The sequence below is a fragment of the Salvelinus alpinus genome, chromosome 8 (genome assembly GCF_045679555.1).
Source record: "Salvelinus alpinus chromosome 8, SLU_Salpinus.1, whole genome shotgun sequence".
Taxonomy (NCBI): domain Eukaryota; kingdom Metazoa; phylum Chordata; class Actinopteri; order Salmoniformes; family Salmonidae; genus Salvelinus; species Salvelinus alpinus.
The window spans coordinates 74,017,330-74,161,508 of record NC_092093.1 but is presented as its reverse complement, the minus strand read 5'-3'; the positions used below and the strand labels follow the sequence as shown (position 1 = coordinate 74,161,508).

At 42.3% G+C, this 144,179-nt stretch overlaps 7 protein-coding genes across 23 annotated transcripts; 2 read left to right on the top strand and 5 right to left on the bottom strand.

Moving 5' to 3' along the window:
* Positions 1-9,072: 9,072 nt before the first annotated feature.
* On the top strand, positions 9,073-12,503 carry neurod6a (neuronal differentiation 6a). Its single transcript, XM_071415059.1, has 2 exons — positions 9,073-9,241; positions 9,723-12,503. Exon 2 carries the CDS (start codon positions 9,727-9,729, stop codon positions 10,795-10,797), a length of 1,071 nt encoding a protein of 356 aa, XP_071271160.1. The 5' UTR covers positions 9,073-9,241; positions 9,723-9,726; the 3' UTR covers positions 10,798-12,503.
* An 18,706-nt stretch (positions 12,504-31,209) lies between these two features.
* Positions 31,210-33,915, bottom strand: eif1b (eukaryotic translation initiation factor 1B). Of its 2 annotated transcripts, none has more exons than XM_071415057.1 (4): positions 33,659-33,915; positions 32,940-33,103; positions 32,184-32,285; positions 31,210-31,393 (listed from the first exon to the last, which is right to left on the bottom strand). In XM_071415057.1, the coding sequence occupies exons 1-4, from the start codon at positions 33,687-33,689 to the stop codon at positions 31,349-31,351; spliced, it is 342 nt and encodes a 113-aa protein (XP_071271158.1). In that variant the 5' UTR covers positions 33,690-33,915; the 3' UTR covers positions 31,210-31,348. The 2 variants fall into 2 exon arrangements, with proteins under 2 accessions (XP_071271158.1, XP_071271159.1); XM_071415058.1 differs by having other exon boundaries at positions 31,210-31,389; positions 33,659-33,858.
* An 80-nt stretch (positions 33,916-33,995) lies between these two features.
* Positions 33,996-42,329, bottom strand: LOC139583696 (putative ferric-chelate reductase 1). 6 transcript variants are annotated; one of them, XM_071415054.1, is made up of 16 exons: positions 42,279-42,329; positions 41,587-41,770; positions 41,273-41,406; positions 39,869-39,966; positions 39,502-39,661; positions 39,138-39,332; positions 38,783-38,884; positions 38,418-38,562; positions 36,954-37,061; positions 36,722-36,834; positions 35,292-35,378; positions 35,007-35,098; positions 34,852-34,910; positions 34,589-34,726; positions 34,480-34,505; positions 33,996-34,356 (listed from the first exon to the last, which is right to left on the bottom strand). In XM_071415054.1, exons 2-16 carry the CDS (start codon positions 41,768-41,770, stop codon positions 34,270-34,272), a joined length of 1,728 nt encoding a protein of 575 aa, XP_071271155.1. In that variant the 5' UTR covers positions 42,279-42,329; the 3' UTR covers positions 33,996-34,269. The 6 variants fall into 6 exon arrangements, with proteins under 6 accessions (XP_071271155.1, XP_071271157.1, XP_071271153.1 ...); XM_071415056.1 differs by having other exon boundaries at positions 39,869-39,963; XM_071415052.1 differs by having other exon boundaries at positions 42,241-42,315.
* A 3,565-nt stretch (positions 42,330-45,894) lies between these two features.
* On the bottom strand, positions 45,895-70,045 carry LOC139583692 (glycogen debranching enzyme-like). Of its 2 annotated transcripts, none has more exons than XM_071415037.1 (32): positions 69,941-70,045; positions 69,328-69,481; positions 68,058-68,268; positions 67,208-67,377; positions 65,959-66,162; positions 63,238-63,419; positions 62,973-63,084; positions 62,611-62,737; positions 61,533-61,876; positions 60,813-61,000; positions 58,744-58,867; positions 57,471-57,634; positions 56,453-56,554; positions 56,096-56,251; positions 55,587-55,737; positions 55,260-55,384; positions 54,826-54,938; positions 54,503-54,637; positions 54,158-54,288; positions 53,787-53,923; positions 53,358-53,491; positions 52,998-53,173; positions 52,705-52,807; positions 52,265-52,490; positions 51,840-51,951; positions 51,597-51,732; positions 51,315-51,427; positions 50,886-51,097; positions 50,423-50,520; positions 49,506-49,593; positions 46,661-46,794; positions 45,895-46,495 (listed from the first exon to the last, which is right to left on the bottom strand). In XM_071415037.1, exons 2-32 carry the CDS (start codon positions 69,407-69,409, stop codon positions 46,378-46,380), a joined length of 4,608 nt encoding a protein of 1,535 aa, XP_071271138.1. In that variant the 5' UTR covers positions 69,410-69,481; positions 69,941-70,045; the 3' UTR covers positions 45,895-46,377. The 2 variants fall into 2 exon arrangements, with proteins under 2 accessions (XP_071271138.1, XP_071271137.1); XM_071415036.1 differs by lacking the exon at positions 58,744-58,867 and adding an exon at positions 58,097-58,220.
* A 110-nt stretch (positions 70,046-70,155) lies between these two features.
* Positions 70,156-101,007, top strand: frrs1b (ferric-chelate reductase 1b). Of its 5 annotated transcripts, none has more exons than XM_071415041.1 (16): positions 70,156-70,403; positions 94,849-95,050; positions 95,407-95,561; positions 95,800-95,894; positions 96,104-96,257; positions 96,454-96,636; positions 96,828-96,926; positions 97,112-97,262; positions 97,686-97,799; positions 97,994-98,109; positions 98,314-98,400; positions 99,272-99,369; positions 99,489-99,547; positions 99,754-99,897; positions 100,461-100,528; positions 100,629-101,007. In XM_071415041.1, the coding sequence occupies exons 1-16, from the start codon at positions 70,386-70,388 to the stop codon at positions 100,719-100,721; spliced, it is 1,836 nt and encodes a 611-aa protein (XP_071271142.1). In that variant the 5' UTR covers positions 70,156-70,385; the 3' UTR covers positions 100,722-101,007. The 5 variants fall into 5 exon arrangements, 4 of the variants coding, with proteins under 4 accessions (XP_071271142.1, XP_071271143.1, XP_071271144.1 ...); XM_071415042.1 differs by lacking the exon at positions 70,156-70,403 and adding an exon at positions 79,461-79,834; XM_071415043.1 differs by lacking the exon at positions 70,156-70,403 and adding an exon at positions 79,843-80,031.
* On the bottom strand, positions 73,925-79,305 carry LOC139583695 (myb/SANT-like DNA-binding domain-containing protein 4). 5 transcript variants are annotated; one of them, XM_071415048.1, is made up of 11 exons: positions 77,252-79,305; positions 76,888-76,958; positions 76,624-76,800; positions 76,472-76,533; positions 76,303-76,389; positions 76,174-76,215; positions 75,932-76,105; positions 75,817-75,852; positions 75,164-75,718; positions 74,771-74,882; positions 73,925-74,676 (listed from the first exon to the last, which is right to left on the bottom strand). In XM_071415048.1, exons 1-8 carry the CDS (start codon positions 77,407-77,409, stop codon positions 75,817-75,819), a joined length of 807 nt encoding a protein of 268 aa, XP_071271149.1. In that variant the 5' UTR covers positions 77,410-79,305; the 3' UTR covers positions 73,925-74,676; positions 74,771-74,882; positions 75,164-75,718. The 5 variants fall into 5 exon arrangements, with proteins under 5 accessions (XP_071271149.1, XP_071271147.1, XP_071271146.1 ...); XM_071415046.1 differs by having other exon boundaries at positions 75,817-76,105; XM_071415045.1 differs by having other exon boundaries at positions 75,164-76,105.
* palmdb (palmdelphin b) lies at positions 101,006-141,701 on the bottom strand. Of its 2 annotated transcripts, XM_071415038.1 has the most exons (8): positions 141,500-141,701; positions 128,608-128,659; positions 125,858-125,938; positions 124,066-124,196; positions 115,470-115,584; positions 102,524-104,636; positions 102,299-102,390; positions 101,006-102,167 (listed from the first exon to the last, which is right to left on the bottom strand). In XM_071415038.1, exons 2-8 carry the CDS (start codon positions 128,650-128,652, stop codon positions 102,087-102,089), a joined length of 2,658 nt encoding a protein of 885 aa, XP_071271139.1. In that variant the 5' UTR covers positions 128,653-128,659; positions 141,500-141,701; the 3' UTR covers positions 101,006-102,086. The 2 variants fall into 2 exon arrangements, with proteins under 2 accessions (XP_071271139.1, XP_071271140.1); XM_071415039.1 differs by lacking the exons at positions 115,470-115,584; positions 124,066-124,196; positions 125,858-125,938; positions 128,608-128,659; positions 141,500-141,701 and adding an exon at positions 110,366-111,418.
* Between the last annotated feature and the right edge of the window lie 2,478 nt (positions 141,702-144,179).

The following is a 144,179-nucleotide window of genomic DNA, read 5'->3' as shown; positions in this document are numbered from 1 at the left end:
AGAGAGAGAAAGACAATAGTTGACAATAGTTGAACAGTTCTTAAACAAATACATTTCTTCAAAAAGGAAGAAGCAAGAGAGAGAGGGAGAGCTATCTATATTTTGTAGTATTTTTTAATTTACTTACTTTACTAGCTAGTTTAGCCTACTCAAACACCCGGCTCGAACAGAGAGGGATGCTATGTTAGCTAGCAGGCCATGGGTATCCAACACTGGAACTCTTCCAAGTCAAGGTAAGCTTTTGGTTTTATTAAGTTATTGCCAGAGGGGCCCGCCGGTGTAACTGCTAAACTGCTTGCTGACTGCATGATTGTAACGGGTTTACTATTGCGTTAATTCTATTAGCTATGTTGACTATGACGTTAGCTAATATGATTACAATAATGTAGGCTGTGTGTAGCGGTTAGTGGTTATGATATGAAGGTTTGGCTTAGAAAGTTTTTTGGGGCTGGTCACAGACAGCTGATGTGTTGTGCACTGAAGACCACAAGCGAAGGGAAAAGGTGAGAGAGGAGGAGAGCTGGTAGATGTGCGAAGGAATTACATAGAGAAAAGTGGCTGCTATGAAAATGAACATGTGTTTGTGTATGATCAGGGTTGTGTTAGTTCTGTCGATTCTATTAAAAAACATCTTAAATGGAAGCAAACGGAATGAAATGGGGTTAAACATACCTGGATTTGTCCAATAGAAACTCTCGTTTGCAACTGTTGGACTAATGAGTACACCCTAGATCAGCTAGATTCAGGCAAGAGTGTGCAAGACGGTATTGAAGGTGTTACTGTTTGTCACCTTGATTACAAAAAATTATCTCGAACTGTGCACCTACGTTGTAAACGTTCATTCTTAGGCTAGGTTGTAGCATCGTCATGATGGGAATAGGAAAATGTGAGTATCATGTAGTAGCCTAAATCTATCAATGTTACATTGAGCTGGGTGAATGGAATATGAATGACAGTCATCCAATATCCTGTAATAGAAAAAAGGCCATGCTCATAAAAAAATGTATCGTCCTCCCTCATGTAATAATGTATTGTCCTCCCTTAAACAGCACAGACCATCACTGAGATGAATAGTGCATTCAGAAAGTATTCAGAACCCTTGACTTTTTCCACATTTTTGTTAAGTTACAGCCTTATTCTAAAATGGAAGAAATAAACTATTTCCCGCACCAATCTACACACAATACCCCGTAATGACAAAATGTAAGCAGGTTTTTAGACATTTTTGCTAATAAAAAAATATTATAAAAAAAAAAAACTTATTTACATAATTATTCAGACCCTTTGCTATGATATTCAAAATTGAGCTAAGGTGCATCATGTTTCCATTGATCATCCTTGAGATGTTTCTACAACTTGATTGTAGTCAACTTGTGGCAAATTCACTTGATTGGACATGATTTGAAAAGGCACACACACCTGTCTATATAAGGTCCCATAGTTGACAGTGCATGTCAGAGCAAAAACCAAGCCATAAGGTCGAAGAAATTGTCCGTAGAGCTGTGAGACAGGATTGTGTTGAGGCACAGATCTGGGGAAAGGTACCAAAAAATGTCTGCAGCATTGAAGGTCCCCAAGAACACAGTGGCCTCCTTAATTCTGAAATGGAAGAAGTTTGGAACCACCAAGACTCTTCCTAGAGCTGACCTGACGGCCAAATTGAGCAATTGGGGGAGAAGGGCATTGGTCAGGGAGGTGACCAAGAACCCGGTGGACAATCTGACAGAGCTCCAGAGTTCCTCTGTGGAGATGGGAGAACCTTCCAGAAGGACAACCATCTCTGCAACACTCTACCAATCAGGTCTTTCTAGTAGAGTGGCCAGACGGAAGCCACTCCTGAGTAAAAGTCACATGACAGCCCACTTGGAGTTTGCCGAAAGGCACCTAAAGACTCTCAGACCATGAGAAACAAGATTATCTGGTCTGATGAAACCAAGATTGAACTCTTTGGTCTGATTGCCAAACGTCACATCTGGAGGAAACCTGGCACCATCCCTACGGTGAAGCATGGTGGTGGCAGCATCATGCTGTGGGGATGTTTTTCAGTGACAGAGACTGGGAGACTAGTCAGGATCGAGAGAAAGATGAACGGAGCAAAGTACAAAGAGATCCTTGATGAAAACCTGCTCCAGAGAGCTCAGGACCTCAGACTGGGGCGAATGTTCACCTTCCAACAGTACAACGATCCTAAGCACACAGCCAAGACATTTACATTACATTTAAGTCATTTAGCAGACGCTCTTATCCAGAGCGACTTACAAATTGGTGCAGGAGTGTCTTTGGGACAAGTCTCTGAATGTCCTTGAGTGGCCCAGGCAGAGCCCGGATTTGAACACAATCAACATCTATGGAAAGCCCTGTGCAGCAATGCTCTCCATCCAACCTGACAGTGCTTGAGAGGATCTGCAGAGAAGAATGGGAGAAGCTCCCCAAATACAGGTGTGCCAAACTTATAGCATCATACCCAAGAAGAATTGAGGTTGTAATCGCTGACAAAGGTGCTTCAACAAAGTACTGAGCAAACAGTCTGAATACTCATGTAAATGTTATATTTTCATTTTATTTGTAATACATTTGTAGAAAAATATATATAGAAACCTGGTTTTGCTTTGTCATAATGGGATATTGTGTGTAGATTGATGGGTGGAGGAAAAAAACATTTGATCCATTTTAGAATACGGCTGTAACGTAACAAAATGCGGAAAATGTCAAGGGGTCTGAATATTTTACGAATGCACTGTACATATTTCTCTTCCTCAGTCTCTAACACACGGCCCATCCTTTAATGGCTCAGGAAATTAATCTCCACAACCATCCCAGATCACAGAGTCAAGTAGTGGTCCGAGTTCCCTCGGTGGCAGCACTGTGGCTGGATAGATTAGTTTAGTCAACAAGGCGGGGGAGAGGACGTGGTGCCAGGCCCTTGTTTCCAGTCTATGAATGCATCTCATCCACCAGACTGGAGGGAGAGGAGGGGAGGGAGGAGAATATGAAATTAGAGTCTAAGTAGGGACAGCTGTCTGTTGAAACCAAGGACATTTAACCATGTCCTGAGGGTCCAGAGACCCAACTAGACCAGCACGCCTCTCTAACCAACCCCACTCCAAGTATCAAGTCTCCCAGCACTGGTACCATTCAACAGAGGTGAAATGAGTTAAATCAAGCAACTCATTAGTACAAACCAACCAGATGGTATTTGTGCTTTTATTTGACATGTGCATTAACTTTCTGTAACGTTGAAAGGTGTGTTGGTGTTATTATGAGTTATGTGTTTGAGCTTGTTTCACTGTTTGTTTGTGTTCATGACATACTGTACATAGCTACGTACATATCTCTGCGCGTATGTATGTGTACATTTTACAACCCAACTCCATTTTCCTTTTCCCATGGCACACCAATCTTTCTTTACAGGAAGAGCAACATGAGTAAACAGTATGTGTGCGTTCAGTACAACGTCTCGACAGCCATTAGCGTCGTAGCAAGCTGTGTCATTTGCATCTGATCTCTCTCTTCTCTGCCGAAGCTCCTCTGTTTTCACACGGGTCATTAGCAACCACTATTAGAATGTAAGAGTTCTATTAGTGTTAAAGTGCTCAGCGATATTATACACTTCCATTGAAGAACACATGCAGATGCCAGCGAGATGGTTTCTGTTCGGGTTATAGAAATGGCAGCAGTGGTTCGTATGCATGTGCCTATGCATTTCCATCCATATCCATCAACTATCATGTCCATCCATCCATTCATGTATTAATGTGATCTTGATGTGATTTTTTGTAAAGGATTTCCAGGAAAGCGTCCAAAACAATATTTGCCTTAGTGCCTCGCTGTACAATAGGGTGCCGTTCCATTCCAGTTTAGACAATTAGATTGGCTTTGGAACAGAGGTTTGATGGCACGTGATAAAAATGACATTCCCACAACCAGCTGGGGCCCCACTAACTAAGCCATAACCTTCCTCTAACATTACTGAAATGCCACAACAACATGTAGGTCATATTACTGTATTTTAACTACAGTATCCAGTAAATATTGGACTTGGCCCAATACCACCCAAAACTGTACAAGCAACCTAGTACTGTCAGTGCTCTATTTGATTTATTAAACTAAATGTGCTGAAATTGTCCATATCTGGTAATATCTATGCTTACTTTGAGTACAATTTAAATGCTTCTTCTCCTCCAATCAAACTTGTATCTAATTATCAGTGACAGAACATGTACTTAACACTCATTAAATGAATAAAAATTACATTTCAAATGTCAAAGGTGTTGCACGGTGAGTGACAGATTTGTGAAATAAGAAGTGTCATTCCTGAATCCTGGCACATGTCTTACACAGAGGAAGCCAACACCTCCGTTGGAGAAGAAATCACTGGGCTCAAACTATATTCACTTTCTATTTCAAAGGTTGCAATTTGTTCATTTGTTTACACCTGCCAGCGGGGACACATGAAGGTGATTTTCATCATCTGAGAAACTGGGCAGAAGTCCAAGTTTCACGCCACAAAATAACAACCTTCATTGTGATGCCCTTTCCACCAACTAACCAACCACCCACCTCATATTATGAATAATAATGGCAGGTGATGTGACTCACCTCTGAGGATGCTGTGTTAGTCAATAATATAAACCTGTCTATACCTCCACTTATGAATATTGAATTTCCTTTAGGGATCAATAAAGTATTAGTCTATCTAATCTTGGCACCAAGATTGTTGTTTATTTGTCATTGTGAGCAAGTCCACTGGTATACTTGTGCCAGTGATAGACTCACATTCAGAAGCTGTCCTGTCTTCATGAATAGTCAAGCAGCTTAACTAAGAACAAACCTTCCAAGCTCCAGAGCCTGAGGAGGCAAGGTTCCCTAATCTGGACTGGGCATCGCCTGCAGGGACTATTGGCTAGAGAGCTGCCTCGGGCAGGTGGGGAGATTATTTATTTAAACTTCATTTTACCAGGTTAGTCAAGAGAGACCTGGAGGAGGCAGGGGAGACAGGGGGAGGTGGGTAGGGAGACAAGGGGAGGTACACTGAGGTAGATGGAGATGGGAAGGGTGGCAGGGGGAGACAGGGAGTGGCAGGGGGCTGCATATAGGCAGGACCCGGATTACCGAACAGGCACGCAGGGCACGTGTCCTGGGCCCCCCGAACTCCAGGGTTGGGGCCCCCCTGGAAGTCTGGAAGGCTCTAGATAGCAACATTTGTAGAATTTCAGGAAATTAGCTATAAAACAGCAAAAAAATCATCCCTGCCCCATGGCAAAAAGTGTAGAATTTCATTATAGAGTTATAAAAGGGGAAGGCACTGGAGGCAGGGGGAGACAGGGGAGGTAGGGGAGGCAGGAGGAGACTAGGGGAGGCAGGAGGAGACAGGGGGAGGCAGGGGACTTAAGTGGTATGGAGACTGTAGGAGGCAATGGAAGTAGCCAGATCCCTTGCCAAACCCCCCTCCCCAGTCCCCGAGTCCCCAGACTCAGTCTCTGCCAGCCAGTCTCCCCACAGCAATAACCACCAGAGGTAAGATGTAGGGTGGCTCAGGGATGTTCACACAACATGCATCCTGCAGGAACTCAGGTGAACTAACAGCCAAAGGGCTGGAGCGAAGAAAACCCTGGCCTGATCTCTAATTCTGGCACGGCAAAGATATTAACAACACTCAAATCAACATAGCTGGCATCCACTCACCCTCTGCTCCTCCCCGGTCTCAATCCCTTGGTGACATCGTTGGCTGAATTCAGCAACAAAATGTAAAATAATTTGACACATCAACCCTGCTGGAACTGAACAATACTTCATTTTCATAAATTATTGGAAGTCAAACCTCTGAATCCCTCCTAATATCTGGCATAACACGGAAAGGTTATGATGAAAAATAAATGTTATACTGTGGCCAGAATATGCATCAAATGTTGTTTGCACGCTAAATGACATGGGGTCAAATAGAGTTTGAATTTATGAAAATACCTCAGTAGATAGGAAATTAGCTCATTCTACAAAAGCCTAAAGTAGAATGTTAGATATTGATCGTAGTACTTCACCAATTCCACCCCTTACTATTAAGATTAACAACAAATAATCAGCGAACTATTAGGTTACAATGTTAAAAATGTTGGTCAAATAGAGTAAAACACACATTTCTTTGAAACAGTTCCCATTGCACCAGAGCTTCCCACCAAGGTAACCAATTAGCATTCTGATTTCTAAAACATTAATGAATTATTCACAGCTCCATATTTCCATACCATTAACAGGCTATGTGTCTTACACCTGGGTACCTTTGTATGTCAACACTTCTGTTTATTTTTTATCCAAGTTTTCAACCTGAGACAGAAGTAAATTAATATTTTCACACAAGGGATATAGAAACAGACTCTTTAAGCAAACTACAGCTCTGAAATGAAAGTGTGAAAAGTCTTCACTTTTCCAGGGCTGGGCCTTTTACATTTGGTATCCAAGCTTTTTGTATTCTATTACAATTGAACATTTAAATATTTAAAGCATTGATATCAACATAAAAGAGACAGTCAGTAAGAGAGACACCAAGAATACCTTTGATGCTATTAGAGATCTCAATGACATTCTTTGTTTGCACCCTGTCTGTCTTAAACATCTAATAATTAAAACGCTGGATGACATTCTACACCAAGCATGGTATAAATACAAAGGATGATATGTTCCCTTTTTATAAATGTTTTTTAATCACAACCCCTTCATTTAATTATTCTTCTTTACAACAGTAGTGAGCAAGCGTCTTTTTATATATATTTTTATTTATTTATTTATTTAAGTAAGCACGTGCACTATTTCGGAGCTGGGGTGTGTATTAAATGTTTTATGTGAAATGGGATGGGTCTAGTCTCTCTCCTTTCTCCTGCACAATGATTTATGGCCCAAAAAGACCAGAGAACTAATTAACAGAGTAATTAATTAATATAAATTTGCATATTTGCATTTGCAATTAGTGCAGTCAAGTGATTAGTCTGAAATGGGAAGTTTGACTCATCAGATGTTGGTGTGTGTACTGGACCGGAAAGCTTGTCGCCAGCTGAGGCATATATAGAGGGGGGCGAGGTGGGCAGGCTGAGATGGAGGTGTGTGTGTGTGTGTGTGTGTGTGTGTGTGTGTGTGTGTGTGTGTGTGTGTGTGTGTGTGTGTGTGTGTGTGTGTGTGTGTGTGTGTGTGTGCGTGCGTGCGTGCGTGCGTGCGTGCGTGCGTGCGTGCGTGCCTGCGTGCGTGCGTGCGTGCATGCGTGCAGACTCATAAACATGAGCATGGACTGATACATACCAATCAAGCATGAAACATCTAGTCAACCACCAACCAGAGATGCCACCCACTCAAATGTTAGTTTTCCCCCTAAATCCCGAATGTAAATACTAGTGAATCTACGATATTCCTTAACGAGTATAAAAATGTTATTAGGTAGAAGCATGTGGCTTTCTTGGTGTCTCTGAGTTGATTGGCACCAGTGAAATTGTTCCTCATAACCCTCATTTTCCACAGACCACCAACAGACGTATCATTTTAATGTTTTCATCTTTCACAAGAGATTAGCAAATGACTGGCTTGTTCATCATATCTGATAGGACAAAAGCAGCTATGGAGGCAGCCCGGTCCCTAACTGGTATTTGAATGCGTGGGAGTCATATGTCCTTCAAATTAACAGAAGAATACAGGCAGATGTACAAGTCACCTCCCAGATTAACCCCAAATCACAGGATAAGGAACAAACGTGTTAATGCTTGGTCATCTGGTTCAATAAAGGTTAAAGGTATAACAATCTAGTATGATGGATATAGGGCAAATATAAAGACAGGCTATTCATATTGTCAACTCATATACATGAGCATGGACTGATACATACCAATCAAGCATGAAACATCTAGTCAACTACCAACCAGAGATTCAGAGATGCCACCACTCAAATGTTAATGTTTCCCCTAAATCCAGAATGTAAATACTAGTGAATGTAAATACTTGTCTCGAGGACCACAATGGAAATAAGTTCAAGACGTTATTGTGGATTATCCTCGATGATTTTACTCATGTATGGCTTTTTCAAGTGTTATGTGTGCTTGCTTTATTTAAATGGTCGAAATTAATAAACTAAACTCAAAACACCTTTGATCTCAATCAACCCTCCATTCTCAGTTATCAAATAACAATTGAGTTTACTCTACGGTAACAATAAACAGTTCATATTGAAAGATGTTGTGTGCAACTATGGAATGAGGCACACTAGTATTATGATTGGCCTCTGGAGGCCTATTGGTATGAAGCTGTATTACTCAACACATCCATAACCGGTGTTAGTGTATATTAATGCTAGCTAATCGCAGGGTATTATTTTTATGACACTCCTCTCCCAAAAAGTCTACATTTAGGAGAGGCCTTGGGAATCTCCCGATCAGTGCAAACTCAGCCAATTGGCAAACGCCCTTGACAACATGACCCAAAAGACAGGAGCTATCAATCATGTCACTCTAGCTGTCACTCATTTGTATAACCTAAGCAACTTCTGAAGTGGGTATTTCTGGCTTGTATGCATTACATGCATTTCATGTAATGTTTTATGTACATTCAACATAGCATGTCATCAACATTGAATTCAATACAATTGCTTAAAACAACATCCTTAATTCCCACGTAATTGCCTTGCTTTTATCATTTACAATCCACGCATTACCATTCCCTGAGACAGTACATGGATATTCACATGGAATACATCTATTCTCTGGAATTTACATGCATCTGTTGTGTTATCTGTTCTTTGTGTGAGGTCCCTACTGGTTTCCTCCCGTTCCTAAAGAAGCCATAGGGAAGCTTTGCGATGTTTCCCAGAAGCAAGAAGCATGCCAGATGATCAGGGAGAAATTCAACAGTCCCTCGAGACCACACCACGTGGCCAACGCTGCCAGGTGACGTCATCAGCAGATGGCATGGGTACCAGCTCCGGCGGTTGGCATCGGTGTCATTTCTCAAAGAGAGAGAGAGGGGGGAGAGAGAGAGAGAGAGAGAGAGAGAGAGAGAGAGAGAGAGAGAGAGAGAGAGAGAGAGAGAGAGAGAGAGAGAGAGAGAGAGAGAGAGAGAGAGAGAGAGAGAGAGAGAGAAAAGACAAGGAGAAGAAGGAGAGTAGAACCACTCTGGTGCTATCTCCCATCGCGATAACAAAAAGGTGCTGGCGCGTAAAGCTACCTGGAAGGCTATTGAGAAGATGTGCACTGTTTGACACAGCATCCAGGTGAGGGAGAAAATGCATGTAGACTGAGTGTGGGGGGAAAGGGAATGAATTGGTGTCATGTTGTGGGATTGAAATTGAATTGAAATCAAAGTATCTAGCAAAATGATCGTTTATAATTGGGGTTTAAAAGGATGCTCAATTGAATTAATGAATTAGTTAATGGTAGGGTGTCTAGGCTACTGTCCTTATCATTTGATTATTTCCAGTAATAGGCTAATCATGTAAAGATGTATACTAAAGTCATACAGATGCATAAATGTAGACATCTATATGTAGACATCTATATGATATAGACCTTTATAGATATATTTCAAGAAAATTGAATGATTATAGCCTATAATATTCAATTCGGTTGGATGTAAATTTGTCCAGATAAGGCCATGGGTAAAATATAATGCTAAGAATGTTAATAAATGTCTAATGATAAAATAACGGATAACGTCTGACTAATCAGCCGTATCTTCCCTCTGTCACGCTGAAGAACGATGTTGACCTTACCGTTTGATGAGCCAGCAATGAGGCCAGGGACCGGGACCCAGTTTGGGGCCAACTTCCCTCTAGACTGCGTGCGCGAGATCAAGGTCAGTAAACAAGAACCTTTCCTAAAAGCAGCCGATACCATCTCCATCTCCCAGACCCACATCAAAACCACGGAGGATGAGTTAGACTCGGAGAGGGATGAGGACGAGAGAGAGGAGCTAGGCCAAGAAGACGAGGACGTGGACGGTTTACCAGGAAGGAGGAGAGGCCCACGTAAAAAGAAGATGACCAAGGGGCGCGTGGACAGAGTGAAGATTCGGCGCCAGGAGGCCAACGCGCGCGAGCGGAGCAGGATGCACGGGCTGAACGACGCGCTGGACTGCCTGCGCAAAGTCGTGCCCTGCTACTCCAAGACGCAGAAGCTGTCCAAGATTGAGACTCTCCGACTGGCCAAGAACTACATCTGGGCGCTGTCGGAGATCCTCAGCACCGGCAAGAGACCCGACCTATTGGCATTTGTCCAGGCGCTCTGCAAGGGACTGTCTCAGCCAACCACCAACTTAGTGGCGGGCTGTCTCCAGCTCAATGCCAGAAATGTCATCACGGACCACAACGGAGAGACATCTTTCACTGGTAGGTCCCCATTCGACGCTATGTACCCTGCGCCTTATCACAGTTCCACCGAGGCTGTAGCGTCTTCAGGCCACGGCAGCAGCACCATGGACAGCGCCAAACCTTTCAGACCATTTAGCTCCTACTGCAGTGCCTACGAGTCCTTCTACGAGAGCACGTCCCCAGAATGTTCGAGCCCTCAATTCGACAGTGGTGCTCTGAGCCCTCCAATCAACTTTAACGGGATATTCTCCCTAAAGCACGAAGAGCCAGCTGACTATGGAAAGAGCTGTCATTACGGTATGCGGTACTGCGCGGCGGTGGCGGGTCGCAACTCCATCGGTCAGAACTCAATGTCACGGGGGTCCTCTGACATCCGGGATATCCATGTCCCCTATGACATCCACCTCCGCAGCCAGTTCTACCCAATGCAGGAGGAACTAAACACGCCCTTTCATAATTGATAAGAGAAAAGTCAAATGTGACCAGCTTATAGTGGAGTAGCCTAATTAGGCTAAAATACAGAACCCACACATGTATTACTGAAAACTTGGCCCATTTTGGGCACTTCCCACTGGGCACACACTGGTTGAATCAACGTTGTTTTCATGTCATTTCAACGAAATTACGTTGAACCAACGTGGATTAGAAGTTGAATTGACGTCTGTGCCCAGAGGGTTGGTTGTGGTGTGGGCCATCTGATGTATAGTCACTTATTCATTGTAATTGAATGTTAATTGTCCTGAGGGTAAATACGTTTTGTAGTGGGATCATTTTAGGGAAAACACACCATGCAGGCAAAGGAAACAAACAGAGGTCTGGGAGATTGTCAAATAGCGTTCAGTTAATAGGCCCACTACATCTCCTGTAATAGTCAAGAAGTAGGATAAGTGACACACATGGATAGGCTATGTTTATTCACAAATTGTTATGCAAGAACATTCTTTTTGGAAATAATTTGTTGATGTCCTTACACATTGAAGTAGTATACCAAACTATACTTATGCTGAATATGCTCTATTCCTAATTGTATTAATCCAAAGGGTAATGTGACATGATGGAGTTCGGCCTAGTGATGCAACGTCTTAAATAAGACAGCAATAAAAGGCGAAGGGAACTACAGTATGCAATAAAGAACTCCATGCAGTCTGAGACAACTCTATTATTACCCACTAAACGTGCAGGTCAGTAGGGCACCAGTCAACTGGAACAAATTGGCTATTAGAAGACGCTTCAGACAATTCCTATACGTTTTCATTGCCTCAAGTGTTACAGAAGTTGTTCCAAGCCAGGCTTGTATTTATTTGTAAGTTATTTAATATGGATTTATTTATCTAGATATCATTTGTCTATGGATGGTAGACATATGTAAATAAATGTTCACATATTGTGTGTTTTCTACAGTGTCAAACGTTGTGTTAATTATCAAGTGAAATATGAATCGAAGAATGTACAGTTATCCTATTTATAAAATATGAAATACACGTGTCACTGAATAGATGTTTAAAAGGGGGAACATAACCCTTTGTATTTATAACATGTTTAAAATTCATCTGAAAATGACATTGGAATGAATCTCGTTATTCAGGTTATAGCCTATCTCGTTGTTCAAGTTATAGCCTATGCCTTGTGACAAATTAATCAATATAGGCCTACACACATTTCTGATATTGGAACTGAACTCGCTATCTTTCTTATTTCTTGCAACAAATCAATGCACATTTTTGTATATAGTGGGCACATTCGATTTGGTACCGAGGACTATTGTTTACATGTTAATATTTTGTCTATTCATATGCAACTATGGAGAGAATTTTAGTCTACTTTGTTTCCTAAATTCTCATCTTAGAAATATTGGCCTATAGGCATAAAGCTTATTTTAGCTCTTTAGTAATGGAATACTTTTATAACAATAATGTTAGGCAAATTATTAACATCTCTTTATGGAAAATTCTCACGTAATAATTTCGTTTATATTAATAGGCTGTCTTGCCTTAATTTGAAATGTATATTTGGCACACACCAATCATGTAATTATTGTATTATTCAATGAAGTGTTCGTGGGGGTATAGTGCGCTTCTGGGTTTTTCCCTTCGTTCAAATTTGTATCTGGTAATGGGATTGTTTTATAAACAACATAACGTTGAATAAAATGGAATTAAAGAGCCTACATTGTTTTCCGTGTTTGCCGAATGTATAAATCAATGCATAAGGTTTTTCAGTGATAATGTGACGTTCAAAGACATTATCGAACACGAATGACTGATGGCTTTTGTAATAATATTCTATTTCAGAGTTTATGAAACGAACCTACCTGAATTCATTGTTAGTCACACAATCAATGTAATCATGCGACATGCTTTCATTTGACCGTATTATTAAGCAATATTTAGTTGCAAATGTAATTGAATAACATAATTATACTGTCCACACTACCCATTTGACCTTTCGATTATAGGCTGGCAACCTCAAATAGCCTATGTCCAAAAATCCCACAGAAATTGATACATTTTATTCACCCGAAAATAGTTTGTATTTCTTGGGGGGAGAAAATGTATCTCTACTTAATGAATAAATCAGTTAGAGAAAGACAACATCTAAATGTGTGTGTTAGAGAGAGAAAGAGAGAGAGAGGGAGAGGTGGGCATGCGTCCATTGTAAGCCTGTGCCATAAATGTCGCCAAGTTGGGTGCTATAACTGCGTGGACTTCAGCCAGATAGCGACAGACTGCAGATCAGAAGCTTGCTGGGAAGCGTCGTAGGCTATAGGTCGCGCTAATCCCCTGGCGAATGTGCATTGTCATCCTGAGAAATTAGTCCGCGGGTGCACAAGACCATGCAAATACAAAACATGATTTGACAGGTTACCTTCAAAGAGCTCTGTTAAAAAGACATGTTCCGTATCCACTCAGATATCATGGATAGGCTACTTGAATTCACTTGCCTTAAAGATCTATAAAACTACAGTAAAACAAGGTCCAATCAGTCGTCTACATTTTAGGTCACAACATAATCGCTACATTTTAGTTTAGCCTACTTGTGAATGGCGCATTCCCTGATAGTTCTGCTCTGGGGCAAGATGTGTAGTAGGCCTATCGCTGGGTCAAATATTGCACCTTTCAATTGAAAACCAATGCATATTTGAAGATAATTAAGTTTATTAACAAACATTTTCCAAATAAGAAAAATTAAGAACTAGCTACAAAGGCTGTAAAATGAAATACAGAATATGAGCCATTACCTGCTAATATCTAGTACTAATGAAATACAGAGTACCAGCCATTACCTTCTAATATGTACTACTAATGAAATACAGAGTACCAGCCGTTACCTGCTAATATCTCGTACTAATGAAATACAGAGTACCAGCCATTACCTACTAATATCTAGTACTAATGAAATATAGAGTACCAGCCATTACCTGCTAATATCTAGTACTAATGAAATAGGAACACCTCTAGCTTTTGACAGACTGGTGCAAAAATGATACCTGTGAATTAACAAGTGCATTTGATGAGCTTGTAATTCTTGGGCTGCATATGTAAGTGTCATATAACCCAAAGTGGTGATACTTCACATGATGAAGAGAGAAAGAGCCTAGCAGACAGCATATGTTCCTATTTCAGGAGACAAAACTGTCTCCTGACAGAGGCCCACAAAGGAGCAGAAAAATCCCAATGTGTACTACATCTATCCAAGCTTTTTTGTCACTTAGTTACTGCATTAACAACTTCAAGATTGATGTGTGTTATGCTATATAAAAGGTGTTATAGGGATGAACTGTAAAATGTGGCTGAGAAAAGCCTACCATATCCACATCCACTTCACTTTCTTTCTTTACCAATGGAAACTGGGACAGTTTTCAGTTATTACATTTGAGGGCTGACCTAGGATCTGTAGAAGAGGGGTTTATTGACCTAAAGCCAGCTAACCGATATCAGCCTTTCATCAATGCCCTTAATACGGACAGCTCTGTGTGTGTGTGTGTGTGTGTGTGTGTGTGTGTGTGTGTGTGTGTGTGTGTGTGTGTGTGTGTGTGTGTGTGTGTGTGTGTGTGTGTGTGTGTGTGTGTGTGTGTGTGTGTGTGTGTGTGTGTGTGTGTGTGTGTGTGTGTGTGTGTGTGTGTGTGTGTGTGTGTGTGTGAGTGTGTGTGTGTGTTGGGGGTTAACAGACACCTGAGTACCTCTATAGAGAAACGTCCTCCTGAATGAATAGCCTGTTAATAATACCGTCCCCGTAATTACAAGTGAAACATGTTGTGCTCCTGTGATGTTGATTTATCTGTGTGGGGCTCCATGACGGTGGCCCACTCCTCTCACCTCTACTTCTACTTGGCTCAGAGATGTCCCCCTCTCTTTCTCTCACCCCTCACACAATCTCTCTCTCTCTATCCCCATCTCTCTCTCTCTCTTTCTGTCTCTCTCTGTATCCCCCCCATGTCTCTCTCCACATCTCTCTCCCTCCCTCTGTCTCTCTTCGCTTTTTGTCACCGTTCCCACAATTTTGCCACAAGTCCAGGGTCTCAGATGGTGTGCGATGCAAAATGTCCCCCATTAAATTCCTAATAATCTTTTTGGGTGGGTTGCAGTGGGGGTCTTGGCGAAGGGATTTCTTGTTTTAATTAGAAGGTTTAAGGAGCTAAGCCCTTCAGAAAAGCAGGTCCTCCGAGAGGTGGTGTGTGTATGTGTGTGTTTGTGAGTGTGTGTGTGTGTGCCCTTAGAGAGGTGGTGGGTGCAGGTGATCCTCCTAACAGAAGTTGCACCACATCGGCAGCCAATAACTCGTTTAAATATTAGATTGGTGTCGGCTTGGCACCCTTCCTGGTCCTGGTCCGTAAAAGAACTCCCCCTATTTCTACACTTGGCACATTCTCACATTTTGTTTTGGCATCAGGGAAATTAAATCAGGGGTTCTTAGGTTCTAATACTACTGAGAGGTAGGCCTAACTAGTAATGTCTGCACATAAAATGGAACAGAATTATACGATAATACGGTATGGTAGACCTACAATTGTTGTATTGGCTGAAATGTTATGGAATGATCTATATGACATGTTGGGATGTTCGGCATGGTGTATGAAAACAGAAAGCGACAACACCTTTGGTGTAAAACAAATATGCTAACTTTAGACTTCTTCAGTATATTATCTGAACTTCTGTATCTGGGGGTGTCACTTTTGTGTACAACATCCCTTTGCACTTCCAACAAGTTACAGTTCAAACGAGTTACAGTTCAGTCTAGTGGAATGAGAGAATATAGCCCAACCATTGACCTCATCCATCTAGAGAACCATTAGTAGAACTAGAGAACCAGAGATTAAATATGTAAGAACTCTTCGTATCTGGACAAATTGCATGAAGTTTGTCTGCACTAGACACAGGCTAATCAGGGCCACATTAACAGTCATTTGGAAAGGAGTTGTCAGACACTTAGAGCCATTTATATTATCTGCTAATGCTAAGCACAAAAATGCTAATGAACTAAAGTCCCTGAACAATGTCATCAGTTTCATTCTGCGCTAATTTAGCACACAAAGACACATCTAGTGCAATATAGGAGTAGACTGCTGCTAGATTCATCTACTTCTGAACAGTATGGCCACTGCATAGTCCAGCGGTTAGCCCACTGAAATGGTCCGAAAGGTTGCTGGCCTAAATCTGCATTGGCGTAACGCATTTAACCTTGACTTATCCATCCTTTATCAGAATTCACTGTCAATGCTACAGCGTTGTTCTGTTTCAGCTACAAGGCCACATATGCATTTGCAGCTCTACCATTTAATTGTGATTTTTTTTTGTCATTCATCTACACAAAATACTCTATAATGTCAAAGTTTTAAAAAAAATACAAATGTTATACAAATCAATAAAAAATGTAATAGCTAAAATATTGTTGTTGCATAAGTATTTCACCCTCTTTGTTTAGGCAAGCCTCAATTAGTTCAGGAGTAAAAGTTGGCTTAACAATTCACATAATAAGTTACATGATTTTTAAATGACTACCCCTTCCTCTGGCCCCCATAGATAAAACATCTGTAAGGTCCCTCAGTCAAACATTGAATTTCAAGCAGATTCAAATACAAAGACCCGGGAGCTTTTCAACGCCTCATAAAGAAGGGCAGTGATTGGTAGATGAGTAACATTAACAAATCAGACATTGCATATCTCTTTAAGCTTGGTCAAGTTAATAACTATGCTGTGGAGGATGTATTAAACCACCCAGACACAACAAAGATACAGTCGTCCTTCTGAACTGAGCTGCAGGACAGGAAGGAAACTGCTCAGGGATGTCACCATGAGGCCATTGGTCATTTTAAAACAGCTACAGAGATCAATGGCTGTGATGTTAGAAAACTGAGGATGGATCAACAACATTGAAGTTACTCCACAATAATGACCTAAATGACAGAGTGAAAAGAAGAATATCAAAATATTTCAAAACATGTATCCTGTATGCATCAAGGCACTAAAGTAATACTGCAAGAAAAACACAGCAAAGGAATAAACATGTTGGCCTAAATGCAAAGCCTTATGTCTCCTTATTTTCAAGCATGGTGGTGGCTGCATCATGGTATGGGTATGCTTGACATCGGCAAAGACGGGGGAGTTTTTTTGGGGGATAAAAATAAACGGGATAGAGCTAAGCACAGGTAAAATCCTAGAGGAAATCCTGATTCAGTCTGCTTTCCACCAGACACTCGGGAGAAATTCACCTTTCAGCAGGACAATAACCTACAACCTACCCGTCGAGAAAATTCAAATGAAAGGTACACCAAATTCAAAGGGATGACTTTTAAAAAATGTACAGAAAACCCTATTGAATAAAAACTCCCCAAGAAATTATGTTGGCCAGCAAGTGGGAGGGTTTTCAGTGGTTGAATGACATTTATTCAGCACATGCAAGGGAACCACGCCAACAAAGCCCATTAAGCACCTGCATACGGTAAGTCTGAATACCAACTACTGACGTTTGCGTAGGAAAGGCGTACATTTCCTAAGTCTGAATCGGGCCCGTAGAGACTAACCCATTGCCGAAATTGCCACAGGGAAGGGGGGAACATGTCCCCCCCCCCCCCCAATATTCAGAACAGGTCAATTCGTCCCACCCAATAAAAAAAAAATATATATACAGTATATATATATATTTATTTTTAATTTGTTTTGGTGGGTTGGGGACCCCCAAATAGCATTTGAAAACGTCATAAGCAATGGCCAAATATGTAGAGTTGCAGAAAATGTGCTTTAACGGTCAACTTTTTGCATGATAACCGGTCCAACACCTCTTTCTCAATTTTCAAACAGAAATGGGGTGTGCCTTTGGGGGTTCATCAAAGTGTCATTCTGGTTATGTGCACCGCAATCGACATAGCTAGTCCATTAGCTAATCTAGCCACTTGTAGCTAGCCAGCAAACTGCTCCAGTATGTGACGCCAAATTGACAGGATTGTTTGGTAGACAGAAGCTGTAGAGATTGGTAAGAAATGGCACTTCTGTAGCCAAATATCTTATTCATCCATTTAGTTTTTGTTTTTAAGCAATAAATGACCTGATATTATGGTGCATTGATCAGTTATACAGTTTAAAGATGTTATTTGATCATTTTTGCCCAAATTCGACCTTTAAAGTAACTGTCCAGTTTTTCCAGATTTCTATGAAATATGACGAATAATTCATTACAATATGAGTGAAATAGTTTTCCTTCCAAAAAACGGCAATTAAGTATGTTAAAATGCTGCTTTTCTGTGTTGGAATGGTATTGGCGTACCCCAACAACAGAATGGTGTGACCGTGTACCAGTTATTCCAAATATTAATGTGAGTAGACCGCTGATTGGCCAGCTCATCCTCCTCCTCTGGAGGATGACATCATCCTATATGAGGAAATAGCAAGCATTTTTTAAATGGCCTGTTGGAGTTACAAGTTTGAGGTTTTGGAAGCTTTTTTTCTCCAGTTTATGCTTTGCCACAAATATGAGTATAGGATGAGTCAACAGCATTATTTGGGTGTGAGTTTACAGAATATGAACTTGTAAAAGTGATATTTTCACTGGACAGTTACTCTAACCCTCCTGCTGTGTTTTGGACCGATTTACAAGTTTTCTTTCTGAAAAATGTAGTTCATTTAATCTGATTGTCATAACATTCCATGACTTTGTCCACACAGAGCATCTGAACAGACAAAATACATTTATTTTGGGTTTTATTTAACCTTTGTACACCTGTGGTGTTGATGGTTAAAAATGGCCAGTCATTAGAAATGAATGGGTGGGACTACAATTAGTGTATAAAATTGAGTTCAGGCCTATTCATCAGATGGACACACTTCCTCTCCCAGACCCCCACATGCATGTGTGTTTGAGTACACACACACACCTCACTCCCCTTCTTGGCTTCCATGGCAACCCCCACAGGAACCTTTCCCCAATAGAATATTTCCCCCACTGGAACCACACCTGTTGTAACTCTCACAAACAATCGCAACATTGTTTCAATAATATATAGAACTTCTCTCGCGGCTCTGGTATATAAAGCTTTTTTGAGGCCTTGCTCACAATTCATTCTGTGGCAGCACAATGACCAAATGATATACTGCATATGAGACTTTGATCATGACGCTGGTGAGGAGGAATGTGTAGAGCAGCAGGAAATTGTCTTCGAAAGAATAGCATGAAATGAGCTATAAAATAGCTATTTTTTTCTCTTTCTGCCACATGGCAAAATTTGTAAAATTGCGGGAAATTAGCTTTAAAACTACAAAATCTGCAGAATAGCATTTTAAAACTGCAAATGTTTCTCTCAGCCACATGGCAAAATGTGTTGAAATGCAGGAAGTTAGTTGTTTTCCTAAAACAAATACAGTACCAGTAAAAAACATTGGACACACCTACACATTCAAGGGTTTTTCTTTATTTTACTATTTTCTACATTGTAGAATAATAGTGAAGACATCAAAACTATGAAATAACACATATGGAATCATGTAGTAACAAAACATTTTTAAAGAAATCTAAATATATTTTACATTTGAGATTCTTCAGAGAAGCCACCCTTTGCCTTGATGACAGCTTTGCCTACTCTTGGCATTCTCTCAACCAGCTTCATGAGGTAGTCACCAGGAAAGCATTTCAATTAACAGGTGTGCCTTGTTAAAAGTGAATTTGTGGAATTTCTTTCCTTCTTAATACATTTGAGCCAATCAGTTGTGCTGTGACAAGGTAGGGGTGGTACACAGAAGATAGCCCTATTTGGTAAAAGACCAAATCCATATTATGGCAATAACAGCTGAAATAAGCAGAGAGAAAAAGACAGTCCATCATTACTTTAAGACATGAAGGTCATTCAATCCGGAAAATGTCAAAAACTTTGAAAGTTTCTTCAAGTGCAGTCTCAAAAACCATCAAGCGCTATGATGAAACTGTCTCTCATGAGGACCGCCACAGGAAAGGAAGACCCAGAGTTACCTCTGCTGCAGAGGATAAGTTCATTAGAGTTACCAGCCACAGAAATTGCAGCCCAAATAAATGCTCTACAGAGTTCAACATCAACTGTTCAGAGGAGAATGCGTGAATCAGGCCTTCATGGTCAAATTGCTGCAAAGAGACCACTCCTAAAGGACACCAATAATAAGAAGAGACTTGAGGAATGGACATTTGACAGGTAGAAATCTGTCCTTTGGTCTGATGAGTCCAAATTTGACATTTTTGGTTCCAATCGCTGTGTCTTTGTGAGACGCAGAGTAGGTGAACGGATGATCTCTGCATGTGTGGTTCCCACCGTGAAGCATAGAGGAGGAGGTGTGATGGTGCTTTGCTAGTGACACTATCTGTGATTTATTTATAATTCCAGGCACATTTAACCAGCATGGCTACCACAGCATTCTGCAGTGATACGCCATCCCATCTGGTTTGCGCTTAGTGGGACTATCATTTGTTTTTCAATAGGACAATGACACAACACACCTCCAGGCTGTGTACGGGCTATTTAACCAATAATGAGAGAAATGGAGTGCTGCATCAGATGACCTGGCCTCCACTATCACCCGAGCTCAACCCAATTGAGATGGTTTGGGATGAGTTGGACCGCAGAGTGAAGGAAAAGCATCCAACAAGTGCTCAGCATATGTGGGAAATCCTTCAAGACTGTTGGAAAAGCATTCCAGGTGAAGCTGGTTGAGAGAATGCCAAGAGTGTGAAAAGCTGTCCTCAAGCAAAGGGTGGCTACTTTGAACAATATAAAACATATTTTGATTTGTTTAACACTTTTTTGGTTACTACATGATTCCATATGTTTTATTTCATATTTTCGATGTCTTCACTATTATTCTACAATGTAGACAATTGTAAAATTAAAGAAAAACCCATGAATGAGTAGGTATGTCCAATCTTTTTACTGGTACTGTATGTTGGAAGACACATTTTATTTGAAGGCATTCAACTGACTAGGTATCCCCCTTTCCTTTCCTTTCCTTTTACCTAAAAACAGATTTTTGGGGGTTGGGGGGCCTTCTACTTATCCTTACACTTATACTGTGTTTTCCTCCATATACCTCCATATACCGCACAAAATATCCCTCAAGAGAGGCATAATGAGTCATGTCAAACTGTGTAGAATTGCAGGAAACATGTTTTAACATTTCAAAAAAATGTCTGGGGGAGGACCCCCGAGCCCAACGTCTACTCTTCGTCCCCCCTCCCAAATGTCTACACCACATTTTTGCCCTTGGACTATCTCAAAAATACTATTTTTTATTCTTCTAGCATGTGGATACTTATCTATTCAAAGTAGATTAGCGTTTCCTTTTTCTCTCATTTTTGAGAAGTACAAAGTATTATTTGCAGATTTTTGTATCCCACTTTGTAACACAATACAATTTATTGAAATCCAAAGGGGTTGAATATGTATGATACCCAAAATATAACAATTTTGTAGGCTATACAGAACCTTTAAGTTGTTCCTATATATAGAACAGTAGTATTTGGCATTTCTAAAGACCTTCTACAGATCAATTGAACCATACTATATGTGTTATTGTTCAAATTAGACTGATAGGAAGCAGTATTATCCATCTCAGTTGTAAACTAACTACTTGATTTGAGCTTTGCTTATTGTCAAGGAACAAATAGTCACCAGGTTGTGTTCTCCCTATTCTCTCTCTTCTCACACAGCGTTGGCTGATTTGCAGGAGTTGTTGCCTGCACATATGTTGCACATTTCTGCATGTGCACATGTGTGGGTGGTTGTGAAGGGGGTGGTGGTACCTTGTAAGATATAGCGCTGAATTTTTATATCTTGTTTTTCATAAGCATCTAATTGCAAGAGCCAACCTGTGAAATAAATAAAAAAACACCACTCCCAACACCACATTGGGTCTAAACATATTCCTCCTCCAATGCAACATACAGTGCACAAACACAACTACCCTGACCATATACAGTAATCTATAGGGGATGCTAGCCTGCGATGGACCATGGTACTCTCCTTCTGGCATGGTGCCATCTCCCTCCTTCACTATACCATGCCCTCCTGGGGGACCCACTACTATCCCAGGATTCCACTGGTGTACATGCCTCACTGCTGCTGCCTTGTCTACCCCACCATGGAGGCATACGGGAGGGGGAGGAGGTGTGTGTTTGTGCATGTGTGTGTGTGTGTGTGTGTGTGTGTGTGTGTGTGTGTGTGTGTGTGTGTGTGTGTGTGTGTGTGTGTGTGTGTGTGTGTGTGTGTGTGTGTGTGTGTGTGTGTGTGTGTGTGTGTGTGTGGGGAAGGCCTGAGGAAACAAAGAGGGGGAGGGTTGAGGGGTCCGCAGTCTGTACATGATGGGTGGAGGAGTGGAGGGTGGCGGGGAGGAAGAATAATAGGGTTGTCGTTTGGTCGTGGTCCAACAAAATGTCATGCTAGTCAATGTATCACCAGTGGAGGCACAGACAGAGGCACTAGAGGCAGACACACACACACACACAGAGGCAGAGCCTCCGACAGCCTCTGCAGGCCCAGACACCACCCATCTGGGAAAGACAGGAGCAGAGGGAGCACAAAGACTGCAATAGGCTAAACATGTTCACCAATAAGGATCTTAAAGTCCATAGTCTACAGAATGTGAACTGTTCACCAATCGACAGAGGATTGAGGTTCGTTCACGTAGGAAACAAAGAAACATTTACAATTATAAACAAATGTAATGACAAGGAATTCTGTTATAATTATGAAATGTACTGTGTACGACAGACAGAGTTACATGTTTGGGCCATTGCTAATCATTCTTTTACAACAATGGTAACAATGCCAGAATGTAATTAAAGCACCATGGCTGATTTCCTTGTTCACTATGTGTATATGTGGTTTATATCAGGTTTATCTTTAACTCCATTGTCAGAGAAATGATTATTTTTTTGTTAATTTTGGCACAAACTTAAAGTAATTTCCTCCAATTATTTCCTCATGTTCAAAGACACAGTATTATTGTGGAAATGAAACAAACACACACCACCCATCACTCCCGGCAACAAATCCATTCTCCTCTCAACCCATTTTTTTGTTGTTGTTGATTCCATTAAAGTGGTCTTTTTAAAGAGAAAATAAAATAAAATAATTAAAAAAGGATGAATAAAAAAAGTGTGAGCGATAAACATGCAGGCAGGTGTTGACGATGCAAATGAAACAGAGGACAGATGGTTAGCGGCTCCATCACTCACTCAGAGGAAGGAGGATAATAAATAGAGGTAATCAAATTCCCTCAGTGGGTTTGGGACTTTCTTCAGAACTTTCCTGTCTGTGCCACCATCAAACAGGCACCGTGTGGCACAGCTCTGGAGGATAGCCTAAACGGGATGATGGCCTAAACTTCTGAGAGGCTTTTGAGAGTTTTTCTACCGATGCCATTTCGCTCTCCCGCATAGCCTGGAAATGTGCCAACCTCAAAAACTTCAAGTTTTTTGTTTTGAAATCATAGTAAAAGAGAGGGGTTCTGTGTGTGTGTGTGTGTGTTTATGTGTGTGTGTGTGTGTGTGTGTGTGTGTGTGTGTGTGGTGGCCTAAGGGTGTCAGAGAGCAGCAGACATATAGATATGGTTATGGTGTGGTATTGTGCTTGATTACAAACATCAAGCTCAAAAACAAAAGCACTCACATGCACATACACAGTTATATAGTATTGTGTGACCATTAGGCAATACAAAAACACAGAAAAGGCCTTCAGTATGTCAATACATATCTAGACGTCATTGAAGGTGTCACAGTAATTTGTATACAGTCTTAAATACATACACACACACACACACCCACCCACCCACACACCTACACACACACACACCTACACACACCTACACACACACACACACCTACACACACCTACACACACACACACACACACACACACACACACACACACACACACACACACACACACACACACACACACACACACACACACACACACACACACACACACAAACACACGTGTGGGGGGTGGAGCAGCCATGGAGCTGCTTGATTGCAGGAATGCTGCCTGGTATCCTCGGGCACCACACGTGCCAAGCTGCCAGTCTGTGCCGTCACACCTTGCTACCTTTTAAGATTGCCCTGCAGAGACGGCGGGGGGAATGCCAGCCTCTACCCGCCACAGTCTGGAGGCCCTGGAGAACCATGAGTCAGGGACCGTTGCCAACATTATACCCAGGAGAGCAGCTGAGGCAGGGGGACTAGGGGAGCTACAGCCTCCTGTCCCGCACCCCAGGACCAGGCACCACACAGCGGGCCCAGATAGTAGCAGAGACATTCTCTGGATGAAACTCCCATTACACTATACATCAAGATAGATTTCACTAGTGAATCTATAACATGTGTGACATACATATCTACAACATCTATACATCAGTCTGAGGCTGTGGATGATCCATTAAGAGAAGTGTGCAGTATGTGTGAGTACGTCACTTTTTTTTGTCTCATCTTCATCTACAAATGGCGTCGGATGGCAGAATGTAAATTAGATGGTTATTACGGCAGTGTTCATCAAGCCAGGCTGGAGAGACTTCAATAGCTTGATGAATATGCATGCAAATTTGTTAATTAAGTTAATTATTCTGCTGAAAATTCATTTGTCTTCCAAGGACTTCTCCTGCAATGATTCGAACATGTTTCTGTCATTAGTCATGCACCATGCTATTTAAAATCACTTTGGTCCACTTTTTAAAAGTTTGACAGGGCCAAAAAAGACAGAGGGGGAAGTGTAAGACCAAAAAAAGAGTGTGAGCGATAGAACGATAAAGGAGGGATGGAATCTGTTTTTAGCAACTGAAATATTTTTGGACTGCTCCAAGGGAAGGGGCTGACTGGATGGCAGTAAAGATGGCAGAGCAGAACAGAGCTTAAATACATTGGGTGAAACATTTACCACTAATGTACAAACCCATTGACCACCCAAACCCCTTCATGTCAGAGATGTTTTAGTTCCCTACATTTAATGAGTTTTACTGTATAAGACATTAAGTGTAGCTGGGAGTTCAATAACAAAATAGAGAGGTATTTTGTTGAGCTGTAATGTATTATTTACAAGTTGGTGTTCACAATATATCAATAAAGCTATTCGTGGGGGAGCCTTCTTCTTCCAGGCTTCTAGTTCTTTTGGTTAGGCTTTGTTGTGTACATTTTTAGGGATTCTCTCAGTGGGGAATGACTTCGCCTTAGATGGCAGCTGTCCACTGTTATGTGGTGCTGAAGTTCTTTATTCCGACGCCGTCGATGTCAGTGGTGCTGAATCTCTGATAGGCTAAGGCTTACCTACATGAAGTTTATTATGACTCAACATAGTTTGTGTAAGACTATCCTCAAACAAAACTTGATCGGTTGTTTTTTTGTTGTTGTAGGCTTCCTGTCGGCATATAGACCTTACTCAAGAAGTGTGAGGAAGAAAGCTCACAAAGTAGAACGACCCCCGCTGAGCGCCGCTACCGCAGTGACAGGTGTTTGAGAAAATACCGCGTGTTTGAACGTTGTGTAACTCCCACCGTTGGAGGGACATCTGAACACCACACCTCACAGCTGCCACAACAAGTGGACTAAGGTAATAATGAAAAACGGTTGGCATATTCTTTTTTCTTCCTAATTTCAGATTCAGGCAGCCTACATTTTCTGTCGAGAGAGAGAGAGTGAGAGGTCAGTTTGCCTAATGTACATACACACAAAATATTCTTCACAGGCCTACTTTACTTCTCATCTCTTAAATGGAATGCTCAGAGGAACATATTGCAACATAACCGAACCCAACCATTCTCTGGCAGCGACCGCAACAGTGTTCACGGGCCAATGAAAACACCTAGTCCCCTGTCTCCACTTTTAATTGGGGATCTTTAGTGCTATTAGCTGCAGAGGCTGCTTGCCTGCATTGGCTCCCTCAGTAGTGTCACTACCACTGTGTCTCTACTGACTATCACTTTATGTGTCTTGGCACAGCTCCTCAAGTGGGCGCGCACACACATTATCCATTCTGTTCTGTAACACACACACACACACACAGACTTGGTGAATACTGCTTAATCAATGATATAAAAAAAATATTAATTTATTTGTTCAATCATTAATTTGTGGTACATATGGAAATATAAGCTATAAACGTATATGATAAAAGGCAACATCATCCATAAACAGGTGAAAATGCTTTAGAGGAAGTTGTCTCCTACAAATAAAAATGTGTGAGATGGCCTCCCAATGATTCCCCTGACTGCTAATGCTTATCAATTAAACATCGCCATCTGGTGGGAGCAAGAGACATGACAAGTAAATAAATTCAACTAGACAGGAGTTGTTTGACTCAGAGCCAAATGCAAACCACTGGTACTGAACCTGAACCAGCACGTATCCAGTAATACCATGAGATTTATTTGCGCCAGATGTGTTCTGCTGAGAGTTCTCTTTCTCAACATTGCACATGTTATACCCATAAATAATGATACACTTTAAATCAGCCAGCCTGGCACAGAACATGCACAGTAACAGGTCTAAGTGTGTGTAAGGAGCTACATTCTTAGCTTGTACATATAGCTACGTAATATAGCTTTGGTGTCCATTTGATGTTGCACATACAGTGCATTTGCATCTATAGGCTGACGTCATTGGATTTAGACAAGTTGTCAACAATCTCACTACCTTCAAACTAGTGAATAGGCTTACTGAATACTGAATGATGGCTGGCTTAGGTTATAGTTTAGCAAAACTCCATGCAAACAATAGAACAAACTTCATAATGTCCAAACAATAGAACATGACACATAACACTAGCTGACACAACCACACTGAGTGTTTGTCAGCCTGATAGCATTCTGTTGGTTACCTGAACAGCTGTTATGATCACAGTGTTACACAGCCACACTCCAGATGTGAGGAGCATCAATTACAGACGCACCTGAGTCTGGTGATTGCATAAATTATTAAGTACAATATTGATGTCTAGCACCGGTAGTCTCCTCAAGGGAGCAGGATTTAGGTAATATGAACTTTATCAAAGGCCCACTAGGCTTAAGTGGTTTTACTGTCTGTCTGTGAAATAAAATGCATTACTACAAAGATGATAATGTGGAACAGCTACAGGACTCATTTGCAACACACATTTGATGATGCTTCTGATAAACAGCATCACAGACTAATTGCTTGAACAGACAGATGGTATAGGCTTAAGATTTTAGAGAATAACCCCAGGGGCTACAAAATAAATGCACAGATGTGCAATAACCAAACACATAAAGAAATATTGGATGAAAGGAGAGGAATGAAATGAAAGAGGAAATAGAAACTTATGGGGCGTTTTCTTTTGTTTTCTCACTTCTGTCTCTCTGGCATCTGTTGATGAAGATTAACGTTAACAATGCCAATTTACTAAAGGACCAATCCAGGCTAAGGTAAGAGGTGACATAAACTTTCCCTTACCCCCTCTGGTGGTCACAGCCTATACATACAGTTGGCATGAGCACGAAGACTTAGCCTGAGAAACTGATTTACAGGCCATCTAACAGCAGGAGTTGAAAATGTTTTTTTTTCTTCTAGAGTCTGGCACAACATTTTGAGGTAGTAATACACAAACAAATCATCGTAGGTTTGATATTTTTCAGTGCACATGCTTTTCATTAATTATGCTTTTGTTGATAACCCTGATCATGTGTAGGCTTATGCATCTGCAATGAAATGGACTGAAATGCAAACGTTTCTGTGAAATGTTCAGGAGGCAAGGAATGTGATATTAGGAGGGAGTGTTCAAATCAATCAAGTAAAAAAAACAAACATCTGCATTTGCCTCTAGCAAATATCCGACAGAACACCAGATGCCATTGACTGCCAAATCTAGTACCCAATAATTGTGTTGTTTTACATGTGGTTGACACCTCTACCAAATGCATATGCATTAGCATTCAGCGCCTTTATGTCTGAAATATCTCAACACAATCTCAATTATTATTGTTGTTAAATGCAAGTTTAATTAAATCGCTTACAATAAAAAGGCAAAATTCAATTGAGGCATTTTGCATTCTGACATAAATGTTGTTGTCATTAATAGTACGTATGGAAGAGAGAGAGAACAAGTGCCTGGTGAGGACTATAAGACATCCATCATTAACTTTGCCCATTTCTCTGTCGTCTTCTAGGGTGAATTAATAGAGTGTCACAGGGAGGACGGTGGGTTGCCTGGGGCTCCGAGGCAACACTCCCTTCACCGTCTGTTCCTGCTGCTGCGGTCTCACAACTCAACTGATGACGATTATTAGCTCACTGACTAGTCTCTTCTCACAGGCACTGTGCAGGATGCCCTGAGTCTGACAAGAGAGACTACTCACACACAGACTGAAAGGAGTGAATTTCACTCTGACTTAACTGTCTGGCAGGCACAACAAGTCGACAGACACCACAGCTGGTGATGGTTAAGAGACAATGGAATTCCAAAATAGCTACTGACGGGGAGTGTCTTCTGATAGAGTACCCCTAATAAAAGAGTTAAAGTATATTCTTTCAGGATGTTCCTCGGTATATATGTCATTGAGCCAGTGTCTCTGTTATCAGAAAGTAGACATAAAACCCCTGTTGTAAAGTATAGAGAGGAACCTAAACTATGCTTGTTTGTTAATGAGGAGATGGCTTTTGTGGAAAAATACTCTCTTGTAGTACATTTCAAAGGAGTGGACAAATGTCTTTTAGAATTTTTTGTATTTAAAGTAAGCCTCCGCTTCAAATTTGCACAAAACAACATCTCATATAGCTGCAATAGAGCAAAGTCTAGCCAGCATCACAGTTAGCAGTTGTTGTCCACGGGCAGCTGGAATCTCTTCCTCTTATGGTCTGGCTGGCAGGCAGCAGTCATTCCCTACCACAGCCCTCCCCACACACGCCTCCTCTAGCCTGTTTAAGAGGATTATGGGCATGTTTTGACCCTGTAGGACAGTCAGGAGACTGGCTGTGGATGAGACCAGAAGTAACCCGATTAAAGGCTAGAGCTCCAGAATGGAGGCCAATGCACAGTATGACAGAACCAGAGGTGAACCAAAATTAAACACAACATCTATGTTTTAAGTGAAAAGTTACGCTGGTCCGAAGCCGAAAAATAAAGGAAATTCACGAGAAACAGAAGGGACAATTTCAAGTTTTTCCAGCACAGAGCTTTGACCTAGACCTAGTGTTGGGTTACTACTGTGCTGACAAACAGACATGGCAAATTCAAACAATGTATTGTGCAATTACATTTGTCATTAGAAGATGATTAGAAGATATTATCATTGGGTCATATACAGTATGCTTATAACAAGTCAGTCAATTGTAGATATGAGAGGAAATAGGGCTAATGCAACTCAAACATAGATGGTAACCTGATTGTATTATAGTATTAAGGTTAATATAGAGAATATTCTATTAAAACTGTTCAGGGTCATTGATATGATAAATTAAATGAATAAAAGGTAAATACAGAGTATTTTGTCATGCAAGGAAGTAAGGGTTTGTTACATATATAGGGCATGGTTTTCCATATCAAATAGTCATAAAACAAACTGCATTTACTACATTTTTACAAAAAAAACATTTAGCAACAAATCTCTGAGATCCATGATTAGGCTATAATAAAACCCATTATATTGCTTTGTAGTTTGTAGTAACAAAATTAAACATTCTAACAGCCCTATTCCCTGATAGTGTACTACATAGGGAATAGGTTGCCAAGATGTTACATTTATAGTTTGACAAGAAAAAGAGGGCCTAATTGATACGCCGTTCAATCGGTAATTACACTTGACCATACTTTCTCCATAAATTGCAAGCAGCATAGCCTGGCTCTAGCTCACCGGAGTCCCTGGCATCAAGCTAACTAACCTCATGTGATTTCACTGACAGAATTGAGATTAGGCACTAGAGATTAAGATGAGAAAGGTGTTAAAATGCCCTGGGATTTTATACTGTAATCCTGAATGTCAGTCATCAAAAATCCCCCCCCCCCCAAAAAAAGGTAGCCTGGTAACCCCAAATAAACTGCTCCCATTCTGTTGTGGAGTAAAACAAAAGGCATACATAGCATTTCAGTTTGGTTCCAAGTTATGACCAATTCCAATAGTATCAAAGTATGCTAGCGATTTGTCTTCAACAACTACCAAGTAACAAGTGATTGGTCGTTCGCAAACGACCGGCTTTTTGGTGAATGTCGGGAACCGAATCACATTAGTGAAAAAGCCATTCATTTGGCTCCCTGATTGCATACTGTTGCTACTGCTTTTAGAGTTCCAGACAATTATCTGCAGATAAATGATATAAACATTCTCTGAAGATTGTAATTCCTCACTGCAGGAGCAACAGTGAGGAGACATTTCCAGGTCCACACACATTATGCAACTTTGTAGATTAGCCATTTTTTCAGTTTGAGGTACATTTTTAAGCGCTACTGAATAAAGAGCCATTTGGGAGCCAAATGAACAGCTCTTTTAGATGAACAGAGCTAAATAAGCAGGCTCACCGAAAAGACTTGAAACGCCAATCACTACCACTAACTTCCCGTCACCAAATCCATACTACAACTTGGTCCCTAGATGTTAACCTGTGCATTGTTCTCCATCTTGGGAGATAGTTTAGATAAGTATTTTCTTTGAGGCAAAAAAACACAATGATCTCCCTAATATCATAAATACAGTTCAAACAGATTTTATTTTTGGGCCAAATATGAACACAATGCACTTGTTAGGTTTGTCCATGGAAGAGACATCAGGGAGGCATCGATCGAGTCACTCACTTTTCCTTTGCTTGTTCGTACACCGAACCCAGAATCTGATTACCCTGTGGCTCTAGCTACATGTGGGATTTGTACAAATTAATAGTGCAGCTAGGGCCCTTCTGTTCTGCTGCAGATTCCCCAATACAGGCTGGTTAACGCTGCAGCGTTTAATCTGGTTTAACCAGGGTATCCAGAAAAAGCAGACAACACATCAAGCTCTGACTGACTAATAACATGACCAAGAGTATCCATCCATTACTCTACAGCTGTGCAGAAGGTCTGATAAAATTGAAACCAGCGGTTCTAACCTAGGATATTGCATAGATGACAAGAAGTGGCTCAGTGGAATTGTGCACCTCTGATAAGACCGCTTGCTGACAGCACCATTTTACATGCAGATGTTTCACTGGGCAGTTATGTTAAGAAAAACATTGGCCAGGTTACAGTCCAACACTGGACTCCTGTCAGACCCAATACCCATCTGTTACAGGCCACAATGGGCAAACACCGCATGCTTAGGTGTGCTGAAGTTAATCTTGCATACATACAGGACATTGGGAGTTAATTTACATTTTCAACAATTGTACATGTTTCTATAATCAGATCAGAGATGGAGGATAAGGTGTGAATAAGAGCCGAGATTGTGGTATGCACTTTAAAAAATGTGACATTGTGTTTTTATTGCCTCAGAGTTTTACATCAGACATGCGGCTGAACTTTATTGGTCAATACATAACGGAAAAGTCTAAAAGCTGATGAGGTCCTGGTCTTGAAGCAAAAGCATTACTTTAAAATCCGTGGACCTTCAACTGCTCCTCCCTGACAATGCCTATCTGGGGGGGGGGGGGGGAAATAGACACAAATTAGGCTACACAATAACAGTAAGACCACAGCACACACTAACAATAGGAACAACAGCCAGTAGGTTACAGTCATAGTGACTACAGAGCCAAGAGTATGTGGGGAAAAAAGCCCATGTTATGGGACCAATATTAGCATTTTTCACACATCATGGTAAGAACATCTATACATGACTGAGCTTCACAAATCGACTGTTCGATACTTCCAGATGATTTGGACATGATGCAGAAAAATGTTAATATCGGTCCCATGACTTGAGTGGGATTTGTGTCACAAATGCAAAAACCTTAGCAGGTGGAAACAGTGCCAGGGAAAATAAACAAAATCTTGGATTACTGTCATACCTTGTCCGTAGACTGCTTACAGGGTAAGAAAACCAATTAGTAATTTTATAATTTGGGCGAATTACCCCTTTAAAGATTTCAGCATTAAGTTTCAGCACCACCGACAACCCTTTAAAAAACTTAACATTTTTAAGAGGCTACCAGATTCTTTCTAGGTGAAGTTCTACCTCAGAATCAAAACATTGTCACAACTTTGATAATGCTCCACTACAGCTTGGTTTTTCTATTGGTTTTCTGTTAAGTATTCATTTTAGACTATGCTTAAGTACTATAGAGTATATGTGTGACCAAGTTGTGTGAAATGCAACAAAGTATCTAACATCTGATTACTTGAAGGCATTTACTTATCCAGAGAGACATACAATCAGTGCATTCAACAAGTGTAGGTAAGACAACCACACATCTGAAAGAAGCTTACCTCCATGAGGAACTGGCAGATGTTTTTTCTCTGGTCTCCCTGCAGCTGGATGACCTCACCGTACTCAGGGTGCTCAATCACAGTACCATTGCAGGCAAATTTCTGTCAGGCACAGAGACAACCCCAGTAAATCACAACATGCTTAGCTTTGTGTAAATTAGCTGACATTGGCATGAAAAGTTGATGAATTAGTAAACAAACACTGTCTTGTGTATTTGTTTTGTAACCCATTCCAATTTGAAACATCTGAAAACATGACCATTTAAATAATAGAATAAGACACGAGAGGTTGAGAGGGGCATGTGGCTAAGTAACCGTCCCATTAGCATTCAGTGCATCACCATCTGACTAGAACAAGCCCAAAGCCCCTTTTAATCACTAGCTAGCTACATCCTCGTGTGTGTGTGTGTGGGGGGGGGCAGTAAATGCCCCAAAACTGACATTGATGCTGCAAATACATTTTCCACTCTGCAAAGGGTAATAGCCATAGGCCAAAGCGGTTCAGCATCATGCACTTTGAGTGTTGCTTGTCATTACAAATGGATGTAAACAAAGTCCTCACGCTAATCCCTGCCTACACATACCTCAACACTCCAGTATCTCTGCACATTTGGTACTGACACTATATGGCTTCCTCGTTTGTTTTCTTAGACTTTAATATTGAATATTTCACTAGGCTAGGGCTTGCAAGTTAAGATTCTTTGTACTTGTGCATAACAAAAATACAACTTAAATACGTCTAGACCGCATCATCACCTTCTTGAAGGCCTTCACAAGCTTCTTCTTGTCGTAATCGCCCGCGATCCCTTGAACAGTGGTTAGGGTCTTGCGTCCGTTTCGTTGCTGTATCCTTATGTGGATTTTATCTTCTGTCCCTGCCGGGAGTAAGTCGTCACCCTTGGTTGCATCAGCAAAGGGATCTGAAAAGCGAAGGGGGGAGAAAACAATTCTCCGCGTTTAGTTAGCTACTCATGCTAGGCTAAATTCGGTGACGGGTGTCATATCAAATATAATGCACTGTTAATACCTCTAAAAAAATTATTTTACCAAGAAATACCACTTTCGTCCTGGCTGGCTACTGTAATCTATTAGATGGTTAGCTAGCTTGAAATCAACGTTCACTAGGTGACTGGTCGTTTTGCCCCGTTTAGACAACACGATAGAAGCTTAAACATGGATAACATCACTAACCAACGTTAACGCGTAAGTTAATTACACAGACCGTAGCTAACAGTTTAGTTGCCATGGGAAGTTGGCCAGCCAACGTTAGCGCCAGCTTTTAGCTATACTGTACAACTAGCTTACAATAATGTAGCTGGGCCATCGCATTTCATTAAATTGTTTATTTTCAAAACAGCCTTGGCTAAATTGTACCATCAAGTCAAGAATGGTCAAATGTACATTTGCTAACGTTACTTGCTACTGTCAATTAACGTTAGCCTTTCTAACTGGCTAGAATTTGCGCTTTAACTTACCAAAAGATTTGAGGTTCTGAATAGAGGACATGCGATATTAGGACGATAACTTTGTGGAGATGAAATACCTCGATGTAATGCCGTGCCTATTTATATGAGTATTATTTAACAAAGTAGCTCAAATAAAACGACAAAAGCAACCTCAGCGTACGCCTCGTATCCTTGACAAAATGGCTTCGAACAAAAAAGTATTCGAATCCGTTTGCTTTTGTTCGACTTCGTCGTTGGTGCTAGTAAGCATCGAACACAATGAATCTTTGGACTCAATACTGCCATCCACCTTGTTGGAGGGACGTTGCCTAACCAGTAACTTTATTGAATATAAATAGGAAATTCATAGTTTGCACAATTGTTTATTACACATTTTGAACAATTACATTTTGAACAATTACTTTATTATAAGTCACTGACAGTATTAATAATGATATACATGTAATTTAAACATTATGGTTGAAGTCAATTTAAAATACTGTTTTATCATCCAGTGTAAACGTATCACACTTATTTCTGGTATGAATCAGAGCACAACATTATAAAATTATTTCAAATATACAGTCAAAGTGAGCTATATAGAAATATCATGACAGATCTGTCCATTGCTCAGCAGCTCTTCATGACATGCCAATTCCAACAAGTAGTACCACCAAAAAGGCCATATTTCCTAGGAAAAACAGGACCAGTAGTAACACCTTGTATGCCTGTGGGGAGAAATGAAAAGTAAAACTCACGCCGTAGCAGAATAGTTAAGAATGTGTCACTTTACAAATCACTAATACAATAAGTATATTGACAATGTGATTCAATGGTAGGATTCAGCTTACCGATTCAGAAGCACCCTCTTCATTATCTAGAACAAAAAATAGTTATAATTGTAGTATTTTTGAGAAGCGAAATTTAACAAAATGAAAATGTATATTTGTTTTCACTCACCACTGCGCTTGCAGCGCATGTGAACATCTAGCAGGATGTACAGTGTTGCCTCCCATCCAACAAAACCACCCATCACCTTCAGAAGCCACTTATCCTCAGAGCTGTCAATCAACGACAACCCAGTGAATATGGCCGCCACTGGAAGAAAATGTGAACACAATTACTAACATATCCATAGCGCTACAAACATCTGACAGATACTGACTGAGAAAATAAAACATTTTGTACTATGCAAATAAAATATATTATGATCAGTTCCTTACCAGCTAAAACTTTTATCGCCACTGCATTTAAAGCATGCGACCAATTAAAGAGGAATAGCCTGTGAAAGACACATGGAGAAAATATGGCACATTGTCTATAAACTATTACACATAAGCAAACTCACATACCGGAGGTATGATTATGGATCCCTTACCAGCGATGTTGAGATCCACATCGGAACATGGCAACGATCGGCTGGAAGAAGGCCAGAATCATAACGACGCAGCCCAACACAGGATGGGCTCCCTATGAACACACTGGCCTCATAAAGTGTCTCAACCATTTCAATTATCTGAGCCTTCCATAATGAAGTAGGTTTGTTTGAGTAAGAAAACTGTAGGCTAGCCAGCATTTGTCAACTTCATTCAGAAGAAATTGGCTATTAAGACTGACGTTTGTTTTAAATGTATAGGCGCAATAAAAAATGTTTGATACATACCCCACTCCAGCCTCTAACATGTGAGAAGGACAAAATGAAGGCAATGATGGTGGCAGCAACAGTGAGTGTCATAAGAAACACGTGTGCCTGATGAACATAAAAGCCAAGAGGACATAATGTGGCATCATTATTTAGTACTAAGAACTATCCACCTAATACAATCTAGACCAGGAGTTCTTAAACTCTCAACTCCAATGAGAAATGTACCATCCTCCCGTGACGCAAATAGTCTTCCAACAAGGGAAATTCAGGCACCACAGGTTGAAATTTCATTTTGCATTGGTCCTTTTAATATTAGAAAACAAATTCAAGCTGTAATTTTTGTTTTATCATACGGTCAATGTTATGAATTTGAAAAATTTCAAAGCTCACTACATTAAATCACAATCTAAAAGCCCATTACATAGAGAACATTACAAACTGTAATATTTACATAGTAGTGATGGTGAATGTTTTAATAGGTGCGATTGATTGGCTAAATTCAGCAGTTGTCTTTAATTTTAACTGCCATTTTCTCGAAAGTTGGACTGTTCAACTAATTTCTCATCTATTAGTCATTCAAAGTGTGTTTAGATAAATTCTCAAAACGTGTACAGAGGTAATTATTGATGTGGCAACATTTTTATTCTAGATAACATTTTAATTTAAAAAATGCACTTCACGTACACGTCTTCAGTATTTTGCATAGAAAGATTAAGTTAACCCAAGTATACCAAACATTAGGAACACCTTACTAATATGGAGTTGTGCTTTTTGTCTCAGAACAGCCCCAGTTCGTCGGGGCAAGGACTCTTACAAAGTGTCGAAAGTGTTCCACAGGGATGCTGGCCCATGTTGACTACAATGCTTCCCATAGTTGTCTGGATGGTGGCTCATTCTTGATACACACGGTAACTGTTGAGCGTGAAAAACCCAGCAGTGTAGCAGTTCTTGACACAAACCGATGCACCTGCCATCTACTACCATACTCTGTTCAAAGGCACTTACCCATTCACTCCCTGAATGGCACACAATCCATGTCTTAGTTGCCTCCTTTATCCTGTCCCACCACCCTACCAGGGTGTGGTGCCTCGTCTCAAAAAGAAAGTGTTGGATTATAGATGTATTCTCATAACTCACGACACACCTCTCACATGCCTAGGGCCCACACTTTGCATCCTGACCCATAGATAAAGTAACCGTTATCTAGACGTGCCAATGTGACACATGTCAATGTGCTGGCTTAACAGTATAGCTTCAGATGTCTGCGACTGGGAGTTCCCGGATCTCGGCCTCACAAATACGTGAGAGCCCGCTTGACACACTTAGCCAATCATGCTATAGTAAAAGGTACCAATTCGATAGTGAGGTGGAGACATTTCAAGATAAGGCGGGCGATCAATCGAACGCCGTTATACTGTACCCAATGTGTTAGTGTAACAGAAACTCACCTGAAACCAAACGTCTTGCCAACATTCCTTCCCCTTGGCCACACCTTTGAGATACCGGGCTGTGATCATTCCTAGACTACCTGTGGTCATCCATGCTATCAACATCAGGGCACCTGAAGGACAACAGGGTAACCAGTCATCAATACACTAGTATCTGTAGTTATAATAAAAAGATAATAATGTTAGAGGTTATGCATGCAAACTCTCCTCACTAGGACAACAGTAACATTACCATGTGCTTTGATAATAGGAGGCTGGATTGCATTGGTGATGACCTGAGGTCTTGAAATATCCATCTTAGTGTCACTAATGAAGGTGCTTGTATGATGCCCAATTTCCCCTGTGAACGTCAACCAAAAAGAGAAATATAATAACTTTAGTTCAGCATTCATGTGTGTCGTATGTTGGCTTGACGTCATCTATACCCCGCCCAAAATATTATAATTAAGCAATAAGACCAAAGGGGTTGTGGTACTTGTGCCTTCGGGAAAGTTCAGATACCTTGAATCTCAGGTTCCAGCCTTACTCTAAAATGTATTAAGTTGTCCCCTTCCGCAATGTGACACTTGCATTCAGTCCAAAGAGTTCAATCTTGGTTTCATCACACCAGAGGATCTTGTTTCTCATGGTCTGAGAGTCTTTTAGGTGCGTTTTGGCAAACTCCAAGTGGTCTGTCAACTGCCTTTTACTGAGTGGTTTCCGTCTGGTCACGCTACCATAAAGTCCTGATTGGTGGAGTGCTGCAGAGATGGATGTCGTTCTGGAAGGTTCTGCCATCTCCACAGAGGACCTCCAGAGCTCTGTCAGTGACCATCGGCCCTTCTCCCCCGATTGCTCAGTTTGGCCGGGCGGCCAGCTCTAGGAAGAGTCTTGGTGGTTCCAAACTTCTTCCATTTAATAATGATGGCGGCCACTGTGTTCTTAGGGACCTTCAATGCTGCAGACATTTTTGGTACCCTTCCCAAGATCTGTGCCTCGACACAATCCTGTCTCGGAGCTCTAAAGACAATTCCTTCGACCTCATGGTTTGAGTTCTGCGCCAACATGCACTGTCAACTGTGGGACCTTATATAGACAGGTGTGTTGCTTTCCAAATCATGTCTAATCAACTGAATTTACCACAGGTGGACTCCAATCATGTTGCAAAAATATCAAGGACGAGCAATAGAAACAGGATGCACCTGAGCTCAATTTCGAGTCTCATAGCAAAGGGTCTGAATACTTAGGTTTTTTACTTAATACATTTGCCAACATCTCTAAAAAACTTTGCTTGGTCATTATGGGGTAGTGTGTAGATTGATAAGGAAAAAATAATTAAATACATTCTAGAATTAGGCTGTAACGTTAGAAAATGTGATGAAAGGGGTCTGAATACTTTCCGAATGCACTGTACCAGGGCTAAAGGCTGGTCTTCCGCATGACAAGGCTTGGATAGCCCTTAGCCTTGGTATATTGGACATATTCCCAAAGCGCCTTATTGCTATTATAAACTGGTTACCAACGTAATTAGAAGTTATAATAAATTGTCATACCCGTGGTATACAGCCTGATATACCACGGCTTTCAGCCAATCAGCACTCATTGTTCGAACCAACCAGTTCATAATCCTTGTTAGATAACAAATCTGTTATAGCAATCTGAAAATCAAAACGAAAATCAAATGGAAGAGGGATACAACCATGTCCTCATACTCTACCATTACTGGTTGGTCCGTGAGCAAACATGAGGTAGTAGGGGGAACTGGACCGTACCAGTCGCTGAGTTGAGATGGGGTTCCTAGTCGTGAAGGAACAGCTAATGATATCATCCTTCATTGAGGATTTAACATCAGAAACATTTCCCTACAAAATGACAAACAAGAAACATTTGCATCAATACCGATTGTTTTAGGATTTATTAAGCATCAGGGTTGTGGTCAATTCCATTTATATTCAGTCAAGTCAGGAAGAAAATACATTTTTGTCCCAATCATTGGAATGGACCCCAACCCTATTAGGCTTTATGTAAACATGTACGCCATTCATGTCATAATAACAAGCGAGTGTGAGAGAAGTGCAATACCAGAGGAACTATGTCCGGCCGCCTTCTTCCTGTTGAATAGGCATGTTGCAATTGGATGATCCCGTTACTGTCCCGGCCACAAATAAAGATATTATCATTTCCCTTATGAGAAGAGGAACAGAAATCAGTCACATCTGTTGAATTTGCTCATTTAAATGTAGAGACATTCAGTCCAGTTACTTTTATATAAATGAAAAAATAACAAGTTTAGTTTGAAAATTGTTTGAGGGATAGCCTGGTTACAGATCTGTTAGCTCAGTCTTGCCAACTCCTAATGGGCATTGTCATGCCAAACCTGTTTGACCATTAGGAGTACCAGGCTAGATGAGGGCAGGTTGAAGGCAGTGAGCGTTACCATCATCTGGTCATCTGAAAAGCCGATGGCGATGTAGCCATCTGAAGGGCCGGTCATTTCCAAATGGATGGCTGTATCCCTGGTAGAGGTCATGGCAGATAGGAAGTAACAGTCTGGGCTGACCCCAGGGTCACAGTTCAGAGGTTTCCTGAAACAGACCTTACTGCTGCCACATCCAGCACTTGAGATGGACAACTGTTGCAAACATAAATCTTACTGTAAAGCACTTGGGACAACTGATGTAAGTTCTTATAAATATATGTTTGAAAATCTAATATGGCAATATTGTCAGAGAGTCAGTTACTTGTGATACATTGTTAAGACAAGAGATGTTTCAAATACTATTATCCAACACCATACGTACTGAGGATTGCGATGGAAATACTGCTGTAGATGAGGCGGAGGTGGTAGAGGTGATTGGTATGGATGTGCTGTTAGCTGGTGTTGGAGCAGTGCCGCTGAACGTGACTGGATAACTTTTCACGCCAACCCAGAAGGTGGAGAAACCTATTACAAAGGACGCACTGGCAGAACAAATAGTAAAACAATGTAATAGCATCAAGGGCTGGTTTCCCAGACACAGTATGACACTAAAAATCATGTTCAATTGTGATTCTCCATTGAAAGTGCTGTTTAGTCTAGGACTAGGCTTAATCTGTGTCTGGGAAAACAGATTTGAGGGTACAAGTACTGAACATTCTGGTTCAGGAGCTACAGGATGGATGAATCACCTGAATTGGATAGCGTTGAAGCCATCTAATGTGGGGGCCCTCCATGTTCCCTGGATGGACAATTTAGCTGATGCTGATGTGTGAGAAACTGCAGACTTCTGGGAACAGGACGCAACAGGGTGATTCCACACCAGGAAGTCCAAAAAATATGTATGTTATCTCAGATTTACTACGTGAGAATTACCAGAACTTACTAGAAAGGATGTTTTATATTCTTTTTACCTTTGTATCAAACCATGATGACAGTGACCATTTTAGACCTATACATTCCTCCTGTAAGACCCTATGAATCGTACATTATATAGACATGGTGTCATTTTTTTACATTCATTTAACATTAAATATATATACCAAAAGATGCATGTCTAAAGAAAACAGAGCGCACTCTCCACGGGACAACCACAGCAGGTTCAACTTGCCCGGCTCCCATGCATTGTCCATCTTTCACCAACGTGGATGAACAAGAGATCAGTTTTAGGCTTACTGCAATTCAGTAAGCCTTGTTTTGATTATTATTATTTTTTATAAAGGTCCCTGCTCCTACTAGGTTTCAGAGTTTAACCTGGTCTCCACACACACACACCAGACTTGTGGTGCAACCTCTAAATTATGATACATTTTATAAGCACCACCAACACAGTGAATGGAAATATTGGTTAAAAGGGAACTCCCTTTGCTAGTGATTTGCTGAATGTGTGATCCTAAAGGAGGGCTGTGGTTTACCTATAATGTCAATTTATATCTATAAAACTGGCATCATCTTCAAAAGAAGGAGCCCACTGGAAATTTGAGCCATTTGAAGAGTATATTGTAAAATATATATATAGGTACTTGAGATATTCATAGATTTTTTTAAATGTTAATTTATTCAATGTGAAAAAATATTTAAAAATCTTGACATAATCCATATTTAGATCACTATTATGAGTATAATGACACCAAGATAACTGCATCATGTATGGTTCACCAATCATAGGGTCTTACAGGAAGCATATTTAGGACTAAAAAGGGCCTAAAATACTACTGATTTTCTCCCAAAATATTGTAATAAATATGTCCTCCCAAATTAAGTTCCTATGTGAAAATTTCCAGGCCAATCAGAGATGCCAAAAAATATTGCTTTCCTGGGGTCAAATGGCCCAAAACAGATTTCATGAGTAAACTACATAATGTAGGCTAGTGGGTTTGGGGTAGCAGGAAGACCCATGCAGGAACAGGATATTTGATTAGTTTGTAAATAGTGTTTTTCCTTACATCTCAAATACATTTAGGGCTATAAGATGTTAAATAAACATTACTGTTTCAATGTTATGTAATACTGTAGCTCTCATAACAGCAAACCAGGCTATAGACCATGTGGGAAGCCAGAATTAAATTATACAATCTCTATGGGAATAGACTCACAGGTTGTCCGTTGCAGGTGAGGAGCTGTGCCTCTCCACCTGTTACAGTGAAGACTCCCACAGGACTGCTTCCATTAACTGCTCTGGCTTGTAACATGAACCCAATGAATGGAGTGGAATCTGCCAGGAGCCGGACTGTTAACACAGTGTGTAGTTGATTTAAAACACCAGTTGCATCACCATAGAAAATGGAGACAGATTCAGGCCATATCTACTTTTAAAAGAGACCCGCAACAGCCAAACCATAACATTAATAAAAACTATAGTGGTGAGTCTTCAAGATCACTGCGTGAAAAATATGACATGACTTCTCACCTGTGATTTCATCGCCCTCCTTGAAGCTGGACCGGTCAGCGGTGACAAAGAATGGAGCAGGGCTCTGCTGTGCGGTTACGAAGTGTTGCGGTGCCATATCGTCACACGCATCAGTCACCTCTCCGGAGCTGTAGCACCGCACGATCCGCAGAATATACGCAATGATCAATATGTATCGATCCATCTAGATTAAATGAAACCGAAAAATAATTAAGAACCGGCTACTGATGGAGAGCGTGGCGTACCAGAGTCGACAAGTTAGGGAGTTGGGTGAGGGCAGAATTTCTAGTTTAGTGCCTTGTGTGCGGTTAACGTTAAGACAGATGACCTCCCTTCTGGATACCAGCGTGACAAGTATGGCCGTGGCCTTAAGCACTTAACCCTGTGAGACCAAAGTGTTTTTACAACACTTACACAAATACAGCTAGTTCTGGCTCAGAACAGTTTGTTTCATTAATACATTTTTTTTCTACATCAACACTACATCTTATAGAAGACAAGTTGCTACTATACATATGGGTATAAGGAGATTAATTATGTAATACAAGTAACCTGAGGATACAACTTCATAGAAATACTTAATTGTGCAAAAAGAGCAAGATATAACCAAATCGATTGTCAGTAGGCCTATTAGGTGATAAAACAAACGCTCGCCTTTCAAACATAGACACACTACACAGGAAGTCTCCTACCCTGCTCCTGGAGAGTTACCCTTCTGTAGGTTTTCACTCCAACCCCAGTTGTAACTAACCTGATTCATCTAATCAACCAGATCATTATTAGAATCAGGTGCAGTAGATTAGGGTTGGAGCAAAAACGTACTGCATGGTAGCTCTCCAGGAAGGTTGGAGAGCCCTGATATAGAACAATCTGAAAACACCATTGCTGCTCTATCTGGCTTGAGCAATTAAATAATCAGACACACCTGAAGTGTTACCTGCCATGCAAAACTAAGCCAATAAAAATGAAGACAATTTAAATACTTAAAGTAACTGTCCAGTGTTTCCAGATTTCTATGAAATATGAATTATAATTAATTACAATATGAGTGAAATAGTTTTCCTTCCAGAAAATGGTAATTAAGTATGTTAAAATGCTGCTTTTCTGTGTTGGAATGGTGTAGGCGTACCCCAACAACAGAATAGCATGGGATTATACCATCATTAAAAATATAGACGTGAGTGGACCGCTGATTAGCCAGCTCAGCCAATGAGCTAATATGACATCATGTTCTTTGAGGAAATAGCAAGCAGTTTTAAAACTGTTTGCGATTGAGGTGTGGTTTTATAAGTGTTTTTTCTCAAATTTATGCTTTGGCCACAAATACAACAATAGGACAAGTCAGCAACTTTATTTGGGTATGAGTTATATACAAACTTTTAACAGTGACATTTTAACTGGACATTTATTTTAATTTAACTGTTGGCAGTTGGGACTTATAGTAAGCACTGTTTATGGAAGGATTTGAATGTTGATGAATGAATACAAAATATACAATTACACTTGCTCTAAATAAATAACTTTCATACACATTTAAAAAGAGTCCAATGATGTCTCTAGTGAAGGAGCCTGTCCTTCAAAGCTAGTCTACATGGTATCATCTCAACTTAAAGGGCTTCAGAAGGACTTTATTACAAGAATACAGTCAAAAGCATTTAAAATAAATACAATACTTAATTAACTATTTAGATGGACATGTTACATATTTATATACAGTATCTGTTCAAGCTTACATTTAAATGTATCTACTATCAGCTCATAATATAACACTAAAGGGCATTGAGAATAAATTGTTGAAATAATGTTATTGTTCACTGTATACCAACTTCCAATAGCAGGCCTATGTTACCATTGGTAAGTGATGTTATTCCACTAGGTGGAAGGCTACTCTTCACTGCAGACTTACTTGGATGCTGTCCTGGACAATTAAAAAGGAAGTGTCTGGTGAACTAGATTAGGGGAGAATCTCAACTGCCTACTTCTCGGGTCCCCTCTGCTCGCCTCTTTCTCAAAATTCATTAGAGAAGGTCAGAGGGGAGGGACCTCTTGCGTTCTCATCCAATGGGTTTTGAGGAGGAAAGTGGAGAGCGCGTGAGGAGTATGCAATTGAGATTCTCCCTAGGACATACAGTGCCGTCAGAAAGTATTCAGACCCCTTGACTTTTTCCACATTTTGTTATGCTACAGCCTTATTCTAAAATTGTTTAAATACAAACATTACCTCATCAATCTACACACAATACCCCATGACAAGGCAAAAACAGACTTTTAGAAATGTGTGCATAAGTATTAAAAATAAAACAGTAATACCTTATGTAAGTATTCAGACCCTTTGCTATGAGACTCGAAAATTGAGCTCAGGTGCATCCTGTTTCCATTGATCATCCTTGAGATGTTTCTACAACAACTTGGAGTCCACCTGTGGTAAATTAAATTGATTGGAAAGGTACACACATAAGGTCCCACAGTTGACAGTGCCTGTCTGAGCAAAAACCAAGCCACGAGGTCGAAGAAATTGTTCGTAGAGGTCCGAGACAGGATTGTGTCGAGGCACAGATCTGGGGAAGGATACCAAAACATTTCTGCAGTATTGAAGGTCCCCAAGTACAGTTTGGAACCACCAAGACTCTTCCTAGAGCTGGCTGCCTGACCAAACTGAGCAATCGGGGGAGAAGGGCCTTGGTCAGGGAGGTGACCAAGAACTCGATGGTCACTCTGACAGAGGTCTACAGTTCCTCTGTGGAACAGGGAGAACGTTCCAGAAGGACAACCATCTCTGCAGCACTCCCACAATCAGGCCCTTATGGTAGAGTGGCCAGACGGAAGCCACTCCTCAGTAAAAGGCAGAAACAAGATTCTCTGGTCTGATGAAACCAAGATTGAACTCTTTGGACTGGCTGAATGACAAAGCGTCACGTCTGGAGGAAACGTGGCACCATTCCCACGGTGAAGCAAGGTGGTGACAGCATCTTGCTGTGGGGATGTTTTTCAGCGGCAGGGACTGGGAGACTAGTCAGGATCGAAGCAAAGATGAACGGAGCAAAGTATAGAGAGATCCTCGATGAAAACCTGCTCCAGAGAGCTCAGGACCTCAGACTGGGGCAAAGGTTCACCTTCCAACAGGACAACGACCCTAAGCACACAGCCAAGACAATGCAGGAGTGTCTTTGGGACAAGTCTCTGAATGTCCTTGAGTGGCCCAGCCAGAGCCCGGACTTGAAACCGATCGAACATCTCTGGAAACACCTGAAAATAGCTGTGCAGCAACACTCTCCATCCAACCTGACAGAGCTTGAGAGGATCTACAGAGAGGAATGGGAGAAACTCCTCAAAAACAGGTGTGCCAAGCTTGTAGCGTCATACCCAAGAAGACTCGAGGCTGTAATCGCTGCAAAAGGTGCTTCAACGAAGTACTGAGTAAAGGGTCTGAATACTTATGTAAATGTGATTTCAGTTTTTGCTTTGTCATTATGGGGTATTGTGTGTAGATTGATGAGGAAAATAAACAGTTGAATCAATTTTAGAATAAGGCTGTAACGTAACAAAATGTGGAAAAAAGGGGTCTGAATACTTTGCGAATGCACTGTATGTGCTGAAACACCCACCCTTCCCATTAGTGGCAATAAAGACAACGTGAGCGAAGCCTGGAGCCGAGGCTTTAGAAAGACAAACTGTCCACAGAAGATGGAACTTTATATGGCAAAAACTGTTTGAATCAACATTGTTTCACGTAATTTATTAAATAAATAACCAAAATCCAATGACAGGATGATATTTTTGTTTGAATATATGTAAGTTGACAACTCAACCAAATGTAAATCGAAACTAGACGTTGAACTGACATCTGTGCCAAGTGGGTCCCTTGCTATTCCCAACAATAGGTAGAACATTATAATAATTTCACTGAAATGCCCGAATACAATTTACCACCAATCTATGACAAAGGTACCAAGGAGGATGACTGGAATTATACAAGAGTGTTTTCCTTTCTGTAATGATTAATATTGACAGGATCATTGAGAAAGCCAGGATGTGAGTGGCACTGAAACTGTGCTGTTGGTTGAGTCTCCTTTGTTTCTACACAGCTAATTGGGAAAAATGTCAGTACTTTGGGCAATGCCACTTCCAGTATGTACAGTAAGAATCCGTAGGGGGTGAGGTCTTCCAGTAATAGGGGTTAAGTGAACCATGACTTTGCAGAAAAGAGGGGGTGAACCATGACAATGCACAAAACAGCAAGAGAGGATTACTTCATATGATTTATTTCTACTGGTGTGATCCACACAAATTTGGACTGGAACAAAAATGTGAATTGGTATTTTTTATTTTATTATGGTGGTGTAGCATGTGAAGCATATTCTTGTGGTGGATCTGATTCATATTTCTGATTCACAGTTTAACCTCTCATCAGTCACCAGGACAAAATAATATATATATAGTATGAGACAGCATTTAGAACTGGAAGAAGGGACAATTCACCCCTGCAGCAATGAGAATGCAGAATTAAGAAAAAAGTACTTCTGAATGTACTGAATAGTCTAACCGATTTTAAAGCAATTAAATAAGTATTGACTACAATGAACATGCAATCCACATTTATGAAAACATACATTGACATTATATCAACATGTAACAAAGAGGTTTAGGGGTTTATGTTGTTTAAGGCAGTTTTGTAGAGATAGCCACATTGTTCTAGCTATGGTATGTGATAATGGTTAAAAGGACTTCACGAAAATATTGCATAAAGGAAATATTTTTGAAAACTGCAAAAGAAAATAAGATGTTCTCCATCTACAGATCATGCAGAACCTCCAGTATGGTGGCGATAGACCAGGCCTGAGTCTCACAGCTGAAGGGACAGTACTGGCCATTCTCATTAGTCAGCTCAGGTAGACCCTTCCAAGACGATCTGGTGGGTGATAAAAGACAATATTGATTATGTGACACTTATAATCAATCATATCAATTAAGTGAAACAATTATTAAAAAGTCTTTCACCTGAATTGTTGTTAAAACAATTGAGAACATTATAGTATTTGAAGTCACCTAACAAGTCTTTGTACTTGTGTCTTACCTCTCGAAGTGGATGTTATGCCTAGAGAGGACATTCTTCACCAGGAACACAGTCTTGTCGTATATCTCTGGCCCCATCTTCTTGGCAAAGTAGAGTTTGGCTCGTAGGAAATAGCCGACTGGCCAGAGCCACTCCTAGGAGATGGAAACACACATTTATGGTTACCATAATGCAGGGGCTCACAAACTTTATTGGCCCGTGGCCCCATCCAGGTTGTATCACAACCGGCCGGGATTAGGAGTCCCATAGGGCGGTGCACAATTGGCCCAGCGTTGTCCGGATTTGGCCGGTGTAGGACGTCATTGTAAATAAGAATTTGTTCTTAACGGACTTGCCTAGTTAAATAAAAAGGTGAAATGTAAAAACATTTTAAAAAAATATATATATATATATAAAAAATATAAAAAAGTGCGACCCCACCATGCAAAAACAGTGATGCAATCAGCAGCCAATGTAACTGTTTTATTTGGGGCCTTGACAGTCTATTACAAATCAGTCAGATTACGTTGAAAGAATCTTAATCTGAAGGAAGTACGGCTTGAAGTGGCTAAAATGCATCAGAAACGTATTGGGAAATTCAAAAGATCAGGCAAGTTGTTTAGGAGCCCTCACAGAGTGATGTTTCACTGCAGTCACGTGGGTTGTACTGGGATGGATGTAAAAATCCCCTAAATCTGCTGTTGGAGCCCATTCAAATTAGCCCCAACGTTGCCTTGCTAAATCTGGTTAATTCTCTTAAAATTAAATACAATGACTGTTTTCTCATTAGTTTGACATATTATTTGAAATGTCTGATACAACATACTCTGGTGATATCGTTATCAACCTACTGCATACCCCTTTAAAATATATATTTTTTTGTGTACATGGTGTGCTATTAGCATGCTAACACTCATTAAGACAGACTGGTAGAATAGCTAGCCATCGTTAGCATTCAAGTAACTTTTGGGTTTAATAGAGTTTACTGGTGACTATGACATGAATATATATAATTCACAACATTTAGACAGGAGCTATTATCCAGTAAAAAAAAAAAAAAGGTTTTGTATTGTAACTTTGTGTCATTATCGCCTGAATTCAGGCTTGGCTGAACTGCTTTCAATAGGGAAAGATTTCTTCTGTACCCCGCTTCCATAATTTTATGGTTTAAAACATCACTTTCCAGTGTCGACCTGATTACTTTCTGTGTAGAAAAGAACATCCAGGTATTGACATTAAGGGTTGACCTATTGCACGAAGCAAGTGAACTGAGCAGTCACATAAATTAAGCCTGCTTTGAGGTTGCACCATTCGGCAGGTGATTGAGTTTTTTGTATAAATAAATAATTCTAGTAGCCTAAAACTGATCTTTCTGGTTCCTCCCCATCGAAAGATAATTTATGGAATTCATGGCAGTCAGCCTGCAGTGAGAATTATTTTACCAAAAAAACAACCAAAATACAAATAATTCCAGTACTGATCTTCTTGGTTCCCCCTTATATTATGTCATACTAATACAATTGCTCAGAGAAAGAGATTTTCTTTTACAAGTAATAAAACAAAATCTAAAAAATATAGTTTAATACTCCAGCACCCTCCCCTTGCGAGGATAGCAACACTGAACCTTTTCCGGAAACGTTTTAGGAGCTGGAGAACACATTGGGAGGGATCTTAGACCATTTCTCCATACAAAATCTTTCCATATCCTTGATCTGCTCTTATGGACCGCCATCTTCAATGGGGTTCAAGTCCAGAGACTGAGATGGCCATTGCAAAATGTTGATTTTGTGGTCAATTAACAATTTCTTTGTGGATTTTGATGTGTGCTTGAGGTTATGGTCTTGCTGGAAGATCCACATGTGGCCAAGTGTCAGCCTCCTGGCAGAGGAAACCAGGTTTTTTGGCTCAAATCTCCTGGTAAAGTTCATGATGCTGTTGACTTTAACAAGGGCCACAGGACCAGAGGAAGCAAAATAGCCCCATAACATCAATGATGCACCACCATATTTTACTGTAGGTTTGAGGTACTTTTCTGTATATGCTTCCTTTTTGAGACGCCAAACACACAACTGGTGTGCGTGTAGCCAAAGAGCTTTTTTCTTCATGTCATCTGACCATAGCGCCGCCTGGAGTTTGATAAACGGCATTGGCACTTGGATTGGAACCGGTGCTATGGTCAGATGACATGAAAATAGAGCTCTTTGGCCACGGAGTGGTGGGTTTGGTGTTGAAAAACAGAAGCATATGCAGAATATATACTGTAAAATATGGTGGATATTTGATGCTATAGGGCTATTTTTGCTTCCACTGGTCATGTCTAATTTTCATTTTCGGGCAATTGGTCATAATTTTCGGGAAACCCCAAAATTCTCTTGTCTTGCACCATGGGCAAGTGCCTTTCAGACCTTAATGTCAATCCCTGTCATCATTGCTTTCAATGTTCTTTTTTACCAGATTGATTTGGTGCCTGGTCCTGTCCACTAACGAGTCCTGCGTGGCTTCTGAGGATCGTGGAGGAATATAGAACGTCCATATTCATGAGAGTCTAAGCTTTCAGGAATGTGGTCATAACAGCATATAGCTCCAACCGTTCAAAAGTTAGAGCTACATTTGTAGGAAGAAAACAGGAACCATTCTGTTTGTCACAACAGCATTTAGCAGATGTTAGAGGTTACTCACGTAACCGCGGTTCTATGAACCAAGTTTCTCTGGCGACCTCATTTTCAAATCAGTCGACCCCACATGGGAACACGAACCCTAGTTTGGGAAATGCTGCCATAATGGTTACCATATAGGTACCATACAATCACCATTAAGTTCCTGTCTACTGACTAATGTTTATGTGGGCCGCAATAAATGTACTTACAGGTCCTTGATGGTAGTTGAAGCCCTTAGCAACATTGAAATTCTCACTATCCAGAGCATTATCGTAGACACCACAGTACTTCATGTCACTTTATGAGGGGAAAGAAAGAGAGAAAATGTTAACTGTGGGACAAGGAGGACAAGAATGAGATAAAGAATGACTGTGGTGCCAGAACTGGGTCTAGTCCAGCTTTTCCCAAACTCAGTCCTCGGGACCACAAGGGGTGCACGTTTTGGTTTTTCCCCTAACACTACACAGAGTTTGGGAAAACCTGGTCTAGTCTAATGTGTGTAAACCCTACATGACGGACAGGGGGCGCTCTTTTGAAGCCCTGCACACCCATTTTTCTAATCTTCCACCACTGAAAAAAAGATTTGAGAAGCTATAAAAATGCATTTGCTAATGTCTACATTCATTTTTGCTAAATATATTACAGACACCGTAATAAACACTTTAAAATGATGTGAACTGAACATAAAAAAGATAGATAAAACATTTACCTTAAAGGTGTATTTTTTGAGAGTACTACCGTTACTGCATGTCCCCACTACAACAAATGCATTCTTAAATACATGTCATTTTGTCCATGAAATAATTATTTGGAATACTATAGAATACCATTCTTTCCTACGGAGGACTGCTCCTTGTGAGGAGTACCAATGCGGTGGCCGGTGGCTTCAAAGCCTCTCATTGGCCAATACATAGCATCAGAAATCCAGGGTTTGTATACACCATTGGTCTAGTCTAGTAGGTCTCCAGACTACTTCGGAGCGAATCCCTGATACGCCACCAATTTCGTAACTGTTGATCCTCTTTATCTGTCCTCTAACCTCTCTGCAGTTCCGATCTGTCTAAATAAAGCGAACAGAGTGAATGTGTTTCTGTAAATGAGGGTATGGATGAAGCATCCCACTCACTCTGGATCTAACGTCTTCATTCCCAGGGGGCCGAGCAGCTTCTTCTCTGCCATCTCTAGTGCCTCCCAGGCCCTTTCCACTGTGAACAGCTCTGGAGCCTGGAGAACACAGAGAGAGAAGGTACACACAGAGCTGAGATACTTGACCTAAGACGACAACTTGTAAAAGTGATACATCTTTGTAAATTGGTTTGCAAGACTCAAATAATGTTCAACACAAATACATTGGTAACCTCAGTACACATTGAGAGGGTTAGGGTTAACCAGAGCACTGACTAGCCTAGTCTTTACAACACCGATGAGGTAAGTAGGTTAGCCTCATCAGTGCCAGAACGGCCCATATAGTTGGGGCCTATCTTCCTGCTTCTTTAGCATGAGGCAGTTTGATGTTGTCCATTCCTTGGACAGGACGCTAGGACATTAGTTACAAGGCTAATGAGGCAGTTAAAAGGAACAGTGCTTACCACCACCATGGCGATAGCAAAGTTAGGCCTGAGCTGGTAGTCACACCAGGGACTGGAGGCCCCATAGCTGTCCTTGTAGATGCCTCTCTTGTGCACCAGGTCTGGGTGTTTCTCATTGGGGTCCTGAAGGTTGTGAGACACGTAAAACATCTTCTCAAAGTTCTCCTGGATCTTTCTGTTCCACTCTTCATAGGGCACAGAGATGTTACGACCTAGAAGAGAACAGATATGTCTAGCTTCACTATGGACAAGAAAAAAAATACAGCAATTTTACAATTCTAGTGAGGTTATTGTTTAAAATACAGATTTCAACATCTGAAATTACTAAGTAGTAGTATCCCAATTGTCATAATGGTCAAAACATTTTACATTTGAGGATTGGAGAAAGCTGGGAAAAACATGAAGATTTGGGTTTATTCCAGAACGTACCATCACTAAGGATGGTGAGGGTTGCGTAAGGGAAGAAGCCGTGCGTATGAAGGTCCACTAACCAGCGCACTGTGGACTTACAGAGACCCACTATCTCCACTGCAGAGCCATCCCTGGAAGACACGCAGGCACAAACATGCACACCCTTGTGAAAACACTTAACTCAAGGGGAAAAAAAGAACAAGCACTGCACATACAACAATAGATTATTATGGATATGTAGGCTTGTCCTAGACTGAGTGAAGACAAGCAACTCTTTACCAAAGGAGAGGAAAACAGTACCTAGGTGTAGCTGGGATTCCTTTGTTATGAGCCTTGTCACTCTCTCCCATCTTGTCCATCCATGTCCCGCAGTTGAAACGATTTCCTCCATAGACAAACCCAGTGTCTTCATTCACCTTGGCCTCAACATTAAACCCTGGTAGGGAAAGACAAAAATCGGTATGATAAAACACGTAAATAGCTGATCAACCACGCCTCTAGATGGGCATGTGTGTGTAAAGTGTGTGTGCGTGTTTATCTTGCCTTCATCGGTCATGTTGCGATCTATCTGTGGTCCAGCGTTCCTCTCCCTGAACTTCGTCCCCTGCATATGACACGTCATCGCCTCATGAATGACATCATACAGGGGCTGGATCTGCAGAGTTAACATCACAGAAACAATTTAATATGGGCAGACATTAAGGAATGACTAAATTACTAACGGTCCTGTCTAAAAGTGCTTGTTTGAACTTCTAACAATAAGCAAATTTTTTTGGACTGTATCGTCAGATCTACACAGAGTATGACATCTCAATAGGCTGCTATAACCAAGCTGTTTGACCCCCGACATGCCCTAGTCTCATGAGCCAGACTGAAAAGTCTTGCGGTGACAAAGCGAGACCACCATGCCCCTTACCCATGCGCGGGCGGGCTGTGGATTGTGTGTGTGTGAGTTTGTGTGTACCCACCCAGGCTCCAGCGGGCTGTGGCTGGGACACATTGGTGGGGTACATCCTTGACACAGGGCACATGAGGATGTTGACTCCGTCAGGCACCATGTTGCAGTAGTCTTGGATGCACTGCAGCCACCACCATACTGCGTCACGGCAGTTATAGCGGGCGCCAGTCCCCTGTCCCAGCAGGTTGGGGATCAGGCCATACCTCAGGGTGCCAGCGAACGCCAGGATTATGTTTCTATGGAAAACAGTGACAGAAATTCAAGGATTCATCTTTATAACTCTGATGAAGGTCAAACAAAACACTGGTGTGAAATCCATTCAATTGTTTGGCAGCATCCAAGACCACAGGTGTACTGGAGTTTGTTACTTTTTTTGTCATACTTTAATTGAAATATATACCCATTCATCAGATAGGACACCGATGTTCTACTGGAGAATATGACACGTACCTGGCCTCCAGGTGTCTTCCTGTCACCAGCATCAGACCTCGCAGTGCCATGAATGTGTCCCGGCCCCAGCAACGGACCATCCCAGCCGCAAAATGAGGAAGACCTGTGACATCAGACAGACAACCATTAGCCAACCGGTAACACACACAGAGACAGACAGAGAGAGAGGAAAAAGAGAGGGTGCTAAAGTGTGTGGATGTATCTGTATGTCTGTAAGATTATAGACTGATTGGCTGTTCCCCAGTAGGAATTGGCCAGAATAAAGTTGTATTGAATTTAATGAAATGCCTTACCTGCAGCCAGTGACACACAGCACTGCTCTTTCTCGTTGGTAACACCATTGAGACGGTAGGGCACGTCACTCAGCGTGGGTGCCAGGGGGGGAAGTGCGGGGTGTAGGCCCACTCCACACATCTGTACTGAGCCCAGAGCTAACTGCTTCACCAGGGTGGAACCTGTCTGGATGAAGCTTAGAAAACCAGAGGACAAACACAGAGATGACAAGCTGAATTTAGAAGTTTGAGGAATGATTACAAGTTTCATATTTCATTCAGAACATATATATACATATATATATATTTTTTTTAATACTACAAATTCAGATGTTTCTATTTCATTTATGAATAGGAATAGCTGGTTGTTATTCAACCTACTTTGACATTTTATGGAACACAATATCCAAGGCGGTGGTATAAGCCCCAACAATGATGGAGTCGAAGTAGCATGGCACCAGGTAGCGAGGGACGCGCTTCAGATAGGTAAACATCGCCTGGAACCACTTGCCTACCTGAAGGGACAACAAGAGACATATCAATTAAAAACGGCAAAACTGTGTGCGTCTATGGCCAGTTAGCAGGCTAAATAGACATAATCAATGCAATACAACAATGATGCTGAGTCTATGAGTGGTAAGGCTTGGTAAGGATCTGTAAAGTTCCAATTGAAGAATCACCATGGCTCTCAAAAACATTTGAGTGGACCCAAAGGAATAGACATTATCTTGACCAGATCTGGGTGCCAAATAGCAGCCTACTCCCTATGAATAGTAGTGCACTACTTTTGAGAGGTTTGTCATGTCTTACCTCGCCCAGTGCTCCTCCCTTGATGACCAGCCGGTTGCTGACGTAGTCGATCATCCAATCTCCCTGTCTCAGGTTGTCACAGAAGGGGTGTCCCAGGTCGTTTTTGGGACGAATGTCCCCCATCACCGACATCAGACCTGTGAGTGTCAAAAGAGGTTACTACATCTGACAAACAAACTCATCATGCATACATATCAATTTCAATGTAATTAGTCCCTAAAAGGAGGAAGGGTAGCTTGGCGGTCCCGACTGGTAAATGGAAGATCATAGTTTTACGGTTCCTGGCACAAAACGGTTAACACTGCAATATGCAAGAGGAGTCATGATTTTCCTGAAGCCAGACCCCCCCCCCCCCCCTCCTTGTTTTGTACCTTGCAGGCCTCCGTACTTGAGACTCATCCAGGAAGGGATGTTGTAGCAGCCTCCACCGTCCTCCTGCTCTTCAGCGTCACAACGGAACAGCAACACGTTCATGTCCGCCAGGGTCACCTTGGACATAATACTGGGAGGGAGCAGACAGGTAGGAAGATTAACAGTAGGCTGGATTAACATTTACCAGTGGAAGACAGCCTATGAAAAAGTCTTACAGCAGTTGCTTAATTAGTTAACATGTCTTAGGGTCAGATATTGGGTCAGATATAGCAGAGATATGGGCTGAGATTCCTTACAAAAGTAACCAATTTACCAAGTGAAAGAATTATCTAGAGTATACGTACGCTGCCAGCGGAGTAGTGAGTATGGCTAGGGCGTTGTGGTCAGGCATACTGCCCGTCTTGTAATGGTCACTGAACTGGACCAGGTGTCTCCTCAGAACCCCCACCAGCTCCTGGGACTTGGGGTCCAGACTCACCCTGGGGACAAAGAACACGGGTTACAGACTCGTAAGGCATGACTCAGAGTAGGAGTGCTGATTTAGGGTCAGTTTTGGTTTTTCCGATCATAAATGCATATGGTATGGACACACGGTAGACTCCTACTCCTAGACGCTTGATATATATACAGCACCTGAAATGACCTCAATAGGACAGTGTATTCTTACCTGAACACTATCACACTACCAGGGCTGAGGTGTTCGAATTCAATCTCCTGGACAAATTCACTGCGGCCCTTACACATGACATCATCCTGTTTCACAATCTTGCTGTCATGTAGCTGCAAGACAGTTGGAGTAGAAAGTGTTCACACCAACAGTGTCTTACAAATTAAGTAGAATTCATATACAGGTGGTTAGACTGAAGTGACCCAAGAACAAAACCTGTTTTGTGCTACACTACACTCTGTAAATTACCAAGTGTGTATGAGACTACCATAACCATTCAACAAGAAAACAAACATTGCTAACACTGCGACCTGAGCAAATCCTGGCCCACTTCTTTCAATAGAAGGGAATGATAGACTAGAGAGATAAGGTTGCAACTAGTATTCTAAACCAGGGTGTAAAGTTGTAATTCCATGGTGCTGTTCTCGTGTTACCTGGATGTGTTCTCTGATCTCTAATGTGTGGTCAGGAAGACCATTGATGCTCTTCTGGTCTTTCTGGTATGACCCAGCGATCCTCTCCACAGTCCTGGCCTCCAGTACCACCTCCTCTATTTTACCTGCAGGAGAACACAGTTGACACTGACCTGATCTGGGTTTTCATGGAAACTACTAAAGGAAGTGATATCAGGATGATTAGTGATAGATAGCTTACTGCGGTGATACTCAATCTGGTTCCTGGAGAGCCACAGTAGTTCTGGCTTTTGTTATTTTGACTGTGGCTCTCCAGGAGTAGGATTGAGGGAAACTGGGGTACTGTACCTGGGATGCACATGGGGGGAACCTCCTGTCTATATTGATAGGTCTTGGGGTTCCTGAAGGCAGTGTGACACACAGCTACCACAGACTGGTGTGTGCTGGGGCAATGTCTGGTTACTGCCACTATGTCCTCATCCACCTGGTCCACATAGACCTGCAAAAAACACACACACTCTTCTTTGTTGTGTTCTTCAGTAGAAGCACTTACTCTGCAACTCTACAATTCAATATTCCCTCAAAAGTGTTACTGCTTCTCTCAGGTTAAGTCCCTTGCTGAGGAATTCAGTTTAGTTCCCCATGTCCAGTTTCTGGATGGCCATTTTCAATAAGCCTGGTCCTGGACTAGAAAGCACTTTCCATAGAGATTCTGTATTGAGCATGCTTTATAGTCCAGGTTTAGGCTAAATCTGGATCTGGGAAAATAGTCGAAAGACATTTGCTGGCTGCCCATCCGTACCCATGGCTATGTGCCCAGTGCATGTCTCAGAGTGGATCTTAGAAGTCCCTCTAACCTGTGAGAAGCCCTTAGAGGCCAGTTCTTGGTGCAGCTTGTTGAGGGCCAGTTTCCCAGCGATGATACCACTCTGGGAGTTCACCTCTCCTGCAGAGGAGGGCTTGGCCTCCGAGTTCCACTTCGGATAGAAGCGCTCCTCCTTCACAACAGAGATCTGCACAAGAACACACAGGAAGTTGGAATCAAACGTAGCACTAAACACTACCCGTGTCATACATTGTCAGCAGTTTCAATATAGACGAGATAAATATAGAAGAGATTTTAGCTTACAGTTTTGTCTTTGAAGTGAACTCACTTTACAACATGCTCACACACACACACACACACTTTTGATAATCATGGCCCTTTTTCGTACCTGGTGAGGGACCAGCTCGTCATATCCTCTAGTACTGCCTGTGGCACAACTGGCCATGGAGACGATAGCAGAGCTCGGGAGGGAGTCGTACGCAGAGCGAATCTACAACACAGAAGAGGAATAGTAAATAAATAACACCATCAACAAACAGTCACAACATCGATCAACAATAACACTACTACATAAACTCAGCAAAAAAATAAACATTGCATTTTCAGGACCCTGTCTTTCAAAGATAATTTGTAAAAATCCAAATAACTTCACAGATCTTCATTGTAAAGGGTTTAAACACTGTTTCCCATGCTTGTTCAATGAGCCATAAACAATTAATGAACATGCACCTGTGGAACGGTCGTTAAGACACTAACAGCTTACAGACGGTAGGCAATTAAGGTCACAGTTATGAAAACTTAGGACACTAAAGAGGCCTTTCTACTGACTCTGAAAAACACCAAAAGAGAAATTCCCAGGGTCCCTGCTCATCTGCAAAGACTTTACTCAACATTCAATTATCTGGCAACATCTCTGGTGGACATTCCTGCAGTCAGCATGCCAATTGCATCCTTCCTCAAAACTTGAGACATCTGTGGCATTGTGTTGTGTAATGAAACTGCACATTTTTGAGTGGCCTTTTGTCCCCAGCACAAGGTGCACCTGTGTAATGATCATGTTTATTCAGCTTCTTGATATGCCACACCTCTCAGGTGGATTGATTATCTTGCCAAAGGAGAAATTCTCACTAACAGAGATGTAAACAAATTTGTGCCCAAAATTTGAGAGAAATAAGCTTTTTGTGCATATGGGAAAAAATGTGGATCTTTTACGTCAGTTCCTGAAACAAACCCTTTACATGTTGTGTTAATATTTTAATTCGGTATAAATAGGCATGTTGACAAATCCAAGTGACTTATTTTATACTACCTAATTAGGACACTCGTTGTCATGGGTAACAACATACTGTACACTACCTGAATAGGGGACTTGTCATGGGTAACCCCAACTACATACTGCAAACTACCTGGACAGGGCACTCGTTGTCATGGGTAACATCTAGGAACATGGCGTGGGCGATAGAGGGCACCAGAGGTCTGAGGCTGGGCTGGACGAACGAGCCCACAGGCTCTCCACCAAACCTGTAGACCAGCCTGCCCTCCTCATGACTGTCTCCTGCACTCATAGCCTCTGAGGAAGACAGAGAGAGACAGATTATATTGTTATTGTAGAACAGGCAAATGGTTATAGCCAATATGGTGATTGCAGTCATTTATAAGAAAACAAATAACCCAGGCTGATTTAAACAGTGAATGAATTCAGTTTACTTCAAATATTACCACCAACGGTACTTTTTTAGCCAAGAGACAATCAATTGCAGATTCATTCAGTTTCCTGTGTATCAATATTTTATAAAAAGGTATTTCATACCATGAACAAAGCCAATAACCAACTTCACTAACACATATCCATGAAAAATGTTGAAGCAAAACAGAAAACATGTATTTTTCTATCAGATGTATAGGCTGGTCTCAGATCTGTTTGTGATCGTCAACTCCATTGCTCATTGTCAAGGAGTTGGCGAGACTGCACAAATAGACTGGCAGACAGGCTATAGTTTATGTGCCATTTGTACATTTCCCAGGCTCTTACCTCTGATGAGGGAGGTAATGGCCAGTCTAGTGACAAAGACATTGTCCAGCTCCTCGCTGCCCGTGAACAGCTCAGCCACCACATACAGGTCAGGCTTCAGCTCGCGAGCTCTCTCCAGCATGTACTACACACAGCACAGCCACCCACACCACAACAGGCCAAAGCCAGGGCACACAATGCAGGAAAGGCATGTTGGGGGGGGGGGGGGGAATCAGACAGAGATGAGAAAAGATAGGAGGAACAGAGGAAAGAAGGGGATTTAGAAAGAGAGATTAGATATGAGACAAGAGATGTGAAGGGGTATAGGCTAGGCAAGAAAAGAGGGAAAATATGAAAAACAACCCACACAGAGGGGGGGAGGGGGACATGCAAAGTGTCAATTACCATGCAACAAAATGTTAATGGTGGGAAAAGGAGGAGAGAGTAGTGTTGGGAAAGGTAGTAAAGATATACATTAATGAAGGAGAATTTGATCAGGATAAGTATGTCAGATTCAAAGTAAGCCCGTGGCAGAAGAGTGGAATAAGATTATCGAAAGAAAGAAAGAGAGAGAAGGAAAGAAAGAACACACATTTAGCATCATGCTCAGTCAGAATGCATCAGTCCAGTTCCCACAGTCTTACAGTACAATAAGGCAGTAGCAGTACCTCTGACCAGACTGGTAATCCCCAGGCGGTTTACAAACACATTGTCAATCAGCTCGCTGGCCGTAAAGAGTTCAGCTATCACATAGAGGTTAGGTCTGACCGCCCTGGCTGTTGCCAGCATCGCCTACAGAGCACAAGGTAAAACTTCACTTAGAGTGGTGACATGTAGCATTCATAAAGTCTTAATATGCATGATGAAGTGTCATAATACCCTACATAATAACATTAAGGGCTACATGGGGCTCAATTGTTTTGTTGAATACTACATACATATTTATTTGACACTAGCTATTTTAACATACTGAATACCTATGTAAATAAAGTACTTCCGTAGTTTAAAAAGAAGAAGATATATACACATTTGCAAAAATCTCTAAAAAAAACCTGGTTTTCACTTTGTCCTTATGGGATATTGTGTGTAGACTGATGAGGAAAGAAATTCAATTTAATTCATTTTAGAATAAGGCTGTAACCTAACAAGATGTGAATACTTTCTGAATGCACAAGGGCAGGAACAGCCAATAGAATCACATTTTCTGAGACTATAGGAACCCCATTTTGAATCTAGAAAACTTTAAAATATATCTTCAGAAAGCTTTCCCCCGAGCAATACAAATAAGATGTTATTTTTTACCTTTATTTAACTAGGCATGTCAGTTAAGAACAAATTCAAATTTACAATGACGGACTACTCCGGCCAAACCCGGGCCAATTGTGGGCCTAGAATCGAACCAGGGACTGTAGTGATGCCTCTTGCACTGAGATGCAGTGCCTTAGACCACTGCGTCACTCGGGAGCCCAAGAATAGTAGCTACTGTATGTTTCCATGAACTTGTCCAGTGTTTTCCCCCCCACTACATTAGAAAGTTAGAAAATATAGAAAATATTCTGAACAAAAAGATAAAGGCAATATGCAACAATTTCACTGATTTACAGTTCATCTAAGGAAATCAGTCAATGTAAATACATTTATTAGGCCCTAATTTATGGATTTCACATGACTGGGTAGGGGCGCAGCCATGGGCCTGGGAGCCAATCAGAATGAGTTTTTCCCCGCAAAAGGGCTGGTCTCAGACAATCACGCAGGTGAAGAAGACGGATGTGGAGGTCCTGGGCTGGCATGGTTACACGTTGTCTGCGGTTGTGAGGCCGGTTGGACGTACTGCCAAATTCTCTAAAACGGCGTTGGAGGCAGCTTATGTTAGAGAAAGGAACATTCTATTCTCTGGCAACAGCTCATGAAACATGGGACCAACACTTTACATGTTGCATTTATATTTTTGTTCAGTATAGATGCAACAATTTCCTGCTAGGGTGCATTTCCATTTAACTATCTTGCATCAGTAAAAACAGCTGAACATAATGACGTAACAATTTTTTTGTTTTTTGCAAAATCCAAGTGTCGAATAAAAACCACAAAAGTTAAAGTGCTTGCATTACCCATTTAGGCTGATTGTCAGCAATTTATTCATGTAGTCTGAATGTCCTCCTACCTATTTGTTTTATGTCTCAGGTAGCCAGCAAAAGCCAGCATGGATAGAATGCAACATTATTTTTTATAGCCTAGTTGAAAAATTTGATTAAGCAAGCAGTAGACATTTAGAATTAAATGTGGAGTGGAGCTTTATAGTTATCACGTGCTCAGCGTACTATGACTTCCAATATGGCACCGTCATAGGATGCCACCTTTCCAACGAGTCAGTTTGTCAAATTTCAGCCCTGCTAGAGCTGCCCCGGTCAACTGTAAGTGCCGTTACTGTTAAGTGGAAAGTCTAGGAGCAACAACGGCTCAGCCGTGAAGTGGTAGGCCACACAAGCTCACAGATGTAAACAATGAAAAAAAAAAAAAAATGCCAACGTTTACTGACACCGGTCATATTCAGCGGGTGTTGCATGTTCGTAAATTCATCAGTTATTCTGCGCTCTCGCACTCTCGGACGAGAGTGCTCTGAAATCGGAGTAGATAGCCAAAGTGAATTTACGAACACACCCTAAGAGTATCACTGAAAATATTCACCAGGATATGTAGCTATGAATGGTGCATCTACAGTCAGATCAGCATACTGTACCTCGGCCACATGTAGAGGAGTGGAGTGACAGTTGTCCAAGCGCACGCCCGCAAAGTGTTGGGCTGTGATCTCTGTATACTTCTTCATGTGGGCCCACAGGTAGGGACAGTCCGCTGGTTTCTCACCGTAACGCAGCTTCACACTGTCTCCCCAGCAGATCAGCTCTCTCCTCAGGTACACGTTAGAGCCTAGAGACAGAGAGGACACAGGGGACTTGCACACCATCACACTAGTCGGGTTGAAATCAATGATATCTAAACCTTATGTTAAAAAATAGTCACATTTCTCAAGGAAAAGTACGTTTTATCGTCTGGCATAGAATGGATATAACAATCCTAATGTACCATAAATTAAATGTTTTTATTTCACCTTTATTTAAGTAGGCAAGTCAGTTAAGAACAAATTCTTATTTACAGTGACGGCCTACACCGGCCAAACCCGGACGAAGCTGGGCCAATTGTGCGCCGCCCTATGGGACTCCCAGTCACGACCCATCGTGATTCAGTCTGGATTCGAACCAGGGTGTTTGTAGTGACGTCTCTATGACTGAGATGCAGTGACCGCTGCGCCACTCGGGCACTACATTTTTTCACAACAAGTGGTCAGTAAATACCCAAGGGCCTTAAACTTTTCAAAGAGAAGTATGTGAATACTGAGCATGTTCTATCTGTTTAACTCGACCGGTCTGTAGAAATAGTTAGAACAGAACTATCAGCTGACCTGGCTCTGCAAAGTTCCTCAGTGGGTCGTCTGACATCACCCAGCCGTTGTGGGCCAGGAAGTGACACGCTTTGTCTGTCTGGCTCATCAGCTGCATTTCTTGGTCAAAAGTCAAGTTGTCCTCAAACGGGAAGGTGAAATATCCACACACCACTGGATGGTTCCTGGTGATAGGTCCCAACTTAGGCCCGTGGTCTGCAAGGCGTTCGTACACTACATTTCCCACAATGCAGTTGGTGGCCTGTTCCTCATGGTAGTGCATCTCCTTATAGCTCTCCACATTCAGCTCCTCCAGTCTGTTCCTCAACCAGTTACAACACTCCTGGATGGATGAGGGCTCATTGCTGTAAATCAAAATCAAATTTTAATTGGTCACATCCACATATTTAGCAGATGTTATGCCGGGTGTAGCAAAATGTAACTATATGAGTGGCACAGAAGCATTTGTAGACCCAACAGTGGTGACAAAGCAAATCCCATCTGAAGATAAAATCGGGATCAATGCTTCAAAGAATTCCTGTTTCTCTGAAATGGGTTTAAAGCACCCTTGCAAAGCGTCTTAGCGGACGAAAAGATGGGTTAACAAGCAAAGTAATTGTCTTATAGAAGGTAGCATACGCTACAAGAGGGGTGATCAATCCAAAATCCATGTGTACATGTGCGTATAGTATTGTGTGTTCGTATGCATGTGTCTATGTTTGTGTTGCTTCACAGTTCCCGCTGTTCCCTAAGGTGTATTTTTAAATCAAGTTTTACTGCTTGCATGAGTTACTTGATGTGGAACAGAATTCCATGTAGTCATGGCTCTATGTAGTACCGTGAGCCTCCCATAGTCTGTTTTGGACTTGGGGACTGTGAAGAGACCTCTGGTGGCATGTCTTGTGGGGTATGCATGGGTGTAGTAGTTCAGTAGTTCAAACAGACAGCTTGGTACACTCAACATGACAATACCTCTCACAAATACAAGTAGTAGTGAAATTAATCTCTCCTCCACTTTGAGCCAGGAGAGATAGACATGCATATTATTAATGTTAGCCCTCTGTGCTCTCTGTAATGGAGTATCCTAAAGCGGACCCACCCATTGGGTATGAAGGTCTCCAAGGCTGAGGTCATGTCCACGGTGTTACCGAAGCGTCGACAATGGGGGTCCGGGAGGATCCTCAGACGCTTCTTATCCTCATTCTCTAATTTCACTGCTTTGCCTCCTGGGTAGAAAACATCAAACACAAAAAAACTGAAGAAGATTAGTGCACCAGATGTTTAGTGTGAGCTGATTGCTACTTCAACAGTGGTAGCACAATATCTGGAACACAAATCATTTGTTTCAAATGATTTCCTGGGGTGGCTCAAAAGAGATATGAAAAACATAATTCACCCCATTCAACATAATTCAATGTAATGACACTGAAATACAAATCCTGAGTGGTTGGTAGCCCTTACCTGCCTGAAGCAGCTTCCTGAACTGTTCCACAGCCTTCTCCACGTTCACCTGGTAGAACTCCCACAGCTTGGTCCTGGTGTAGATTTCATCCCACAGGACACCTCGCAGCATCTACAAGAGGAGGCAATCAATCAATCCAACTTTGTCCCACGAGGAACATTTGGGTTGAAAGTAGGGTTACTCAAAATATCGCTTTATTAATTGAATTGACAATTGTCCTATTTCAATACAGTACAAAACAGAAGGGTAACCCAACCAACTCACGTGGAGTTGGTGTTCATTCTCGATGTGAGCAGGAACACCATGGTCACTGTATTTCCCGTCTGCGATGTCACAGGTGAGGTGCCACAGAGCCCTGTCCAGCACCCAGGCTGGCTTCAGGTGAGGAGAGTTCACCAGATTATAACCACACTCAGGGTGTAGACACAACCACCTACTGTTAGCAGCTAGGGAGAGAGAAGGGGCTGTTACTAACTGTTACTAGGTTGTAGCCATACCCACCGGGCACAGACGACGCTTCATTGAAATGACGCAAAAACAACATTGATTCAGCCAGTGTGTGCCCAGTGGGTAGGTGCAGCCACAACCACTTACTCACAGATAGGAGGGAAATAAGGTAACAGTTGTTAAAAATGACAGAGGAAGAATGGATCTAACCCCAGTAGGGAATTCTCTCCAATGTTATGGAATAAGACATATTTGGAGCACATTCAACATTGCTTGAATGGTCATTTGCAGGTCGTACTTAAGTACCAGAGATCAATAAACTTAGAAACACTAAAGGGGTAGGAGTTGTGCAGTGCACCCTAACACTGTTGCCCTTTACATAGGACAAACATTGCAGAGGCAGCTGTGGCTCTTGCATCATGGTCTCAGTTTCCTCAGTCAGCATTTAGCCTCTGTTCACATTGAAGGTCAGATTGAAGTATTCCCCTTTGCAATGAAGCAGCCAATCACTCCATGACACACTCTGTGTCCCAAATGGCACCCCATCTCCTATATAGTACACTACTTTTGACCAGAAAGTAGTGCACGGGATATGATGCCATTTGGCATGCATCCTGTGTCTTCAAAGGCAACTGAGTGAGGGGGGTTTAAAATGTTGCCACACTGCCACACCATGTTCACACCTTCATTAGTTATTGGTGCTTGTGATAGGGGTGGAAAGATAACCATGGCTCCTCCATGTCTGCAGCACAATGTGTGAAGTTGAGTTTCTGATTACATTTTTGCCTAATACTGGATTGTAATAAATGTGGTTGTTTGACTGTGCGCTCTCTGTGACATTATTACGTTTCAATTTATGACTAAGTGCTTCAACTTTCAACTTTAATCTTGGCCATCGTCAAGTGCTTCCGTTGCTATGGACATCCAGCACATGATTGTTCTATTAATTTGTATTGTTATCACAATGGTTGTTATCATTGATTTTATTTACATTTACATTTAAGTCATTTAGCAGACGCTCTTATCCAGAGCGACTTACAAATTGGTGCATTCACCTTATGATATCCAGTGGAACAACCACTTTACAATAGTGCATCTAACTCTTTTAAGGGGGGGGGGGGGGTTAGAAGGATTACTTTATCCTATCCTAGGTATTCCTTAAAGAGGTGGGGTTTATTTTATCAAATGTATGTTTGGTGACAAGAAGTCGAACATGTTTGGTTATTAAATCAGTATTTTAATTGTGTACCTCTAGTAAGGATATAGGATAACCTGCTGTTCACATACCATCTTCCTCTGTCCATTAACACGTGATGTAAAGGTTACAATTCTCTCTTCACATACTGGCTAATGCATTTGGGAGTAGTCCTGCTGACCATACTTGAGTGGATGCCAAAGTCCACTACAACCTGGCACCAGTTTCTCTGTCACAGCCTTTACACTACTAGAAGGGCATGAGTCACCATGACCCTGCATGATACAATTTCGATAAATATACATGCATTTCCTTTTAAGCTGGACTCTTGGGTAACATTGTTTGTTTTGCTGTATAAAAACACCCTGTATTGGGCTTCCTGAGTGGCGCAGCGGTCTAGTCACTACAGACCCGGGGTCGACCCCCAGCCGTGATCGGGAGTCCCAAAGGGAGGCGCGCAATTGTTCCAGCGTCGTCCGGGTTAGGGGAGGGTTTGGCAGGGTGGGCTTTACTAGGCTCATCGCGCTCTTGTGGCAGGCCAGGCACCTGCAGGCTGACCTCGGTCGTCAGTTGAAAGGTGTTTCCTCCGACACATTGGTGCGGCTGCCTTCCGGGTTAAGCAGGCGGGTGTTAAGAACTGCGATTTGGCGGGTTATGTTTCAGAGGACGCATGACTCGACCTTCGCCTCCTGAAACCGGTGGGGAGTTGCAGCGATGAGACAAGATCGAAATTGGGGAGACAAAGGTGGTAAAACACCCACAAAAAAATAACACTGCAAATATTTATGTTATGTGTTGGATTCTAAACTTGTGAAGTATGCATTTGTCCTTTTCAAAGGTCTGAACATTCTGGACACTAAAGCCACCTGCTGTCCTGAAGATTCTGAAGAGTATTAAGGCTATTTTAAAAAGGGAGCTACTACATATCGCCTCTGCAACGTTATATATTATATCAAACCCAGGTTATTTGAGAAGAGACTTTGCTAACCCATGTTTTACTATCAGTCAGTCCTGCAAGCCTTCCCTGTGGCTTGGGAATAGTACCCAGAAGGTCACAGTCATAACTCTTCATGGAACACTATCTTCTGAAGAGCTTAGAGATGAGATCCCCTGTCTCTGTATCTATAAATGGCAGCATGGATAGGTATGTTACGTATCCGTGCGGTATGTTACGCAGCTTACCACACCACCATTCACAAAATGGGAATGCATTCATCCTACTGTGTCGAGACAGTGTGAGCCGATGCTCATGTGTAGAGTGCACCAAATGATGCCCTATTCCCTTAATAGTTAACTACTTTTGACCAGGGACTATAGTAGTGCACTATATACTAAAACAATACCTGTATGGTTGTAGACCACGTCAGTGATGCAGACCATATTCCACTCTTTCTTCAGTTTCTCCACCAGGTTGCCCACATCCATCCAGGTGTAGTTCTTCCCTTCAGGAGAGAACTCTGGGTTGAGCTCCAGTTGGTCGGCCAGAGAATAGCAGGAACGAGACATCCCTAACTTCTGCAGCGGGGTGAAGTGGATCATGTTATAACCTAGGGAGAGAGAGTTTAGATAAAAAATTTATGAATAAGAAATGTGAATCTATGAACACACAGTAAGAATTATGCTATAGGTACGTTACATGTTTTGTAATAAACCCAATGCGTGTCTGAACAGACAGATAGATATTAAGAAACGTCAAACACTGCAAATATTTTTGCAGATATTAGAATGGGTCAATGACCACCAGTATAACCAAACAGATCTCAACCACTGTGTGATTATCCCCCAAACCACAACTCTTTGTACAGCACAATCTACACAATGAACCAATAAAGATGAACTCTGTATTTGTTAGTATCTGTACTTTTGAACTGCAGGCACATGATTAAGAATGAGCAAAAACGGCCTCCCGGGTGGCGCAGTGGTCTAAGGCACTGCATTGCAGTGCTAGCTGTGCCACAAGAGATTCTGGTTTCGAGCCCAGGCTCTGCCGCAGCCAGCCGCGACCGGGAGGCTCATGCACAATTGGCCCAGCGTCGTCCGGGTTAGGGAGGGTTTGGCCGGCAGGGATATCCTTGTCTCATCGCGCACTAGCGACTCCTGTGGCGGACCGGGCGCAGTGCACGCTGACCAAGTCGCTAGGTGTATGGTGTTTCCTCCGACACATTGGTGCGGCTGGCTTCCGGGTTGGATGTGCGCTGTGTCAAGAAGCAGTGTGGCTTGGTTGGGTTGTGTTTCGGAGGACGCATGGCTCTCGACCTTCGCCTCTCCCGAGTCCGTACGGGACTTGCAGCGATGAGACAAGACAGTAACTACTACCAATTGGATACCACGAAATTGGGGAGAAAATGTTTAATAAAAAAAAAAAAAAAAAAAGATTGAGCAAAAACAATTGCTGTGCTATCAAAAAATAATATTTACTTCAGCAATTTAAATAAATTAAATATGTGACAGTGTGACACTTATGATTGAGAACAGGAGTTTTTCCTGACCACGTAACCCGAGCAGAAGAAACACCCATTTATACTGATGAAGACAATAGCCATGCTTCTGATTGTTGGCCAGCTGGCTATGGTATCCCATTCTGTCCCTCACCGGTCTCCTTGGCAACCCTGAGCCTGTCCTGCCATTCGTCCAGAGGCCCCAGGCACTTGGCCAGGTATGTCTGAACGGCGATACAGTCCAGGGGTAGGACATGGTTATCAGCACCCACATGCAGCACTGGGTCCACCACTATGTAGCCACTACCAGTCTTCTCTTCAGTCCTGGGAATCACACAGACCACATCAGGCAATAGAACAGGCAACGAGTTCAATCAACAGCATAACGTGTATGGGATAAAAGGGTTGACTATTGAGGTTGAGCCCCAAAATCACCTGTAGGTTTGTTTAATAATAATATTTATTATTATGGGGTGCTTATATAGTCCTGTTTCACTGTATGTGCAAGTGGGTAACCTGTACAAGTGTGAGGCATGACATGGAAATAAGTTTCTTGCATATCTCACTGGGGTCACAGACAGGGATTTAACTGTGATTCATCAGTTTACATTGCGACTCAAATGTCTTGTTTTCAATCGAACACATCATGATTACATTTACATTTAAGTCATTTAGCAGACGCTCTTATCCAGAGCGACTTACAAATTGGAAAGTTCATACATATTCATCCTGGTCCCCTCGTGGGGAATGAACCCACAACCCTGGCGTTGCAAGTGCCATGCTCTACCAACTGAGCCACACGGGATTAGATGTCAGAAATCAAAAAGAACAGCACATAAACAGTGCTGGCTTACCACCACCACATACCTAGTACAACATTTTGATTCAATGCCTATGAAAGTACTGCACACAGAACAGTGAATGGGAATCTATCTTGTACCCTGCACCTGCAAATAACTAGATGCGTGTACACTCCTTCTGAACAAGAAACAGTGCTTTCTTACCCAGCACAAAAGTAATACTGGTAGGACCCTGCCACCTGCAGGTCCAGTTTGCAGTACTTGTCCGAGTCATCCTCTCTCCCTGTTGGGTTTATCCAGTGCAGAGGCCAGAACTTAAGCCGGTCAAACTTCTCTCCCTCCGCAGGGTAGTTAGTGTGGACCTGCACATGCCTCCCCTGCAGAGTGGGCCCCAACCGGAACTGGAGCTCAAAGCCTGATGGTAGAATAATAATAGTATGTCATTATCATTACATAATAACAAGTAACACACAAGCAGGATATGTACTAAAAACACTGCTGGAGTCTACAGTCAAATCAGAAAGGTTCACCCTGGACAATGACTAGATTTGATGTGAACTAATAACAGCCTAATGTGAAAATGTCAACTTGGAAAACACATAGGCAGCTGTTATGGTGTCCTGCCAATCAAATGTGCATTAAAACTCAGTTTAAAAACAAATCCAATGTCTGAAGTGATGCCCGTCCAAGCGATTGATCTCGCCAAACAGTAGAAACAGTACAGCTAAGCCACTGAGAGAACACAAGGCCTTTTACCTTGCTATTTATAGCTGCAAACTTTTCACTAGAATATTTCAAGATAGGCTACTTCACTCAAGTGTCAAATGCATAGCAATGTTCAGCCCATGCTGTAGCCTACCACTCCCCCAATAACTAAATGTGCATTTCAATGTCTATATTTTCAACAGCAGGAATAATATCCCTGCTGGGGGTAAAATAAAAGCAAGAATCACACCCTACAAAAAAAAAAGTATAATAATGACAAACTTCCAATAGTCTATAATTCGCAGGACTTCTACAGACATTTGTTTTTTGGGGGGTGGGTATAATTTGTGTAACGTTCCAACAGGAATCTGTTCCATAAACTTCGTAAATAACACGGTTGCCAACAAACAACGCATACAAAGTTGTATAGCGGCAGAATAAGAATAAGATACTGCAGTGGGCAATTTAATTACGTTTTTCACTCACCACGTTAATTACGAAAAATGTCTGTCCTCACTCTGGTAGTCTATGGACAAACGTAAAGAATAAGCTACGTGGTTAGTTGATGCCTATTCTGCAGCTAGTTAGCTAGGTGAATTGATCATGCTATTTTTGTATGCGTTGTTTGTTGGCATCCTTGTACTTTACGAAGTTTTTGAAACAGATTCCTGTTGGAACGTTACACAAATTATACCCAGTAGTTTTTTTTATTCGCCAGTGCAAATGTGAATTTACCCAGGATTTGAATGGCCATTGCCTGCCTACATACCTTGCTCTAGTCGGAACAGAGTCCTCTCTAGTCGCTCCATGTCATTCAGGAACAGTACTCTGGTCTGTCTGCTTCGATCCATTTTGACGTTCCTTTTTTTAGGGTGTCCTTTTCAAGCAGGATGCGGTGCCCCCAGATTCCTACATGACACTCACTTCAATAGGGGGAGAGACCGAAGTCATGAGAGATAACGCCACCGTGTGAAAGAACACGCTATCCTGCAGCATAACGTAAATACACTAGGCTAGCCTACGTGCATGTATGTGTGTACATGGGTTTCATATGTACATAACTGTCCACGGTAGCCTATTCATAAATGTCTCTCTCTAAACGTAAGGAAAACTATAGGCATTCATGATTTTTATTCCGATCCCCATTAGCTGTTGAAGAAGCAGGAGCAATTCTTCCTGGGGTCCACATTCATCAAAAGTAAGTTAAATCATAGTTTATCTCTTACTAAAAACAACACCAAAACTGTTTGGCTGTATTGAAATATAGATTTCTATTTATATATTCAGCCCTGGTAGAAGAAACGACACATTGTAACTATGAACGATTTTACGTTACAATAGTTGCAACATAATAGTAACATGTTTCTTTGATAGAGAATCACCTTGTTTTTCCGTGTGCTCACTGCCAGTGTTGCCAACTAATTTTCAGGGTAACTTGCTAGATGCAGGTTGATTTGTTGCTAAATGACGTTGTGATGCCATTGCGTGATAACGTAAAACGGCGTCATTACGTAGAATACACAATAACGTCACTCAAATTGACTGGCCATCTCTGCAAAAAATATGATTTGACATTTGTTCAGGTACAGACTCCAACTCTTTTCTGTACTTCTGGCTGTACAATTTTGATTGAGAGATGTTGATTGATGTTGTAAGTTCTGTTCAAGATCAAACATTCGTGACCAACTATATTCATTGGGTTTGGCACGTCGAACCACTACTACTGCTGCTGCAGTCAGCCAACAATGATTTGCAATTTGCTGAAATTGCTGCTGCCCTGCTGCTGCCAGTGTACGAGCTGAGCGCCTGCTGCTGACGTCATTCACAATGCACTTTTGCAGCCAGGTACGTGTGTTGTGACTGAGTGTGCGTTTGAGCGTTTGAGTCACTTTTCAAAAGTTGCTAAAAGTTCCAAATACATCTTTAAAAGTAGCTAAATTTGTTGCTAGGTGCTGTTGAAAAAAAAAGGTTGCCAGGGTAGTCTGAAAAGTTGCCAAATCTAGCAACAAAATTGCTAAATTGGCATCACTGCTCACTGCGCAGGATCAGGGGTGTATTCATTACGTCATGAAACGTTTACCGTTAAGAACCAAAACGGGGAGGGACTTACCTGAATTTATCCAATAGAAACTCTCGTTTTCGTTGCAAAACTTTTTTCCATTTGGAGTAAACGGTTTCTGTGCCAAACGTTTTGCAACAGAGGAAAAGTTTTGCAACAGAATCGGTGACGCAAACGGAACAAAACGGGGCGGGACCTACCTGAATGTGTCCAATAGAAACTCTCGTTTTGCTCTGTTTGCTTCCTTTGGTTATTAAACGGTAAACGGTTTCCATAATAAATACAAATGCTAGGTAATATTTCAAAAACATTTTTTTGGTTGGACTATTTATGCTAACACGTTTGCAATCCCTTTAGCTTTGCTTACAAGCTTGCACTTTTTGGACAATTTTGGATGATCCACACCCTTGGATGAAGACAGTGTGCAATATTCTAAATGGTCAGAAAATGGTGGTGGAAAATGGTGCTTATTAATAAAGAAAGTAGGGTGAATTTGGAAAATAAGTGGGACACGTTTTGCATTTCTGTCTTCTGTAACCTCTTTCGACATCTATCCAACACATTAGCCCAACACATGATCAATTTCTGGAATACTCAAGATGTTACCTAATCACACACACAAACATGTTTTTGACATCATATTCACAGGAGGCATGACACACCCAATTGTGTACACTGAGTCAAAAAAAAAATAATCAGTTGCCATTTGATATACTGGGACATCATTATTATAATCCTAATTGTACCCCAATGAGAATACAATTCACTCAAATAACAGTACTACAAGAAAATTAACAGAATATAGTACAAGAACATGAGCCTTGCCTAACCCTAATGTAAACTGGATCTCCTTGCTCTATTGGAAAAGCCTAGAAGACTGTCCCACTTTAGCTACTCCATGCTGTCCTACTTTATGGTTGGCATAGGGGGACAACACAAAAAAAAGACTGAATTATAAAATGTAAACATAATATTGGCAACTTTTTTTGTATTTTGATGCACCAGTACATGTATGCACATTTACATCACAATTTTGCACAGTAGCTTATTTATGACCTTTTATAACTTAAACATCTAACAGAAAAAAAATGTCACTGATCATACTGTGTGCTTTGTGGAGTGAGCTTCCTGTTTGAAGCTTGCTCCGCCCCTCTCTAGGATGTCAAACCAATGAAGTGATGTGATTTTGATAATGTGGTTTCTCTGCAATAATGTGGTTACTCTGGTTTCTTAGCAACAATAGTTTAGATTTTTCTCCTCAGACCAAGAAAAATAACACGTCAGGATTAAGCTGTCCCAGTTTATATGAAGTCCCACTCTTTCCGAATTCACCCCATGCATATTTTTCCATTTTTTTCCGCCTTCTCACCATTAAAGCTAGTTAAGGATTTAAAGTATGCCTTTGCGGCCTGAATGCAGAATGCTTTATGTACAAGCAGGTCCATGAAGGATACGAGTGTATTACCGGGAATGCACATCAAGCGTAGACCATAGCAAATATTGTGGATATACTGACAAGATACATATCTCTCCGCCCTAAAAATGTGAGTCGTTGTCCACAAAGTGGCAGCGGGCTGTAGCTCCCGCTCATCCTTTCTTTGGATTGGTGGAAACATATCATTATTGTAATAATTTTTTTAATAATCGATGAGGATTGTTGACGTCAACCACCTGTATTCAATAGAGAGATGCTATGCTACTAGCCTCATGACATGAATATGCATAGCTATCTTGAGATATCAATTCAATTTAAGGGCTTTATTGGCATGGGAAACATAATTTTACATTGCAAAAGCAAGTGAAATAGATAATAAACAAAAGTGAAATAAACAATAAAAATGAACAGTAAACATTACACTTAAAAAATAATAAAAACATTTCAAATGTCATATTATGTATATATACAGTGTCGTAATGACGTGCAAATAGTTAAAGTACAAAAGGGGGAAAAAATAAATATAGGTTGTATTTACAATGGTGTTTGTTCTTCACTGGTTGCCCTTTTCTTGTGGCAACAGGTCACAAATATTGCTGCTGTGATGGCACACTGTGGTATTTCACCCAATAGATATGGGAGTTTATCAAAATTTGATTTGTTTTCACATTTTTTGTAGGTCTGTGTAATCTGAGGGAAATATGTGTCTCTAATATGGTCATACATTTGGCAGGAGGTTAGGAAGTGCAGCTCAGTTTCCACCTCATTTAGTGGGCAGTGTGCACATGGTCTGTCTTCTCTTGAGAGCCAGGTCTGCCTTTGGCGGCCTTTCTCAATTGCAAGGCTATGCTCACTGAGTCTGTACATAGTAAAGATTTCCTTCATTTTGGGTCAGTCACAGTGTTCAGGTATTCTGCCGCAGTGTACTCTCTGTTTAGGGCCAAATAGCATTCTATTTTGCACAGTTTTTTTTGTAAATTCTTTACAATGTGTCGAGTAATTATCTTTTTGTTTTCCCATGATTTGGTTGGGTCTAAGTGTGTTGCTTTCCTGGGGCTCTGTGGGGTCTGTTTGTGTTTGTGAACAGAGCCCCAGGACCAGGTTGCTTACGGGGCTCTTCTCCAGGGGCCTGTTGCACAAAACTAGGATAAGGGATTAAGCCAGGATATCTTGGTGATCCTGGCTCAATTGATCCGTAATCCGGTTGCACTAAAGATGGATAGGGGGCAGGAGGATATGTTATGGTATAAATTACCATGGAGATTTATTCTGTGGAGCTAGCCTGCTCCAGACCAGGCTAAATTCCAGGATCTATTTAATCTCATCCCTAATGTCAGTCAGCAGTCACCACAAATGGAAACCAATAGTTATTTCACTGCTCACTATACATTGTTATCACATATAACTAGACCCACTGTTATTATTTAAACGTTTGTGATCATTAATTTCAATGATTTTGGATAAAAAATGATTTTTAGATGATGTTGCTATCATTAGATAATTTACAGTTTCCCATAGACTATAAGGCTATATATAAAATGATAGAATATTAGGGCCACAGAGGGGAAAAAAACACAAGTCATAATATTGTAACCAGTTGTTTTAAAGGAGGACAGTTGTTAAAATGACAGATGTGGGGCATTTCGTGAAATTGTACTTCAGTATGGTTTCATAAACAAAGACATGCTGATGTGCCAGAATATTAAGTATCACATTGTCATAAGTATCAAAACTGTAAAAACAATATGTAGCTTTTCTGCAGAAAGAACCAGCCTCATAAATTTATGACTTTATCCTTTTTCTTCAGTGTGGCCCTAGTACTCTGTCATATAAACAAATACACATTCCATATGAATATAAAAACACAATGTGTAACATTATGTTCCTTTATTGAATAAGGACAAAACAAAGCAGGTAAACCATCAGCTCCTTTCGAAACTGAAGTCACAGTGACTCTACAAGATGGAAAGCACAGAATCCAAGCATATTATACAAAATGATACATACACATTCAAAGGTCTGTATATAACACACCCTGCATGTCTGCACACTAAAATAAATGCAGGACAAATCCATACACATCAACTGAACAGACAAATGAATGGATGCAGTAGCCTCCCTGCAGCCTTGTATTACACACAGTATACCGCACAAACATCATAAGAGGCCAAATTCGTCAAAAAACGAACCCAAAAAAACCCAAATTCCTCTGCCACCGCAGGACATATTTAACCAAAATTGAAAGCACACATACTAACTAAAATAATTCAACACATATTGGTCCCTCAGCAGCCGACCACTGTCGTCATCAGGGAAGATTGCCGGATTGTCCCAGTCCATGGCTGGTGGCACTCTGGGGGCCCTCTCCTTCCTCAGGCAGGCCACATTGTGGAGGACAGCACAAGCCACAGTAATATCACATGCCCTAACAGGGCTGACCCTTAATTTGTGAAGGCAGTGAAAGCGTGCCTTCAGGAGGCCAAAGGTCATTTCAACTCTGGCCCTGGTCCTGGCATGGGCATGGTTGTAGGCCTGCTGTGCTTCCTGGGGGTCTGTGAAAGGTGTCAGGAGAAAAGGCTGGCAGCCATACCCCCTGTCTCCCAGCAACACACCAGAGAATTCACCTGTCAACACAAAATCTCATCATTACTACCTCATAAACACAGTGATATTCTTGACACAGCCATGATGGTTATAAATAGGGGTTGTGTGGCTTACCTTGTGATAGGCACTGATAGATTTCAGAGGCCCGAAAGATTCTGGAGTCATGGACTGAGCCAGGCCATTTTGCCACAACATTGCTGATCACACAGTCAGCATTGCAGACCATCTGAAATCATAAGATGAGGAATATTACACCAATCAATGCACATCACTGGCAATGCAGAGTGTTCGTCAATGGACAATATCAAAAAGTTATGTTCACCTGAACATTAATGCTGTGAAAGGATTTCCTATTCACAAAATCGGCCTCATGGGCACCTGAGGGGGCTTTTATCCTTATGTGTGTGCAGTCCACTGCACCAATGACATTGGGGAAACCTGTCACACAAAGTAATGAGTATCCTACTATGTGTTAACAGTTGTCCTGTAATTTGTAGATCCTCTTACCTGCAATCCTATAGAACTCCTCTTTGATGTCACAGAGTCTTCTGTGGCCAGGGAAGGAGATGAAGACATCTGCTAATGCTTTGATAGCCAGACACACACTCCTTATTGTGCGGCAAATTGTGGCCTTGTTCAGCTGTTCTGCATCCCCCACTGAGTACAGGAAGGCTCCACTAGCAAAAAAGCGCAAGGCCACACAAACCATTTGCTCCACACTCAGTGCATGGCTCCGTGCAGTGCGGTGCTTAATCCTGGGACCCAGTAGTCTGCATAGATACCTGATGCCATCTGCAGAAAACCTGTATCTTTCATATAGATGGTCATCAGGGAAGGCCAGTGGGTCCAACCGGTCCCTGAAGACCCTTTCTCGCCTGAAGGCTCTCCTCAGCACAAGTGCTTCTTCATCCACCACATCTCGCACGAATGGGCATGCCATTGTCAGAGCAGAAAGGAACACACAATTTTGGGCCTTCATATAGGCTAGTGGCCACACCTGGTGCTGGGGGGGTGGGCAAAAGAGGGCGATGCCTTATAACGATGACTTGGTTGTACTGATTGCTGGGAAAATAAAAAAAAACTTAGAAAGATGCCACCGTCCTGTGTGCTCACAATAAGAGCTCATATGTCATGGCTCACTTGACTTTACGAGAATATACCTAATTTTTATTTTGAGCTGTGTCATCTTCTTGGAGCTGGGGGAGGAAAGAAAAATAATGATTAATACATTTGTGTTACAGTTAGCATACAGTGTACATTGAAGGCATATCTCACCTCCCTCTCAAGTTTTTTTATTTCAAGGTCCAGTTTCCTAATTGTCCTCTTTTTTATTTCGGACTCCAGTGCAAGATTTTCCATCTTTTTCTTCTTGTACTGAATGTCTATGTCTGCCAGTTCTATTTGGCGCCGGAGGTGGTTGCCATACAACTTTCTGATAGCTTGTGAGCTCTGTGAACACAATACAATTAGCGCAGCTGGAATTTGGCAGGATGTGGTGTCCTTTTATTAATACGCACTATGTTGCCAGGCTGGTTTTCCCACTGTATAGCATCTGGGTCCTGTAAAAGAAATTAGATTTTTTGATTTTGATGAGGACTCCTCACCATTGTAGAGTAAATAGTACTTTCACAGTCTTAACATGATACCTCATGCCTTCTGGAATCCAGAGAGATGGTCTCCTCCTCATCATCGTCTCCATCATGTGCTGTTGCTGCTGCACTGGGGCCTTCACCCTATCACATTTAATCGGATTCATATTGAAGCTAGTAGACAAGACATGCCAGGCCTACAGTATGCCTTTGATGGAGTACTCACTGGATCAGCATCGTCTGGTGCTTGTGCTGGTGGCTCTAACAGGAACACAGTGCTGCCAGACACTGCAAGGCAATAGGTAAACCAAAGTCAGACAGTCCAAATTGATTCAATATGAATGTGGTTGTATCCCATGTAGAGATGGAAGGACATACCTTGAATGAAGCGGGTGGCATCTTGGGAGGAACCTATGCTCGTCTCTTTCCCCCCAGGGATCCCCTCTAAGACGGGCCTGCCTTTATTTAGCTCCAAGGCCATGTCCTCTGCTGGGGTAAGGTCAGCCTTTGGTGACCCACCACCCGTGCCTTGTCTGTGGGTATTCTTTTTCACTGCTAAAACAGTACAGACAATGTGTGAGCAGGCACCTTCTGGGTACAATATATGCTTGTGCTTTGTTAAATATTAGTCAGGGACCATACCATTCTGCAGAATGTTCTTGTATTTGATTTTGACCTGCTGCCATGTCCGTTTTGGCCCGTTCATGTTTAATCTACACACACACACACACACACACACACACATTTAATGGAGTCACACTGCAAAAAATTACTTGGTATTTTTGTCTTGTTTTCAGTAAAAATATCAAAACATTTATCATAGCTTTATACAGTGTGATGGAGTTACTTTACACAATTTCACTCATATCTGCAGTGCATTTCAATTAAAAATTTAACCGTTTCATAATTACAGTACAACTGCATTTTTGGAGATGTGAATTAAATATTTGAATTGTAATTGTGATGTTTCAGCGGAGCGGTGAGTGTGTAATTGTGCACTACTTACGCATTCAGGCGGTCTGCAATACTTTGCCACGCTTTTTCTCTTTGCTTTATCACTGTGGCGGTGTTGCCTTTCTTCTTAATTATATCTTTTACCTCCTCGTATGCCTCCATGAGGATTTGTGCTTCCGACGGGGAAAAGTACGCGGCTCTAGTTGCCATGGTAATTCAGTTAATCTGTGATCTGTGGCGGGGTCTATTTGAGTGAGCCGTGAGCGCGCACCTATCCAGGATTGGTTTCACCTGGCTTAATGAATCCGTGTCTGCTCATCCTGGCTTGGTCTTTGTGCAACCAATTAAGCCTGGACGCACATGTTTTGGCTTCATTGAGCTCAGCTGAGTCATTTATCCCGGATGTCTTAATTCTACTTTTGTGCAACAGGCCCCAGGTTTATTTCTCTGTAGGTGATGGCTTTGTTATGGAAGGTTTGGGAATTGCATCCTTTTAGGTCGTTGTAGAATTTAACGGTTCTTTTCTGGATTATGATAAATAGCGGGTATCGGCCTAATTCTGCTTTGCATGCATTATTTGGTGTTTTACGTTGTACACAGAGGATATTTTTGCAGAATTCTGCATGCAGAGTCTCAATTTGGTGTTTGTCCCATTTTGTGAATTCTTGGTTGGTGAGCAGACCCCATACCTCACAACCATAAAGGGCAATGGGTTCTATAACTGACTCAAGTATTTTTTATCTCTCAGTATAGTCGAAATTTTAGATTTTGCTACTTTGAATAATACTTTTAAGATAAATTGGGCTAACCATTTTTTAAAGAATCCAACTTCAATTCATTTTATCTTCTCCCGTTTTGGTGGCCTCAAATTTAAGTTCCTTTGTAGCTATAACATTGATAAGATTCCTGCAAAATGATCTGCTTTTCATAGACAAGTATTCATAGCGTGGTCGTTAATATATAAACATAATTTTTCCCCGCATAGGTATTTCATTTGGAACAATAAGGACATTTTGTATAGAAACAAGTCTTTATTTTTTAAGAACTGGTTCAATAATCATATCCTGCTGGCGAGTCAACTTTTTAACGGAGAAGGATTGTTACTCAATTATGAGGAATTCTTATCTCATTACAATATCCCTGTAAAACCTAGAGAGTTCGCCATAGTCTTTGATGCTATTCCATCTGAAACTCTCATGTTATTTAGAGGTGTAGCCAGATCTCACCTTCTTGACCTACCCTCGCTTAATCCAGTTGACTCTCCAATAGCGAAAATATGTTTCTCCTTGCTCCCTCAGAACAACAGATCTATACGTGCTTTATTTCAAAGGGATATTGTATCCATTCCTTATGTCACAAGTTACTGGAATATATTGTTCACTAATATCTGTTGGGGAAAAGTCTGGTTATTAAGACACAAATACTTGCTTGTTAACCAGGTCAAAGAGGTCTCTTTCAGAATGATCCATAAGTATTACCCTGCGAATCATTACCTGAAGAAACTCAAAAAAGACATTAACATTGATTGTACTTTTTGTGTTGATCATCCAGAAACGGTTTCGCATTTATTTTGGCATTGTCTACATGTAAAACAATTATGGAAAGATATTCACAGTTTTAAAATTGTTAATATTCTTGATGACTTTTGTTTGTTATGGGAGAATGTGCTGCTCGGTTTCCTTAAACCATAATAAAGATAAAGAAAAACAATTTTATCTCATAAATCTAATTGTGCTAATGGCAAAATTTCATATTCATAAATGTAAATTCACTAATAAAAAAAACCCTCTTCCGAGGTTTCTATAAGGAATTCGAGCAGTACATTAAGATCATTCTACATTCATCTAATAAGAAAGCTGTTAAAACAATGAATGTGTGTTTCTTTTAAGGTCTTTGTATAATCTGTAATTTGTTGTACACTCTAGCATATGTTATCATTGTCTATTTATGTACTTATTGTATGTATCCCGATTTTTCTACATTGGTAATATAAAAATAAGAATAAATAAATAATACAAAAAATGTTTAAAACATTTTTTAAATTAAAAAACTTCATATGAAATGTGGTCGGATACACCGTATGGATGGTGTGACGCAATCGCGGAGCATCGAGGCACGCCAGGCCAAATTGAGCTCTTTACAGCATCTCTATGCGTCTCTCAAATGTTGTAACAATGCGCAGGGCGCCATATTGACATGATTGGTTGACGGTAGGTAAGGGCGGGGGGTCCTTTATAAACACAAACTCACTTCCTTGACAATTTCTTTCCCAACAGCTCTGCACTGCTCAGCGAAGCTGACGTGCGAGCACGAGTTAGCCAGGCAGACTACAATACTTCATGATCAGAATACAGAACAAGAATGAACTGCTAAGAGACACGGTCTTACTTAGGTTGTGCCTGTTGTTCAAATGGTTATCTGCCCTCTCATTGGTTTGAATGGTCCTACCTGATCTCGCCTGCCGTCATTCATTGATCACAAGCGGACACTCGGCTCTCTTGTCAATATAATAGATACTCTTGACCTTTACATATCCTCAACCAATCAACACTCACTTTGAGTAAGGACAGCCCCCTTTTTCGCTGGCGATTTGCCGACGGACTTGAATTTGGTTTCAAGAGTTGAGTGAGACAAGGTAGGCTCAATTACATTTTTAAAGATTTTAAAGCGTGAAATAGATAAACATTCTTACTGTCCTGCAATAGGTAATATAGGTACTGTTCTTCACACTAAATCGTATATAAGAGAGCATTGCGAAATGTTTTGGTTTCTTTAGTTTTGGAGAACACACTCAAGAAGAAAATATTTATTTTGACAGTGGTGTGTGTGCAGGTAAGCACAGTAGGTTAGTATGACCCATCCTCCACATTCAGGTTTTACCCAAATTAATCATTGCTTTGGTCTTATTTGCCAATATTGTTTGGGCTGTCAATGACAAGCATATTTAGAATACAATGGATTCACTGATCAAGAATTATGTTATAGAATGAGATTTTCTGAAGAAATATTCAATGCCAAATGTAGCTTTGTTAGAATTAGGCCTATTATTGACAGTGAGTTCAATGCATAGATGTAAAAAGAAGGTTCAATAACCAAGGCAAAATTGGTCCCCTTCCTACATATTGTAGGCTACTGCTCTACGCATTATGTATTTGTCTAACAATTTATATTTATATGTTGGAATACATTGTTACATGTACCCTACTGGGACCTGTAGGCTATAACTAGAAAAACAGTAAACTCGTGTTTCAAACAGCCACTACAGTTGGTCATGAGAATACTCGTTTTTGTAACAACCATAGTTCAGTTATTCTTCATCTACAGCAGACTGATAGAACCAACTAACTGTAAATGGGAAGTCGATTAACATTTCTCTTCCCACCGTCTTAAGAAAACACCATAAGCTATTACTGTTGTGAGTGTGAGCAGTATTTTTTAGTTTTTGTCTTAAAATAATAATAAAAAGTTAAATGGTAAGCTAACCGATTCATAGACGCTAACTACCTTTAGCGCATATTGTTGATAGTATTTTCTGGCGCGGGAAGTTTTGTTAAGAGCTTCGATGCTTGTTCTGAACAATAAAAACGGGTCGCTTGCGTTCCAGTTTTGGGAACGTATCTTTCATATCATCGAAAAATAATAATACATTAAAAAAAGGTTAAATTACTACACACCTTATTTAGGGTTAGAGCGCGCGTTTACGAAAGACAAACAACCGGAAGACAGGCAACCACCAGTGCTAATTAGCTACAGTGCCTTCAGAAAGTAACGTAAACTCGTACATCGCCTTGGTCCGTACAATTGCCCTTATTTTAGCGCCCCAAAAACGTAATACTTCCAGATCAACTGTACTGTCAATACCATTGTAAAGCACAATTTCTCCCCTTTCCAACAGAATCATTTACATGACCTAAACGCTGCCCGTTTCTGCATAATTCAAGCAGGCAATGAGCCCCGTCGGGTCTTTTTAAAAATGGGTGGGGAAGCGAAACTAATGCGTGATAGTAAGAAGGAGAGATGTTGTGTGGGAAGTTTGCTTTTTTTCACTCGATCTGTCCAACTTATCACCTTATCGCCTCTAAAATGTAAATAAAACACTATAAAGAGTTTATATAATGTGTCATTACATACCTATTTGAAGGTTTGTGTCGAATATGAATCGGGTTTTTAGGGCGGTGCTAAAAGTGATCTTAGAAGTAAACAGCGGCTTTGAGAATGATGATCGCATGCAATGATGACGCAAAAATGACTAGGTATCCCCCCTTACCCCGTCACTGTACATTTCTTGTTTTTAAACGATGAGCGAAGTGCTACACCTGGTGGAGAGAGATTGTAACACAGAAATAGTTGCTGTATGCGTGCTGTACGTTACGACATGACACGCCACGATGTAACACCCCCGATTTTGAAGTCAACACAGTCGCTACAGTCCCATTAATTTTCTTTGTAGCCTCGTTTGAATGTTGCGGTTGCGCACATTTGTACGGAATGGGGTGGGTTTACGTTATCCACACCCCATTACTTTCCACATTTTGTTGTTTTACAAAGTGTTTTTAATATTGATTTAATTGTCATTTTTTGTCAATGATCTACACAAAATACTCATATCAAAGTGGAATAAAATTGTAACATTTGTAAAAAAATATATATATATGAAAGATTAGTGTTTTATTTATCTTGAATACATAAGTAGTAAAGGGAATCAATTCATGTCAGAATCACCTTTGGCAGCGATTACAGCTGTGTTTTTCAGAGTAAGTATCTTAATAAGAGCTTTCCACACCTGGCTTGTGCACCATTTGCCCATCATTCTTTTAAACAATTCTTCAAGCTCTATCAAATTGGTTGTTGATCATTGCTAGACAACCATTTTCAGGTCTTGCCATAGATATTCACTCAGATTTATTTCAAAACTATAACTCGGCCACATTCACTGTCTTCTTGGGAAGAAACTCCAGTTCAGATTTGGCCTTGTGTTTTTAGGTTATTGTCCTGCTGAAAGGTGAATTAATCTCCCAGTGTCTCGTGGAAAGCAGACTGAACCAGCTTTTTCTTTGTGATTTTGCCTCTGCAGTCCTTAACGATTACAAGCATACCCATAACAGGATGCAGCCACAACTATGCTTGATAATATGGAGAGTGGTTCTCAGTAATGTATTGGATTTGCCCCAAACATAACACTTTGTATTCAAGACAAAAAGTTAATTGCTTGCACAACAATTTTTTTTTGCAGTATTTCTTTAGTGCCTTGTTGCTAACAGGATGCTTGTTTTGGAATATTTTTATTCTGTACAGGCTTCCTTCTTTTCACTCGGTCTATTAGTTTAGTATTGTGGAGTAACTACAATGTTATTGACCCATCCTCCATTTTCTCATACCACAGCCATTAAACTCTGTAACTGTTTTAAAGTCACCATTGGCCTCATGGTGAAATCCCTGAGCGGTTTCCTTCTTCTCCCGGGCAACTGAGTTAGGAAGGATGCCTGTATCTCTGTAGTGATACACTTTGTGGTGATAGTAGACCCACTCTAATTCGCTTACCGCCCCAACTCATCCACAGATGAAGTAATCTCAATCGTACTCCACACTGCCCTTTCCCACCTGGACAAAAGGAACACTGATGTGAGAATGATGTTCATTGACTACAGCTCAGTGTTCAACACCATAGTGCCCACAAAACTCAGCACTAAACTAAGGACCCTGAGCCTAAATATCTCCCTCTGCAGCTGGATCCTTGACCTCCTGACGGACTGCCCCCAGGTGGTGAGGGTAGGCATCAACACATCTGCCCTGCTGATCCTCAACACGGGGCCCCTCAGGGGTGCGTGCTTAGTCCCCTCCTGTACTCCCTGTTCACTGACGACTGCATGGCCAGGTACGACTCCAACAGCCTATAGGGAGGTCAGAGACTGCCAGGACAACAACCTCTCACTCAATGTGAGCAAGACAAAGGAGCTGATTGTGGAATACAGGAAAAGGCTCCCATTAACATCGATGGGGCTGTAGTGGAGCGGGTCGAGAGATTTAAGTTCCTTGGTGTCCACATCACCAACAAACTATTGTGGTCCAAACACACCAAGACAGTCGTGAAGAGGGCATGACAACAGCTTTTCCTCCTAAGGAGACTGAAAATATTTGGCATGGGTCCCCAGATCCTCAAAGTTCTACAGCTGCACCATCGACAGCATCCTGGCCGGTTGCATCACCGCCTGGTATGGCAACTGCTCGGCATCCATCCGTAAGGCACTACAGAGGGTAGTGCGTATGGCCCAGTACTTCACTGGAGCCAAGGTTCCTGCCATCCAGGACCTATATACTAGGCAGTGTCAGAGGAAGGCCCAAAAAATTGTCAGACTCCAGTCACCCAAGTCATAGACTGTTCTCTCTGCTACTGCACGGCAATCGGTACTGGAGCGCCATGTCTAGGTCCAAAAGGCTCCTTATCAGCTTCTACCCCAGGCCATAAGACTGCTGAACAATTCTTCAAATGCATGTTAAGCACTATTATTGCACACAGAGTGAGTCCATGCAACTTATTATGTGACATTTTACTCCTGAACTTATTTATGTTTGGGGTTGAATATTTATTGACTCAAGACATTTCAGCACTTAATTTTGTGTTAATTTATACACATTTCTAAAAACATAGTTCCACTTTGACATTATGGGGTATTGTGTGTAGGTTAGCAATGACAAAATCTCAATTTAATCCATTTTCAATTCAGGCTGTAACACAACAAAATGTGGAAAAAGTCAAGGGCTTGTAAATACTTTCTGAAGTTATTCACACCGTAATGGAAGAAGGTCACCAGAAGCATATTGTAAATGGATAAGTACTGTCGGCTGCAACTGTGATAAAGCCGGTTAGAACAGTGTACAGTAAGTGTATATTTTGCATTTGTGAAATTATTTTGATGTAATATGAAAGTAACGGGCTTTATGTTTCTAGAACCATATTGCAATTGACAATCAATTCATGTTTTGAAAGAGTTTTTGTGTGCCAGAGCCAGTCTACCTCTGAAACTAACATATAAGGTCATTGGACCTTAAGGAGTAAGAGTAGGCTCCTCAAGAGAACATTCTTGGGCAAGTCATGAGAATACTCCTTGTTGTTATCTGTGACAACCAGCTCAGTTTTTCTTTATCTGTAACAGGCTGATGAGGTAAATTACCCGTTGCTTCTTGAAAGTCCTATATCTTGAAAACTTGACTGCTGCATTGCAAAACATTTTGTGACTGTATCAACAGTAGACTAATGAAAAAAATATAAAAATATAAATATTTTGTAGATTTTTCCTTTTAAAGGTCAATTCCATCACTTTTCAACCTTATTGGTCATCTCCATCACAAAACAAATGTCGACATATTTGAAAACGGTACATTTTCTATGTTTTGTGTAAAAAATAAAAAAGTTATATATCATGCGAAGCCAGAACCCTCTTGCTAGAAACTCATTGCAGGTTTTGAAAACACTTATTGCTTTTAATCCTACCCCGTGATGACAGAGAAGCATTTTATAGGATCTTTCTTCTCATAGAAATGCTCTGTTTTCAGATATGTAGACACTGGTTTGGTGCGAGGGCCATAACTAGGGTTTGAGTTTTAGTGAGATCTGGAAGGAATAACTTTAAAAATATATATATGTTTTAAGTTAATTTACTGCATTTCTATAACAAAAAATAACAAACAAACGTTACAATGCTATTTGGAGAACAGCAAAAACCAGAAAAAATCCCCCCAGCCATTATCACCTTGGCTGCTCTAGGTTCATTCCCTTCAGTCGATTTACAAAAAACCACAAAGCCTATCTATACAATTGTAATGTTATACCCTTGAAAGGGGGGAAATATGATAAATGATTCACACTGACACGTAGCATCAACGACGAAACAAAAACATGACATTTTTAGAACTCTATTGTTTGCATTTTGATTGCATTTTAATGTAGTCCTATAGGGAAGATGTTCATACTGAAACATATCTTTTTTATGTTCCTAACATGTTTGATGAGATTAGTGCAGATTTTCTCAGGGGACCACAAATGGGGCCCAGACCCCAAGTTTGGGAACCACTGTACCAACCCCTCTCTCTCTCTCTCTCTCTCTGTGCTTGCTTCCACTCTCTCTCTCTCTGTCTCCCTGCTTTAAAAAAAACATATTAAAACAATTATTTCACCTTTTATTTAACCAGGTAGGCCAGTTGAGAACAAGTTTTCATTTACAACTGCGACCTGGCCAAGATTAAGCAAAGCAGTGCGACAAAAACAACAACACAGAGTTACACAAAAACAAATGTACAGTCAATAACACAATATAAAAATCTATGTACAGTGTGTGCAAATGTAGAAGAGTAGGGAGGTAAGGTCATGGAGGTGAAATAATTACAATTTAGCATTAACACTGGAGTTGTAGATGTGCAGATGATGATGTGCAAGTAGAGATACTGGGGTGCAAAAGAGCAAGAGGATAAGTAACAATATGGGGATGAGGTAGTTGGGTGTGCTATTTACAGATTGGCTGTGTACAGGTACAGTGATCTGTAAGCTGCTCTGACAGCTGATGCTTAAAGGTAGAGAGGGAGATACAAGACTCCAGCTTCAGTGATTTTTGCAATTCGTTCCAGTCATTGGCAGCAGAGAACTGGAAGGAAAGGCGGCCAAAGGAAGTGTTGGCTTTGGGGATGACCAGTGAAATATAGCTGCTGGAGCGCATGCTACGGGTGGGTGTTGCTATGGCGACCAGTGAGTTGAGATAAGGCGGGGCTTTACCTAGCCTAGACTTATAGATGACCTGGAGCCAGTGGGTTTGGCGACGTATATGTAGTGAGGGCCAACCATCGAGAGCATACAGGTCGTAGTATATGGTGCTTTGGTGACAAAGCGGATGACACTGTGATAGACTACATCCAATTTGCTGAGTAGAGTGTTGGAGGCTATTTTGTAAATGACATCGTCGAAGTCAAGGATCGGTAGGATAGTCAGTTTTACGAGGGTATGTTTGGCAGCATGAGTGAAGGATGCTTTGTTGCGGAATAAGAAGCCAATTCTAGATTTAATTTTGTATTGGAGATGTTTAATGTGAGTCTGGAAGGAGAGTTTACAGTCTAACCAGACACCTAGGTATTTGTAGTTATCCACATATTCTAAGTCCGAACCGTCCAGAGTAGGGATGCTAGTCGGGCGGAAGGGTGCGGGCAGCAATCGGTTGAAGAGCATGCATTTAGTTTTACTTGCATTTAAAAGCAGTATGAGGCCTCGGAAAGAGTGTTATATGGCATTGAAGCTCGTTTGGAGGTTTGTTAGCACAGTGTCCAAAGAAGGGCCAGATGTATACAGAATGGTGTCGTCTGCGTAGAGGTGGATCAGAGAATCACCAGCAGCAAGAGCGACATCATTGATATACACAGAGAAAAGAGTCGGCCCGAGAATTGAACCCTGTGGCACCCTCATAGAGACGGCCAGAGGTCCGGACAACAGGCCCTCCGTTTTGACACACTAAACTCTAGCTGAGAAGTAGTTGGCAAAGCAGTCATTTGAGAAGCCAAGGCTTTTGAGTCTGCCGATAAGAATGCAGTGATTGACAGAGTCGAAAGCCTTGGCCAGGTCGATGAAGACTGCTGCACAGTACTGTCTTTTATCGATGGAGGTTATGATATCGTTTAGGACCTTGAGCATGGCTGAGGTGCACCCATGACCAGCTCGGAAACCAGATTGCCTAGTGGAGAAGGTACGGTGGGATTCGAAATGGTTGGTGATCTGTTTTGTTAACTTGGCTTTCGAAGATTTTAGAAAGCCAGGGCAGGATGGATATAGGTCTATAACAGTTTGGATCTTTTGTATCTCCCGCTTTGAAGAGGGGGATGACCGTGGCAGCTTTCCAATTTTGGGGATCTCAGACGATACGAAAGAGAGGTTGAATCAAAAAAATATATAATCAAAGCAAATTTTATTGGTCACATACACATGGTTAGCAGATGTGATGTTCACCCATGACTGCGTGGCCATGCACGCCTCCAACTCAATCATCGAGTTTGCAGACGACACTACAGTGGTAGGCTTGATTACCAACAATGACGAGACGGCCTACAGGGAGGAGGTGAGGGCCCTTGGACTGTGGTGTCAGGAAAATAACCTCACACTCACCGTCAACAAAACAAAGTAGATGATCGTAGACTTCAGGAAACAGCAGAGGGAGCACCACCCTATCCACATCAACGGGACAGTAGTGGAGAAGATGGAAAGTTTTAAGTTCCTCGGCGTACACATCACGGACAAACTGAAATGGTCCACCCACACAGACAGCGTGGTGAAGAAGGCGTAACAGCGTCTCTTCAACCTCAGGAGGCTGAAGAAATTTGGCTTGTCACCAAAAACACAAACTTTTACAGATGCACAATCGAGAGCATCCTGTCGGGCTGTATCACCGCCTGGTACGGCAACTGCTCCGCCCACAACCGTAAGGCTCTCCAGAGGGTAGTGAGGTCTGCACAACGCATCACCGGGGGCAAACTACCTGCCCTCCAGGACACCTACACCACCCGATCTCACAGGAAGGCCAAAAAGATCATCAAGGACAACAACCACCCGAGCCACTGCTTGTTAACCCTGCTATCATTCAGATGGTGAGGTCAGTACAGGTGCATCAAAGCTGGGACTGAGAAGCTGTTTTTCAGTTTCTATCTCAAGGCCATCAGACTGTTAAACAGCCATCACTAACATTGAGTGGCTGCTGCCAACATGTGGACTCAAATCTCTAGCCACTTTAATAATAAAAAATTGGATATAATAAATGTTTCAATAGTCACTTTAAACAATGCCACTTTATATAATGTTTACATTATATAATGTTTACATACCCTACATTACTCATCTCATCTTAAACAGCCACCACTAACATTGAGTGGCTGCTGCCAACATACTGACTCAACTCCAGCTCACTTTAATAATGGAAATTGATGTAAATTGATCAAAAATGTATCACTAGCCACTTTAAACAATGCCACTTAATATAATGTATATGTATATACTGTACTCAATACCATCTACTGCATCTTGCCTATGCCGTTCTGTACCATCACTCATTCATATATCTTTATGTACATATTCTTTATCCCTTTACACTTGTGTGTATAAGGTAGTAGTTGTGGAATTGTTAGGTTAGATTACTCGTTGGTTATTACTGCATTGTCGGAACTAGAAGCACAAGCATGTCGCTACACTCGCATTAACATCTGCTAACCATGTGTATGTGACAAATAACATTTGATTTGATTCATATGTATATACTGTACTCCAGACCATCTACTGCATCTTGCCTATGCCGCAGGGCCATCGCTCATCCATATATTTATATGTACATATTCTTTTACACTTGTGTGTGTATAGGGTAGTTGTTGTGAAATTGTTAGATTACTTGTTAGATATTACTGCACGGTCGGAACTAGAAGCACAAGCATTTCGCTAAACTCGCACAAAGTCGAATAGGCTAGTATTAGGGGTTGCAACAATTTCGGCGGATAATTTTAGAAAGAGAGTGTCCAGATTGTCTAGCCCATCATCTGTCTGGATTTGTTGGGTGAAGGAGAAGCGAGGGGTACTGCAGGGGGTGCTGAGATGTTGGACGGGGTAGGGGTAGCCAGGTGGAAAGCATAGCCAGCCGTAGAAAAATGCTTATTGAAATTATCGTAGATTTATCAGTAGTGACAATGTTTCGTATCCTCAGTGCAGCTGGTAGGAGATGCTCTTATTCTCCATGGACTTTAGTGTCCCAAAACTTTTTGGAATTAGTGCTACAGGATGCAAATTTCTATTTGAAAAAGCTAGCCTTAGCTTTCCTAACTGACTGAGTATATTGGTTCCTGACTTCCCTGAAAAGTTGCATATCGCGGGGGCTATTCGATGCTAATGCAGAATGCCACAGGATGTTTTTGTGCTGGTCAAGGGCAGTCAAGTCTGGGGTGAACCAAGGGCTATATCTGCTTCCTCCTGCATGCATTGGAGCCTGCCTCAGCCTCTCCACTGAGCTCCACATCACTGTCTGTCTCAGTAGCCTACTCTCTGTAAAGTTTGCTTCTTACTTCATCCTTCTAGCTGGCTAAGTAATACTAGCCAGAGCCCTTCAACATTACTTTAATAGAAGTCTCTGCCGTCAGATACCCACCTGTCTGAAATATCTATAAGCGACTATTTACTACTTGTGCACTCATTCTCCGAGAGTTGTTTTTTGTTTGTTTGGGATGTCTGTAGACACATCAGGAGTCGTGGGACGGTTTTAAAATTGCCTTTTGTCTGGCATCTTGCAAAACACAGTCGCTTCTAGACTATTTGCCTATTGAGCCGACTGTGATCTAGGGTAGTTCGTTCAGCGCTTCCCTCGACCTGTGCCGCGAGAGTGCGGAGTTCGCCGTTTAAGAGAGGGGTGAATGTGCTGCTAAAAAGGCAAATCCAGGGGACGCAGGCGAACATAACGAACAAACCACTGTTTATGATTCCACTCTTTCGCAAAGAGGCAGGCGCGATTAGAACTCAGTCAGATCAAAAATATGAGCATTCTGAGCTTTGATCAACGCTGGGATCAATATTTAGATGTTGACCCGTAATTGATTTTCTTTATTTTGTACTTGTTACAGCCTGAATTCAAAATTGATTAAATATTTTTCTTTACCCATCTACACACAATACCCAATAATGATAAAGTGAAAAATTGTTTTTAGAAATGTATCGAATTTTTGGCAAATTTATAGAAAATTAAATGCAGAAATATGTCATTTAAATAAGTATTCACACCCCTGAGTCAATACTTTGTCGAAGGACCTTTTGGCGGCGATTACAGCTTTGAGTCATCTTGGGTATGACTGTGTCAACTTTCACATCTGGATTTGGGGATTTTCTTCCATAAGCACTACCCTCTGTGGTGCCTTGCGGTCAGAGGCCGAGCATTTGCCATACCAGGCAGTGATGCAACCCGTCAGGATGCTCTCGATGGTGCAGCTGTAAAACCTTTTGAGGATCTGAGGACCATTGCCAAATCCTGAATAGGATTAGGTTTTGTCGTTCCCTCTTCACGACTGTCTTGGTGTGCTTGGACGATGTAAGTTTGTTGGTGATGTGGACGCCAAGGAACTTGAAGCTCTCAACCTGCTCCACTACAGCCCCATCGTGGAGAATGGGGGAGTGCTCCGTCCTCCTTTTCCTGTATTCCACAATCATCTCTTTAGTCTTGGATCACGTTGAGGGAGAGGTTGTTGTCATTGCACCACACAGTCAGGTCTCTGACCTCCTCCCTAAAGGCTGTCTCGTCGATGATCAGGCCTACCACTGTTGTCATCAGCAAACTTAATGATGGTGTTGGAGTCGAGCCTGGCCATGCAGTCATGAGTGAACAGGGAGTACAGGAGGGGACTGAGCACGCACCCCTGAGGGGCTCCAGTGTTGAGGATCAGCGTGGCGGATGTGTTTTTACCTACCCTTACCACCTGGGGGCGGCAGGTCAGGAAGTCTAGGATCCAGTTGTAGAGGGAGGAGTTTAGTCCCAGGGTCCTTAGCTTAGTGATGAGCTTTGAGGGCAATATGGTGTTGAACGCTGAGCTGTAGTCAATGAATAGCATTCTCACATAGGTGTTCCTTTTGTCCAGGTGGGAAAGGGCAGTGTGGAGTGCAATGGAGATTGCATCATCTGTGGATCTGTTGGTGCAGTATGCAAATTGGAGTGGTTCTAGTAGGGTTTCTGGGATAATGGTGTTGTGAGCCATGACCAGCCTTTCAAAGCATTTCATGGTTACAGACGTGAGTGCTACGGGTCGGTAGTCATTTACGCAGGTTGCCTTAGTATTCTTGGGCACAGGGACTATGGTTGTCTGCTTGAAACATGTTGCTATTACAGACTCCGACAGGGAGAGGTTGAAAATGTCAGTGAAGACTTGCCAGTTGGTCAACGCATGCTCGGATTAAACGTCTTGGTAATCCGTCTGGCCCAGTGGCCTTGTGAATGTTGGCCCATTTAAAGGTCTTACTCACATTGGCTGCGGAGAGCGTGATCACACAGTCATCCGGAAGAGCTGATGCTCTTATGCATGCTTCAGTGTTACTTGCCTCAAACCGAGCATAGAAGTTATTTAGCTCGTCTGGTAGGCTTGTGTCACTGGGCAGCTCTCGGCTGTACTTCCCTTTGTAGTGTGTAATAGTTTGCCAGCCCTGCCACATCTGATGAGTGTCGGAGCCGGTGTAGTAGGATTCGATCTTAGTCCTGTATTGATGCTTTGCCTGTTTTGATGGTTCGTCGGAGGGCATAGCGGGATTTCTTATAAGCTCCTTGAAAGCGGCAGCTCTACCATTTCGCTTTGTGCGAATTTTGCCTGTAATCCATGGCTTCTGGTTGGGGTCTGTACGTACGGTCACTGTGGGGACGACGTCCTCGATGCACTTATTGATAAAGCCAGTAACTGATGTGGTGTACTCCTCAATGCCATCGGAAGAATCCCGGAACATATTTTAGTCTGTGCTAGCAAAACAGTACTGTAGTTTTGCATCTGCTTCATCTGACCACTTTTTTATAGACTGAGTCACTGGTGCTTTCTGCTTACATTTTTGCTTGTAAGCAGGAATCAGGAGGATAGAGTTATGGTCAGATGTGCCAAATGGAGAGCGAGGGAGAGCTTTGTATGCGTCTATGTGTGGAGTAAAGGTGGTCTAGAATTTTTTTCCTTCAGGTTGCACATTTAACATGCTGATAGCAATTTGGATAAACTGATTTAAGTTTCCCTGCATTAAAGTCACCGGCCACTAGGAGCGCCGCCTCTGGATGAGCGTTTTCCTGTTTGCTTATGGCGGAATACAGCTCATTTAGTGCGGTTTTAGTGCCAATCTCGCTCTGTGGTGGAATGTAGACAGCTACGAAAAATACAGATGAACTCTCTAGGTAGTTAGTGTGGTCTACAGCTTATCATGAGATACTCTACCTCAGGCAAGCAAAACCTTGAGACTTCCTTAGATATCGTGCACCAGCAGTTATTTACACGAATGCATAGGCCCCTGCCCCATGTCTTACCAGAGGCTGCTGTTCTGTCTTGCTGATAGAGTGTATAACCTGCCAGTATGTTAATGTCGTCGTTCAGCCACGACTCGGTGAAACACAAGATATTACTGTTTTTTAATGTCCCATTTTGAAGGATATACGTGCTTTCAGTTCGCCCCATTTATTTTACAGTGATTGAACGTTCACTAGCAGAACGGAAGGCAAGGGCAGATTAGTCACTCCTCGCCTGATCCTCGCAAGGCACCCTGATCTTTTGCCTCAATCTCAGTTTCCTTCTCCAGCGAATCACGGGGTTTGGGCCTGGTCGGCTGTCTGCAGTATTTCCCTCGTGTCTGACTCATTGAAGAAGAACTCCTTGTACAATTTGAGGTGAATAATCCCAGTTCTGATATCCAGAAGCTCTTTTCAGTCATAAGAGACAGTAGTAGCAACATTATGTACAAAACAAGTTACGAACAACGCGAAAAAACTAACAAAATAGCAGGATTGGTTGAGAGCCAATAAGACAGCAACCCTACCCTCCGGCACCATCATCTGTACATATAGGTTGACAATACACAGGTTGACAAAAATGTGGCTCAATTCAGTTGTTTCAGAGTCCCGCAATAAGAGCTACGACGCTAATGTTCTCTGGGTGTCACTGAGTAGACTGATACCCCATGTCATTGATCCACAATCCATAGGTAAGGCTGTACAGTGAAATAAGTATGCCCCAATGCAATTCTAAAGTATAATACATCCAGTGTGATTTCAACAGATTTTTGTCAAATTAACAAATTGTCTTTTGTTGATTTTATATGACAACATTCCAACCTTGTTTAGCATGATCTATTCAAGTATGGCGTAATTATACTATTTGTATTCATTTGCATTACTGTCGATTACTTTTATTTTGAAGGCTAACCGCAACGTCCACTATGTGGCTAATCCTTATTGTGGCTAGCTTCACATAGATGGGGTCCGCCCACCATTAATCAAATAAGAACTGTCTTATAAATCCGGGTTATTTTAGATGATTACACCTAGCTATATAGTTAGCTAGCAAATTATAGCTACTGAAACAGATTGTCGTTTTGCTATGTTTTTGGAGAAGAACATTGTTTGCATCCATGTGCTAGCAAGGTTTTTTTAAGGACCAGCACTGTTGGTGCGCGAGACAACTGTACCAGCATCATAGCATATGTATCGATGAATCGTTATGACATATGAAGTGTAATCAATGTGAAATAACTATCTAAAAAAAAGTATGAATGCGTTAAAATGTTAAAATGTGACGTGCAGTCATATTCAGGTCCTGATTGGTCAACAAGCTTAATTGACACGTCAAATAATGTTATTTGACACGCAAAGACCCAAACGGCGTTCCATAAAATGAGAAATCCTGGTTGAGAATGAAACGACTGAACAATGAAACAGCACAGCAAGTAAGTGAAAGAAATAGGTTTTGATTATGTTTTACTGGTAATGGGGATATACGTAAATGCCAACTAAATATATTTTTGTTCTGTGTGTGACATTTCTATTTAACTAGGCAAGTCAGTTAAGAACAAATTCCTATTTCACAATGACGGTCTACCCCGGAAGACGCTGGGCCAATTGTGCGCCGCCCTATGGGACTCCCGATCACGGCCGGATGTGATACAGCCTGGATTTGAACCAGGGACTGTAATGACACCTCTTGCACTGAAATGCAGTGCCTTAGACCGCTGCGTCCGTGTGTGTGTGTAACTATTTAACTGTACTAGAATGCCTAAAAGGCCATTAAAATGTTAAATATCGGTATTGTTTTTTTTTTAAAAGGAAAATATCGGTATCGGACAAAAATGTCATATCGTGTATCACTAAAATGAACCATGACAGAGCTAGTGCCTACAAAAAGCCGCCATTACTATTGCTCTCTATTGGACACGCCAAACATTCTTTCACAATGAGCTATCTATTTGCATTTATACAGTTAGAAATTCCTTGGCTTTTAAAGACTGCAAAAGGCATAATTGGCTGACCTTGAAAATCAAATGCTAGTGTAAGAGCAATTATTGATATGAGCGTGAACCAAACAAAGTAAGGTGAAGGTGAATGACTCCTAGCATATCTCCAACCACAATGGCTATTGCGATGATGTTATAAATACTGGGGTAATCCTCCAGCATAATAGGTAACATTTGGGTTTAGATTAAGTAATATGTAGACAATCAAATCGGTGCAGTAGCAGGAGTATAAAGGGAGATATTAGCCTAATTAGGCCTAATGGAATGCCCACACTGTGCAGGGATGGCGATAGGCCACATCCTCACACAATTGTACATCGGATGTCAACTAGCATTTTCCTCTTCCCACTCTCTCTTTATGAAGCGCCATCAAATAAAGTCAATATGGTTTTCCATCCTCTCTGGCGCCATACTGTAGGCATATGTGTAAGCTATTGAGTAGCCTAAGAATCATTTTGTCTTTTGTAAAAATAATAAATAATTAAATGTTTTTAAAAATGCAAGTTAGCTGAGAAGCAGAATAAGCATAGGTCTACCCATGACCAAAAATGGCATTAGTCAGTTACAGTATGTTGTAAGACCCTGAACCCTCATACAAACTCATTATAACCTCTGTCTTGTCTTTCCAGATGCCGGGTCCACATCTCCTGTTAGTGGTGGTGGTGGTGGCTGGGTGTTTAATAAAGACAGCCTCTGGCTTCCCCAATGGAAAAGTGTCTCAGGCGTGCGGAGATATGATACCACAGCATGGCCATGACTCCAGCTCTAAACCTGCTCCTTATAACATCACCCTGGACAAACACACATTCAGCCCTGGTGACCATATCACAGGTAGCCTACTATATATTTGTTTCTGGTTTTATATAGGGATATTGCTGTTCAATATCAACATTAGTGTTCACATCGGTGTAAATGTGCCCGAGTTAGCAAAATAGCTAATTCTCATGCATAATCCCTGGAATATTTCAAAGAGCATATTTAACTGAAAAAGTTTTGTATTCTAGAAACCATCTCCTGCCAGTGTGCCGTTGAGCAAGTCAATTAACCCCAAAACTTCTCCCGGGGGCGCTGCACTGTATCTTACCCATTCCTCCTACCTCTTTGTGGGTGTGTGTATTTGTGTGTCTCGGGGGGTTGGGACAATGGAAAAATGAAAATGTCTTGAGTGTTTTTCTTTCTATTAACAGTGACCTTACTGGTTGCTCCCACATCTGGGAGCATCTCCTTCAAAGGTTTCCTGATTGAAGCGAGGGATGCTGGGAACCCGGACGGTCCTGCTGTTGGATCATTCAGCCTCCTCAACCCTTCTGAGTCACAGCTCCTACATTGTGGCCACACACAGGTAGAGATGTTACCCAACCTCAATTATATACTACATGATTGCTGGAAACACAAGCTAAGTATTGTAAAGCTCTGGCTGTCTGGAATTACTATTCGGTTGCGTTTGAATATCATGCCGTCTTCAACAACCTTCACCAGCCATATCATTAGTAAAACAGACAAGATGCGCCACACCTCAATGGAGTTAGTACTGTGTAAGAGAAGTTTATTGTATGATACGCAACCCTGTCATTTTGAAGGGATCTGCAGTAAGCCACACCAGCAAATCCAAGAAGACAGAGATACAGGCCGTGTGGGAGGCTCCAAATAACCCCCCAGCCGGTGTCCAATTTATGTGCGTAATTATCTCCTTTATTCTCATTATGCCAATCGCTAAATGTGATATTCTTCCATTCTATTGCTAATGTGTTGTTGATGTTGTTGTACTGAATCAGAATGTCACTACTCACTATCAATGCTGACAGCTATGTAAGTTGCTTTGGATAAAAAAAATCTTCTGCTAAATGACTTAATAATAATAATATCATTATATTGTTGTTTCAGGGCCACAGTGGTGCAGAAGTATAAAGTCTACTGGGTGCAGATCCCAGGGCCGGTGGTGTCTCTGAATGGAGTGACTGGGGTTCCACCACCAAACCCCACCCCCTCCACCACTACTGCTGCTGTGACCACAACTCTGTCTGCGCTGACCAGACCTGTGAGTCACTCACCACCAGGATTTTCTCTAAGTATAGACAGAAGCAACTGAGGATGAATCAGCATAATGTTTACACTGACCGACAGTTTGTGGATGATGATTATGTGTGATGGTGGTGATGATGGGTGATGGATAATTTAACCCTCTCTCTCGCTCTCTCTTTTTGTCTCTCCCTCTCTCTCCCTCTCTTCCTCAGTTCAGCTCAGAGGGTTGTGGTAGGAGTAAGTCCTGTCTGCGTGACCCTGTGGGATGCGACCCAGGCAGAGACCCCCTGTGCTTTTTCCTCTCCTTCACTCCAGAGGAGCGGACTGTGCTGTTTGAGCTCAGTGGACCAGCTGATGGATACCTGTCCTTCGCCTTGTCGCTGGACAAATGGATGGTTGGTATGACCCCAGAAAGACTACCAAAGAAGTATTCTATAACCACTTGGAGCTTGTGTGGACTTAAATGACATGCCAAATCTAGGGCTACTATCTGTGGTATTTCAATATGGCATATGCACAGTGAGATTTGTTTTATGAAGCCTTACAATATAATTGTAACTCATTTGAGTTTTGTATTTATGTGTAGGGGAATGATGATGTATACCTGTGTGTGAGAGATGGGGACAGTGTGGACATCAATGCTGCTTATGTCTCTGGCCGAACTCACCCTGAATTGGCCTCTGAGGTATACACAATTTATGTTTAGCAAAGTTCTGATAAAAATATGAAATAATAGTTTTGTGACTCTTTGAATGTTTTTTTTGTTGTGTTATTTGTTTGTTGCTTGTTTGTTTTAGATGGTTGTTTCATAGATTGACCTCTCTAGTACCTAACTGATCTTTGACCTATGACCTTTTGTGTTCTCTCTAGAATGTTCTTTCAGACAACGCTTGGCGGCTGGCAGATGGGGTCATTCAGTGTCGTTTCCGTAGAGACATACTCCTCCCCCGTCAGATTGAGAGCAGGTTCAGCCTGGACCAGAGCTACTTCCTGTTCATAGCCCACGGGAGGGCTGAAGATGGTATGACCATGTGTCTTTATGTAATGCTTTTCCTATTTGTTTACCAACCTTTGGTCGTATACTATGGTCTCATACATATTATTGATTATTCCTATTGTGCCAGATATATTGTAGATGCTGGTACTGAACTTGACATCTACTGTGGTTAGATTAAACATTCCTGACCTCAACCCCTCATTGTTGACTCAGGTGTGGGCTAAGCTGTGCCAAGTGTTTTGAACGAGCTCACTGCTGTTTTGTACGTGGAATATCTGGTTTAAGCTGTGATTATCTAGTACAGTAGTCACATATGTGTGAATCACGTGCCAATAATAAAACATTGGTAAATAGTTCCAACATCTATTTACCACAATGCTTAACTGGCAGTGCTGGATCTAGTGTTGGTGCCAGAGATAGACATTATCTTCATCCATCCATCTTAAGGTGTGATCTATAGACATGACCGGCAGCCTCTGATATCCACTCATCAGACAGTCATCACAGGTCCTCCCGAGAATCTAGCTGGCTCCAGGTCTTCCCTGCTCATTAAGTTCCATGGTAAGCCTGTAGTTTACAGAAAGATGAGCCTTTTATGACCTGACTTGTTTGAATAGGAAGTGTTGCAACAAAGACATACATTTCATTACTTAATATAACACGCATTTAACACTTAAGTTCCATACACTTGTTTCAGTATATGTCTGGCTCACACAAACACAGAGAACTGAGTGTATATCCCTCTGTATCCCCAGGTGTGTTTATGCTTGTGGCCTGGATGACGACAGTGACCACAGGGGTCATCATTGCACGCTACTTCAAACACGACTGGCCAGAAACAAGACTATTTGGATGCAGGCTATGGTTTCAGGTAAAGTCTGTTTGTTTAAAGTATTCTGTCTTGATTAATATATTTGGTTAATTCTAATGCTTGTTATCAGAGATGAGTTAGTGATAGATAATGCTCAAACCACCATCTTTCTAATTTCCTCCTGAAAACGAGTGTTATTTCAACCCTATTTTCACCATGGTGATGATGATGATGATGATGATGATTTTGTGAATGTCTCTACAGGTGCACCGAGTCTTGATGACCCTGACCGTGCTCCTTACCTGTGTGGGATTCTCACTACCCTTCATCTATCGAGGTGGTTGGAGTAGGGTAAGACTGGAATACCTCCCTCGGTCATCACCACATGCTACACATCTGACAGTCAGTCACTCCATCTGTCTGTCTGTATTTCTGCCTGGCTGGCCATATATTGTGTCGTTATAATTTAGCTGCTTGAGTGCCTGTGTGTGTGTCTTAGACATTCGAAGAAATTAGATTCTATCTTAGAACTGAATCATCATCACGCAGCTGTGTGTCATGTTCTCCCTTTTCTTCATGCTGCCTCCTCCACCAAGCTGTCTGTCTGCCTTAGTCCTTCTGGCCCTGCTGGACAGAGAAGGACAAGAGAGAATGTTGAGTGCTGTAGTGGAGCCAAGTAACCAATTATCACTGACTTACAAAGCTGAATAATTAGCATTCCTTCAGCGAAAGCATGTATGGGAGAACAATCATTTGTTGGAGTGACATTGATCGATGGTTGAAATTATCTGCACCTGTTTATCTTTTTAAGGAAGGCTTTTAATTTGTCAAATGTTTGTCCACTTTGCGTCCTGCCAAAATATATATTTTCATTTTGGTGCTATTCCCCTCAGTGACCATTTAGAGGTCACCCTTCCCTTCAAGTGCTGCAGAGTCAGCTGGAAGACTAATTACAATTATATATACCTGCCAAAAATTCCAAGATATATATATATATATATTTTATTTTGAGATTCAATTCCATTCCTGTTATTTACAGGGACTTCTGGATCCATCGATTTGATCCTCTCCTCTCTTCTCTTCCTCTGTAGTGTTACTGCACTGTTGTTCAGAGGTTCCTGTAGTGTTGTTCTAGTGTTTGCTCAGATACCTATAGTGTTGTTCACCTCTACTGTGTCTAATTCTGTTCTGTAATACTGTTGCTCTGCGCTGTCTCCATCAGCATGCCGGGTCCCACCCTTACCTGGGCTGTACTGTCATGGCTCTATCTTTTATCCAGCCTATCATGGCCCTCCTCAGACCCGCCACAGACTCCTCACGGTACAACCTAAAGCCCCCTACAGTGATCAGTTTCTGAGCTCCGTCAAACATGTTAGCTATCTATATTGTGTAGCAGGATCCAGGAATCAACTGTGCTGTATTTTACTGTCTTTCCACAGAAGGTACATATTCAACTGGATGCATTTGGGAACAGGCACTATTGCACGGGTACTTGCAGGTTAGAGATTCATCTTAATCCTAACATAACAATGTTGACATGATGATGAAGACGATTATTATCTTTATATACGGATAATGATGCCAACAATAAAAGCAATGTTTAGTACAATGACTGCAACATCAACAATGGTGTATCCAAACCTAGTGATTGCAATAACCTTCTCTACCCTGTCAATCATAACCCCAGTATCTCTCCTGTTGTAGTTGTGGCCATCTTCCTGGGTATTCAGCAGCAGGCCTTGCTTCTCCCTGGCCCCTGGTCCACTGGTGTCCTGGCAGGCTGCGTAGTCTGGGGAGTCCTGGTAGACCTGCTACTTGAGTTCCACAGTAAAGTAGTCATCGTAACAGGTTGGTTTCTTTTGATTTATTCAGGTAAATCTTTTTAAGTGTAAATTATTCTTGACAATGACAACCTTCTCCATGCTGTTCTTTCCTTTCCCACTTCCTATCCTTTCCAACAATTGTTAACTTTTAATATGTCCCTGGTTCTGGAACCGCTGAATTAGACCTTATAACAATGCAATTATTTGACTGTTTAATAATCAATGTTGTTTTGCTTGGAGGGAACAAATCAATTACACAGTCTGATTCCATTAAGCATAGAAGAGAATTGAAAACAGATTGTTTGGTGCGTGGGCAGGAATGCTAAGCCGGTTTAAATGTCAACAAAAAAACACTAGTCTTTATAACGACAGACTTGATGTGGGTATGTAAAATAATTTTTCACTTGTTGAGATGTCTTCCTTGATTGCAGTAATACGTATTTCTCTTACAGTAATGTGTGTATATAAGGTTTAAATATATATTCAATTGTTATTTTCAGGGATGTAGTAGTCACACAGAAAGCCAAATATCTCTATGTATTCTGTTGAATACTGGAACTCTGTGGTAAATCTCTAACCTCTGTACAGGGAGGACTCTTGCTGAGGATGAAGAAAAGATTCTGGTTACTCACTCGGATAGTGAGAGACAAAGAAAGGTAAGCTTGAAACAAATGTATAAACTATATATGGTTTGGATATATTTTTGAGAAGTGTTCTTTATAATAAGTTTGTCCACACTGATTCTATTTCTTTCAGGTATCTCGATTCAAAAAGATTGTCTTGGCTGTGTTCCTCGTGGGAAATGTTGGATTTTTGTCTGTTCTCCTAAACACCATAAGAAATGTGTGACTGGGAATCACATACTCCTTGTTAGGGGTCATTGTAGCCAATAATAGTATGTATTTTGTATTACTTAAGCCATGTTGCTCTTTTTTACACACTACTGCCATTGCCTTTTTAAGATTCCACTGAACATATTAAAACGTGTCCTTAAAAAATGGTAAATGGATGAACAACATTTGTATTTAAGAACAAAATCTGTCTGCTTATTTGAATAAATATGTTACATCATCTTAAGATACTCTTTATAAATCATTCCCCCTGTCATTAAAATAAAGACTTTTGAACAAATGTATTCATACGTGGTATTTATTGTTGCACTAATCTATTGAACACTTGCAGTAAGAATACAAGGAAAATCACCTGAAAAATAATGTAATAAAGTGGCCTCTCTTATTTTAGGTAATTTCCTTACACAATTTAAAATGCTAGCAAGCAATACTGGTGATTTTTGTATAAGCAAAACAGTAACAAGTAAGCATACAAACATACTTAATGAAACAATGTCAATTCTTTTTTGTTTCATGAACTCAATTATCAGCGTTAAATGGCAATTCTCAAAAAATGGAGCTTGTTTAATACTCTGCCTCAATAATTATTTAAAAGCAGAAACATTTTCCTTCTTTGAAAATTGTAAACATCTGACATTTGTAGGGAAATGCACAATATAGAAAAGTTTTATTTTTTATAAGCATTTTTTTTTTACTATATCCCTTTTGATTCTGGAAATGGATTTTATTTATTTTAAACATGGAATCCGTAATAAGGGAAACGGCGCCACTGGCTGCCCATCACCGCTATTGTTGTTTTTAAAATATCGCAAACGGATGTGGTGGTTTCACCATTAAGGATTCCAGCTTTAAGGGAATGTTAAAAATGTATTTCAATCAAACATGATTTCACATGGTGTATAATGTCCGTTCAACATATCTCAGATTTCAGCAACTGATTGAATATATTTTTTGATACAAGTTACATGTTATAGTATTGTATCATACAGTATGTTATATGCCCACACCAATATTTCTGGAAAACACAGTACGAAAGTACAATAAATATAAGCTTCTTTCCTTTAGCAAGACAATACACCAAAATATGTTTTCAGATTTGCTCACATTAAAATTTCATAAAATGTTAGCATCTGTGGACTATTACATTCATTTAACATTCAGGCATCTTGGCGGGCGAACACACACTACTATTTCCTGGCACTTCGACCAGAGAATCGATAACATTACAGAAGCAGCAAGTGTGGTTAAATGTCGCAACATGAAACAAACATGAGTTTGCAGCACTGCATTAAGTCTATTAACTCAGCTGAAAGTGGACAGACAATATTTTCACCAGTGACTGCGGGTTGTACCCTGTTGTTCTTCACTCGGCAAACTCCCCAGCCTCCCAGCGCAGCGCCAAGGCGCTCTTACGCCTTCCTCCGGCTCCGTACACCTCAGGAAACTGAGAGACAATCACCTGATTTGAGCTCCTGTGGCTTTCTTTCAATGATATTTATGCATTACATCAAACGCAATATTGACACTCGACTACAGTAGTTGTATGATAACACAACACAATATTGGTTCACTTACTCTGTGATCACAGGATAGGGCTGAGCGATCCATCTTGTATGCAGTTTTCATTGGTGATGATGGCGAAGACTTACACTTCAGTGGCGCATCAGCTGAAATATGGTCAAGACACAATGTTTTCAATTGGTTGATATTCATAAGCACAATATGTTCCTGCTTAGTTTAAGAGTAGGGTCAGAAGTTCTTCCTGACCAAATATATGAGACAAACTTTGTATAAACTTACCTTCAAACGACAAGCTGTCCATGAGATTCTCGGCCACTAGGCCTGTGTTGTTGTACATCCCTTTTGGATAGATGTTCGCTCTTTCTTTCTTCAACTCCTCTTCGCGCTGTTTCACCATCTTGATCTCCTCGTCCACCAATGACAGCTGGCTCCTGGAGCGCAGCTTGAAGAAGGGGTTGTTGAGGAACGTTGAGGAGCATTCCTGGCCCTGCTGCGCACAGGCCGTGTTCAGGCAGAACTCTGAGGCGCTCCTGATGATCAGGTTGGATGTCTCTAGGATGATGAAGTTGGCATTGGAGGTCTCATCCGAGTGCCACTCGTTAGCTCTGGAGGTGTCTCTGGAGCCATGTCTTGGACTTCCTTCCGGTTCTAGTATAATGATGCTGTTGGCAGGCAGATCGTGTTTCAGTGGCCCCTTTGCCGGCGAAGACGTAATAATGAATGATGGAGTAGTTTTGGATCTGGGTATGTTGCAGCTGCCATCCTCCATACTCTCAAACGTCTTCCTCTTTTCGTCAACCTCCTGACATAGCTTCGCTGGGAGCAAGATGACTGGCTTGGCATTTGTCTGGGCACATTCTGTAGGTTTCGTCCCATTGGAGAAACCCCTGTCTCGCTTAAAGTTGTCTTCTCTCTCCATGGCCAGGCGGATCTCCCTCTCAATGGAGGTCTCTGGGAATTCTTCATAAGGGGACCTGTAGCTGGAATCGCCCAGGCCTGAGTCCTCTGAGCAGGGGCTGAACTGGGTGTGGGGATACTCAGCTCCACCCATAGCCAAATTCTCTAGGCTCGTATCTCTCGTCTTGGGCCTGTCAATGTTCCTGACTGGAGTGTACATGAAGCTGTGGCTGCCCGTGAGGGGCCCACACTGCTTTGTGGTGGGTGACAGCACCAAGTTCTTGGTCTGCTCTTCCATCTCCCTCCACTGTTTCCGGGCCAGCTGGAAGTCTACATGCTCTGTGCTGACGTTCTCACTCTTGGTCTCCTGGATAACGCAGAAGTCCTTTGGAAGCTTCTTGTTGGGATCTGCCTTGCAAGATGTATTGTGCCTTGAACCATTGCCATTTCCCTCCTCGTCTTCAGAGATTTTGGACAGGCTTTGGAGCAGTGCTGCAGGGTTGTATGTCACTTCCTGTGCAATACCAGTGAGGTAATCTGGTTGCTCCAATACTTCCAGTTCCTCTTCCTTTGGTATCTTCACTTGAACTTCCTCCTCGTTATCGTCATGGTTGTCAACATTTTGCGCTTCAACCTTTTGGACGAAGAGATCCTGTGCACTCAGTTGGAGGCTATCCAGATAGTCATCATCATCCTCATGGTTGATCGAGGAGGAAAATATCGCCCTCCATTTATTTGCTCCATCTTCACTCTCATCGTCTGAGGAGGCCTCAGCTATCTCAACACGCAGGCATTCATCCACCTCGTCTGGGTCCAGACCATGACAGGACTCGTTGGAGACATCCGACAGAACCTCCTCTCTGATGAACTGTTCTAGTAAAGACTCCTCTGGGACATCACTGATGTAGTTTTCTAATGGGCCATATTGAATCTCTTTTGTGTCTTTATCCTCACCATCTTCACCATCCTCTGGGTTGGACACAGTATCTTCAGGCTGTTCTAGTTCTTGGGTGTCCTGTCTCTTACGATGAGCTTCGTTCTCATACACACTGTCGACACTGGACGGTGTGTCAGAGACAGACGAAGTGATGGATTCATTTCGGTTGAGTTCTTCATGGCTAGACAAAGCCTCCTTTCGAAATGGGTTACCTGTACAGTGCCCGTTTCCTAAGCCGTCAAGCTCATCGATCATACTAGCTGGTAAATCTGCTAGAATTTCTAGCAACGCTTTCTTTCCTATGGATTCTAGTGAGTCCGCCTCTAAACAGACTTGTTCTTCTTCTGTTCCTCCTAAGCCCTTTTTGTTTTCAGTTGAGTCAGTGAGCGAGAGTTCCTTTTCATAGGCAATTACGCTGGTCATCTCCGTTTGTTCACTGGTCTCCATGGTTACTGCCTTCGAGAAGGATCTGGGTTCGTTTGGATTGTGATTCTGAGGGTTACTGCAACCTTCGTTCAGTTCTTTACCATCCGTCACACTTGCCACAGCGGTAGCTCTCTGAAATAAATGAAAATGTATTCACCCGTCAGTAAGGGAGATTGGGAATTGTTACAGTGTTACATGTTATACCCTCACTGAGTGCAGTATCGCTGAGTTTGGCACTTTGTATATGAAAATCATTTTCTCTTTTCTCTCTGTAGCCTTTCTCTAGTCTTTAGATTTGTTTGTTCTTCCTCTCCCTCTCTCCCCCTTCTTACTTAGTTGAAATGTCTCTGTTATATTAAATTGTCCCCTTATTTCCCGAGTGATAGGTAAGCCTTTTCTACACAGCTCCTTTCAGCCAAACAATAAACCTTATTACAGTGACCAGTATATTACACAGAACAGACAGCAGATAATTTATGAAGAGGTTTTGCTTGATTCTAGATCTAGGTAAAAGGGGTTGGTATTCACTCAGAAATATGTTCATAAAATGTCAGAAAACATTATTCTACAGAGTCTATCTGAATCCTGTGGAACACATAATAAACCAATCCAAGCAATTCCTATCTTTGTCTTTTCCCATCTATGGCCACTTTACAAACACATTGAAAACAAAACAGAGAGGATCACATGTAATTGCAGAGGGGTGGACTCATCAAAGTTGTTTGTTTACTATTGCAGTGAATTGACAAATTGGGTTAATCCACAGTGAGGCTGAGCAAGAACACCAGTCGTACCAGCTGAATTAGATGGATCTGGCTCCGGCTTATATAAGACTGCAGGATTGACTGTCGCCCACGCTGTGCTGTGGTGGTCTGTCCCTGTAGTCGGTTAGGTCTTACCTCCCCTGCTAAAGCTTGTGTGTGTGTGTGTGTGTGTGTGTGTGTGTGTGTGTGTGTGTGTGTGTGTGTGTGTGTGTGTGTGTGTGTGTGTGTGTGTGTGTGTGTGTGTGTGTGTGTGTGTGTGTGTCTGTGTGTCTGTGTGTGTGTGTGTGTGTGTTATTATATATTACTTCTGTTCTGTGTGTGTACACCTGCAGACGCCCCCCCCCAGCATGCCCAGGGGTAGTGGTGTCCCCATGCCGCCGCTCAGCACCACCACCATGGGAGAGACAGGAAACTGACTGCTGATTGGTGTCATAACGAGGGAAAAACTTAGATAGAAAGACCGTGACAGGCTGAGCTGAACACACAACACATGCATTTCCAGTCAATTAACCTGAGGAAATGAATTAATTTGCTTTTAGAAATGTAATGATTCTTAAAAATGTTTTCATTTAAACTGTTAGTGGTGAATTTGAAATTCGTTCTGTGCTCTGAAATTGCTGTGAAAATAAACTATTTTCTCAAACAGTATTTACATGTCACATTTGTGATTTATGCTATCCACACTTTACTGTGTATAGTTTAGAAAAAAATTATACGGATGGTGATTCATTATCACCTACATTTCACACACCACACAGGGATTGATTAGATGCCAACACCAAAACTGACTGTTTCAGTGGAATATACAGCGTCTCCATGACGCCACGCAAGTCAGATGTCTTGCTTTGATTTGATCAGGGAAACAGTGTTTTCCTTCTCATCTTAACTCCATCATTCCACTCACGGTTCTGCATCTATGATCAGACAAGCTAATCAAAAGCATCTCTTGTATCCTATCCGCTGTGTAAAATGTGTTGTACATCCTGAGGCGGTTTCCCAGACAAAGATTAAGCGTAATCCTGGACTGAAAAGCACATTCAATGGAGATTATTCGGGAAACCACCACATAAATGTTCAGCCTGAGTCTTTGCCAAGCCCAACTCCAGAGAAAGGCTCACATCAAGCACTGAGCTGTAGCCTCTTTCACACCTAAGCTCGGACTATTTAACAGCTCCAAACAGCAAGGACTGCCAACAGTCATTCATAATGAGACCATAATCCTCATCTATCCTATGACTTTCTTTACAACTGTCACTGTAGGCAAATTCCTTTGTGTTGTTATAGAGCTGTTGCTACAAAAAACACTGTGAAACAAGATTTTAATTGTGACTGTTATTAGCTGTTATTGTCAGGATTGTTTTGTTTGGTTGTTTTGACAATATGTCAGATAAACCAATTCAAAGCATATTTTGTGAAATAGCATAAAATATTTATAACTTTATATTTCTTCTCCCCGTGAATGTGTTGAGATAATAGTTTAGTCATTCAAAATATTTCTTAGGTGGAATAATTTGGCAAGGCACAACAATATGATATCATACCTCCCTTGTCAGCTAAACAACATCTCCCAGATATTTCCCTATCCCTGCTTTATCAGAACCAGATAGCTAGTTCAATGCAGTCTGTATTGTGTAGCTACAAACAACAGAGGTGATACAGGGCTTAAGGTATTTCCGCTGGTTGACAGCACCACGACAGAATCTCTTTTCTTCCTGTCACCATCATCATTTTTAACCATCTAATCCCACACAAATGCTACACAAACAATCCTCTGCAACAATACAACGGGACAAAGATGGATAAAACAAAGTTTCCTTCTGTCCAAGGTCTGAAATAGACACATCATCAAGCCAAACACAAAAATCTATTAAGTCCAATCAAAATAAGACAGAAGTGCTGAGCACCATGGCAACCCCCAGTAGTCATACCACTTAGCACACAGCTCTGCTCAGCTCAGCTAGTGCACACACTTCCACCACAGCCTTACAGGCTCTCAGGCATGAGCAGTTGTGTCCTAAGTATCTGTATGCAATAAATAATGCAGCGTCAATGTGATGATTAGCATCAAGCACACAGAAAGAGAGACAGAACTGATGTGTTAGAAAGGAACAGAACACCATATCCGTAGAAATAAAATCAAATGTGCATGATCCTATGGTACCTACCAGAAGCTTCCAACAGATGAGCCAGAAGGAGATCATCTTGATCTTACTGGTCCAGACAAATCAAAATACACTCTTCACAACAAACACCTAACATGGACTATGAGTGACTGTGTGTGGTGCGATGGGAGAAATACCCAGCCGTGTTGATAACTGATCGGAGGTATTGATCAGTGAATGGTACCCATGTTGAAATAACTAGAGGGGCACTTTATTGGCAGAAATGCCATTGTGATGAGGTTGATGCTGGAGATGGTTGTTCCTCAGGCTACTTCCTAATCACGGATGTGGCTACATGTTATGGTGGTGTCCTAGTGCACTCCCAGTCACCGAGTGGCCATTGAGTGCCCCTGTGTAAGCCATGGACTTTTAGCAAGCCACTCAATAGGTGACCAAGGTCATGATGGGATTGATTTTGGCCTGAATGGTGGCATCATGGAGATATTTCCTGCAGGGAATGAGATTGAAAGCTGCATGTGACATTTGTGATGTGTTTTGTATTTTGGTGTTCCCAGCTTGCGAAGCATCATCCAAATGACACATTAGCTAAATGCCACGTTGAATTCTGAAGTCGCTTGCGTGTGCGTCATTCGTAAGTGCCTGCAGCAGGCAGGATGCTTGGCAAGAAAGCTGTTGTACACTCTGCTTATTAGTTTCAAGGCTGTTCTCTATACGAAAGGAACAGTAGCTGTGAAGTTCGGGAACAGAACAGGCTCGGTGAAAAGAGACATGGTGTGCGTGGGCGGGTTGGAAACATGGAGTATGACCAATGATGTATATAAACCCTGAATTGCCCATGCTATGTATTGTCCATTAAGAGGCTTTGAACTGAGCGGTCGGACATATTGTCACTGGAATTCTACAGTATTTTGATTAAATGTTTAAAGTCAAAATTGTAATTGTATTTAAGTATTTTGTTGTTTTAATGGGGACAGTAACATTAGGTTTTCAGGTTTAACTCATATAATATAATTTAAAAGTATGCATTAGTGTGTGTAATAGAATAAATGTGGCAGAAACTAATGTAGACATGAATAAATGCATTTAGCTTCCAAAATATTTTTACAATGACGGGGCTTCAACACGGTGCCCCCCTATGAGTCATCTAGTGTATGGAAATCATTGAGGACGGCCTGAAGGAAACTAGTGTGATAGAATATTTCTAAGAAACCTTGAGCCCTGCAAGGTTTACATGTTCATCTCGTCCGAGGTTAACATATTGAAATACCCAACGTTGACAATAAGAACATGAAGTCTGTCCTCTGGTGTTGATAGGTCAAATTCTCATTATTACAAACGTCAATAGTAGTGACATTCTAATTTGACGGGAAAATGTGGTATAGTGATTTTTTGCCGGAGATTGTGTAATTAATACATGTGGTGTGTTCCTGCACTTTTGAGAACACTCTACACTGCTAGCTTGTTCACTATTACAAACGTCAATAGTAGTGACGTTCTAATTGGATGGAACTACATTTGGAGCTTTTGTTGCTATGCACTGCTAGCTAGTGAGGGTGATGTCATTATCATTTTTAATTTATCAACGGGACTTGTTAGAGCTGTAAGAGTCACAGCCTCTATAGTAGGAGGTTAGAGAGGGTGTGTGTGTGTGTGTGTGTGTGTGTGTGTGTGTGTGTGTGTGTGTGTGTGTGTGTGTGTGTGTGTGTGTGTGTGTGTGTGTGTGTGTGTGTGTGTGTGTGTGTGTGTGTGTGTGTGTGTGTGTGTGTGTGTGTGTGTGTGTGTGTGTGTGTGTGTGTGTGTGTGTGTGTGTGTGTGCGCGCACCTAGCTATCTCCCCAGGCTGGAATGACTAGATGGAGTGGTGATGATGGAGGCCTCTTCAGCAACTCGCTATCTGCATAGTCAAGTACCTAAAACTCTTATCTCTATCTGACACCTGTTGCTGCTTTCAGGCAAACACAGAGAGATGAGTTCTTATTATTTTACCCATGTCATTTGCAGTGCACATGTGCATGTGACTTTTATGAAATTGACAAACAAATTTCTTCATTTTGATCTTGTTGATGTACCTGTAGCAGTTAGAGCGTTGTGCCAGTAACCGAAAGGTTGGTCGTTTTTATTCCTGAGCCGACAAGATGAATAATCTGTCGACGTGCCCTTAAGCAAGGCACTTAACCCTAATTGCTCCAGGGTCGCCGTTGATAATTGCTGACCCTGGCTGTGAGTCAGGGAGAGTTGGGATATGCAAAAATCAAATTTCCAATTCACACAAGTATTAATAAACACTTGTACATGTGTGAAAAAGGACAAATATAAGCACCCACCAAATAATTATTTGCAAATCTGGAAAATAAATGAATAGATAGGATGATCTTTCCATTCAGAGGTTTTATGATTGAAGAAGAAGTTTTAGTAAAAGATCAAATTAAAACATTTGCATTCTCTTTCTCCACACTTAAATTTAACCCCCAAAACCCCTCAAATGACCAGAGCGTCATCAATACATTCAGCAAGTATTTAGTTATAGTCTAATACAGTCCAAAGTCAAATATAAATATCAAATATGAGCATTTGAATGTAATCAAAATATATTGTCAGAACACCGTGATTTTGTTCAGATTGTAATCATATATTTCCGTTCTACTTGTAGCTGGGTTGTTTTTCTGTATTACAACAATGATACTGTCTTTGACCAACCTCAGCGGATCTATACCTAATCTAACGCACCATCACACATTCACACACTGTAACACACTCCAATTCAACACCCACTTCTAGTTCACTATCTATACGATGCCCTTTCACCATCATAACCCTTTTAGACTTTTACAAGAGACAATTGCAGCAAACCAATACAAGTTACATCATGCAATAACAGTTCTGTTCTATAAAACCAGCTGGTATTTCTAGTCCCTGTCAGTACTTCGTACAAAGGAAAAACTCTTCTGTCTGTGTTATTGTTGCTGCGGTCCTACCTTATGCCAGTCCAGCAGGTGATTGTAGACTGGTTTTGGCTAGCAGTGTTAAGCTGGCGCTCTGTCTCTCTGTAGCCTCAGAGACTAGAACTCTGATTATGAATGTGTGTAGAGGGGAAGCAACCAATAGCAGAGCAGTGTGGATGGTGCAAAGAGATGGTCTCTCTCTCCTTTTCCCTTGCACACACACAGTGTCGCATATTCATAAAGAGCGTACCCAAGACTTCTCTGCTGTGAGTAACGTTGAGAATGCTGATGTTTTGTACTATGATAACCCTGTGACGCATTTAGTCAAAACCAGGAACTTACTGTTCAAGTTCTAATCTTTCTAACCTTCTCGGGTTGTCTTTCCTAAGGTTTGTCCAGTGTGCTGTAACTTGAACTGATGTTTGCGTGTATCTCGAGTTCAGATATGCTTTTCTGACTATTTCAATTGATAACAATCCCTTCACTGAATCTATGGTCAATCAATGTACAAACTCTCAACCATAGAAATAACATGTTGATAAAAAAACATCATGTCGATGTTATTATGCCCAGTCTTTCTTATTCATTTTCTTTGGTTATTCAGATAACACATTTTTATTTTCCAATTTAGTATGCAGTATTACCAATGGCATTAATAATTCAGGAATTAATTCCTCATTGTAGATTTTGTGAAAGCACTGACAGCAGCAAAAGGTCAGTCACTTTGGCATTAAAACACTTTCACAGCCATTTTAGAAATGATCAGCAAATGTCTTTGAATAAATATTGTTGCTGATTGAATACTACAACTAATAAATTTAACACAGGCATACCATAAATGCATGATTGACATACAGACATTTTCGATTTCACACATTCATAGACCATCTTGGCACTTCCATGATAATATAAATACAATTCTGATCATCTGTCTTGTCAGTGGTCTGTCTCTTAGAAGAAGTTCTGTAACTGATGAGCAAAATAGTGTGTAGAAAAGCTCTGTTCCATAGGACCACTCTTTTCTGTTCCTTATTCTTCACAGAATAGTAACGTCAGGGACGGGAATCAATCACTTTGCCGGTTACACTTTTCCCCCTAGCTTTGCCATTCTCATTTTCAAAGCTGTGGATAAGAAAAATGGAAAATGTTTAAGTTAAATATTTTTGACTGAATCTTGATTTTCACCTAAATTAAAGTCAATCATCCCACAAACCCAGTAATATAAAATGGTCTCCTGAAGATTTTCCATGATATAAGAAGAACAACCTGTGTGAATATCCATATTTAATACTAGTGCATTCTCTTGCTGTCTCTAAGATTTCTTCTTTACAATTATTTTTTTAGGGTAAAAGGGATTTTTTCCATCGAAATTGTAGCTTATATAATGGTAAGAAAAGGCTTATGTAAGTATTTCTCAAGCAATTGCCACTTCATGTTCCCCAGCGTAAGTCTTGACTTTTCAGATGGATTAGGAAGAAGTACCCAACGACATGCTTGCCAATAGAGACCCAAAAGAAACCAGCATAGACAGAACATTACCTTGAACATGGAACACAGTTCAACGTCTGTACCAATGCAACACAACAATGGAGAGTGAGTTTCAGGGAGGAGGAAAAAACTAAACATTACTAAAGGGTGATATATAAGTGATCACCCTTTGAAGTCAGGTAAATAATTATATTGAAAGAGTATTGTAGGATTGGCGGTATAAGTCAGTTAGTCAGCAGTTTAGTCATGCTGTGAAATTGTAGTCTGAAATGACAAAGAGAGAACTGCAACTAGTGGATAGTATGACGAATTAGTTTTAATTCGTTTGGCATTAAGCAGAACAGTTAAGTTAGATAGCACACACATACATTAGAAATGACCAAGCACTTCATCTTATATAAAAATAAAGAACATCTCATTTGAGAAATGTAATGCCTTTCCTTACAAGCAGCAGCATCATCTTTGGCATTCAGTACACCTGTACCCAGAACATGACCAAGCAAATGTTGATGTGTTCAGCAATACGGCCACTGGATGGAGCTAAAGTCTAAAAAAGAACAAGTTAGTAATACACTGATTTACATGACAACATCTCTCCGATATTGTTTCGATTCAAAACAGTTAAAAGCTTCCATTCAGTTGTCAGAGTTGACTATAGTTCAAATAAGGCCACATAAAGTAATGCCAGGTGTGGTAACCGCTCTAAAACTGTGCCTTATTATCTTGTTAAAGGAAGACAAAAGAGGGTGAACGTAGGGTCCACGGGTTAGAGAATGCCGTACATGCTTGGGATGTGAGTAGGTTGGCGCAGAAGCCACAGTGTTCGCGTGTGATCTCAAAGGCTCACAAGATCAGAGAGAGAGTGTTAGGTTGTTAGAGTAGATGAGAGACTAGGTTAGCATTTGATGAGAGGGATTGAAGAGCCCCAGCCCCCTAAGCAGCAGTAATTATTTTTGCCCGTCTTGATACCTGCGCTCGTGGGCACTTCTATGGCCAGGGGCTGTTGGTCTGGGTCGGAACTGCGCTTGCCAGGTTTGTGGGTGAACGTGGGTCGGTGTAGCAGACTCTCAGAGTTTGTGGAATCTGCAGTATAGTCTGTGTTGTTGTTGCATCTGGCTGTGGGTTGGAAGATCTTGCTTCGGTACCCCTCGGGGTGGTATGAGGGTACGTTGTTGTCATCTTCATCATCATCGCCGTTTCCGATGACGACCAGCTCGGCCTGGATATTCTCCTCATCTTCCTCCTCTGCTGCGTTCTGGTAGCCCATGAAGATCATTGTCACTGGTTCAGAGTCCAGATCAGGTGGCAAGGTGTTCATGATGTTGAAGGAGGACTCACCACTGTCACTGGTGTAAAATGGTGACTGTCGACTGCTGGGGTAGAATGGAGACTGACGACAGTTGGGGTAGATTGGTGACTGCCTGTCCCAATCTGTCACAGTATTCTCTATCAGCGGTATGGGAGTGCGGCTTTCTCCTGAACTCAGGACTGCAATGATAGCTGGTCTGTTTTTATCTGGGTGTGGGCCTATACCACTGCTACCATTGGTGAGGCTCTGGCAAGTTTGGAAACCTTGATGGGGAGGTGATTGAGGCTGCACTAGATGCTTGTCAGCGTGGATGTTTGGAATGTGAGAGGGGGCAGAGCTGGCTACTTCTTCCCTGCTCTGGGCTCCATCTCTGGGCAGAGCTTCTGGAAGCATCTGGAAAGGGCTGGCTTGAGGATGGGGGGTTGTAATGGAGGTCCGATGACCATTGGGCTCACCAGGACTGGGGCTGACGTGTCCCTGCTCAGGCTTCCATGCAGGGGTTGAAGGCCTGCTGGTGTAAGGAGCAGCATAGACGGGCCTGTGGTACTGGACCTCGGTGGGGACCTCTGCATCCCCAGCCTGGCGCAGGAGCGCCTCCACCTCAACGTTACTCAGTTCGCCCAACCCCACCCCATTCCGGGTCACCTGTCCCTCCGGGCGTAGGGCATAGACAGACTTCTTCCCATCATCGTAGACCTTCACACCCTTCTGTTGGAACTCTTCAGGGGTTAGGGTGGTCATGGACACGACTTGGCTCTCTCCTGTTCTCATGTCCTTCTCTACACTGATCTCCATGGCGAACATAGCTACGGAGAGAGAGAGGACATAGGATGGACAACAACTAGAACACAATGTGTATGATTCATATACTGAATGCTGAATGTATTTTGAATGTACCACAAATATGTACAGTCTGTTATAACTCCTGTCTGTACACTGTTTTCATGTATTTATGTGTTCAATCAATAATCAAAGTATAGCTCCTTGACAAATGAAAACAGCTTTTTATCCAATTTCTGCCAAGCTAAAAATATTAAATGACAGGCTTTGAAACGGCATAATTGGAACAGCAGGTGTCAAGGCCTGATTCAAGCTGAGTCCGTGTTCTAGAAATCCAAATGAGTCACCTACAGAGAACGATCATATAAAGGCCCATATCACATAAGAATTCACTGTGATGTACAGGTGAAGTGCTTAATAATTCCAGATATCATCCTGCTTTTTCTATGTCTTCGACAGTGCGCAGGTATCTATTCATTCCATTATCCTGCTTGTTGAGACCTACGGACGTTTGACATGACATAATGTTGTGTTAAGCACTATAAAAGAGTGCAGGTGGCCACTCATTGTGTGTATACAAATATTCACTCTAAATAACATAGGCCAGATATTGCATACAAAATACTGTATATTGTTTATATACCCTGCTTTGGTTCTTCACCATCAAGTCCTTCCTGTGGATTTTTTATTTTCCTCAGTGGTCTACTGGTAGGTGTGATGGACCTTGGCATCTGGAAATCTGTCATATTTGGAATCGGTGCGTAAACGTATTGTATCGGGTCTGTAAAGATAACAACCCAGTCAGTTCACATATGCCAACAGGTGCACCAGAAGATGTTAACATGGAATAAATATAGGAAAATAATGTTAAGAAGACAAGCACAACACCAAGAGCAACAAAAGTATTTACCTGCCTGGTATTCGGCATTTAACTCCTGTGTGGAGATACAGGTGTTCACAATCAAAACCGACTGAAAGGATGATGTGAAAATCACAACAAGCCAGGTGAAAAAGAAGTAATTAGTAATTAGTGATTATTTCCAAACGTCTCGAGGGGTCTTAGTTTCCGGGTTAGTGATTAGACACCATATCCAAGGAATCAGAAAACATGCAACTAGAACAGTGGCACCTTCTGCCCTCCATCAATATAATTGCCTTCCATTTCGCATCACCTTTTCCTCTGAAAGCAGACCTTTGCTATCCGCCGCACACCCACACAGTCAGTTCACAGAAATCTCTTGGTGAAAAAAACGACTTTTATCACAAATCACTACCTGCATATTCAATTAATATCCTTCATTTCATTGGAATGAAGCCATGACTCATAGACATAAAGGACATAGACACAGATTATTACACATTATCCATCCCCCCATTGATGTGTAAGGCCAACGATGAGAATGATAATCCAAGTACACTGCAAACTCAAGATTCAAGCATTAGGCCTAATACCCATGAACCCTTGTTGTTCTCCAAAGAACCAGAATAATGGATATAAATACAAGTCCTACATTATAAGCACAAAGTAATGGTCTAATGTTAGTATTAGACGAGCAATACCTTGATGATGTCCTCTGCAGTCCTTTCCACCTCCTTCAGTCTCTTCAGAATCACTTCCTCGTTGGCTGAAATCTGCAGCTCCTGTGTTTCCAGAGCCTCTATTTCCGTCTCCATTCTGTAAAGTGGGTGCAAAACATAGAGCAGCTTAGCAGCCGCAATCAGTCCAAACAGACAGTAATCACTCAACAAGCAGCGGTATTCATATGAAAATCGGAAAAACAAATTGACATTTGCATGGAAATTACCTTATCCATTGCAACTGTAATCATTGGTAGTCGGTCACTTATAGCTTAGCATGTAAATTACATATGCAATGACTATGCTTGTTCTTTGATAGAGATAGATCGCTTGATTGAATTTGTGTTTATCAGTATGCGGCTTGGATGTCAATCAAAACAACATTGAATATGTTCCGTATTTGGCTCATATCAAATAGAAAAACATGACTATTTAACTTGCATCCAATATTTAAATATTTTACATTCAATCAAACTCTCATTAAGGTGAATATTAACAGGCTGTTTATGTGTTTTTCTAAATCTGGTTGTTTTGGTCAGGGGTCAAAGTCTATTTCTGAACCCTCATCCTGATCCTTGATAGGTTGTTTTGTCCAGGTGATGAGGAGGATTTCTCTCTAGATTGGTTTGGCGCTTTTGTCTGCGTCCCAAATGCCACCCTATTCACTACTCTTGACCGGGACCCAAAGGGTGGGAATAGAGTGCCATTTAGGACATAGCTTTATCACACAACTCTGATACGGTCCAGTGAACAAAGCTCAGAGCCCATCTCATCACATCACTGCTGGCAGGCAGGATGGCAGGACAGACAACAGACGGGTCCCTCCAGTTCACTCGTCTCTCTATTAATGTTCTACCATCAGAAAATATAACAGTGCCTCTCTCTGATAGAACATATTATCACTTACAGCTATACTCTGAGAGCTATACTAAAAGCTATATACACTAACACTATAACACTAGAGAGTAACACTCTATACTCTCAAGAAGTTAGTATTGTTATTGCATAATGGTACTATTACTCTCTTAAAGTACTTATTATAGACTGGGTGGTTCGAGCCCTGAATGCTGATTGGCTGAAAGCCATGGTATATCTGACGGTATACCATGGGTATGACAAAACCTTTATTTTTTATGCTCTAATTACATTGGTAACCAGTTTCTAATAGCAATAAGGCACCTCGGGGCTTTGTGAAATATGGCCAATATACCACGGATAAGGGCTGAGTTGCAGGCACTCCGCATTGCATCGTGCTTAAGAACAGCCCTTAGCCGTGGTATATTGGCCATATACCCCCCCCCCCCCCCCCCCGGGCCTTATTGCTTAAATATATCTGCATTGACTCTGAGGGAGTAATCCTCTCTAAGGGGGTTGGTTTAAGCAGGCAGGGCTATAAGCACAGTAGACAGGTTGTTACGTAACAGTGGTTGGGGTGGGAAGACTGTACGACCGTTGGCTGACACACAAAGCCTCTCACAGGGGTTAAGCAGTGGGTTAAGGAGCACCATCTCGGTATAATCCTTCCAATCGTTTCCCACTCATAGTAGCTCAGGCTAGAAAGGGAAAGCGTTTGAAAATCTCATGTGTTGCCCTTTGACTTAGAAACGTATGCTCTTGACTCACTAACGCGTGAATGTGTGCACTGCACTCAGCCACACACAAGCAAACATGGACGAACGCACAAGCACACTAGTGCCAAGCGATTTGTGCTTTTTGAGGTCAGTTCAGTTTCGGTTAGTTTTTTTTTTTTAAATCACCGTTCGATTATTATTATTATTTTTTTACATTAAATGCATTCTGAAATATGACCTTGGAATTATTTTTGTAGCTTTTTAATTGAAATGCCAAAGCCAAATATTTAGAACATTCAATTGCCAAAACATTGAAAACATTCCATTGTCGCTTAACAACACAGAATAAAGCAATTGAAAGGACCCCCATGATGTAGTGACTACCATCACTCCTTAGCACTTATTCACCATCATTTATTCACATTACTTTACTTAAATAAAATATTTTTGTTATGTATATTACTTATTTTTCACATAAGTACTTTATTATTTCATTTCTTCGCATCTCATCTCTTCTGAGGCAGTAGTAGCAAGACTACCAGACAACCATCTAACGCTATCTCTGTGCTCCTCAACGAGCCAAGTTCCTCTTGGTTAGCGAAAAGGTTAGCCCATGATCATTGGGTTGCCACAGCTGCCCATGCTGCAGAGCTTTCTGACAAAATCACTATTTTAGTAGTTCTTCAAAGTAGATAAGGCATTTTCAAGACTGCTACAACTATCAAGAGCTACCTCACAAACTATCTCTATCCCTCTTGTCGCTGTGTTGTGTACATTCCTCTCCCATGGCGTACATTTTGTGTGCGGGAAGCTGTTCAACCACACTAAACTGTTGATTCTTGTCACACCCTGATCTGTTTCACCTGTCTTGTGATTGTCTCCACCCCCTCCAGGTGTCGCTTATTATCCCTGGTGTATATATCCCTGTGTTTCCTGTCTCTCTGTGCCAGTTCGTCGTGTATGCTTTTCAAGTCAACCAGTGGTTTTCCCGTACTCCTGCTTCTATTCTCATTTGCTAGTCCTCAGAATACCACGACCTCCTGGAGGTCTTCAGCAAGGCATGGGCTACTTCTATTCCCCCTCACCGGCCTTATGATTGTGCCATTGATCTCGTCTCAGGCACCACACCGCCTCGTGGTAGGCTATATTCTCTATCCGGGCCGAAGATCAAGGCCATGGAGGAGTACATAGAGGAGTCTATGGCTACTGGGGCCGTTCGTCCATCTGTATCTCCTGCCAGCGGAAGGGTTTTTCTTTGTGGAGAAGGACAAGACACTGCATCCGTGCATTGACTACCGGGGTCTAAATGACTGTTAAGAATCATTACCCCCCTACCTCTCCTCGGCTTTTGAACCTCTCCAGGGGGTCACCATTATTTCCAAGCTGGACATTCGGAAAGCCTACCACCTGGTTCGGGATATGCGAAGGAGATGAGTGGAAGACAGCCTTCAACACAGCCAGTGGACATTATGAGTACCAGGTCATGCCGTTTGGACTCACCAACGCCCCCGCTGTCTTCCAGGCTCCGGTAAACGCTGTGCTCCAGGACATGCTAAACCGTTTTGTGTTCATCTACCTTGATGACATCCTGATTCCCCCCCCCCCCCCCCCCGGTCTGCCCAAGAACATGTTCTTCATGTCAGACAGGTCCTTCAGCGCTTCCTGGAGAACCAGTTGTTTGTGAAAGCCGAGAAGTGAGTTCCACCGCTCTACTATCACCTTTCTGGGATATGTCATTGATGAGGGCAATGTTCAGATGGATCCTGGGAAGGTGAAAGCAGTGGTGGATTGGCCTCAACCTACGTCCAGGGTGCAGTTGCAACGTTTCCTGGGTTTAATAACTTCTACCGCCGTTTCATTCGGGGTTAAAGCACCCTGGCGGCCACCCTCTCAGCACTCACCTCTCCCAAGGTACCGTTCACATGGTCTCCAGCTGTCGACAGAGCCTTTGTGGACCTGAAGCATCGGTTCACCACAGCACCCATCGGATCCATCCCGTTAATTTGTGGTGGAAGTGGATGCTTCTGATGTTGGAGTGGGGGCCATCCTGTCCCAGTGATCTGCCCAGGACCAAAAGCTTGATTCCTGTGCCTTCCTGTCTCATCATCTCAATCCTGCAGAGAGGAACTACGATGTAGGCAACCGAGAACTCCTGGCAGTAAAGAGTGGAGGCACTGGCTGAAAGGAGCAGAACAGCCATTCCTGGTCTGGACCGACCATAAAAATGTGGAATATCTCTGTACAGCAAAGCGCCTTAACACCAGGCAGGCCCGGTGGTCTCTCCTGTTTACCAGATTTAACTTCACCATTTCCTACCGCAAAGGTTCCAAGAATGTGAAGCCTGATGCCCTCTCCCGCCTATACAGTTCCTGTGCCAAACCCTCAGTCTCTGAAACCATTCTCCCTGCCTCATGCCTTGCAGCCTCAGTGGGTTGTGGTATTAAGATCCTGGTTTGCAAGGCTCGATGTTCCCAGCCTGGACCTGAAGGGGGCCTGGCTAACTGGTTGTTGTGTCCCTAACTCAGTCCTGTAATGGGGTCCTGGGTCCTGGAATTGTCTCATTCCTCCAGGCTGACCTGTCATCCCGGTTCCCGCCGTACCCTAGCATTCCTCCGACAACGTTTCTGGTGACCCACAATGGTTCCTGATGTCTCTGCCTTCATCGCCGCGTGCACGGTGTGTGCCCAGAACAAGACTCCACGGCATGCTCCTTCTGGTCTTCAGCCACTACCGGTCCCTCATCGTCCCTGTTCTCATATCTCTCTGGATTTTGTCACTGGGTTTCCCCCATCTGATGGCTACTCCGTCATTCTGACAGTGGTGGATCTATTCTCATAGGATGCTCATATCATCCCTCTCCCCAAACTTTCTTCTGCCAAGGAAACGGCCCAGCTCATGGTGCAGCACGTCTTCAGGATCCATGGACTCCTGGTGGATATGGTTTCCAACCATACCACCCTAAGATGCCTGGTCTCAACCAATCCCACTACCTGGAGCCAACAACTGGTCTGGGTGGAGTAGGCCCGGAACACCCTTCCCTGTTCAGCCACGGGAGTCTCCCCTTTTGAGTGCTCCATGGGGTATCAACCTCCACTCTTCCCAGAACAAGAACTGGAAGTCAACGTACCCTCGGCTCAGATGTTCGTCCACCGCTGTCGACGTACCTGGAGAAGAGCTAGGGTAGCGCTTCTCAAGAGCAACTCCAGGTATGGTCTTGAGCGGACCGCCGCCGGACTCCAGCTCCCCACTACCACATTGGGCAGAGGGTATGGCTGTCTACACGGGACTTGCCCCTTCGCGTAGAGTCCCGCAAACTGTCCCCTTGGTTTGTTTCCCATCTCTAGAGTCCTTAGTTCCACTGCTGTCCATCTCTTGTTACCCTGTACCCTCCATATTCACCCTACGTTCCATGTGTCTAGGATTAAGCCCGTGTCTCAGTCCTTTGTCTTCTGTCCCCAGACCCCCCCCCCCCCCCCCCCCCGTGCCATTGATGGCCATCCGGCATACACGGTAACATGCCTTCTGGGTGTTCGACCACAGGGCAGGGGTTTCCAGTACCTGGTTGACTGGGAGGGTTACGGCCCGGAGGAGAGGTGCTGGGTTCCCTCTAGAGACATCCTGGATCCAGCCCTCATCGCCGACACCCCGGTCAACCAGGTATGCGCCCAAGTAGGACGCCAGGTGGCGTCCCTACAGGGAGGGGTACTGTCATACCCTGATCTGGTTCACCTGTCTTGTGATTGTCTCCACCCCCTCCAGATGTCGCTTATTATCCCTGGTGTATATATTCCTTTCTCTCTGTGCCAGTTCATCTTGTATGCTTTTCAAGTCAACCAGTGTTTTTCCCGTACTCTTGCTTCTATTCTCATTTGCTAGTCCTCCGGGTTTTTGACCCTTGCCTGTTTTCTGGACTCCGTACCTGCCTACCTGACCTTGAGCCTGCCTGCCACTTTGTACCTCCTGGACTCTGAACTGGTTTTGACCTTTTGCCTGTCTACGACCATTCTCTTGCCTACCCCTTTTGGCTTGTTTAATAAATATCAAGACTCAAACCAGCTGCCTCCCGTGTCTGCATCTGGGTCTCGCCTTGTGCCCTCATAGATTCTGGTAGGATTTAATACCAAGATATTTAGCTTTCTATATTTTGAGTGGTAAATAGCTCATTGCAATAGACTTATATTTAAGGCTACAGCTTGGCAGATAACAAGTTATGGTGGCCTACAAATTTTGTGTGGAATTAGTAATTATTGTTAGTGACAAATATGGTTGTTGGTTGTAAGTAACGTTAGCTATATCTGATATTATAATGGCTCAGTTCAAGATTATTTTAAATGACTCTCTCTTAGGAGACACTATTCTGGCATCACAATGAAGGAAGATGGCCACAATGAAAGAAGTAAGTTTAAATCAGTCACATCAAGTAAACAGAATATGCAATGATATGAATGGGAGATGAAACAACATTTTCAGAGAACATAATTGTTATGCCCCCCCCCTGTGGTACATGGATGCCATAAAGGATGAACAGTAACATAGTTATGATGACAGAAATGCATCATCTACATACCTAGGAGAGACAGGATTAGGGAAGAGAGAACAGAGAATCTACCAACTGAGTTTAGTTTAGCTAGTGAGTTATTTTCATAATGTGAAATCAACTCGACAGACCAGTAGTCATTTATCACAGGGGTGTATGTTTTATTTGGACTGGCACACCACAGGATGTTTTCAACAGCACTAACACTGTTACTGAAATTCACAGGTACCACATGTACCTGAAACAATATCTGCCCGAACACTGTTGCTGTAGGAATCCACAAGAGAACAAACATGAACTTTCTGTTACTATAGGGTCAGAGAGAGGGTAAAAATATATTGTAGCACATGACAGGTTTTATCCTCTGGCTGGTCAAAAGTGTTCATGTGGACAGTTCAAGACATTTCAATGCAAAACAAAACATGTTTTATGTTATTTAAAGTAAAGTACTGTAATGTTTTATTGAAGGTGCCTCTCAGCGCTGGACAAAACAATTTGGGTGGACATCAATCGGGCTGTGCTGGACCGACCCATGTGGATGGCCTTCATCCTCATCCAGATCTTTGTTCTGAGGCAGATGGTCTTCAATACAACTCAGAAGATGATCTAGTCCCAGATGACTGAGACAGACACGGAGCCCAAACAGACTTAAGAACTAAATGAACTTCTACTTCTGTCTGTAAAATTGAAGTATAGTTTGACCAATGATTGCCAAGAGGACATCATCATGAATCTTGTGGGTGGGAGTAATTCCGTTAGTGTCTCGAAACAGTACATGGAAATTCACTACATGTGTGAGAATTGTTGTCTTGGTGGGACATTCTGATTTTAAGGTGCATTGCAGGAGCTGTGAGACGGCAATCGAAAAATCGGAAAGACAAAGACGGTATTTAAAAAATATATATTTGCCTTTAGAAGAGCAAATTCAGAATATGTTGCAGGAGCTTAGATTTGATAGTTAAAGAGAACCAGTCTTCTATAGATAATGTACAGTATATGATGGGAAGATTTCTAAGGAACCGTTGCCTCTAAATTCTCCCGATAATCTGTCCCTTCAGTTGTGAGTTCCAAATTTTAAATCCTCGTATTTTTTTAGCATTTGACCACATCTTCGTATTGTTAATGAGCTTCCTGTACATCTGAGAACAAACACGTCCTTCTCTGCGGTTTATGGTTTGAGCCCCAAATGCAACACATTAACACGTGCTTGAAACCTTTTGAAAAATCCTGAAGGTGAAATTGTGACTAACAAAATCTTTCCTTTAATTTTAGTCAGTTACACAGCTGCCAGACCTCTTCTTCAAAACTTTAAACAGTTTAATGGCAAATTTGCTGCTCTTTTTGTATCCATAAAGGTATTGTAAAACCAAAGGGAAAAGGGCATATCCTTTTGAGGAAAACTGTCAACTCAGAAATCAGTCTTAGAGTAATTTATTTATAGATTTAGCAACATAGTCTGGGAAAGCTGTAAAAGGAATTAAAGGCCCCAGTATTTTATCTCGGCTTGAACATTTTGACGTAATAGTGGGACCTATCCCAGATGTGCTATTGGGGATTTACCAGAAGCATGACCCGTTTCTGGTTAAACAGAGAAAATCATGAGATGTCATGGTATATAGGTTGATCAACTCAACATCTAGATGACATGCTTTTGAATATAAAGACGTCATACAACGTCTCACTTGTACCACGTTCAATCACCCAAAGAACATTTTGGAAGGCACACAAATGGTACACGTGGCTCCTGTACACTCTTAGAAAAAAAGGTGCTATGTAGAACCTATAAAGGTTCTTTGGCTGTCCCCATAGAAGAACCCTTTGAATAACCCCTTTTGGTTCCAGGTAGAACCCTTTCCACAGAGGGTTTTACATGGAACCCAAAAGACTTCTACCTGGAACCAAACAGTGTTCTACCTGGAACCAAAAAGGGTTCTACCTGGAACCGAAAAGGGTTCTCCTATGGTGACAGCCAAAGAACCCTTTTGGAACCCTTTTTTCCTAGAGTGTACTATAGTCTTCCACTACTTTAAGGAATCAGATTGTTACCTAACTTATTGTTTAAAACTCGTTAATGGGTTTAACCACGTTTTATACGCTGAACTAAGTTGAATATTTCCCTATTAAAAACTCCCTACAGCGTGCCACAGTTCGTTCTTGATGCGATGTCTCACGTGCTTGACATGATTTCTCTCTATGGAATTTCTCTCAAGTAATTAAATCGACGTCAGTCAATTAGTTGTTTAATAACTGAATAAAAGTAAGACATTTTGGTTAATCACAGCACTAACACACACACACACACACACACACACACACACACACACACACACACACACACACACACACACACACACACACACACACACACACACACACACACACACACACACACACACACACACACACACACACACACACACACACACACACACACACACACACACACCATTCATCCCATTCTAAGATGTACCTGTCAATGTTACTCTGCAGTAATAGGGTTTGCTCCTGGTCGCCCTGGGCCTGTAGTTTGGTGGCCTCCTGGTCCTCCTCACTCTGAGGGCTCAGCCCATCCATCAGCCATTGCTCTCGAAGGGCCTTTTTCTATTTGGGGAAACCATCAATAGACTATGTTACACCATGAACTATAGTGTTGTAACTCAACAACTGTTGTGTGTGTCCCCAATGACCGCGTTGATATTTAAATTCCATTCCATTCTTTTTGACTTCAGATAAAATGCACATACACTAGGTTTTTAACAATATACAGTGCATTCGTAAAGTATTCAGAACCCTTGACCTTTTCCACATTACATTACAGCCTTATTCTAAAAAAATTTTTTTTATTTAAATCTCATCAATCTAAACAAAATACCCCATAATGACAATGAAAAAACAGGTTTTTAGACATTTTTGCAAATGTATAAAAAATAAATTAAATATAATTTTTACATAAGTATTCAGACCCTTTACTGAGTACTTTGTTGAAGTGCCTTTGGCAGTGATTGCAGCCTCAAGTCCTCTTGGGTATGACGCTACAAGTTTGGCACTTGTATATGGGGAGTTTCTCTCATTCTTCTCTGCAAATACTCTCAAGCTCTGTCTGGTTGTATGGGGAAGGTCGCTCCACAGGTCTTTTCAGGTCTCTCCAGAAATGCCTGTGTGCATAGGGTCATTGTCCTGTTGGAAGATGAACCTTCGCCCCAGTCAGAGGTCCAGAGTGCTCTGGAGCAGGTTTTCATCAAGTATCTCTCTGTACTTTGCTCCTTTCATCTTTCCATCGATCCTGACTAGTCGGCCAGTCCAGGTCGCTGAAAAACATCCCCACAGCATGATGCTGCCACCACCATGCTTCACCGTAGGGATGGTGCCAGGATTCCTCCAGACGTGGCGCTTGGCATTCAGGCCAAAGAGTTCATTCAGGCCAGAGAATCTTCATTTGAGTGTCTGTTGGCAAACTCCAAGCGGGCTGTCATATGCCTTTTACTGAGGAGTGGCTTCTGTCTGGCCACTCTACCATAAAGGCCTGGTTGGTGGAGAGCTGCAGAGATGGTTGTCCTTCTGGAAGGTTCCCCCATCTCCACAGAGGACCTCTGGAGCTCTGTCAGAGTGACCATCGGGTTCTTGGTCACCTCCCTGACCAAAGCACTCCTCCCCTGATTGTTCAGTTTGGCTGGGCGGCGACCTCTAGGAAGAGTCTTGGTGGTTCCAAACTTTTTCCATTTAAGAATGATGGAGGCCATTGTGTTCTTGGGTACCTTCAATGCTGCAAAACATTTTTGGTACCCTTCTCCAGATCTGTGCCTCGACTCAATCCTGTCTCGGAGCTCTACAGACAATTCCTTTGACCTCATGGCTTGGTTTTTGCTCTGACATGCACTGTCAACTGTGGGACCTTATGTAGACAGGTGTGTGCCTTTCCAAATCATGTCCAATCAATTGAATTTACCACAGGTGGACTCCAATCCAGTTTCTAGAAACATCTCAATGATTATTAATGGAAACAGGATGCACCTGAGCTCAATTGTGAGTCTCATAGCAAAGGATCTGAATACTTATGTAAATAAGGTATTTATGTTTTTTGTTTTTAATACATTTGCCAAAATTTCTAAAAACCTGTTTTCACTTTGTCATTATGGGGTATTGTGTGTAGATTGATGTGGAACATTTAGAATAAGGCTGTAACTTAACAAAATGTGGAAAAAGTCAAGGGGTCTGAATACTTTCCGAGTGCACTGTAAATTGTAGTTTGTACTAAAACATACCTTCAAACATTGGAGTTTTAATTTTTCCTCCTCAATTTGTGTCCTTTTTTTTGCAATGTCATCCTGGACTCTTCTTTTCTCCTGTGAAGACATTCAAGCATGGCTTTGTCAATGGAGAGATTCCACCTGTTTTTGTCATTTCATAGACTTAAATTAATCTACAGCTAGTCATGGCTATTCCAACCAATGGGAAGGTCCCAGCTCCCCACTGTATCCAATCAAGCAGGGAGATGCCTGTGACATCATAGCAAGTCAGATACAACCTGTCCACAGTGTCCATCTGCTCAATATAACAGTTTAGCAGTTTCTCTCTATAAATACCCTTTGGGTTGGTTTCCAAGACACAGATTAAGCCTAGTCCTGCACTTAAACACTATTTCAATGGCTCTGTCTAGGAAACCGCCCCTATGCGTATAGGCCTACCCTGTATGGTTGGATTGTTTGGTTGACCCAACTGCTGGGTACAGGCGTTGGGTCACTTCGTTGCGATCTGTTCTTTAAAAAGAGCAGGTTTGGGTTGTTGATGCTGGGTTATTGGTGCTGGGTTGTTGATGCTGGGTTATTGGTGCTGGGTTATTGGTGCTGGGTTATTGGTGCTGGGTTATTGGTGCTGGGTTATTGGTGCTGGGTTATTGGTGCTGGGTTATTGGTGCTGGGTTATTGATGCTGGGTTCTTGGTGCTGGGTTGTTGATGCTGGGTTCTTGGTGCTGGGTTATTGGTGCTGGGTTATTGGTGCTGGGTTATTGGTGCTGGGTTATTGGTGCTGGGTTATTGGTGCTGGGTTGTTGATGCTGGGTTATTGGTGCTGGGTTATTGGTGCTGGGTTATTGGTGCTGGGTTATTGGTGCTGGGTTCTTGGTGCTGGGTTGTTGATGCTGGGTTCTTGGTGCTGGGTTATTGGTGCTGGGTTATTGGTGCTGGGTTATTGGTGCTGGGTTATTGGTGCTGGGTTATTGATGCTGGGTTATTGGTGCTGGGTTATTGGTGCTGGGTTATTGGTGCTGGGTTATTGGTGCTGGGTTGTTGATGCTGGGTTCTTGGTGCTGGGTTGTTGATGCTGGGTTATTGGTGCTGGGTTGTTGATGCTGGGTTATTGGTGCTGGGTTATTGGTGCTGGGTTATTGGTGCTGGGTTGTTGATGCTGGGTTATTGGTGCTGGGTTATTGGTGCTGGGTTATTGGTGCTGGGTTATTGGTGCTGGGTTCTTGGTGCTGGGTTGTTGATGCTGGGTTCTTGGTGCTGGGTTATTGGTGCTGGGTTATTGGTGCTGGGTTATTGGTGCTGGGTTATTGGTGCTGGGTTATTGGTGCTGGGTTATTGGTGCTGGGTTATTGGTGCTGGGTTATTGGTGCTGGGTTGTTGATGCTGGGTTCTTGGTGCTGGGTTGTTGATGCTGGGTTATTGGTGCTGGGTTGTTGATGCTGGGTTATTGGTGCTGGGTTATTGGTGCTGGGTTATTGGTGCTGGGTTGTTGGTGCTGGGTTATTGGTGCTGGGTTATTGGTGCTGGGTTATTGGTGCTGGGTTATTGGTGCTGGGTTATTGGTGCTGGGTTCTTGGTGCTGGGTTATTGGTGCTGGGTTATTGGTGCTGGGTTCTTGGTGCTGGGTTCTTGGTGCTGGGTTATTGGTGCTGGGTTCTTGGTGCTGGGTTGTTGATGCTGGGTTATTGGTGCTGGGTTGTTGATGCTGGGTTATTGGTGCTGGGTTCTTGGTGCTGGGTTCTTGAGATCAGAAGCCTGGAGGTGTAATAAGATCTATCTGAACTCCACACCCCTAATAAGCCAGGTCTCCTGAAAATAACCTAAGGATTACATTAAAAAAGACCCAGCTGCTATGTGAACCAAGCATGAAACAAAAAAAGACCCAACTGATGCTTAAATTAACCAATGTTTACTTAATCCCAAAAACCCAACATATTGGGTTATTCAGGAATTCCAACTAGCTCGGTCAAAATAACCCACCGTGTGTTCTGTCCAATATTCATCCAACGCTGTGTTACCAAAGAACCCAAATTGGGTTGTTTTTAACCCATCATTTTTTGGGTGTGTAGAACCACACAGTACTTCATACATTAGATCAGAAGATGTAATGCTTATTTTCTAATGGTTGTAAGCATTATCAAAGAGAAATAATGCCTGTTTGTCTTCATTTTTGTAGAAAAGATATAACTGCATAGACACATCTGTAATGTAAAGTGTGGTGGTCAGACATATTGTTGTCTATTAATAGTCCCATGTTTGATCTTTGTATTACTAAGCCCCAGGGAGAATGGATATCCCAGATGAAGTCTAGTCTACTGACAGCTAGCTCTGTGGATGCACAGCTAGAGCGAAGCAAGTTTCCTGAAATCAGTGAAGCGTGAAGACAGCCAGACAGGAAAATCAGACTAGGAAAGAGATCAGGTCTATAGATCTCTTAGACTACATACTGAACTGAAGTGATGAGCTTACTCTCACTTCCTGACACTAAGTGTTTGACCTTCATTTCTAAAACAAGATATCCTGATGATTTCCTAGCTCTCTTTCACAGCTACTAGATACCGTTGCCATCCATTCTCATTTGCAGAATCATCACAACACAAATAGCTTCATAAATGCCTCTGACCTATTCAAATGTGTAGCTTTCAGAAACACCAATCTTTCTTTCACATGAATAGAATCATTTGGGTACTGCGACAGCAAAAAATTATCAAATGTCTGTTGTCTCTGTGTAATGGAACAATAAAGATGTATTGTTTTGTAGCTTTACCGTTATGGCCTGGAGCCGCTCCTTCAACAGGTCGGCCTCCTCCATACTGACCCTGAAACACAGAGAGGAGCGAGAGCGTTACCCGGAAGTGTATAGGAGAGTGTGAGAGAAAGAGAATTTGTGAGAGCGCATGTGTGTGCATGTGTCTGTGTGTATGTATGGTTGAGAGAGAGAGAGAGAGGGGGGGGGGCATAAACAAAGAGAAAGATAGAGAGAGTTAGTATGCCTGGCCTGGCAGGGTCTGTGACAGAGACAGGAGGCAGTGATGTGATGGTGACAGCAGGCTGGAGAGAACAGAACAGAGTTGGCCTGGAAGCATGTGACAGGAGTGTATCTGCTTGGGCCTGGGTCTGAGGAGGAAGGGAGGGAGTATGTGTGAGGCAGCCTGTGAAGGAGGGTGTGTGTCACCAGGAAGGGTTCGAGGGCTAAGCCCAAACCAAGGCCAACTGGGATAACAGGCATGTCTCTGTGACACGTCACATGGCAGAGTTATCCAGGCGAGGGGTTGGTTTAAAAAGGGATGGGGCAGTCAGTTAGGCAGACACACTCGCCTCTCTGGGCTGTGTATGGAATCTGACATAGCGTTACTAGATTTTTTACATGCACCGTGATGTGATCACGGTAAATAACTGCAGATAAAGAGGACATGGCACCCACCATGCAAACAGAGAGAGAGACTGACAGGTTGTACTATGACCTATGAGGATTTTAACTTGACCCCAAGGCTGTTGTGCTGTTATGTAGTAAACTAACGGGGGAAAATATAGCTTTTGTCCACGTGACACCTTAATCTGAATTGAAGTTGGATTGATGATAATAACTTGTAAAGTAAGTATGTTGTGCCGAGACGTGACATCATTGTATGATCAACTATAGCAAGATCCCAGAGTTTTTCTTCACCATGTCACCTGACCAGGAAAAACTTGAGTCATATTTGGTAACCGTTTTATAAAAGCAATAAGGCACCTCTGGGTTTAGTCTTAAGGACTAGGCTTAATCTGTGTCTGGGAAACCGGCCCATAGGGTGTTTAAAGAGATACACTACTAAAGTGTCATATTGAGCAGCTGTTTCCAGGCACATCTCTTTGCGTCATGTACTACAGCCCCTCCTACCTTATTGTTAAAGTATCCCCCTCAAGATAAAGTGAGCTGTGAGCTCTACCTGCATGCTGTCTATCATGAGTCAGCTCAGCTCTGGGTTTATCACATGTGATTTAATGTTGATCTGTTACTAATTGTGCGGAGTCAGCTCACTCTGTCCCTCTTCAAATCAACACATCAGGAGGCAGGATATATATTTCCTCAAGCAGGTCAGGGCAGGACTCCAAGGTTAGGGGGCATTCAAATAACATCCCTGAGCTATGGACCCAGCCAGGATCAGATAGCATGGCTGCCTGACAACATGTTCCATTGAAAGGCAGGGCAGCAGCCTCCAATGGCATTGAGTTCCAAACAAACAATGACAGAATAATAGAATATACTAGAAATACATTAATTGACATGCCCCAAAGGGAAGGGATGTTAAAACAATCATTTAGTGTCCTTGAAGAGATTTAAATAGAATCAACACTGAGTGACTTTCTCACAGGCCAAACATAGCTATTTTATTTCCAGCCATTACTACTGTATAAGAAAAGGAGAGCACATATGGTTATTGTTGTATTATACCTACTATTGCATCATTTGGTAACAATAGACAATGCAGAAATTAGAGCTGAACTGGACTGGTTTAGTCTCATGTATACCGAGGAACTGCAAATAGTGTCCCAGTATTCAAAAGGCACATTAGTAGCAAGCTCCCTCTGAAACCACAGAAACTTAAGATAGAAATGACGGGTGCTGAGAGTCGTGTTGAAACCAGAGAAATATGATGTGTGATTTATAAGGTGTGTGGAGGCCTTGGCTTAATTTCTCTCTCCGTCTGAAGACAGATGGCTAAATGGCCAAGTATCTGGCCAGATATCCTCACAGGCCGAAGGACAGATTTCCTCTCCCACATGTCTATGGCAGGGCTCCATTCATTTAAAACCATTCCTATATCTATCTATCTATATATTCTATCTATCTATCTATCTACAGCCCATTTTGTAATTATTTTGTCACGTTACAGCCTTATTCTAAATGGATAAGAAAGAAAAAATCCTCATCAGTCTACACACAATACCCCATACTGACAAAACCACTTATTTTTTTTAATTGGCCAATTTATAGAAAGTAAAAACTAAAATATCACATTTACATAAATATTCAGACCCTTTACTCAGTACTTTGCTGAAGCACCTTTGTCAATGATTACAGCCTCGAGTCTTCTTGAGTATGATGCTACAAGCTTGGCACACCTGTATTTGGGGAGTTTCTCCCATTCTTCTCTGCAGATCCTCTTATGCTTTGTCAGGTTGGATGGGGAGCATTGCTGCACAGCTATTTTCAGGTCTCTCCAGAGATGTTCGATCGGGTTCAAATCTGGGCTCTGGCTGGGCCACTCAAGGACATTCAGAGACTTGTCCCAAAGCCACTCCTGCATTGTCTTTGCTGTGTGCATAGGGTCTTTGTCCTGTTGGAAGGTGAACCTTCGCCCCAGTCAGAGAACCTGCTCCAGAGCACTCAGGACTTCATCAAGGATCTCTCTGTACTTTGCTCCGTTCATCTTTGCTTCCATCCTGACTAGTCTCCCAGTCCCTGCCGCTGAAAAATATCCCCACAGCATGATGCTGCCACCACCGTGCTTCACCGTAGGGATGGTGCCAGGTTTTCTTCAGATGTGATGCTTGGCAATCAGAACAAAGTGTTCAATCATGGTTCCATCAGACCAGAGAATCTTGTTTCTCATGGTCTGAGAAACTTTAGGTGCCTTTTGGCTGTAATGTTCCGTTAACTGAGGAGTGGCTTCCGTCTGGCCACTATACCATAAAGGCCTGATTGGTGGAGTGCTCCAGAGATAGTTGTCCTTCTGGAAGGTTCTCCCATCTCCACAGAGGAACTCTGGAGCTCTGTCAGAGTGACCATCGGGTTCTTGGTCACCTCTCTGAACAAGGCCCTTCTCCCCCGATTGCTCAGTTTGGTCGGGCAGCCAGCTCTAGGATGTCTTGGTGGTTCCAAACTTCTTTCATTTCAGAATGATGGAGGCCACTGTGTCCTTGGAGACCTTTAATGATGCAGAAATGTTTTGGTACCCTTCTTCAGATCTGTTCCTCGACACAATCCTGTCTCGGAGCTCTACGGACAACCCCATGGCCATCCTTTTGCTCGAACATGCACTGCCATCTCAAGGATTATCGATTTAAACAGGATGCACCTGAGCTCAATTCTGAGTCTCATAGCAAAGGGTCTCAATACTTATGTAAATAAGGTATTTCTGTTTTTATTTTTAATACATTTGCCAAAATTTAGAAAACCTGTTTTCACTTTGTCATTATGGGGTATTGTGTGTAGATTGCTGAGGGATCATTTTTTATTTTAGAATAAGGCTGTAATTTAACAATATGTGGAAAAAGTCAAGGGGTCTGAATACTTTCCGAAGGCACTCTATCTGTCTGTCCGTCCGTCCGTCTATCCATCTATCTACAGTATCCAGCTTTCCAAAAGCATCTGATTGTGTAACGTCTGCTTCCAATTCACACCCTCAAACGCATAGGTCCACTGAACGCAGCTCACTTTCCAGCCCACTTTCCAACTCACACTCTCAAACACCTAGATTCCCTGAACACAGCTCACTCTCCAGATCCCAATCACCTGAATTCTAATCACCTGTTCACACACCTGTATGTCATTATCACACACTATTTAGTTCAGTTCTTTGCACCCCATCACTGTGAGGTATTGTTTGTTTTGTGACACACGTCTTTCAGAGCGCCGGTTTTCCTGTGAATGATCTACCTTTTGTCTGATCTCCCGGACTACGTTACTAGCATTTCCCTGCAGGTACTGTTGCCCTTTTGGACCCCCTGTGTATGACCTTCTGCCTGCCCCTGGACCCAGCTACCTGCCTCCTCCTGTGGTCCTTTGTAATAAACACCTTCTGCGCCCTGTGTTTGAAACCAGCTCTCTGTCTCCCCTTGTGTTCATTACAGAATACCTCAACAAAAATGACAGATGGATTCAGCGGAGCTGCAGCTACGTCTGGCTCGACAGGAGGGACAAATCGATGAACTCTGCGACCTCCTTCGCCATTCCATTCATGTTGAACCTCCTGTTTCACCCATATCAGGTGCCACAGCTTCCTCTTGTTCATCTCCCCCCATATCCATGCCTAATAAATACAACAGCTCCCCAGGGAAATGTCAAGTATTTCTCATGCAGAAAAACCTGTACATAGACCGTCACCCTGCTGACTTCACCTCTGACAAAGACAGGGTGGACTTCGTCATCTCCCTACTCACAGGCAAAGCTCTGGATTGGGTCACAGCCCTGTGGGCCGCTCAAAGTTCTGATCTGTCCTCTGAATCACGTTTCCACGCCCTCTTCAAGGAGGTGTTCGACCATTCAGTTTCAGGTCGTCACGAAGGGGACCTGTTATGTGAGCTGCAGCAGGGCCGTCGATCCACCACTGAGTATGCCCTTGAGTTCCGTACCATGGCTGCCCGCAGTGGATATAGTGAACCAGCTTTCCTTACAGTCTACCGGAGGGGTCTTAATTGGGAGTTATAGACCGAACTGGCCTGCAGATGAGATTTAACAGATCTAAACCAATACACCCGGATGTCCATATCCATTGGCAACCTACTGGTGGACCGCAGACCTATACAGTTGCCCATGGCCTGCGAGTCTTCCACGCCTTTCTCTCATCCACCACGGTCCAATAGCCCCGAACCCATGCAACTCGGCCGTGCCCCTCTCACGCCTGCCTAGAGACGCCGGAGGTCACGTAAAAACCTGTGCCTCTATTGTGGCAAGAGTAACCACCTACTCAATAGCTGTCCAATTTGCCCTCCACAAAGGGGTGACCACGACTGCTCAACTTCTGCCCGGGTAAGCATCTCTACGTTTTTGAATATTACCTGAAGGCAGTTTGGGATCCTGGCTCTTCTTTCTGCTAATGGGGTCACTCAGTTAGTGGAGGGACTAGTGGACTCGGGGGCTGCAGGAAATTTCATTGATGAACAATTGGCACAACAGTTAAGGGTCAAGCTAATCCCTGTTAATCCTCCCTTTAGGATTAATGCGCTGGACGGACAACCTCTCGGAACTGGTCTTGTGACTCGCATGACCGAAAGTACCACCCTTCAGATTGACCTCCTTCACTCAGAGGTCATTAAGTTAATGGTGTTGTTTTCGCCTAAAGAACCCCTCATCCTTGCTCACCCATGGCTATGCCTTCACGACCCTGCCATCTCCTGGCGGCAAGGGGAACTCCTGTCATGGTCTCCCGCTTGTTTTAAAAACTGCTTCAGTCTATCCTGTCGAGCCACCTCTATAGAAGGATCGGGGTCTGCCATTCTAACCCACATCCCACCTGTATATGCCCAGTTCCTGAGTGTCTTCAGCAAGAAAAAGGCGTCCATCCTGCCCCCTCATCACCAGGAGGACTGCGCGATCGACCTCCTTCCTGGGGCATCGCCGCCTAAGGGTCGGACCTACCCCTTGTCCATCCCTGAGAATGAGGCTATGGACACCTATATAGGAGAGGCTCTCGCAATGGGATTCATCCGTCCATCCACGTCTCCGGCTGCATCCAGTTTCTTTTTTTGTAAAAAAAAAGCATGGTAGTCTCCGTCACTGCTTAGATTACCAACCCCTCAATGACCTTACCATCAAGAATCGCTTCCCTCTTCCTCTGATTCCGGCTGCACTAGAAAAAGTTGGACAGGCTACCATCTACTCCAAACTGGACCTACGTAGTGCTTACAACCTGGTCCATATCCGAAGTGGGGATGAGTGGAAGACGGCGTTCATCACCGCTAGGGGTCACTGCGAATACCTGGTTATGCCCTACAGTCTCACCAATGCTCCCGCAGTCTTCCAGTCTTCATGAATGAAGTTTTCCAGGACATGATCAACCAGTTCTTTATCGCGTACATTAATATCTTGATCTACTCTCACTCCCTTGCGAAGACATTTGCATGTGCAACAGGTCCTCCAACGCCTACAGGACCACCATCTTTATGTCAAGGCTGAGAAGAGCGCCTTTCACGTTACTACGGTAACCTTCCTAGGGTTTCTGCTGACACCAGGAGGGGTCAACATGGACGAAGGCAAAGTCACGGCCGTGCTTAACTGGCCCAAACCTACCACCGTAAAGGAACTACAATGTTTCCTACGATTCTCCAACTACTACCGCCGGTTCATCCGAAACTGTAACAGCACAACCGCTCCTCTCAGCTCTCACCAGTCAAAAAACCCGTACTCTCCAATGGACTGACACCGCCCTTAATGCATTTGAGACCTTGAAACGCCTCTTCACCTCTGCACCCACCCTTAGGCAGCCAAATCCTACCCTTCCTTTTGTTCTGGAGGTGAATGCATCCAAGGTCAGCGTGGGAGCGGTTCTCTCTCAGCGGGTCGGGACACCTCCCAAATTACACCCATGTGGCTTCTTTTCCAAGAAACTGTCACCCGATGAGAAGAACTATGATGTTGGGAACCGAGAGCTCATCTCCATTAAGCTGGCCATTGAAGAGTGGTGCCACTGGTTAGAGGGAGCTCGTCACCCATTCCTTGTCCTTACCGACCATCGCAATTTGGAGTACTTAAGAAGTGCTAAGAGCTCAACCCCAGACAGGCTCGCTGGGCATTCTTCACCCGATTCAACTTCACCAGCACAAGAAAAATGTGGAGGCTGATTCCTTATCCCGTCTATTTGACGCCACTTCCTCAGCCCAGCTCCCGAGCCCATCCAGCTTCTGTCGTGGGACCCATACAGTAGGAAATCCAAGCATCTGTCCAAGAGGCCCTACGCCATGACCCAGCACCTCCCGACACCCCTGCAGGCAAGACCTGCGTCCGTCAGACACCAACTAATACAGTGGTGCCATACCTCGCTGAGTTCTGGCCATCCCGGAATCACCCGAACCACAGAGTTACTGACACACAAGTTCTGGTGGTCATCCCTAACAGCCGACGTCTGAGATTACGTTATTTCCTGTCCCGTCTGTGCTTGGGCAAAGAGCCCTTGCCAACTACCTACCGGTAAGCTTGAGCTTTTGCCTACACCACACCGACCATGGTACCACATTGCCATGGATTTCCTCACAGATCTGCCGGGCTTCATGACTATTTTAGTTGTAATGGAAGATGTGCCGACTCATCCCCCTTCCGCATCTACCTAATGCCAGGGAAATGCTAAGTCCATGTTCCAACAGGTGTTTCGTCTGTAAGGGATCCCGGAAGACATCGCTTCGGATCGGGGACCCCAGTTCGTCTCCAGGGTGTGGCGAGCCTTCTGCGACCGACTGGGGGTCTCCATCAGCCTATCCTCGGGTTACCATCCCCAAACCAACGGGCAGACGGAAAGCCTGAATCAGGAAATAGAGAAGTACCTTCGCCATCACTGCACCCACCAACCACACGAGTGGAGTCGCTATCTAGCCTGGGCTGAGTACGCACAGAACTCCCTGGTGCATTCCTCACTCCATCTCACTCCTTTTCAGTGTCCTAAGATACCAACCCCCCGTGTTCCCATGGGAGACAGAGCCCAGAACTGTGCCTGCCGTAGATGAGTGGTTTCGACGGAGCGAGCAGGTTTGGGAGACCGCAAATCGGCACCTCCATCACGCTTCCCTCTCCCAGAAACGGTTCACTGACCGGTGTCGCCGACCTACTCCACACTTCCACCCTGGGCAACGGGTGTGGCTCTCTACCCGGGACATCCGGCTTCGTGACCCCTGCAAAAAGTTCAGTCCCCGGTTCATTGGTTCAAAATAACACACCGCATCAATCCTGTCACCTACCGTCTCCAGTTGCCCCGCCATTACCGGATCTCCTCATCCTTCCATGTGTCCCTTCTCAAGCTTGTGAGCTACAGCCCTCTCCATCCTCCTGTGGCGCACCCCCTCCGTTTGACGTTGGCGGTGCATCGGCTTATTCCGTCCGAGCCCTCCTTGACTCCAAGCACCTGGGTGACATCCACTACCTGGTGGATTGGGAGAGGTACGGACCCGAAGAACGGTCCTGGGTCCCTTGTCCAGGACATTCTTGACCCAGCCATGATCCTGGCTTTCCAAAGTAACTGTCCTGACCACCCAGCTCCACTCCCCTGGGGGAGGCCCCCTGCTCAGCTTCCTAGGCTATTAAGAGCCGCCCGTGGAGGGGGGGTACTGTAACATCTGCTTCCAACTCACACCCTCAAACACCTAGATTCCCTGAACTCAGCTCACTCTCCAGATCCCAATCACCTGAATTCTAATCACCTGTTCACACACCTGTATGTCATTATCCAACACTATTTAGTTCACTTCTTTGCATCCCATCACTGAGGTATTGTTTGTTTTGTGACACACGTCTTTCAGAGCACTGGGTTTTCCTGTGAATGATCTACCTGATCTCGTGGACTACTTTACTAGCCTTTTCCGTGCCGGTACTGTTGCCCTTTTGGACCCCCTGTGTATGACCTTCTGCCTGCCCCTGGACCCAGCTACATGCCTCCTTCTGTGGTCCTTTGCAATAAACACCTGCTGCGCCCTGCGCTTGAAACCAGCTCTCTGTCTCCCCTTATGTTCATTGCAGATTGTTATTAAAGCTGAGCCTTTTTTCGATGCGCTATTGCTTAAATGTATTTTCTCTAGGAGTTCAATTCTTTTAGACACTATTTTGAAGCATTTTGTGAATGTCAGCATCCACAGTTATAGGGAATGTTATCTACATATTCCAGATATGAATTGAAATCCCCAAAATATGAGGTAAAGTGAGAAGTCTCATGTCAAATGACCAAGAAAGTTTATTTGTGTGGCAGCGAAGTTCACATTTCAGTTAGCACCTGGATTACTCAAATGTCACCGTGTCCACCTTTAACTGGGCCTTGTCACTATGTCTATGAAATATAATACATCATGATACCACAAGGCTGCAGACTTCATATGCATTCCATACACACATGAACAATGCAGCACGTACTGCCCAGTGTGCCTACATGTATGTACACGCGTTTGTGCGAGTGTGTGTGTGAGAGTGTTTGTCCGCGCACATGCACGTGTGTGAAAGTGTGTGTATTCTCAACGTAATTATTGCCATGCTCCACACTAATTGCAGCAACATCAGACACAGACGTTCTGACGCCGACCCCTCTGTAGCCTAATAACCTTCAACATATATCAGGAACAGTTTCTTCTCTATAGCAGGTATTTAATCCGTGCTTGGAGGTCTGGAGTATTGCTGTTCTGCCTGATCATTAACTGCACCCACCTGGTGTCCCAGGTCTATTTTCCTGTTCTATAGCATATAACTCATATCTGGACCAGTGTTCCATCACGACTTGTTTTCCCTGACCACGTGACCGGACCAGGATGAACTCTGGGCCCCAGTATCCAGTGACAGTGTAGTTCTTTCAGATAACCTGCAGCCCTAGCCTGGGTAGGATATTAGATTGGTAATTAGGTTACCATTAGGCTACCAGATTGGTTTCAGCCTAACTAGCTATCAGATCGATGCCCTGAAAACCAGTCCAGACTAAACATATCCCACAGTGTAAGTGGGTATTAGGCGTTGACACATATAGGTATTAGGCCTTTGAATTCTTCCTGACCATGTGACCTGTCAGAGATGCGCTCTATAGAATGCTATATCTGTATGTGACGATGCTACTCAGGCCTGTAATGGGAGCAGTTGAAATGCAAGCCTATAGAATTAACTAGAATCACATTTATGTTGAATAATTCTATTGAATTATAGGATCTTTATGTAAAACCTGCCATACACAATGTCTATGGATCTTATATAACCAGCGAATTAGACACACTGGGAAATGGAGAGAAGGCAGGAGTGGGTGGCGATATGGGACTGAAGAGGAGTGCAGTGTTAGTCACAGCTGTAACCTCACATACACTGTACTGTACATACAGTATGCTGAAACAGAGACATGTCTCCAGCATACACATACACAACCTGGAGATGAACATCCTTCGGCAAATACACACTGGCCTATATTGCATCCCTTCATCTCCCACCTACACACTCATCCAACCCACCTACACACACACGTTACCAATTGGGGAGACACACACACACAAACACACACATGCTTCATTATTGTCCTCATAACCTGAAGCCGCAGCCTACAGGAGCTAAGACAAGACAGCTAGCGTGGACAGAGAGGGAGGCTACAGAAGGTCGAGGCGGTTAGCGTCGCCCCACCTGTTGGCACTATAGCGTGCTCCTCTCTACCCTGATCCAGCCAGGCTCAAAATAGAGACCTCTCTCACAGCTGTACTGTTACCAGCAAGTCACAGTGTGTGTGAGTGTGTGTATGTCAGCATATCTATGTTGCGGCTTGTTTGAGGTGAAGGTTTCCAGCAGGTGACATAGCTGCTAAGAGCACAGAGGATCTAGACAAAGCACCAGCGACATGTCACTCATGTACACACTGATCTTTAACCCCTAACCCCTTGGTCACTACTCAGCCAATCAGATACGGCAACCACAGGGAGGGAGACATCTGATGTAATACAATTGGCTAATATACAGTATTATTGGCAATGTGGTACCACTAGGTTTCCAAATATTGTTATAAATCATATCATAATGGTTAATTGTCTGTACAATAGCTATGCAGTATATGATCACATTGAACACCTGTAACCAATGCACACAGCTAGTCAAATGTTAAACAATAAGTTCCTTTAAATGAGAGTTTTACCCCATTTGTGAGCATACTGTTTGTCCAGTGTAGCATGGGCTCATTCGAATATGTCAAGTTATCTGCCGCTATAATAATCTATAATCATAGTTATATGCCTCTATAATGATGTATAACCATAGTTACAGACTGACATTCTCTAATGAGATGGGCCTGCATGGTGAGAGGCCAGTTGACTCATAGAGGTCCTATAATCCACTAGAGAGGTTGATGTCATAGACCTGCAAAGCTCTAGAATGTGCAGATCATGTCAGCCATGTTGGTCAATAATACATTCAATTGGAATAAATGTTAGGAGAGAGATAGGCGTGTTCTATTAAATTATGTGTTCTAGCCACAATAACCTGATCCCCAGCTATCTCAGACTGGCCACCGTCACAGTCCAGAGAGACACACCTTGTAATCTCTCATCCCTAATCTGATCACTGGATTAAGGGTTAGGGTTCCCAATCTAGCTCCTCTAGCATCTGCCTCTAGCATGGAAACTGGACATACAGTAGATATATTTACATGATCCACTGGCGATACACTGACCCATATACAGTAGCGTACTGTACACTCTTAGAAAAAAGGTGTTATCTGGAATCTTAAAGGATTCTTCGGATGTCACCATAGGATAACCCTTTGAGGAACCGTTTTTGGTTCCAGGGTTCTACATGGAACCCAAAAGGGTTCTACCTGGAACCAATAAAGATTATCCTATAGGGACAGCTGAAGAACCCTTTTGGAACCATTTTTTCTAAGAATGTACTGTACTTAAAGGTGCAATATGCAGAAATCGCTCTGCCATCTTCTGCTTGCTAAAATTAGAATAGTTTCAGTTGATGTGACCAAATCAGCAGTCATTGTGTAGAGAATCACCGTACCATCTAAACTGCTGTGAAATATATTTTCCATAAACAAATATATTGTATTTTCAGCTGTTTGAAGCTGGTGTACCAAACCGAAAGTAAAAGACGCAAAAAATGAACTTAAGAATGGGGAGCATAAAAATAGCACACATAGAACAGATCTACCGCTTCTTAGACTTGCGTTCAATGAGAATGACATATCTATAACTCACATTTCTATGTGAATTTAGTCGGGTTTGCCCAAAAAGTTGCATGTTGCAGCTTCAACATGTCGTGTTAACTAGTATGAAGAACACTGTTTGTACATTTACCACTGGCTGTAGACTGTCCCTTACACTACAGTACACCCTTTATCATCTCAACCTGCATGAATACCACCACTCTTTCCTTCCTCCATTTTTTAACCTTTATTTAACTAGGTAAGTCAGTTAAGAACAAATTCTTATTTACAATGACGGCCTCATAGCTCTTTGGGCTATGAGAACAGTACCAAAATCCGTGTAATAGTGTTTCTATGAAGTAATTTTCTTCACTCAACTACAGAATCTCTCTACGGTGATGAGATTCAGTATGTGGGTGTACAGAGTAAGGAGGTGATTTGTGTGTTTGTTTGCCACATTTGCGTGTGTGTGGGTGTTAATGTTTTCTTAGTGTATTTGTGTCTGGGTACATGTCATGGACAATATCCACAAAGCATGAACTAAAACGTAAAGACACTCCCATCCAGTAATAAATGGATAGAGAAACTACTAAACTACTAAGTGGAGAGGAACTATGTTAGTTACATCTGGTCCAGTTAGTTAGTTCGAGGGTGACTCTTCGGGCTTTCAGATTGTGTCTAGAAAGGAAAGTGTTTTGCTTAATGCCCAGACTGACAGACGATTGAGAGACCCCCCATGGGGAGAATCGGACAGCGGAGCACAAATGTCCAGGATTACACAGATTAAAAGATTACTCAATCAAGAGACCCCTTGGCATGATCTTTTTATACCAGGAACAACAACAGTGCAGTTAGCTAGCCACCTCACGAACCAGAGAAACAGTTAGGCTGTGTTGTCTTTATATTTCAACCAAACTGAAGAACAGAATCAGGATACTACCAGTTGCAATCCTATGATGCTAACAGTATGAGCCATCCCAAAAGTCCACTCACAGAAAACATGCTGCTACTACTTCTACTAGAAACAAGCAAAAAGCCAGAAATGAACAGCCCAATAAGCACAGAAAAACTAACACAGAAAAGGTAGAGACTCACCGGTTGTGTTTGGCTGAGAAGAGAGTTGTGTGATGTGTTGTGTGGTGTGTCAGAAGCAGAAGGAGCTCACTCTCAGCACAGTGTGGTGGAATCCTGCATCACTGTCTGTGAGAAGATAGCAGGTAGGCTGGGGGTTGAGATAGGGTTAGCTCTGACTAGTGGAATGCCGCTGCTCGCGCTCGCTCGCTCTCACTCTCTGTCTCTCTCTCTCTCTCTCTCTCTCTCTCTCTTTCTCTCTCTCTCTCTCTCTCAGCCCCCTCAGCTGCATATGAGCCTGTCACAGTGGAGCTGCTCAACCATCTGCCTGCCAGCATACCAATGCCAAAACAATGGCTCAATTCCACACACACATGTACACGTGAGCGTGCGCGCGCGTACACACACACACACACACACACACACACACACACACACACACACACACACACACACACACACACACACACACACACACACACACACACACACACACACACACACACACACACACACACACACACACACACACACAGACACACAGACAGACATTGTATACAATCTCAACAACACTACTGCAACACAATGATAAATGGTACATGTTAAACCTCTTCACTCAGTCAGTGTGAGTCTGTCCCTCACCCCTCTGCCCCTATGTTAGTGTGATCAGCTGTTCTTGCCCCTGATGGACATCCACAGACATCAGTGCTGACACACAATTAGTAAATTACTCCACTCCAAAATGAGCTTCAAAAGACTCTGCTCTGCTGTGTTGTTAGGAGTCCTGTCTGAGTGTGGCCACTGACCAGACTACCATTAGTGTAGTAGGGGACCAATACAACATGGTGTTCCATCAGTAACACTCCTACAATGACATAGATACCAGACTCATGTTAGTGTAACAGAACATACAAACTGTAATAAAAGTGAGAGAGGGGTCAGTGTAACCAGCTCAACTCGGTTACAGCAATAACAGCAAAATGTTAGCAAGGAAAAACAAATACATATCACGTGATCACATGATCTTATGTGAAGTTAATGTGATAACATGTGAAATGTAAATGCGACGTGAAAACATTTGAGCACGTGAAAACATGATCTCATGTGAAATAAATGTGACAAGATGGGGATGCAACATTTCAACATGGGATACCGTGAGATGACACGTGACAACATTTGAAAACTGAAAATTCTATTTTCAATTGTGAATGTTCTTCAGTTGTGAAAATGCAATTTCATATGTGAGAGGTACATTTTCACGTAAAAGTTTTTCACATGTGAAAGTGAAAATGTTATTTTCACATGTGAAATTTTCTACATATGAAATTACAATTCACATGTGAGGTGAAAACATGTTATTCTCCTCACATGTGAAAAGGTGTTGTTTAATGGTTTCACATGTGAACAATTAACCTCACATGTTTCTCTTTTGTTTTCACATGTAAACATGTCAGCTCAACATGTGAAAACTTTCACAAGTTTTTTTGTAAGGGGAGTAATGAAATGGTATGGGGGTTTTCAAATCAAATTTTATTTGTCACATGCGCCGAATACAACAGGTGTAGACCTTACCGTGAAATGCTTACAAGCCCTTAACCAACAGTGCAGTTCAAGAAAGAGTTAAGAAAATATTTACCAAATAAACAAAAGTAAAACATAATAAAATTACAATAAAGAGGCTATATACAGCAGTCAATGTGCAGGGGTACAGGTTATTCAAGTTAATTTGTACATAGAGGTGGAGGTGAAGTGACTATGCATAGATAATAAACAGCGAGTAGCAGCAGTGAAGAAAAAACTAATGGAGGGGAGGTGTCAATGTAAATAGTACGGGTGGCCATTTTATTAATTGTTCAGCAGCCTTATGGCTTGGGGGTATGGGAGCCTTTTGGTCCTAGACTTGGCGCTCCGGTACCGCTTGCCGAGCAGAGAAAACAGTCTATGACTTGGGTGACTGGAGTCTTTGACAATATTTTGGGCTTTTCTCTGACTCCGCCTAATATATAGGTCCCGGATGGCAGGAAGCTTGGCCCCAGTGATGTACTGGGCCGTACATACTACCCTCTGTTGCACCTTATGGTCAGATGCCGAGCAGTTGCCATACCAGGCGGTGATGTAACCAGTCAAGATGCTCTCGATGGTGCCACTGTAGAACCTTTTAAGGATCTGGGGACCCATGCCAAATCTTTTCAGTCTCCTGAGGGGGAAAAGGTGTTGTCATGCCCTCTTCACGACTGTCTTGGTGTGTTTGGACCATGATAGTTTGTTGGTGATGTGGATACAAAGGAACTTGAAACTCTCGACCCGCTCCACTACAGCCCCTTCGATGTTAATGTAGGCCTGTTCGGCCCACCTTTTCCAGTAGTCCATGATCAGCTTCTTTGTCTTGCTCACATTGAGGGAGAGGTTGTTGTCCTGGCACCACACTGCCACTCTGACCTCCTCCCTATAGGCTGTCTCATTGTTGTCGGTGATCAGGCCTAACACTGTTGTGTCGTCAGCAAACTTAATGAATGGTATTGGAGTTGTGTTGGGCCACGCAGTTGTAAGGTGAACAGGATGTACAGGAGGGGACTAAGCACACACCCCTGAGGGGCCCCAGTGTTGAGGATCAGCTTGGCAGACGTGTTGTTGCCTTCCCTTACCACCTGGGGGCGGCCCGTCAAGAAGTCCAGGATCCAGTTTCAGACGGAGGTGTTTAGTC

Bases quoted from the DNA above. Each gene is read 5' to 3' on its own strand.
- palmdb (XM_071415038.1), bottom strand. From the start codon at position 128,652: ATGGAGGAGGCCGACCTGTTGAAGGAGCGGCTCCAGGCCATAACG. The intron at 124,197-125,857 runs GTATGTTTTAGT...TTCCCCAAATAG, and splicing joins TAAAACTCCAATGTTTGAAG to AAAAAGGCCCTTCGAGAGCA. The intron at 102,391-102,523 runs GTAAGTTTATAC...ACCATATTTCAG, and splicing joins GGACAGCTTGTCGTTTGAAG to CTGATGCGCCACTGAAGTGT.
- neurod6a (XM_071415059.1), top strand. From the start codon at position 9,727: ATGTTGACCTTACCGTTTGATGAGCCAGCAATGAGGCCAGGGACCGGG.
- LOC139583696 (XM_071415050.1), bottom strand. The intron at 39,333-39,501 runs GTACGTATGGTG...TGTTTGCAACAG, and splicing joins TATTTCCATCGCAATCCTCA to TTGTCCATCTCAAGTGCTGG. The intron at 37,062-38,417 runs GTAGAGTATGAG...TGACGTTCACAG, and splicing joins TCACGGACCAACCAGTAATG to GGGAAATTGGGCATCATACA.
- LOC139583695 (XM_071415045.1), bottom strand. From the start codon at position 77,409: ATGGCAACTAGAGCCGCGTACTTTTCCCCGTCGGAAGCACAAATCCTC. The intron at 76,801-76,887 runs GTATGGTCCCTG...GTACTGTTTTAG, and splicing joins CAAGAACATTCTGCAGAATG to CAGTGAAAAAGAATACCCAC. The intron at 76,534-76,623 runs GTATGTCCTTCC...ATTGCCTTGCAG, and splicing joins TGCCACCCGCTTCATTCAAG to TGTCTGGCAGCACTGTGTTC.
- frrs1b (XM_071415040.1), top strand. From the start codon at position 93,623: ATGAAACGACTGAACAATGAAACAGCACAGCAA. The intron at 96,637-96,827 runs GTTGGTATGACC...ATTTATGTGTAG, and splicing joins TGTCGCTGGACAAATGGATG to GGGAATGATGATGTATACCT. The intron at 99,548-99,753 runs GTTAGAGATTCA...CTCCTGTTGTAG, and splicing joins TATTGCACGGGTACTTGCAG to TTGTGGCCATCTTCCTGGGT.
- LOC139583692 (XM_071415037.1), bottom strand. From the start codon at position 69,409: ATGGATCGAAGCAGACAGACCAGAGTACTGTTCCTGAATGACATGGAG. The intron at 56,555-57,470 runs GTAGTTTGCAGT...TCTGTGTTGTAG, and splicing joins ACAACGAGTGCCCTGTCCAG to ATTCGCTCTGCGTACGACTC. The intron at 56,252-56,452 runs GTACGAAAAAGG...GTTCTTGTGCAG, and splicing joins ACGAGCTGGTCCCTCACCAG to ATCTCTGTTGTGAAGGAGGA.
- eif1b (XM_071415057.1), bottom strand. From the start codon at position 33,689: ATGTCCTCTATTCAGAACCTCAAATCTTTTG. The intron at 33,104-33,658 runs GTAAGTTAAAGC...TTCGCTTTTCAG, and splicing joins TCAGAACCTCAAATCTTTTG to ATCCCTTTGCTGATGCAACC. The intron at 32,286-32,939 runs GTGATGATGCGG...TGTGCCTGACAG, and splicing joins TTGTGAAGGCCTTCAAGAAG to AAATTTGCCTGCAATGGTAC.